A 144,179-nucleotide genomic window follows, 5' to 3' on the forward strand; every position below is an offset into this window, starting at 1 on the left:
TTGTTTTCCGTGTATCTGCTCCAACACACTGTGCTGAATTATGGGAATAAATAACAACTTACAGTACATGATGTGTCTTTCATGGTACATCTTGTACATTGATCAGATTAAAGATATTTTAGACAGTTTGAATGCACCCTCCAACCCTGCAAGATCACTTTGTTTTGTTTTTCCCTACGGATTTGGAAATATAGGCCTAATTAATTTCCATGACCATGGGAATCCTTTCATATTGATTGTGTGTTCAAGTCGACATGAAACAGAAGTTGTGCGCGTCTTTTCTTCTCTATTGTGTATATCCGAGTGAAACACTTCTGGAACAAGAACAAATGTAGGGCGGGGCTTGATTTTATCTGTGGGGATTTTGATTGGATGGTTGTGGTTTGCTATTGGCTGATCTCATGTGAGTGACAGGTTGCCCCGCCCACATCTTCAGAGAAGAGAAGAGAAGCTGCGAGAGGAAGATTCTGATTCAACATTACCAGGAACATGAAATAATAAATAAATAAAAAGATGTGCATGGATAAATCATTTATATAATAAACACTGCAATATTCCATAAAAACCAGTTCATTTTGATTTCATAGTGACTAAGAATCAGGTGTGTGAAGTGTGATTCATGAACACCCTGCAGAGTTCAGCTCCAAACTGAACGAAACTGAAACCAGCCAATTATATCGTCAAGATTCCTGAAAATACAGGACGGTAACCCTGTGACTGTGATTTATAGAAATTATATGAGAGCATTAATGTTTCAGATGTGCGTGTGGTAAGATATACAAGTGTGTTTTGAGTGACAGCTGTATAAGAACCGAGGCTATTTGAGCGTATATGTAATGTTTTTTAGCAGTGTATGAGAGCATGCGTGATGTGTGAGTGTGTGTGTGAGGCAGGGCTGTGTCTTCATCAGTCGCCATCTTGTTGGCTGCAGCAGCTGTAGGCCGTGAACACACACACATACACACTCACTGAGCACATAAACACACTAGTGCTGACACACACACACACGCGCGCGTGCGCGTCCATGTTTCAGCAGGACAGTAGATGCGCTTTAAACGGACACCGGCATTATTACATACAATCACAGCAATATGATTGCGAACTGTGATGAAACACACTGATGCTGCTCTTCCTCATTGACATTTCCGCCACGAACACAACCATAAATCACTCGTACACAACACACACACACACGTTAAACAGATCGAGAAAATCCCATTAACTCCCGTTTAAGGTCGTTAAAAGCACAGGCTCAGGGTTAAAAACCAATCAAAGAAGCACTTCGATCACACACACACACACATCCGCGAGAGTCCGGTGTCTGAGCGCTTCATCGAGGATTTATCATGGAGAAAGATGATATTTAAACGCACAAACAGTGCGACTCCATGATGAAGTGAAGTGGGGGAGGTAGTTTGGCTTTATCCTCCATCTTCACTGTCCATTTCATCATCATCATCATCTGCACCAATGCAGGCTTAAAATACTCAGCAAACCAGGATTTACATTTAAATATTCAAACGAAGGGACCGTTTGACACCGTTGTAACGGAAATGCGAGTGCCCGACGGCAGAAATCACCTGACAGTGTTTAACGTGAATATGGAGCCCGATTATGAGTGCTGCTAGTCAGCTAACAGCACATCTCTGCCACATGACCGTGATTTGAGGAAGTTAACACATACTAAACCACTTATGTGGCCTAGTAATTTGGTATTTGCAGCTCATATTGACAAATAAAGCCACAGTGACTGTTAAATGTGTTTGTGTGAGTCCAGCAGCGGCCCCCACCCCAACCGAACCCCACAGCAGCCGAATACAGGCAAGCAGGCGACCGTTAAGAGAAGACCAACACTGACCTGTGTTTCGTCGGAACAGTTCGTTGTGTATGTATCATTGACTGTAAACAGCGAAGAGGGCTCCACAGCTGCCCGACCCGCAGACAGTCCGTCAGTCAGTCAGCGGAGAGCGGCACTCCCCGAACCCGCAGCCGCGACAGCTGCAACCGCGCCGATTCTTGCCCAAATAACGCAAGCTTCACGCAAACGCCTTGTGGTAAACGTGACCAACAAACGCTCGGTCCAAATTTAGCCTTTCTGTACGTCCCACGCGCGTCGTTCTCCGGTGCTGGAGTGGTTCTTCTGCGTTCCGTGTGTCAGGCTCTCGCTCCGGCCATCAGACAGCAGAGATGGGCGCGGTGAGTGACCCTGCTCTCAGGGCTGGGAAACCCCACGCTGCGCCTGCGTCACCACGCAACGGATTCGACTGTTTTGGCGCGAAATCACGTTTTGGATATTTTAAAGGGTTAGTTCACCCAAAAAATGAAAAATATGGCAGTAATTACTCGCCCTCATGTTGTTCCAACCCCGTAAGACACAAATTAAGATATTTTTGATGAAATCTGAGAGCTGTCTCACTCCTTCATAGGCTGCTAGGTAATGATATCTGCCATCCCAGACACTAAAATATATGCAATTGTTTTGGATGAATGAATATATGAATTTGAATACCTAAATCATGTCAGGGAGCCTTTTAAAAATCACTTTGAGACTACTTAATTGGGTCACTTAAAATGACTTCATTCCATGGTACTGAAGTTACATGAACAAATTATGTTTGTTTGTTTAACTTAATTGATTCATGTGGAACTGATATACTACACTATTAAATCATGTAAATCCAACACACTATTTTTCAGTGTACCCCACTCGTGATTTTTTTAAGCTGTTATGTGTCTTGAATAAGAGGGTTGCTGACAAGTATCACTGAAAAAAATAGTGTGTTGGATTTACATGATTTAATAGTGTACATCAGTTCCACATGAATCAATTAAGTTAAACAAACATAATTTATTCATGTAACTTCAATATCATGGAATGAAGTCATTTTAAATGACCCAATTAAGTAGTCTCAAAGTGATTTTTAAAAGGCTCCCTGACATAATTTAGGTATTCAAATTCGTATATTCATTCTACCAATAAAACTTCATTTGTTGTAGTATCACACAATTGAGTTGATAAATTATAGCTAACTATCAGCTAACAATAACATTTATTAACATATGTAATGCTAAATTTGCATGCTCCATCAGTCAGAATATTTAAACCTATTAGTATCAGTCCACAGCCTAACCAAATGCTCCACTCTTCTCCACAATGGTAACCCACTGTAATTTAAATGGTTCTAATAATTCCAATGTAATTGAACATTAAACACAATTACACACTATCAAATCGTCCCCTTTTCTCAAAAACACATAAACTTAATTTCAACATTTATTCTCTCTTAACTCTTAAGCCATATGCAAAGCATGCTGGGAACTAACAAGCACCGCCCAGTTTCAGTTAATGCAACATAAATCATTCATGTAATCCAACACAAATGGATTAAGTAAACTTAAATTTTACATATATTTAAGCAGATTGAACACAATCAAATTAGGGCAAAATGTACAGCAATGGTGTTGCTTAAGCTCACTTTAATTAAGCAATTTGAACAAGCAGCAAAAATCTTCTTCTTTTTTTCAGTGTAAATGGGACTACAGAGGCTGTCGAGGAGATTAAACGTCATCACGTCGAACAGCTAAACTCAGTCCGCTTTTACAGCCTCGTTATGCTTATAATTGTGCTCTCATAAACTATATTCTAACTCAAACGTTCTGGGAAAATGTTTTTAGATAACAACTGAAAGAGTTGTCGGAAGCTTAGTGATGGTGACGTTAAATTCGTGGGACCGTGGTGTAGTTCGTTTATAGCCTAGCTTCAAAATTCATAAAAGTTGTGTTCATCTGTGATAATTATCTTAAAGCAGGGCTCAGTAGTTTCGGGATTTATTCGCTGTATTCTCGCTTTTTGCTCGCAGGTTTCTCTCTAGAGCTCCCCCCACAGCTTCGGAGTAGATATTTGACAGCACTGTTGTAAAAACTCGTTGGCGATTCTCAGACACCAGAGGCTAGTAAATCAACGACATCAAAGCAGATGGGACATTCTTTAAAACGTCTTCTTCATTCGGGTTCGAACAGCGTGAGTGAGCGCAATAATGACAGCATTTTAGCAGATTTCTTTTGGCCGTAAAGCAATTGTTTACATCGCGAGACCTGATATCACGCGATACTTTCTGACGCGGCCCGCCGGCTCAAAGTTGCAAGTGCAGATTTTCCGCTCACGGGCACCAGGGGGGTGCGAAACGACCACCATTCAACCCGAAATAAGTAATATAACCATTCCAATGACTCCGAAGCTGTTCAGTTAAGGTAAAAAAGTTACTTAGTTCACCTTTAAAGGACAACTCCGGTGAAAAATGAACCTAGGGGTAATTAACACATGGTTACTGAGTCGATTGTTCCCTGGAATGCGTTTTCATGATTATAGAATGTAAAGAGTTTTATCTTTAAAAACAGATTAGCTTATAACGCTAGTATATGGGGCACAGAGTAAGTAAAAGTAAATCGCTAGTTAATACCACTAACAAGGCTCAAAATAGCCTCACACTAACACGGTAGCATAATGAGGGTCCCTACATGCAAACCGAAGCATTGAGAACTTTGTAAGTGTACAGACAGTTTAATAAGAAGATACTTTATAAAGACAGTACATTACGCATTTACAGGCAGGCGTCATCTTGGAAATCAGTCTCGACTAATCGAGTCACGAACGCACGAATGCTACCGTGTTAGTGTGAGGCTATTTTGAGCCTTGTTAGTGGTATTAACTAGCGATTTACTTTTACTTACTCTGTGCCCCATATACTAGCGTTATAAGCTAATCAGTTTTTAGAGATAAAACTCTTTGCATCCGATTTTCATGAAAACGCATCCCAGGGAACAATCGACTCGGTAACCATGTGTTAATTACCCCTAGGTTCATTTTTCACCGGAGTTGTCCTTTAATATAAGTATATAAGTATCATAAACTTTTCTTGATGACAGAGCTTGTTTTTAGCGATAATCCAAAAGCCATGGGAAAATCCATTAAGGTTTTTGTTGAGGAAACCAGTGTGATGCGGACTGTGCCGGTTGGCCTAGTGACGTCATTCCCAGTTAACGTCATTCCCATTACTAGTCTTCCCATTAATCCCATGTCTTCATTCAGGCTGAAGAGAACGTGCACGAAAACAAGAGGCAGGATTTATCACGACCAATCATATCTGATCATAACCGATCATATCGTGATGGAGGTATTGCCTCCTCTCTCGTGACTTTCCCACCATTCATCCTCAATTACCCCCATCAAACTCACCACATGCTTTAGTGTGTCTGTTTCAAGTCAATGGAGACTTTACCTGCGGGTGTTGTGTTGGACAGGGTTACTGTATAAAAATGAGTCAGTTTTATACTTTTTAATGTCACATTTTGTAATATCCGCGGTGTTTTATTTTTTGCAATATCAATTATTTTCTCATCCAGTTTCTTCTTTTAGGGTGATCTACTACTTCTGGTGAGATTCAGAAGTGTGTATTTGATGGACACTTTACTATCCCATGAGGCCACGGGAGAGGATTTATGAACGACGGTGAAGCGACACTACTGGTAGATCACATGATAATGACAACATGGCGGATGAAGTACGTCCACATTACACTCATACTACTCATACTATAGAGCATACTTTTGTAGTGGCCGTGAAGTAAACTTATTCAAAATACGTACCAAGAGAGTGTGCGATTTCAAGCGCAGCTGGAGTTTCTAATACAGTGAATTAATACAATTAATCTAATACAATTAAAACAGTGGCTGTGGGAGTGAGGGTAACGTTGACATCTTCTTCTCTCTTCTGTTACCCTATAAGATGAGCTTATAGATCTTCTAAGACCCAGTGAATTGACAGTGTGAAGAAGAGCCAGTGTTGCTTCTCCATCCCTCAAAATTGTGTCCTTATTGTTTTTTGTATCATGCATGTAATAATAGTTAATGTGGGTTTTGCTGTTTTATTTCCTGTAGTTGGAGGAGTGGGCCTAACCTCTGTGTGCACACCCCGGGGAAATGCTCGTTTTAACTAATTTAGGAAATATCAGTTGTGCAAATGACAATATGTGACCCTGGACCACAAAACCAGTCACATGGGTCAATTTTCTGAAATTGAGATTTATACATCACCTGAAAGCTGAATAAATAAGCTTTCCATTGAAGTGTGGTATGTTATGATAGGACAATATTTGGCCGAGATACAACTATTGAAAATCTGGAATCTGAGGGTATAAAAAATCGAAACATTGAGAAAATCACTTTAAAGTTGTCCATTTATGTTCACGATTTTGCTGCATCCACTCACAATTTTTTATATATATATATATATATATATATATTTACGGTAGGAAATGTACAAAATATCTTCATGGAACATGATCTTTACTTAATATCCTAATGATTTTTGGCATAAAAGAAAAATCTATAATTTTGACCCATACAGTGTATTGTTGGCTATTGCCACAGATATACCCGTGCGACTCGTGATTGGTGACGTGATCCAGGGTCACAAATTTGTTTTTTCTTGCCTGTATGTTTTATTGATTGATTGTTTCTAAACTCTTGGTCTTAACTATCACTGAACTTGCTGAACTGTATAGAGAGACCAGAGTTAGTCTTACAGAAAATGGTTTGTTCCAGTTAACTAAAGGCAGGACAATGTCCGCATTTAAGGGTGATCAGAAGCGAGGCAGGGGAACAGAGCGTGGCTTGGGTTGTGAATGCTGCGGTCTCCAACAGTTACTGAGAGAAGTTGGTGCTCGTTTTTAGACTGTTTTTGTGTAACCGTAGTTTTATTTGTGCTCTTATATCCACTGTTGTATGGACCTTTTGCGCTTCCTTGCCTTTAAAGCATTAAACTTCTTTTGGAACGGCCTTTAAACGGATGCCTGGTGTGATTCTCCTTGTGCCCGCTCAGGTCTCTATCACATGCAGACACAGGCTCTTAACACCAGGAATGGCTACTCGCATACACCATATTCCTCCTTTCAGGTTTGCATGGAGAAAACGTCCATAAACATCCTTTTGAGTCCTTACCTGAAGCACAAGTGGCCCAACAGGGATGCTATTGCGTAAATGTGAGCATTGTCCTCAAAACATTACTCAAGGATCTTCCTCACAGAGAGTGATTGTTAAACACCGCCTTGTTTGATGGGAAAGACTCATGTGGTGGACGCCTATACCAGAACCCACACCAGATTTACCTGTTTCTCATCATCACAGAACTCCCGCTCTCCTCCTTTATTCACGCCATTACTTTCAATGAATCCATTCAGATTCACTTTTGCAAACTGAAGCCTGCATTCTTTATTTCTTATTATTTAGTATTTTTAAAAGTGATAAATATCACTATTTAACAATTCCATATTTGGACATTAAAACACACTACTCTTAACTATTACTAATTTGTAACACTAGATAAATCACAGGAGAACTCATTTTCTTTTTTTCTGAAGGTATAGTGAAAAATCTAATCGCCACTTTTCAAACGATATCTGTTGTTTTTAATAGCAATTTGTGAAATTACAATGAAATAGTTGTACATATAGTTTCACACTTTTTGCAAAATGTGACCAAATTTCAGCTTGATTAGATTCTGTTCATGATTGATATTGACCTTTATTTTTTTATTTACTTATTACGTCTCACATATCATCTCAATTTCTTCACTAATAGAGTTTTCTCATTGGTAAAACAAGTACAGTAACTTTACAGAAACCTGAATTGGAGGAGAATTGTTCGGTGTGGTGGAGATTTTTGATCAAAATAAATAAATAATTGCCAGTAAACAACTAATATATACAGTATTTACAATAAATATTGAACTGGTTTGTGGTTATTTCATTATTAATCTAGATTAAATACTTTTGGACATTTAATAAATCAAATTTTTATGGTGGGTTTTATGATTTAAGATTAAAAGTTTGGGCTAAAACATTAAAAGTAGCAAAAATAAATGATGAAAGCATGGTAAAAAGTTTCCAAGATGTAATGTAAAACTACAATATTTGTTTTTCCAATGATTTCTAGGCATATTTTGTGCACCAGTGAAATTACTCTTGAAAATTGTTGAATATTGAAGTCTGCTAAAAGTAATGACATTAAAATCAGATCTGTCAGCATGTTAGTTGCATCATACACTTGTTTTGGTTTACTACATCTCTCAACAACACTCACCGAGAGCAAGTCCCTCTGGACCGAGTTTAGCAAGGCGACATGCGAGGCCTGTCACAAAGAAAAAAGGGGGAACAAATGAAAGGCAAGCTGACGAGGGACCGAGAAACTGTCTAAAGGAGGAGTAAAGGGAGGATCTCAAACCCACAGCTCATTATCACCGGCAGCTTGACTGAGATGTTCCTCCGTGGAGATTCACTGTTACTTAGAGACTAGAACACAATACCCTGATCAATTACCCACAGGCTTCATTGGCCCCTGCATCTCTAACTCAGACTTTACCAGGGAGACTGTGGCCTCGGCAGATCCGTCTCTAGGAGGAGGTGTAATATCCCAAAAACAAGTCCTGTACCAGCCCAGGAGATTCAGTTCGAAAACATAAAACAGAAATGTTTTTATCTGCATGTATGTTCAAGAAAAACTTCATTGCTCAAAAGGTTCTTAGTGGGAAAATGTTCTTTAGATTTGTAAAAGTCCCCCTGTAGTCAATCGTTTTATCCCTTAAAACTCATCTTTGATCACCAAAATGACATATTTAAGCGTTTTTTCCTTGAAATGTTTTTCTTCATTCCTTAAAATATCTTGAATGTAACTCGACACCCTTGCCTCATTTAGTATGCGCGGTTCTATGAATATGCAAATGAGCCCCGCCTCCACTCACTCCCTCAGCTCAGAGATCCACTGGTTGACGATCACACGTTGATCTGATTGGTTACAAGGTAGTTTGTGACGTCAGAAACACCAGTGATTTCAAAGCGTGTTTTTGAGACTGTCTTTGGTTCACTGCAGTTTTAAGGAGAAAATACTCAGCAATGGTGTCGACTTATGAATTTACACATGGTTTGTCTTAAAGCAGATTAAAAACACCACATAGACACATAAACAACATTAAAAGCTGGATTTTCACCACAGGGAGACTTTAAATCAATGGTTCCTCTATTGCATAACTGTGAAAACCCAACTTTTATTTTAAAGTGTGCATTTGAGGAGTCCTACAAATCCTACAGGTTCATTCACACACTGTGTTTCGCTCGCTCTTTTGTGTGCATGAAGCTTACAGGTCTTCTGAAACGAGAAGCTGAATGTGGAGTCAGATCAATGTCTTTGTTGAATTACAATCTGCATCAAATTAGAAAAGCCACACTGGTAGAAACATCTGTGTAATTTTAACTGTAAAAATGCTACAGTAGAAACCTGTTGGTTGGTCAACAGTAAGTTAATAGATCTAACTTACATTTCATGTTATGTTTAAATGTCTGTTTAGTCAAATTTAATTTGAATAATTGTTTCTTCTTAGTTTTTTGTTTGTTATCAGTTATGTACATTAGGGTTTTATGTTCATCTTATGTTGTTAAATGAATGTTTTATTATTTTATTGTCACGCATGTTACCATGATGGTGCATCTTTAATATATCAGTATTTCCCTCGGCTTGTGAAAATCATCATGTGGTTTTCTTTTTACCTTTAGTGTTATTATGCAGATTATCAGTGTGTGTTAAAGACAGATTTCAGTCGCAGCGTGGCCTTGCTAATTTAGCAGAAAAGGGCTGTTGGGTTTACCCGTCTAAAATGTGGTTTTTTTCTTGGTAAATTAAGCTTACTGTATTTTTTTGAGGGTTTGTATGAAATTCCAGGACTTTCAAGGACTTTTCAAGCACTACTTGTTTGTTTTTCTAGGACTACAATCAAAGATCTCACTTACAGTATTTAACAGTATCTTTATTATCTTTCAAATTCTAAAAAAGGTAAATAAATAAAAATAAACAAGTGAAAAAAGGTACAAATAAAGTGCAGCACATGCTATAACTGACAAAGATATCGCTTTCGTTATTCAGACTGATTTATTTTCATATATTATACATTTTTCTTCTGAAGAATGAAAGCTGTATCATATACTTGGATATTTATATGAGCAATATCACACTCATAGCCATGCGAAATGTCTCTATATCTATACCAGACGAGCTGCAGTGTTTATTTTGCGTGAAAAGATTGTTTTATCAATAAAATTAAACACTAATTTCACATATTTTGTCTTTCAATAACTCTTAATAACTCCAGATTTCCAGGACTTAAATGTCAAAAACTCAAATTCAAGTATAAGCACTTTAAGCACATTTTTTCTGTAAGAACAATAGTGCAACTATTCATGTTCAGTCTATAGGCTTTGTAGATGAAGAAACACAATGCTTTATATATAGATTGTAACTGAAAAATACTGCTAGGCAAACTCTAATGTATCTGAGCTCACTGGCGGAGGGCGATGCCAGCTCAGTGTTGTGATGTGGCTCAGGTGGAGCAGGTGTGAACGCCGACCCTTCAGAGAATCAGTCGTCCTGGAGACGTTCTGTACAGTGTGTGTACGACCAAACATAAAACGTCCCGTGAGAGATGATGCACTGCATCACTTTTACCAGTTATTTTCATCACAGCGTCGACTCAGCACTGCTGATTATTTTCCTGAAAGCAATGACGCTGTATTGCATGACTTTATTTGATTTAATACATTTTGAGCTAACTGTGATTTTGTATATGTACATTTCTGAAATACATAACTTAGACAGATCCTCTGATAACAGATCACTCTAAATTGTAATGTGGACTCATGCATTTTCTGTAAAGCTGCTTTGAAACGATGTGTGTGTAAAAAGCTCTATACAACTAAATGTGAATTGAATTGAATTGAATTGAAGAAGTACAGCCACATATCCAGTGTTTAATGCATGGCAGGGCCATTTGTGTTCATTTCTTAAAACTGGATTCTAATAATCAATCTTCAATGGGTTCATACTGAAGACAATAGATAGAAACTTTATTCTCAGAAGTAATCACAAATATGTCACATGGAACATTTAAGATATCATGCAATTTATTTCAAAGTTATTTAATCTCTTCCAACAGAGACACAGCAAGTTACTTACATTTCCCCCGATTATCCACATGGATGTGTTTGAGTAGTGGTATCATTCGGCATTTAAGAGTGATCAGGGTAGAGATCAGATTAGTGCTTTGAAAGGACGTGAAATACCAGAACTACAAATCTAACATTCTGCATTTCATAAAAGAGAATGGCATTATATGCAGCTAAGCTTTTAATAACCTTGCTTTTTATAGCAGGGTTGGGATGCAGTAATCTGATTTGGAGTAATCTGCTCAAATCTGGCATAAATGCTGACCGTATGCCTCTCGAACCGGCTGCTCCTATTGGCTGAGCCGCATCATTACTCGTGCTGGAAACTGGAGCATGTCATACTGACATTCAGTATTAGATCAGTCTCAAGGCAATGTCCCAGCTATACAGCCACAGTCCCATACTGTACAGGTTTAAGATCTAGACATACAGTATTTACCCTGCATTTACAGTATTCTTCAACTACTGATGTTGGAGCGTGTCACAAGTAACACACTGTGAAACGGTTAAATTACCCTCATATAAGATTTCTGTTCATTTAAACACAAATGAACATATTTTGGTAACACTGTTTTACAGTGTCCTTGTTACATGTGCTTAGGCCTACCATAGTAATAATAAATTATGAATAAATTATGAGTAAATTATGAATTATTATATGCAACTAATCCTAATCCTAAGTACGTGTAGTTAATTAATATTACTCAGTACTTAAATATATAATTATACTGTAACAATGACACATTAAAATAAAGTGTAACCGATATTTTTTATATTATCTCATTATTTCTGTGCATCCATTGAAAGTCCACGCAACCAAACTGTTCAAGCTTCAAAAAGTTCATGAAGACGCCAGATCCCTGCAAATCCAGCAGTGTAAACTCTACTCTCACTTTATGAAGAGATTTCATTGAGGATTTTGTTCACATATGATCAATGCACATACACTTTATTAGGTACACGTTTCCAGCACCGCGTTTGACCTTCAGAACTGCCTTAATTCTTCGTGGCAGAGATTCAACAAGTGCTGGAAACATTCCTCAGGGATTCTTGTCCATATTGTCATGAGATCATCACAGTTACTGCAGGTTTATCAGCATCCATGATCCGAATCTCCCGTTCCACGTCATCCCAAATCTGCTCTATTGGACTGAGATCTGGAGACTGTGGAGGCCGTTTGAGTTTAGTGAACTCACTGTCATGTTCAAGACAGCAGTTTGAGATGATTTGAGCTTTGTGACGTGTGTGTTATCCTGCTGGACGATCCATCAGATGATGGTCATTAAGAGCTGGACATGATCAGCATCAATACTCATGTAGACTGTGGCATTTAAACAACGCTCAGTTGGTAATAAGAGGCCCAAAGTGTGCCAAGAAAATATATAAAACCATTACACCACCAGCAGCCTTCTGTTGCGTGTTCCCGGGGGCGGGTTTATGTAAATTTTAGGGTTTGTGATGTCACTAACCTGTGAAGAAGCTCATTGTAGTTCCTACCAGCCGTTTGTTGTAGTCCTTAAAGGGGTGGTTGATTATGATTTGACTTTTCTAACTTTAGTTAGTGTGTAATGTTGCTGTTTGAGCAGAAACAACATCTGCAAAGTTACAACGCTCAAAGTTCAAAGCAAAGGGAGATATTTACTTTTAAAGAAACGTTTTAAGGACTACAACAAACGGCTGGTAGAGACTACACAACATTCCTCCCGGGTTAGTGACATCACCAACCCTAGAATTTACATAAACCCCGCCCCCGGAACATGATTTATAGATTATCAAGACAGAATATGCTAATCAATGACTAGAAGATAACTACACATAAGCTACATAAATTCATCAACTAACCATTCAGAAATGTCCTGTTGCTTCTACATGTTGTCACTTCTCGAGTCTCTCCATCATTGTCTGACTCCGGTTTGAACATAAAAGGCTAAAAGCTTTAGAAATGTTCAGTGCATGTCTGTGTGAGGTAAATGGACACAAGCTCTTGAAGCTCCGCCCTCTGTGCCGGGAGCAGCAGCTCATTTGCATTTAAAGGAACAGACACAAAACGGTGTGTTTTTGCTCAACCTCAAAAAGTGACAATTTTAACATGCTATATACAAATATCTGTGGGGTATTTTGAGCTAAAACTTCACACACACACTTTGGGGACATCAGAGACTTATTTTACATCTTGTGAAAAGGGCACTTCTGTAAAAGAAAATCTCTCCCTTCACATTGAACTTTGCAGATGTTGTTTATGCTCAAACAGCAACATTACACACTAACTAAAGTTAGAAAAGTGAAATCATAATCAACCACTCCTTTAACTGATGTGCCGTGTTCAAGTGTGTATGAGATCTGTGAGAAGATCTTCAGTGAAAAGTGAGCCTGTTCCTCACAGACATCCTTCAGTCTGTTACTGGTGCTCTAATGTTGATAAAGAGGGATTTGTATAGGCTCTATCTGTAATGGGATATGCCAGATATGTTTAGAAGTGTCTCCTCTCCTCCTTTGACAAAAAAGGCATCCGTGTAAATGTTTTGTACATCATTATTTATTGTTGCACAGAAACCATACACACACAGCATAAAAAGACCATGAACTCATATCAAATCAATAATGATCAACTAGATTCAAATATCAGGGTTCAGTAACAGTGAATTATATAATAATAAATAGTGAATGCATTTCTAGGTGGCTGTATTCGTGTCTGTATGGGCCATGAGATTGACACGGTAAACTGTGGTCTCGTCTCCTCTGACGGTCAGCAAAGCACACGCTTCAACCACTGCGTTCGGCTGGAACACAGAAACACACACACTTCTGACTGATCGAGGTAAAACACACAAACTACACCAGTTATCCTGTAACCTAGCTGCCTGGGGCCGGCAGCTCGAGGAAACCCTCTTCTGGCAGCAGACTCCTAAAATTTGTCTCTTTTAATGCATAGTATAGGACACTTAACAAATGATGGTCTGGTTGCTCGGGGGCTGCTCCCCTCTGGCAGCAGGTCCAGTCACAGAAAAGAAGGAAAAGCCCCGAATCCCTTTTAATACATATCATTAAGACTATTCTTGTTATCATGAGCATCAATCGGTCTGAGATTACTGTACCTTTCATGAATAAAAGTGGAGTATTTTATGTATCATTCAAACACTTTGATACAGAGTAATGCTATATGGGTTGTAATGGTGATGATGAATAACGGTAATGCCAACATGGTAATGAATTCTGTATGGGAGACAGAAATAATACACTGGTTGTAGTGTGTGAGATACTGTAAATGTTGACCTGGTATAATGCAGTGTCGCATTTGTTAATATGTAACCAACTCGGTTGATAGTTGTTTTGTAAAATGGTAAGAAATATGCAGTGTTGTTGTCTATTGTTATTTGGGTTTATGAACAGGGGTGGGAGTCAATAAGCTTGTCTTCTTCCCACTCCTTTTCGAGCTGTAATGTAAATTATTTTGTCTTTTTTTCTCTTTTATTATGTATATATATATTTCTGTTTTTCTTTCTTTAGCTCGAAATAAAATATTCAAATCAAAAACCTACAGGGCAATTCCAGTTCTGTGAATACAGCTTACTTTATTACCATATGACTCTTGATTATTTAATGACATATTCACTCAAAATATGACACATCAGACCTAAAACCTGGAGCTCGCAAAAGTTGCTGTCAGAGGACAGACAAAGATGAACTCTAGATGAATCTGGAGCCAAATCGAAGGACAAACTGGTGTGACGTCATTTCGAACAAAATCAGGCTAAATTAACGTTGTTTGGAGTTTGTTTCTGGAGTTTCGAAACAGCTTGCTAAAGCGAACTTTCTGGAAAAGTTCACTCCGGCTGTTAAACACCTTCGAACCACCATTGGTCGGTGTGGTGATGATGTAATAGGTGGGCGTGGCTCTGAGGCTCCGCCTTCTTTGAGGTGTAAATCTTCTCAGATTAATTTCTTCTGTTCAGTCCGTCGAGGACAGACGCGAGTGAAGACATGAACGCACTGAGAGCCGCTTTATAGCAGAAACTGAAGCTGTAATTGTATTTGAAAGAGACGCTGATACTGTTTTTTCATGTTTAATACTGTAAAGCTGCTGCTTTAAAGCAATCTACTGTATAAAGTGCTTTATAAATAAACGATAAGTGACTTTACCGGAGTGCTGAATCTCACATCCACATCTCTATGATCAGATGCTTTCTGAACGGCTGTTTTCTCACCGCTGGCCTGTTAGTTGTGTGTTTATTGTGTTATTGAGAGTATTCACATATTCATCTAAACGTCGCTCTCATCAATGTGGACGGCGCCGGGATGTTCGCTAACAGTAAATCACTGCAAAAGTGTTACGAACGTCTTTTTACCTCTAAGCGAACTACAAAAAAAAACTTTGCCTGAAGAATATCTGGGCCTTCATGTAAAAAGTACATTGATAAACTGGGGTGTGTTCTAGAAAGCAGGTCAAGCGACTTATCCGAGTAAGTTTACTTAAGAGTAAATATATAACCTCAACTTACGGTTCCAAAAACTTGGGTAACTTTTAGGGTAAGTAGCCAGCAGTTCCAGGGTTAGTCAGAGGCATTCGGTGCATGCATTTACATTTATGCATTTGGCAGATGCTTTTATCCAAAGCGACTTACATTGCACATAAGTATGGAAGCTTGTTTCTTGTTATAAAAAATAAAAAAGGTAATGGCGACTTTTTATCTCTTGCAATTCTGACTTTTTTACATCTCGCAATTCTTTTTATCTCAGAATTGCGTGATATAAAGTCAGAATTGTGTGATATAAACTCGAAATTACGAGAAAAAAAGTCAGAATTGCGAGTTTATATCAGAATTGTGTGATTTATTTAACTTTATATCACGCAATTCTGACTTTATAACTCGCAATTCTGAGAAATAACGTCAGAATTGTGAGATGTAAACTCGCAATTGTGAGATAAAAAGTCACAATTATCTTTCAAAATGTTTTATTCTGTGGCGGAAACAAGCTTCCATACATAAGGTACACAGTTCATCAGTTCATGCATTCCCTGAGAATCAAACCCATAGCTGTGCCGTTGTTTCTGCAGAGCCACAGTGGGCACGACAGCACAGATTACACACAATATCATCTCATATTATCTGAACGTTTCTGATTTCAGCACTCACGGCGAGACCAGCCGACGGCACCCAGGTGAGGCTGATGGGACGCCGGTGTCCTGCATCCACACTTCCCTGCGCCGGCGTCACGCTGAAGCCCTGCTGCTCGACCGTGGAGAGATTCTCCCAGAGGAACTCCAGCGTCTGACAGCAGAACACAGGAGATATCAGCAGGAACCACTTCAGACATGTCATGACTGATCAGGGGAATACAGCCGTGTCCCAGATCACGCACTATACACTGCGCACTATACACTGCGCACTATACACTACGCACTATACACTACGCACTATACACTACGCACTATACACTACGCACTATACACTACGCACTACGCACTACACACTACGCACTACACACTACGCACTACACACTGCGCACTACACACTGCGCACTACACACTACGCACTACGCACTATACACTACGCACTATACACTACACACTACGCACTACGCACTACACACTACGCACTACACACTACGCACTACACACTACGCACTACACACTGCGCACTACACACTACGCACTATACACTACGCACTACGCACTACACACTACGCACTATACACTACGCACTATACACTACGCACTATGCACTACGCACTATACACTACGCACTATACACTACGCACTATACACTACGCACTACGCACTACACACTACGCACTACACACTACGCACTACACACTGCGCACTATACACTACGCACTATACACTACGCACTATACACTACGCACTACGCACTATACACTACGCACTATACACTACGCACTATACACTACGCACTATACACTACGCACTACGCACTACGCACTATACACTACGCACTATACACTACGCACTATACACTACGCACTATGCACTACACACTATACACTACGCACTATACACTACGCACTATACACTACGCACTCAACCGTGTAGTGTATGAACTTTATACATTTATTTTGTCTTTCAGCATCGGAGTCTGATAGCCCCTCCCCCTCTGCTACGTAATTAAAGGGTTAGTTCACCCAAAAATGAAAACTCTGTCAGTAATCACTCTCCCTCATGTCATTCCAACCCCATAAGACTTTCGTTCATCTTCAGAACACAAATTAAGATATTTTTGATTAAATCTGAGAGCTGTCTCACTTCTCCATCGGCTTCTCTGTGATTGAAACTTGCCGCCCAGAAAGTGAGTAAAGACATCGTTAAAATAGTCCAAGTGACTACAGTGGCTCAACCTTAAGTTTATCAAGCGATGAGAATCACGTAATGTAACAGCGCAGCGCTTCTGGGTTGTACGTCTCAGAACGGAGGCTCGCTATTGGCCGACGCTGGTCATGTGTGTGATGCGTGTGATGCTGGCCAATAGTGAGCCTCCGTTCTGACGTACAACCCAGAAGCGCTGCGCTGTGAACTCACTCAGAGGAACACAGAAGAAAATGAAGAGTTTTCGGGGGGTTTTGCGCACAAAAAGTATTCTCGTCGCTTGATAAACTTGTGGTTGAGCCACTGTAGTCACTTGGACTATTTTAATGATGTTTTCATGTTTGGCTGAACTAACCCTTTAAAGTGGTGACAGTCGAGTGCATGAAGTCCAACGCTCTACACTTTACACGTTAAATAAGTGCATCATCATCCGGGTATTTGAAGTGCACTTTTTCCCTCTTTTGGGAATTTTCAGTGTGAACACATGCACTACTCATGCACTATTTATACTACAAATGAAATGGCGTAGAATAGTGCACAAGTGTGTGATCTGGGACGCACCTTATGTCTTCAGATGAACAGTTCACTTACTTTTTTAGTGGGCGGTTTGGAGCCGACGACACATCCCACGTGGAGTTTGCGTGTGACTGCGATTGCTCTGCCCTCTTCGTATTCACTCACAAAAGTCAGCAGCAAACTCTTGCTGTCTACACAATGTTTGTGAAAAAATGACAAAGACACGGAAATCAGGGATAACAGCTCAAAAAAGTGCTTTTTGTTAGTTTGGGCAAGGATCACCTGAATGTCTAACCAATGAAAGAAGAGGAGAGTGTTTGGGAAACCTGAGACTTCTAATGATGAATAATTAAGACTTCTCTTATACCAATTAAGATATTTAAGACTTTTTTGGCCTTAATTTTGATACAAATTGATTTCTGTCAGGCATGTATAGCCGGAATGTGGACCAGACCCAAAAGTCTGACTACATAACACTACGCAGAAAGTACACAAGTAGGTTTTACACAAGTTCAACATGTAGTTAGAAGGGTTGCAGAAGGAGACACAGCCTGAGCATGACTACAGTAAGACAGCAGCAGAGCGCAGTACCTCGATGTCCTGATGAGTATATATGTGACGGGACGAGTGCTTCAGAACAGACGTCTACTGGATCCCCTCCGCTGACAAACATGTAGTCTGAACACGAAGAGCCTCTGAGCTCCAGCACACACACCGTTTGCTATCAGCACAATCACAAACACACAATCATTTCTGTCCAGACATCAGAACTGCTGTGTATGAACGACACAGGCTTTAACCCTCCGGTGTTGTTCATTTGGGAGACATGTTAGTGTTGTTCACGGTCAAGAGTGACCGAACACCTGACATTTGTATTTTCAGTAAAATCAATATATATTATCATACAATAATATATTTTTGTTCAATAATTTTTTTTTATTTTGTATTTTGAGATAATTGTATGTTACTAATGAATATTAATGCAATACTTACAATTATTTTCCCCCTTGATGTGTGCTTTTTTCACTTCTGACCGCGAACAACACAAGTGTGACTTTTAAAATTTTTTTTACTACTATTTAGTTTTTCTAATCGAGTCCACGATTTTTTTTTGTGGTCACATAGCAACTGCCACTAAAGTAACTGAGTTTCGTGCCATTCCAATGAAGTAGCAATTAAAAAAAAATTAAAACAATTGGTCTAAAATGAAAAAACAACATCCGAGGGTTAAAAATTATATTCCATAATTATATTGTCAACAGGGAGGGAAATGAACATCCACCACTAGCCAAATGTGCATATTTGGAAACACTCTGCAATAAGGTTTCATTAAATATCAGCTAACTACATTAGTGAACAAGAACTAACAATGAAAAATACTTTTTCATTTAAGCATTTATTAATCTTGGTCAATGGTAATTTCAACATTTACTAATAATTTTTTTAAATCCAAAGTTGCATGTGTCAACAACTGTTATGCACTGTGAAATAACATGAACAAATTATGAACAATGAATTAGATCTATAACTAACATTAACAAAGATAAATAAATGCTGGGAGAATATATTGTTAGTTCACGTTAGGTAATGCATTAACTAAATGAGACCTTATTGTAAAGTGTTACTGCATATTTTAATATGCATATTAGCAACATTTCTTGCATTAATCTAACAAAAAGTGTTTTGCTTTAAGACATAAAAAATTGCCAAAAGAGGAAGAAAAATACATTCAAGTGGCAAATTTATCTTGTTTTATGCATGTGATAGTTTCCCAGTAAAAATATTTAACTAATGTAGAATATATATATATATATACACACACATATATATAATATACAACTTTTTGAGTTCAATAAAGTGTGCTATCCTGACTGTAGTGTTTTGTGTTGGTGTGGAGATGAAGATGTCTAACTTTGTTGATGAGTTGGACTGTGAGAAGGTCTCTGTAATGCAGACTCTGGTGATCGGGGTGAAAGGTCACAGTAATGTCAGCAGCAGCAGCAGGAGGAACAGCGCCACCTGGTGGAGACACACTGAACACACTCAAGCCGCTGTGGTTCTGAGGACCTGAGAGGAAGAATGGACACGAGGATATTAATGTCATGTACAGTAGTGGCCAAAAGTAGAAGATATTTCATTTCATGTTCCATGAACATTCAAAACATCTAGTTTTATTAAATGTTTTAAAAATGTTTATTCTCGGCTATATGAATGTTAAGGGAACATTCCCATTTTATCATTCTGCAAACGTTATTAGCATTTTGAGAACATTAATAAAGAGCAGATAACTCAGAACGAACATTCTATTAATGTTACTGGAAGAGTGTTTGTTCATAACTTTCAGAGAACGTTCCGTTAGCTGAGATGAGACTTTCCTAATCTTTTGCTTGAATTAAATAGAGAAGAGTCAAAATTCTGCCAGACATTCCCTTTTGTGTTGCACAGGAGACAGAAAGTTGAACGGGTTGATTGAATGATGACAGAATGTCCGTTTTTTGTTGAACCTTCCTCTAAAAGACGTGTATTCTGGCAAGGCAAGGCAAGGCAAGGCAAGTTTATTTATATAGCACTTTTCATACACAGTGGCAATTCAAAGTGCTTTACATAGAAGAAATTAAAATAATAAAAAGAAATAAGAATAATTAAAACAGTTTAGAAAAATAAAAAAAATAAAATACAGTACAGTACAAACAGTCGGACGAACATTGGCACAGTGCTCATTCAGTAAATGCATAGCTAAACAGATGTGTTTTGAGTCTGGATTTGAAAGTGACTATTGTAGGAGCACGTCTGATCTCTTCTGGAAGCTGGTTCAGCATAATAGCTGAAAGCGGACTCGCCATGCTTAGAGTGAACCCTTGGTATTTCTAGCTGATATGATCCTAGTGATCTGAGTGATCTGTTGGGTTTATATTCAGTGAGCATATCTGCAATATATTGAGGTCCTAGGCCATTAAATGATTTATATACCAGTAATAATACTTTAAAATCAATCCTAAATTTCACTGGGAGCCAGTGTAAAGACCTGAGGACTGGTGTGATATGTTCATATTTTCTGGTTCTGCTCAGAATCCTGGCAGCAGCGTTCTGTATGAGCTGCAACTGTCTTATGGTCTTTTTGGGAAGGCCAGTGAGGAGTCCATTACAATAATCCACCCTGCTGGTGATGAAAGCATGAACAAGTTTCTCTAAGTCTTGTCTGGAAACAAAGTATCTAATTCTTGCAATATTTTTCAGATGATAGTATGCTGATTTAGTTATTGCTTTGACATGACTACTGAAACTGGGCAGAATGTGCAGAATGTGCAGTCACATGCTTGTGTAGTGTGTGTAACTCACCCAGACGTGTGTTTAACTCACCCAGACGTGTGTTTACCTCACCCAGACGTGTGTTTAACTCACCCAGACGTGTGTTTACCTCACCCAGACGTGTGTTTAACTCACCCAGACGTGTGTTTACCTCACCCAGACGTGTGTTTAACTCACCCAGACGTGTGTTTACCTCACCCAGACGTGTGTTTAACTCACCCAGACGTGTGTAACTCACCCAGACGTGTGTTTAACTCACCCAGACGTGTGTGTAACTCACCCAGACGTGCGTGTAACTCACCCAGTCGTGCGTGTAACTCACCCAGACGCGCGTGTAACTCACCCAGACGTGCGTGTAACTCACCCAGATGTGTGTGTAACTCACCCAGACGCGCGTGTAACTCACCCAGACGCGCGTGTAACTCACCCAGACGCGCGTGTAACTCACCCAGACGCGCATGTAACTCACCCAGACGCGTGTAACTCACCCAGACGTGTGTAACTCACCCAGACGTGCAGTGGAGTCCATGAGCGACAGAATCCTCTCGCTTTCTAACGTCACACTGAAGCGCACGTCCAGTGAGGAGGCATTCTGCAGCTGAACACACACCACACACAACACATCAGCTCATTTAAATCACATTACAATGATTTCTGATCATGTGACACTGAAGACTGGAGTGATGATGCTGAGAATTCAGCTTAGCTGTTCATTTCTTTTGAACAGTAGTGAACAGCAATAAGAACAGACTCTGCATCAGCTAGACAGGTTATCTCACTCGCTCTGATCGCTCTTACAGTACAGTACAGTTTTGCTGGAGGTTACAGAGGTGACTGGAGATTTTACACACCTGATCTCTTATTCTCCAGGTAGAATAAAACGAGGAACACATTACAATGAACAAGAAACAGCATGTGAAACTGCACAGAAACACAGTGGACAGATCTGACCCTATGGTGACAGTGACCTCTAGTGTTGAACTGCAGCATGAACATGACATTATTCATCCCATACAGTCAGAACAAATATATATAAAAAGATAGTCCCTTTAGCAGAGTAGTACCTTTAAAGGCCCAATTTTGAACCAGATCTACCCCCAAAAAGGTGCATATTAGTACCTTAGTGTAGTAATATATACCTTTAAGGCACTACTATCAGACTTTTAGGGGTAAATAAGATACAAAGATGTCCGTTTTAGGATACAGTGACAAGCTTTTGTACACCTAAAGGGAATTTTTTTGACAGCTTAGTATAACTTGAAGTATAATTTTATAACTGTACATGTAAAAGGAGTGTACATTATGCACCCTGAAAAAATGCACCTCATTACAAGCATCTAAAAATTCTTAAATCAAGATACATTTACTGAAGAAGCAGAATGATTTAAGATACTGAAAAATAAGTGCGTTTTTGCTTAAAACAAGAAAAAAAAAAAATCAGTCACTGGGGTCCGAAAAATTTCGTTTTCCCTTTGAATTAAGTTTATTTTTCTTACTCCATCGGCAGATATTTTTTCTTGTTTGAAGCAAAACATTTTTTTTTGTCAATTCACATGTTGATCTGATTGGTTACAAGGTAGTTTGTGACGTCAGAAACACCAGCGATTTCAAAGCGTGTTTTTGAGACTGTCTTTGGTTCACTGCAGTTTTAAGGAGGAAATACTCAGCAATGGAGTTGACTTATGAATTTACACATGGTTTGTCTTAAAGCATATTAAAAACACCACATAGACACATAAACTACATTAAAAGCTGGATTTTCACCACAGGGGGACTTTAAACATTTTGCTTCTCAAGTAAATGTCTCTTGATTTAGCAGTTTGTACTGGAAAACAAGGCAGAAACACTGAGGAAGAGCATCATTTTTTGAAGTGCATCATCTGTCAAAAGTGAATGAATGAATGAATTCAAATTTCCGCGGCCAAAGAGAAACGTAGAGTTGATACCCTGAACACTTGCGAGGCGCTCTCGTTTGCAGGAACGCAGTCGAAGTGAATGTGTCCTTCATGTGAGCAGGAGAGGACGGGACTGACCGCTTCAGCACACAGTGAGATCTCCAGTGTCATCTGACGGCAGCTCACCTCCAGACTCTCACAGTACTGACAACACAACACAACACACATCACCTCCAGACTCTCACAGTACTGACAACACACATCACCTCCAGACTCTCACAGTACTGACAACACAACACAACACACATCACCTCCAGACTCTCACAGTACTGACAACACAACACAACACACATCACCTCCAGACTCTCACAGTACTGACAACACAACACAACACACATCACCTCCAGACTCTCACAGTACTGACAACACAACACAACACACATCACCTCCAGACTCTCACAGTACTGACAACACAACACAACACACATCACCTCCAGACTCTCACAGTACTGACAACACAACACAACACACATCACCTCCAGACTCTCACAGTACTGACAACACAACACAACACACATCACCTCCAGACTCTCACAGTACTGACAACACAACACAACACACATCACCTCCAGACTCTCACAGTACTGACAACACAACACAACACAACACACATCACCTCCAGACTCTCACAGTACTGACAACACAACACAACACAACACACATCACCTCCAGACTCTCACAGTACTGACAACACAACACAACACAACACAACGCACATCACCGCCAGACTCTCACAGTACTGACAACACAACACAACACAACACAACACACATCTCAGCAGATCCAGCCGCAGAACTGGGTGAATCTTCTACTCTACTCATCTAATACAGTGAATCTGGCCAAACCTGATCATATTTCACCAAAAATAAAGACAGTACGCATTACAGTAATGAGAATAATGAGTAACGAGAGATGTTTTGTTTTACTATGATAAGATTTTTTGGGGGAAAGGGAAATTCGGTCATCATTTACATCTAAGGTATGTTGAGCACAGAAGTTTGAGTGAAAAAAAAAGTACAAGCTTCTGTGTTCACCAAATATGTGTTGATAATTGTTTATATGGATATAAAAGCCTAAATTAATTCTGTTCGACAAATAGAGCAATTATATCTTTTCACAGGACTTGAGTCTGTTTACAGCTGATATTAAGATGCGTTTCGGTCGATCGGATCACAAGTAGACGAGGGAAACACATTCCCGTTTACACCTGGTGTTTTAATCCGTCTCTTCTGTCCACTTTCAAACACTTCTGTCCTGATTTCTTCGAGGGGAGGGTCTATGGGTGAGTAAATGTTTGGGCTTTTCAGATCTTATGATCTAATGGATGAAATAAGCTCACGATATTAACATATGAACACTACTGGAGATGACGGAGAAACACACAGAGAACATCAGCTTCAGTTTCTGCTCTGACAGACGCGAGATCAGCCGAACGCTGTGAGTGTGTGTTAGAAATCAGGAATGGAGAGAGAACATTGAGCTTCGTATGTTTTTCATCTTCAAACCAAACTTGAGCATTAGACCAGTAGACGGAGAGAAGACGGTCTTTAGAGGCTGTTTGAACACATTCGGTCACATGAGCGTTTACAGTACGAAAGCAATCCGGTCGAATGTGTTTTCAACTAACTCTGGAAGTGGAGGAAACTGGACGAGCTCAAAGCGTTTTGGGGCCTTGGATTAAACCGCTTGATTCATATGGATTTGTTTTACAACAGTTTTATAACTTTTTTGGGATATTGGAAGTTTTGATTACTTGATTTTTTTTTACTCGAAGATTGTGAATTTGAAACGCATTAGAAAGTGAGAGACTGTAAGTTTTGAATGCTTATATCTCCTAAATGCGAGTTTTGTCATTGTTTTGGAAACACACCAGCGTATTCATAACCTTAAGGCTAACATATTCATACTAAAAGCTAAAAAACTTACATTTTGATTTCCAGGAGACTTTAAAGAGCTCCATTATGCTTTTTTGAATATGACCTGTAATGTAGTGTGTAATAAATCAATTTGTGAATGTAAAATGTCTGCAGAGTTTTCAAGATCAAAGTGCACTACAAGTTATTGTCTCCTAAAATAAATGATAAAGTCTGAACTGCCTGAAACGAGTCGTCATCAATACCAGTCTCAGTTCTTGATGAATCTATGTAGGTTTGTAACTAATTTGCATAATTCCAGCCTCTGGTCTTGATTGGCTGATCAGCGTCTCTTAGCTCCTCCCTCAAACACTGTAGTGTATCTGAGACTGGAAGAGTTTGGTTCGTGTTGTTCATGTGGAGAAGACGCTGTTTTCTGAGATTGATACGGTAAAACCCACGCCATCGTTACTGTTCGTATCACTGTGTGTCAAGAGCTGAGATTCAGATATGATAATGAGCGTTTGGTTTCTGACCAATCACAGCAGAGCAGCTCTCAGAGAGGCGGGGCTTAGAGAGACTGAATCCTTGATCGAAGCGTTTCAGACACTGAGAGAACTGATGCTGCAGTGGAGATTATGAGGACATTAAAGTGTTTTTTGGATGCATGTAAACCTATTTTAGGAGAAAATTAGGGAGCCTTTAAAATAGCATAACAGGGGCACTTTAATCACTCTATTTAAATCTATTTCTCTGTAGCTATAAATACACTATTTAATATTAAAGCATCTATCGAGCATCTACATTTAGTTATATCTATTTTACAATCAGCTGGTGTCGCACGGCCCCAAGATCAGATACTGGCGATAGTATGAAACACTTTTTGCTATGATGTGTGTATGGGTGGCGGCGGCGCTCACCTTCTTGGCCACAGAAGGAGTAAATGCGATCAGGAGTGTGTGTGTGTCTTCAGGACCGATGGATCGCATGGCGTTCAGCACAGAAAACGGCCCGTTCACATCCAGCACAGATGATGTCAGCTGAAAGTCAGCAGGTTAAGGCTGATATCAAACACATAACTGCAGCATTTCTACCACAAGAACTTCATTTTACCATTAACAACATTAAAGGCATATTGAAGCTTCAGTACAGTACTATCGACACGTTTTTTTAAATATATACTTACACTGGAATTCTATGCGTTAGCAGAAATGTGATGCTTGTATTTTAGTTAACATGAGTGCTTTAATTAATTGTGTTATTTGAGCTGTAAATTGGTTTGAATTGTCGTTTTTGAAAGTGTGTTACTGATGGAAATGTTTCGAATATATATATATATATATTCCACACCGGTAGTGTAAGTTACACAACACACATTATATAATATTTCTTTACACTGACTTATTAAGTTATTAAGAAATAATTGAAAAAGATACCTTCACAAACTCTGAGGAAATGTTCTGGATCTTCACCTTTTTCAACACCTTCTGACCTACAAGGATGAAACCATTACAAGTGAACAGGTAAAAAGCAGGCAGTAAAGGTGATGATGAAAGTGTCTCACCGACTGCCACCTGACTGAAGTGGAGTGTGTGTCGGTCAGAGACGAGAAGCAGAGCCGGTCTGACAGCGGGACAGTGTAACTCCAGATACAGCGTCTCATGAGGGCTAAACAATGGTGACACTTCACAATAAGGTCTCGTTTGTTAACATTAGTTAATGTATTAACTAACATGAAATAACAATGAACATTACATTTGTTACAGTATTTGTTAATCTTTGTTAATGTTAGATAATAAAAATAGTTCATTGTTTGTTCATGTTAGTTCACATGCATTAACTAATATTAAGAAATACAACTTTGATTTTAAGTATTAGTAAATGTTGAAATTAAAGTCCCCTGTGGTGAAAATCCAGCTTTTAATGTTGTTTATGTGTCTATGTGGTGTTTTTAATCTGCTTTAAGACAAACCATGTGTAAATTCATAAGTCTCAAAAACACGCTTTGAAATCGCTGGTGTTTCTGACGTCACAAACTACCTTGTAACCAATCAGATCAACGTGTGATCGTCAACCAGTGGATCTCTGAGCTGAGTGAGTGAGTGGAGGCGGGGCTCATTTGCATATTCATAGAACCGCGTATACTAAATGAGGCAAGGGTGTCGAGTTACATTCAAGATATTTTAAGGCATTATTTTTCAAGGAAATATAATTTTGGTGATCAAAGATTAGTTTTAACGGATATAATCATTGACTACAGGGGGATTTTAACATTATCTAAGATTAATCAATGCTGTAGAAGTATTGTTCATGTTAACACAGAGTTACCTGGAGAACGTTAAACTTGAATAACTTTTAATGACTTTTTGAAGGACACATTTCCCTCGTTCTCTCATCATCACCTGTGTCTGGGCTCCTCTGATGTGTCTGGTGTAGAAGTGAAGCAAGAGATGACATGGCGAACGCGGCGCTCAGTGAAGGAGCGTAGAAGCGAGGCTTTCGCAGACACATACTCAAAAGAGCTGTGAAGAAATGATATAAATATAATTATATTTTCAACTGTCCCCTGACAATTATGCCAACATTATAAAACACAGACTGGTTTTACCGTGCTTGAACGTCTGCTGGGTCCGGCGAGTGGAAGGGACTGCCGTCTGCAGGCGTCACTTTACTGCCTTGATCTTTCACCATAAGCAACTGAGTTTCCATTTTGCTCTGTGAAATGAAGAAGACAGCAGTGAAGTTACAACAGCTGGCAGTGCTGTGAGCGTGAGAAGTGACGTGGTGTGTGTGAACCTTACTTTGGTGTCAGGTTGTGTGTGTTGGCAGTCGATGGTCTCATTCCTCCGGCGAAGAACCTCTGCTTTGATGACATCATCAGACAGTGTCGGACTGAACGTCACCTGGATCAGACACCTCTGAGGACACACACACACACACACACACACACACACACACACACACACACACACACACACACACACACAGACCTGAGACTGCTTTCACACAAAAACTTCAGGGCAAACAAATAATGGAGATGAGCAGGTTGTCACGAGACCTAAATCTCACTAAGGAAGTATTTGAGTCAAATTTGTTGTTTTTAGTAAATTAAGATGCTTTATCTGCCAAACTACAATTGAAGTGAGCATGATAAAACCACCCTGACACACGTTAAGAAGAAAAACACTGCATTCACCATATAAAGTTAACGTGTTCTTGGGTATTTTTCCATAAATGTCAGGTTGGAAAAAAGTCACAATTAAAAATAGATGTGTGAGAATGAATTCAGGAGCATGTGTGCGAATAAAGAAAGCGCATAAAACTTAGACATTTCACAATAAGAGACCCAGTGTATTTCAGGCTTGTTTATAATTAAAAGTCCCAAATTATGCACTACGTTTTTTTTTTTCTGGTTATTATTGATATTTTGGGTAAAAACCTAGTGTACTTCATGTATTCTAATAAATTAAATCAATCTGCTTGTAAATGTCTCCTTGTATTCAGTTATTAAGGAAAATAATTTGATAATAATTATGAGAAATATTCACTGTAATAAAATGTGACAACTAGCCCCGATCTCCCCTAATTGATGAATCAAAGGCATGAACAAACTGAATGTGGACAAAAGCAAAGATGTAGTAATGAAACGAGATAATAAAGCAGAATAAATGTGATGGTGAACTGTTTCAGGGGTGAGCCGCACCTGTCCCGGCAGGACACGTCCTGAAGAGGGTGTGATGGAGATGTCTGAGTCTTCAGGAACAGAGAAGGAGAAGAGCCTCGGCCCGGCGCTGAGACGGTTCTCCACATACAGAACTGCAGTGGTCCGGTCACCCAGAGCCGTCCCGCCAAACTCAACCAAACTATCAGAGAGTTTCAGAGAAGGCTGGACGCCAATCGCGTGACAAGACAACACGAAGTCTCTGAGTCAAGAAAAGAGAGTCATATGAGTTAGAAGAGCAACTAGAGCAGGTTTTTCTGCTTGAATGTTGATTATTTTCCTCATATTCTCCATTGTTGCGGCTCCTCTCTTCCCAGTCTGTCAGTAACGCTCTGTTTAGTTCCTGTCTCTATGAAGCCCCTCCTTCTGAAAAGCACACTGTTCTCTGATTGGTCGGCTGGAGCAGTGTGTTGTGATTGGTCGAGCGCTTCGAATGTGTTTGGGAATGTCCCGCCCCTTACCATAACCGCCAGTTTCAACACACTACTAACTAACTCAACCAGGCCCCGCCCCTTTATTCTGCGCATTAATTATTATAATGAGGAATATTGAGACATGTTCCCGGAAGAAACTCAAGACTACAGTGGAGGCGTTTCAGGAGTTCAGAAACACTGACACTGATATAGAGAAGAACTGGAGCTTCTTCATGATCACACAGCAACATCACACACTAAACACAGATGAACATGGAGCATAATATGTCCTCTTTAATACAAGACTGCTTTAATAATACATTTTTCTGGCAACAGCTGATAGTGTCAGGAAAGATATATGTGACCCGGCTTCTGGACACATAAATATACAATAAGACCTCACTAAACAGTAAACATCTACATTAAGTTGCAGCAATGGTGTTGACTTGTGCTCTAAGACAAACCATGTGTAAATTCATATTAAAACAGCACATAGACAAATAAATGTGGCGAGCAGGGCGGGGTCGAGGGCCGTGAGAGGCCGGTGGCGTGATTGGTAACGAGCAACACCTGCGCGACGCACCGGTCTGAAAAAACTCCAGATTTAATATATACATATTATAGAGGAAGCATGCTAGTGGCCAGAACTCTGTCAGTTTGCACTGTTGGCCACTAGATGGGGCCGGATGAGCTGAAGCCTTGTGTTCAGGCACAGTCAGCTCTGGACAGCTTTATATGGTAAACTGCTTTTATTTCATGTGCTCTCATTTAACTGAATTACATATCTTACTGGCAGCTTTTGTGCTCTTATAGACATCTGCACGTGTTAAATGTGACATTGTTTAATGTCTGAATATTCTTAATGAAGAATAATGCTGCAACAGTGAGTCAGTGGCCGTGCAGATCCTCCGTGAACTGCTTCTCGTCTTCTCACCTGTTAATGCTGGTTTTGCAGGTGAGAGTGAAGCTGTGTTCCCCAGCCTTAGACGCGCTGAAGATCAAGTGAATGTCCATGCTTTGAGAAGGCAGCAAAGTGCCAAAACCGTCATTAGGCTGGACATCAATAAACTAGAGAGAAAGAAAAAGATATATTTTTTAATTTAAACAATGTAATAATTGAATGCAGAAACAATGAGCTCATTGAAGTAGTGAATACCGTGCACTGGATGTTGTGCTCACCTTGGGAATACCCACAAAGCCGAACTCCTGAGGCAACAGGGAACAGTTAGTGAGACGCACTGAACTCCGAGTGGACTCGTGAACGGAGCAGTGTCCGAAGTCCAGCTCGGTGCGGTCGAACAGCAGGTCTGAGCCGGTCACCACAGCATGAGCCGTGAACACGACAGGCTTCACCTGGGAAAGCACAGTTATCAATGCACTCATCTCACTCGGGTCGCCATTTTGAACATCAAGCTTGCATTTTCATGGCACACATTTTGAGCAGAATAAAAAGGGTTATGCATGACATTATGAGTTATTTTGAATTGAAGTTGAAAGAATGTGAAGAATGTGCTTAAATTACTATTTATTTATTATTTATTGATCAAATCTAGTAATATAAAGGTAAATAAAATAAGAAATAACAAAAAATCTATAAAAAAAAAATTTGCATTAAAAAATAGAAAAAATCTCATCAAAAATGAAATGAAATAAGACACAAAAAAAAAAGTTAAGTATAATTTTAGGGCTTCGGGATTTGTTACAAAGTGAGACCTAGACTGAACACTTAGGTGAACCTTTCTGAATCAAGGAGATGATCTTCAGTTCAGACAACAGCCCCGCAGCCGAGCACAGAGAGAGGGACAGCCTCAGGAGAGAGCAGGACAGAGGAGCACAGCGAGTTCAGCTCATCAGAGGAACCGGCGGATCACGACTCTCAAACAACAGATTCAGCACAGCCAGAATCCGGCTCCCCCATCAGACCCTTCCCTCAGCTCACAACCAGCTCACACTCACACGACCCCTCCACACCGACAGAAGGAACACTACGACCGGAAGTCGCTCTCTTAATTGAAAGTTTGATGAAAAGAAGCTTATTCCCAAACACAGAGTGGCCAAACTCTGGTGTCCGAACACTCAGAGCGCACTCGAATGGCTAAGTGTTGAGAAACTGGGATCCCCAAGCCCATAGGCGTAATTTGCGGATGGGACGGGTGGGACATATCCCCACCACTTTTTGCTAAGGTCGATATTGTCCCCACCACTTTTGAAACATCTCGCGGCAGGAATGTACCAATACAAATAAATAAAACATCTCCAGTTAACTGGCAGAGCATTCATTTCGTTCGTTTGTTAAATAAGAGGCGATCTAGCGCTGAAATGTGTTGTTTTTGAAATCAAGTGATCAAAGTGCTCGTTGCCGCTGCGATCAGTGGCGAGGATGCTGTGTTCTCTTGAGGCTCGCGCACAGTCTTCACTCAGACGCGCGCTTCAATCCGTTGTGGAGACTCTATTCGTTCCGGTGAAATTACAAAACAAAATGCACACAAACGTGTCCCTGCCTGATATACAACCACTGATAAACATAATTGGTTTTGATGAGGAAAAAAAAACTACACGAGTGCGGATAAGAACCCAGAACCTCTGACACACTTGGCAAAAGTTCTGCCACTGGACCATTTAAATACACACTTATATTGGTCGGATCTACAGTGAGGAAAATAAGTATTTGAACACCCTGCTATTTTGCAAGTTCTCCCACTTAGAAATCATGGAGGGGTCTGAAATTGTCATCGTAGGTGCATGTCCACTGTGAGAGACATAATCTAAAAAAAAAAATCCAGAAATCACAATGTATGATTTTTTAACTATTTATTTGTATGATACAGCTGCAAATAAGTATTTGAACACCTGAGAAAATCAATGTTAATATTTGGTACAGTAGCCTTTGTTTGCAATTACAGAGGTCAAACGTTTCCTGTAGTTTTTCACCAGGTTTGCACACACTGCAGGAGGGATTTTGGCCCACTCCTCCACACAGATCTTCTCTAGATCAGTCAGGTTTCTGGGCTGCCGCTGAGAAACACGGAGTTTGAGCTCCCTCCAAAGATTCTCTATTGGGTTTAGGTCTGGAGACTGGCTAGGCCACGCCAGAACCTTGATATGCTTCTTACAGAGCCACTCCTTGGTTATCCTGGCTGTGTGCTTCGGGTCATTGTCATGTTGGAAGACCCAGCCTTCAATGCTATAACTGAGGGAAGGAGGTTGTTCCCCAATATCTTGCAATACATGGCCCGGTCATCCTCTCCTTAATACAGTGCAGTCGCCCTGTCCCATGTGCAGAAAAACACCCCCAAAGCATGATGCTACCACCCCCATGCTTCACAGTAGGGATGGTGTTCTTGGGATGGTACTCATCATTCTTCTTCCTCCAAACACGTTTAGTGGAATTATGACCAAAAAGTTCTATTTTGGTCTCATCTGACCACATGACTTTCTCCCATGACTCCTCTGGATCATCCAAATGGTCATTGGCAAACTTAAGACGGGCCTTGACATGTGCTGGTTTAAGCAGGGGAACCTTCCGTGCCATGCATGATTTCAAACCATGACGTCTTAGTGTATTACCAACAGTAACCTTGGAAACGGTGGTCCCAGCTCTTTTCAGGTCATTGACCAGCTCCTCCCGTGTAGTTCTGGGCTGATTTCTCACCTTTCTTAGGATCATTGAGACCCCACGAGGTGAGATCTTGCATGGAGCCCCAGTCCGAGGGAGATTGACAGTCATGTTTAGCTCCTTCCATTTTCTAATGATTGCTCCAACAGTGGACCTTTTTTCACCAAGCTGCTTGGCAATTTCCCCGTAGCCCTTTCCAGCCTTGTGGAGATGTACAATTTTGTCTCTAGTGTCTTTGGACAGCTCTTTGGTCTTAGCCATGTTAGTAGCTGGATTCTTACTGATTGTATGGGGTGGACAGGTGTCTTTATGCAGCTAACGACCTCAAACAGGTGCATCTAATTTAGGATAATAAATGGAGTGGAGGTGGACATTTTAAAGGCAGACTAACAGGTCTTTGAGGGTCAGAATTCTAGCTGATAGACAGGTGTTCAAATACTTATTTGCAGCTGTATCATACAAATAAATAGTTAAAAAATCATATATTGTGATTTTTGGTTTTTCTTTTTTAGATTATGTCTCTCACAGTGGACATGCACCTACGATGACAATTTCAGACCCCTCCATGATTTCCAAGTGGGAGAACTTGCAAAATAGCAGGGTGTTCAAATACTTATTTTCCTCACTGTATGTGTTTATTCACGTGAAAATTCTCACCACTAAAAACATATTAGACCTCATTAAACAACAAATTACACCAAATGTACTATTTAAATCGATTGCTGGACATCGTAATGTTATTGTACATATATCTGATTTATGATTTAGCATTGTGTTAGCAACGCTTTTTTAATAAACATTTTTTTATTTTTATTTACATTAGTAAGCTACAGGACATCGTCTTTCAAAACATGACCTGCGCGTCAAATTAATGCGTCATTGTACCCAGCACTTCTGAAAATGCACTTCCGAATGCGTCTGTCCCCAGCACATTTCTAACCAAACTGACGCCCATGCCCAAGCCATGTAATAATCCACACCGGCACAAACGATCTGAGAGCCCAACAGGAGAGGGTGGCTACGTCACTACAAACAGTGATTGAAAAGGCCTCAACCATCTTCCTAAACGCTAAAATTACCATCTCCACACTACGACACACCCTGACACTATCCAGCGGGTGAATGCCCACCTCTCCTGCTCCTGGCACACCACCCCACCCTGACCCCACATGCCTCTACAACCATGTCCATCTGTACAGGACAGCTGTTCCTGCCAGGACCCTAAAAGATGTGGACCTGAGTCAGAACCACAACAGAGCAACAGAGTCCGACAGCCTCCACCCAGACCTGTAAGAAAGCACAGTGTACCCCAGAGAGAACATCCACAACAGCACCAGCGCAAGCCACATCAACAGAGCTAAGAGACATCCGTCAGATGCTCAACCCCAAGACCCCATGGACAACAAAGCATTTATCATATCATGTTGGAACATTCAAGGCCTGAGATCATTCACCTTTGGCCTCAAAAGCAGAAACCCAGATTTCAACTCAGAAATAAAAAATTCAGACATCATCAACATTGAGTCTCCCTATTTTAATCAAGACTGAATTTTCTCCATTCTTGAAGTAGACATTCATTACTTCCAGTCACAGGGAAGCGGCTCTGTGGAGACCAATGCCAGAACAGGAGAAGAACTGGACACACTTAAAGGCCCTTTCACACTGGATGCGTAACGAAAAAGCGAAACGAAAAAGCGAATAGTTCGTGTGCGAATAGTTCGCGTCAAAACCATTCACATCAGCCGCGACGTGAATTTGTGACGTCTGTGGCGTTCAGAGAGCTTCAACATTCCCAAACTTTCGCGACAGCTGAGAAAACATGGACACTTCATCATCATCATCCAGTGAAGACGAGCTTTTCATTTTCTTTAAAAGACAGAAAAGAAGGTTTTGGGTGCACCCAAACAGAACAGAGTCTGAAGGGGAGTGTGCTAATGTGCACAGTTGTTTTGCGTCTTCAACTAAACACAGTGTGTTTTGTAATGTCACTACACATTACATGTAACACACGAAGTAACAAGTTAAAATCATTCGACTAGATAGAAACTGTAGATATCACACAAAGAATGTATAGTATACTAAAATCAGCCCTAAATAGTCTCACTACATTTTGTTACATGTTCAAAGTAAACACGGATCTTTGACGATAATAGTGTTAGCTTTCTGTCCCAAATGTAGTTTAGCCTGCTAGCCTACACAGCACAGGACTATACAACGACTAAAACTATCACACAACACACTCACAGTCGTGATAACCGAGTTGGTTGGCAATGCTACGCCACACATTGTCTTTCAAATCGTTGTCCTTGTAGTGTGTGATTGGCTGAAGCCTTTTCTGTTTTCTGCAAAAGTAAAAAAAAATCAAGAAAGGGCCTTAAAGCATAAGTCTCGCCAAAATGCAACTTAGGGTCTTTTTGTGAATCTACCCGAGCCAAACTTTCGTTTAAAAGCATAATTAGGATGGAAACGCCACTTTTAAGTTTGACCGTATTTTCGTTTTCTGTCAAATTGTCTTGTGAATGGGAGTGCTTGGGGCACGACTATGATAGCATCAAAAATCGCTATTTTTAAAACACTAATGCGGCTCGACACAACATGAAACTGCTGGAAGTCTCACCAGGGGCTCGACACATGGACTCCAGCATTGAGAACATTGTGTGTGTTCACAGAGTTTACTAAAAAGAAAGATTTTGAACAACTCACTGTTGCTGTTGGTGTTTCCGTCTGCCGGCATTTTGAATAGACAGACAAATCTCCGAATGCAGCGTAACATGAGGAGAGTAAAGATGGAAAGCTCCTAAAGCTTAGTTCCATATAAATTCACGGATAATTTGTTGTTTTGTCATTAGTGAAAATCAATATTGACCTTGTATTTGAGAAAGGATCCTCATATAAGAAGCAGTGCTAAAGTTCAGAGTTCATTCGCATTCGGAGATCGACTATTTTTACATTTAAACATTAAAAAGCTATTTAGAGAATATTCAGAAATAACGTTTTCATAGCAAAATGTTCTTCGAATATATTTTTGTTTGCTGGGATGCTTGGGCTCGATTTTGGTGGAGGAGGAAACATTTCTGAAATAACTCAATATTATTTTATGATTTGATTTTAGAATTATGTGTTTTATAAAACTGGACTGATTCAAGTGTAAATGAATAATAGAGCCGATTGATCGCCATTTTCCTCAAAAAATTTACATGTTGATTTGCATGCAATGATTATAATTAGTTACAGATATGACTAAAGTTATTTGAAGCATGATAGTGAAGTGAGGCGGTGTGTATGTGCCAGCTCCGGCACAGGTTTGAGATCAGTGAGAGTCCTGGCGTGAATGAAGAGTCTGGCTGAGGAAGAGGACGAGGAAGAGAGGAAGAGATGAGATCTCTTCTCAGGGAAGATAACCAGTGTCCAGACCTGAGCATTATGAGCGTTTGACCAGTCTGTCATCACACAGCTCTGGTATTCAGCGAAGCAAACGGCAGACGTGATGTAAGCTTGTGTTCACAGTTAAACATGTTGCTTTGCATGTCTTTCAAACTGCATTTTCAAACACAGATTTTCACCGAGTGGCTGATAAAATGGGTGAAATAAATCCTACAGACATGCGTTTAAGGAGAGACCGAGCCAAATCTAAAGACCAGAATATCACAGGCCTCATTTACACGAGCTTTTGGTGATAGGATCATGTTTATGCTGCAAATGATCATATTTGTCACATTGACAGACAGAGTCGTTTAAGCACAGCATTGTGAGTTCATGCCTTTTTGGTTTTAATCTGCTCTCACAATGTAAAAAAGACGACAGACACTGTGCTCTTTATATAGCCTAGCCCTAGATAATCTACAATATCCGATAACTGGGGGGATTACTTCACTTGATTCCCCTTTAAAACACCATCTCCCCTTTTCACTTCTATTTCCTATTAACATCCTTTACTGACGGGTTCGTAAAAGAAAGAAAATTAAAACAATGAAAAATGTTAAATGACCAGCTGATGTGTTCAAAATCCAGAGTATAGGTTTCATTAACTGAGACTTTTCTTTTTTATCAACACTAGCACCCACCTTTGCATTATGGCAGTGATTTATGCATTTATGCAACTTATATTTTTATCATAAATGTGACAATCTGATCACACTAGGGCCTGAATCTCATTAACTAACTATTAACTACGACTTTTGCCTCAATAAATTCCTAATTAATGCATATTAATAAGTACTAATGTAGTTGTTAAGTTTAGGTTTAAGGGTTGTAGAATATGGTCATGCAGAATAAGACATTAATATGTGCTTTATAAGTTGTAATAAACAGCCAATATCATAGTAATATGCATGATAATAAGCAACTGGTTAATAGTGAGGATTAAAGTGTAAACAAAATCCATATATACAAAATCGGGTTTATCTCTCTCTCTCTCTCTCTCTCTCTCTCTCTCTCTCTCTCTCTATATATATATATATATATATATATACAGTATATATACAACTTTTGCACACGAAAAATAGCCTTTTGAAGAGTGAGAGTTATTACATGTGCATTCAGCTTCCATGGGAATACAAGCATAAAGAATGTAGACTGAAAATGAGCCACTGGACAAAGAAAAGGGTGGATCTGAAACCTTGCTTTGAGAAAGAGACTTTCTACCTGATCTGGGACCTGTACAGTCAGAGGAACCTCCAGAACTCCTGTGTCCTTATTGAAGAAGCGTTTGGCATCCGCATACAAGCTCGCTCTATAAAGACATGCAAAAAACAAAGTCTTTAATCAATATTAAATATATAATGTCATGATCTTTTCAAGACTTCAAATATTTAGTAGTCTATTTATTAAACAGAATCCTTTTCTAAGTGCACATACACTGATGCATTACGGGCGAGCAAAACATTTTTTTTCTTATCTATTGATTTATTTAAAATGTATTTACATTAAAGTGCATTTCACACTCACAGTGACCTGAATACAACTCTTCTATGAGTATATATTTGATTTTACATTAACATTTATTTTGATATTTCAGAGTGATACACCCGTCCTTATGCAGAAAAAAAGCCTCATCGGAAGAAACCTTTTAATAAAACTGCTTAATACTAAAAAAAAATCTGACAAACAAAATGTTGTGAAAAAAGCGCTTTAACATTAACATTGATTTAAAATGTATTAAAACAGTAATAAAAATAACCCTTAATAATAAGAGTGGTATTTCTAACTGACTTGATCCTGATGATCTGAGTGATCAATTTAGGAAAAAGGAAAATAATCTGTGGCAGTGCCTTATGACAAGGATTGCAATCGCAATAGTAAGAGAATACTGTTTACCATGGTGATTTAACATGCTTTCAATGGACTAAACCAACACCTGATAAAAGTGACGCTTTAAAGTAAATAAATACTGTATTCTTAATTGCATAATGACATTTATTCATTTATATATGAGATTAATGTGATGTGGTTATAATGAAATCAGATGGATTCATATTTAAGGGCAGAATACTGCCATTTCTTTCCCAGTGTAAATGTTCTGATCTATGCAATTAAGATTGTTTAATCTGATTCCAGCAGAGTTTCAGGAATGGCTCCTTCCGAGTTAATGGAATCAGTGGGAGCGGGGCTCTTGAACAGTTTTGGCACAGTATTGTGGAACAGCTTTGTGGGACGCCACACGGGCCATCTGTCGACGGAACAAACACACTGACGGGAATCTGATTGGATCCTGCTTGTGAACACATCCTGACACATCCTCTGCTCTAAAAAGCTATTTTTAGCTGACTTAAGCCAAACTAAAACACACTTCTACACACAGTGGTTGACGAAGTCCTCAAATCAAGTGCTTGAGTAAAAGCACAGATGCCAAAATAATATATAACTCAGGTAAAGGTCCTACTTTTCAATTTTAAAAGTACAAAGGTACTTGATTGTTAATGTAATTACATATTAAAGTCGGCATGAAACGGAAGCTGCACTAGTCTTTTCTTCTCTATTGTGCCGTATATCTGAGTGAAACGCTTCTGGAACAAGGACACATGTGGGCGGGGCTTGATTGTTGTGGTTTGCTATTGGCTGATCTCATGTGAGTGACAGGTTGCCCCGCCCACATCATCAGAGAAGAGAACAGATGCTGCAAGAGGAACTTATTCTGATTCAACATTACCAGGAACATCAATTTAAAACAATAACATGACATCTTCCTCATTAACAATCCTTCATCTTATTTTCTGACACCCAAGGACTGTTGTTCAGCACTGATTTCACCATTATCCCTTGTGCGTATAAAGAATAGACCACATTGCACTGGTAAATGTCACTAAAGCGCACTTTGCACTCTGCAACACTGGCAGCGCTGTGGACCTCATTACTCTGTGTTCTTGTCATTGCCAAGATCAGCCACAGGACTTCACTGTCTTCACTGATCCTGAAGCTTGCACCTCCATCCACAGGTGAATTTGCACAAATTAAACATTGCAAATTTCAATTAGATGAACAAAGCAGTAATTTCATATAGGAAATAGATTAATCTGCACTAAATAATAAAATAATAGGCACATTTATGTAGAAAATTGGGTTGATCATTATTACACATCAAATAAAAAACCTTTCCCACCAAGTAAATTACAAGTATTTATACCATTACACAAAAAGCTATATGCTGAATGATAGACATGATTGACTTTCAGGCTTTAAATAAAACTTGGCTGCCTAAAGTATGTGGTAGAAAGGTGGAAAAAAAATCGGTGCTATACTGAAGAAAGTCCTTTTGCCAAATATAGGTAGAAAAACTTCAACACCCATAATGCACTGAACATGTTGCCGTCCAAGGCCACTTTTCTGCTCTGATTGGATAGGCTTGACCAAGGTCAAATACTGCCTTCCTTGAGTAAGAAATACTTCTTAGCGAACCTTTACACTACGACTCCAGTACCGTTCCAGAAACGGAGGGGAAAAAGCAGAAAGAAACTGGCGTTCCATCAGTATATATGTGTCACAGTGTCTGGTTTGTGTTCCCTGGGTGTCCACTAGAGGTCCTCTTCCCGCACGGTGTCCTACACTCTGTTACTACATTTCCCATGATCCTGTCTGTCACTGAGTGTTCATTGTGTTCAGCTGTTTCTCGTCACCTCGTCTAGCACTTGTGTATATATACCCTGTCAGTTTCAGTGTTTGTCACGGAGTCCTTGTTTTATGTCCTCACACTTCTGTTCCTGTTTGCTGCCTGTTCTTGTTCGTGTTTTATGTTCTTGGATTGATTTATTGGATTTTGACCATTTGCCTGAACTGATTGTGAGTACGGATTACCCCAATAAATTAACTGCACTTGGATCTCTCTCTTTTGTGTGTGATTCGTGACAGAAGGACTCCGTCACCTAAGAGATCCAGCATGATGGGGTTCCGTATCCTCCCTCCTACCACGGGGAAAGAGAGGATGGGGCGTGTCCAAAATTTGATGAGCTTTCGTCAGCAGGGCCTGCCGGTGGGTTGCATAGCTCAGTCATTTTGGACGCTCTCGAGAGGAATGGGATACAATGAGGCAGCATTAAAATAAATTTTTAATACCTGTCTTGATGACCCATTGCCGGGGTGGGAAATGAAGGGTCTGGAAGTCTTGGACTTTTGGGGTTTTACCAGATACCTTGAGCATCGGAGTCAGTGGGATACAGCAGTCACGTCTGGGTCTCCTGAGAAGATGACCGACACACCTGAGCTGGTGAGTGGAACTTCCCCTAAGGCGGTGGGCTCGATGCTACCGTCTTGCCATCGTAGGCGGAGAAGGAGGAGGAAGGTCACGTCTGTCGATCCAGAGACTGTTCACGTCGCGTCCGCCCAGCCAGAGACTGTTCACGTCACATCCACCCAGCCAGAGACTGTTCACGTCACGTCCGCCCAGCCAGAGACTGTTCAATCCATGGATGCGCCGCCTGAGCCCTCAGTGACCGCGACACTGGCCATTATGGCCACAGCCATGTGGTGTGTGTGGGCTACGCACACACTTGGGCCGGTGGTGTCTGTTCCTGGGCCGGTGGTGTCTGTTCCTGAGCCGGTGGTGCCAGTTCCAGTGCCTGAGCCGGTGGTGCCAGTTCCAGTGCCTGAGCCGGTGGTGCCAGTTCCAGTGCCTGAGCCGGTGGTGCCAGTTCCAGTGCCAGAGCCGGTGGTCCCAGTTCCAGTGCCAGAGCCGGTGGTGCCAGTTCCAGTGCCTGAGCCGGTGGTGCCAGTTCCAGTGCCTGAGCCGGTGGTGCCAGTTCCGGTGCCAGTTCCAGTGCCTGAGCCGGTGGTGCCAGTTCCAGTGCCAGTTCCGGTGGTGCCAGTTCCAGTGCCAGTTCCGGTGGTGCCAGTTCCAGTGCCTGAGTCGGTGGTGCCAGTTCCAGTTCCAGTGCCTGAGCCGGTGGTGCCAGTTCCAGTGCCTGAGCCGGTGGTGCCAGTTCCAGTGCCTGAGCCGGTGGTGCCAGTTCCAGTGCCTGAGCCGTTGGTGTCTGTTCCAGTTCCTGCGCCGTGGCCGCCCGAGGGGTCTTCACCGCTGTGGCCGCCCGAGGGGTCGTCGAGGGGTCGACAGTACTGTGCAAAAGTCTTAGGCATGTTAATACCCCCCCCCCCCCCCCCCAATGTATTAACATGCCTAAGACTTTTGCACAGTACTGTATATATGTGTGTATATATATATATATATATATATATATATATATATATATATATAAATATACAGTGAGGAAAATAAGTATTTGAACACCCTGCTATTTTGCAAGTTCTCCCACTTGGAAATCATGGAGGGGTCTGAAATTGTCATCATAGGTGCATGTCCACTGTGAGAGACATAGTCTAAAAAAAAATAATCCAGAAATCACAATGTATGATTTTTTTAACTATTTATTTGTATGATACAGCTGCAAATAAGTATTTGAACACCTGTCTATCAGCTAGAATTCTGACCCTCAAAGACCTGTTAGTCTGCCTTTAAAATGTCCACCTCCACTCCATTTATTATCCTAAATTAGATGCACCTGTTTGAGGTCGTTAGCTGCATAAAGACACCTGTCCACCCCATACAATCAGTAAGAATCCAACTACTAACATGGCCAAGACCAAAGAGCTGTCCAAAGACACTAGAGACAAAATTGTACACCTCCACAAGGCTGGAAAGGGCTACGGGGAAACTGCCAAGCAGCTTGGTGAAAAAAGGTCCACTGTTGGAGCAATCATTAGAAAATGGAAGAAGCTAAACATGACTGTCAATCTCCCTCGGACTGGGGCTCCATGCAAGATCTCACCTCGTGGGGTCTCAATGATCCTAAGAAAGGTGAGAAATCAGCCCAGAACTACACGGGAGGAGCTGGTCAATGACCTGAAAAGAGCTGGGACCACCGTTTCCAAGGTTACTGTTGGTAATACACTAAGACGTCATGGTTTGAAATCATGCATGGCACGGAAGGTTCCCGTGCTTAAACCAGCACATGTCAAGGCCCGTCTTAAGTTTGCCAATGACCATTTGGATGATCCAGAGGAGTCATGGGAGAAAGTCATGTGGTGAGATGAGACCAAAATAGAACTTTTTGGTCATAATTCCACTAAACGTGTTTGGAGGAAGAAGAATGATGAGTACCATCCCAAGAACACCATCCCTACTGTGAAGCATGGGGGTGGTAGCATCATGCTTTGGGGGTGTTTTTCTGCACATGGGACAGGGCGACTGCACTGTATTAAGGAGAGGATGACCGGGGCCATGTATTGCGAGATTTTGGGGAACAACCTCCTTCCCTCAGTTAGAGCATTGAAGATGGGTCGAGGCTGGGTCTTCCAACATGACAATGCCCCGAAGCACACAGCCAGGATAACCAAGGAGTGGCTCTGTAAGAAGCATATCAAGGTTCTGGCGTGGCCTAGCCAGTCTCCAGACCTAAACCTGTATATATAATATATATACAGTGAGGAAAATAAGTATTTGAACACCCTGCTATTTTGCAAGTTCTCCCACTTAGAAATCATGGAGGGGTCTGAAATTGTCATCGTAGGTGCATGTCCACTGTGAGAGACATAATCTAAAAAAAAAAATCCAGAAATCACAATGTATGATTTTTTAACTATTTATTTGTATGATACAGCTGCAAATAAGTATTTGAACACCTGAGAAAATCAATGTTAATATTTGGTACAGTAGCCTTTGTTTGCAATTACAGAGGTCAAACGTTTCCTGTAGTTTTTCACCAGGTTTGCACACACTGCAGGAGGGATTTTGGCCCACTCCTCCACACAGATCTTCTCTAGATCAGTCAGGTTTCTGGGCTGTCACTGAGAAACACAGAGTTTGAGCTCCCTCCAAAGATTCTCTATTGGGTTTAGGTCTGGAGACTGGCTAGGCCACGCCAGAACCTTGATATGCTTCTTACAGAGCCACTCCTTGGTTATCCTGGCTGTGTGCTTCGGGTCATTGTCATGTTGGAAGACCCAGCCTCGACCCATCTTCAATGCTCTAACTGAGGGAAGGAGGTTGTTCCCCAAAATCTCGCAATACATGGCCCTGGTCATCCTCTCCTTAATACAGTGCAGTCGCCCTGTCCCATGTGCAGAAAAACACCCCCAAAGCATGATGCTACCACCCCCATGCTTCACAGTAGGGATGGTGTTCTTGGGATGGTACTCATCATCATTCTTCTTCCTCCAAACACATTTAGTGGAATTATGACCAAAAAGTTATATTTTGGTCTCATCTGACCACATGACTTTCTCCCATGACTCCTCTGGATCATCCAAATGGTCATTGGCAAACTTAAGACGGGCCTTGACATGTGCTGGTTTAAGCAGGGGAACCTTCCGTGCCATGCATGATTTCAAACCATGACGTCTTAGTGTATTACTGACAGTAACCTTGGAAATGGTGGTCCCAGCTCTTTTCAGGTCATTGACCAGCTCCTCCCGTGTAGTTCTGGGCTGATTTCTCACCTTTCTTAGGATCATTGAGACCCCACGAGGTGAGATCTTGCATGGAGCCCCAGTCTGAGGGAGATTGACAGTCATGTTTAGCTTCTTCCATTTTCTAATGATTGCTCCAACAGTGGACCTTTTTTCACCAAGCTGCTTGGCAATTTCCCCGTAGCCCTTTCCAGCCTTGTGGAGGTGTACAATTTTGTCTCTAGTGTCTTTGGACAGCTCTTTGGTCTTGGCCATGTTAGTAGTTGGATTCTTACTGATTGTATGGGGTGGACATGTGTCTTTATGCAGCTAACGACCTCAAACAGGTGCATCTAATTTAGGATAATAAATGGAGTGGAGGTGGACATTTTAAAGGCAGACTAACAGGTCTTTGAGGGTCAGAATTCTAGCTGATAGACAGGTGTTCAAATACTTATTTGCAGCTGTATCATACAAATAAATAGTTAAAAAATCATATATTGTGATTTCTGGATTTTTTTTTTAGATTATGTCTCTCACAGTGGACATGCACCTACGATGACAATTTCAGACCCCTCCATGATTTCCAAGTGGGAGAACTTGCAAAATAGCAGGGTGTTCAAATACTTATTTTCCTCACTGTATATATTTATTTATTTATTTATTTATTTATTTATTTATTTATTTTTATTACTATTTTTTATTTATATAGCCAGTAAAAACTGTGGCTCTGTTAAACACTGAAATGTCATAAAGCTCTTATATCAAACCTATGTTTGTGTGTGAAGCATTACCACAACAATAAAGAGGATTTACCATTCGCATCTCAAAGGACGGAAATGGACAAATGACATCTGTCAATGAATTGTTTGTTTGCTTTTTACACATAATTTGAGCAAAATCACAAGGATTAAGCATCCACACAGAAATGTTGTTGTACACTCCTCCACAAACACAAGTGTACATAAACACAGCCTAGTGATTAATCTATCACAGTGTTTACACACTGTAGATGACAGGCATGAGTAGAGCGCTCAGCAAGCTATTTCTGCAGCATGTGAGCACAAACATATTTTCAGAGATTTGGTCAAAATAATCTATGACAATGCTATAAAAAAATATGGGAGTGAATCTCAGGAAACCTGTCAAGAACATTATTTTACAACCATTAAGAATGAGAATTACACATTTTGAGGTAAATTCATTGATAATTTTAAGTTATATTAAGTTACACTTAATGTGCCCATGGACATTATTAATTTTAATATATACTGAGCATAAAACCTTTGATAATGGATGGATGGATGTAATTGCAGTCTCATGAAATAATGTAGAATGACAGAGATGGTGTATACAGTCATCCAGACATTAACAAAAACTAAACCTCTTCAGAGAGATCAAAGATCCCAAACACTCTGTTTTAATTAGCATGTTATCCCTTATTTATTTGACCACAGGATACAGCCAATCAATCACAATCAAGTATTCCAGACAGCCGTGCAATAATATCCCCAAAAAAACGGCCCACAAAAGGCTCCAGTGAGAATGAGCCATGTGAAGAGCATTACATAAGCAGGAGTCAAGACAGATCTGTGGGTTTGGATCGCAGGAGTGAGAGAGAGAGAGATGAGTGAAATGGTGCGGATGCTATTAATGCAGTTTTAATCTGCATTTTAAGCACTATAAGCAGATTAAAGCAGTTTCACTTCATCCACTGCAGCACGTCAGGCCCACAAAATGTTCCTTTAACTTTTATCATGTAATGCGGCTTCATCTGACCTCAAATCAGCTTAGCTATCAATATTCGGCTCTGTCAGATGAAAAATGTGGGCGAGGAGAAGGGCACCGCACACACACACACACACACACACACACACACACACACACACACACACACACACACACACACACACACGTCTCAGCCTCGCTCTCAGGATCCAACAGCACTGCAGCACAGCGCGTTACAGTTCAGGTTTAAAAATATCTCAGCATCCTCATTCAAATTCAGCTCCTCCTGAATGTCCACATGCTTCTCTCGGGAGATTTTATTGATGGTTCGAGGGTTTTATGTTGCGAGATGCTCTTATGATACAAGTTACATTTTTCAAGGATGGGAATGGTTCATGTCAAATAGGTAATGAGGTTTAATTTTCTTACCGACAATCTAAATATACAGTGGTGGTCAGAATTATTGGCACCCCTGGTAAATATGATCAGAAATGGCTGTAAATATAAATCTGCATTGTTTATCCTTTTGATCTTTCATTCAAACAATTTGCAAAAATCTAACGATCTAATCTAATCAAATTGATTAATCTAATCAAAGATCTAGTCACATTATGAAATAAATGTTTTTCTCCAAAATACATTGGCCAGAATTATTGGCACCCTTAGAATTTTTTACGAGTAAAATATCTCTGAAGATATTTTACCCATTAATATTTACCTTTATTTAGCACACCAGGGTGACTAGGAACATGAAATTGTTTAGCTATGACTTTAAATATGAGGAAACACAAAGGCCAAATTCCCTTAATCATCCATCACAATGAATAAAACCAAAGAATATAGTTCTGATGTGCAGCAAAAGATTGTTGAGCATCACAAAATAGAAAGTGTTGTAAGAAAATGGCTAAAGCATTGAAAATCCCCATTTTGACCATCAGGGCAAAAATTAAGAAGTTCTAATCATCAGGAAATGTTATGAATCTGCCTGGAAGAGGACGTGTGTGTATATTGTCTTAATGGACAGTGAGGAGGAAAGTTTGAGTGGCCAAAGACTCTCCAAGGATCACAGATGGAGAATTGCAGAGATTAGTTAAATCTTGGGGTCAGAAAGCCTATTAAAAAAAAATCAAACAACCCCTACATCCCCACATGTTGTTTGGGAGGGTTTCAATAAAAATCCTCCTCGCTCCTCCAAAAACAAACTCCAGCATATTCAGTGGTCAGACACGACTGGATCTTCAGACGGCACAGGGTTCTGTGGTCAGATGAAACTAAAAAAAGAGCTTTTTGGCAGCAAACACACTAGATGGGTTTGGTGCACACAGGGATAAAAAGTACCCCATGTGTACAATTTAATATACCGTATCTTTAATGTTGTGGGCCTATTTTTCTGCTGGAGGTCCTGGACATCTTGTTCAGATACATGGCATTGTGGATTCTATCAAATATCAACGGATAAAAAATCAAAACCTGACGCCTTCTGCTAGAAATCTTATAATGGGCCGTGGTTGGATCTTCCATCAGGACAACGATCCAAAACAAACTCAAAATTCTGCCATGACTGTCCCAGTCCCCTAAACTGAACCCTATAGAGGAGGAGTGGCTGAACTGAAGAGAAGAAGAGCCAACATGGATCTGGGAATCTGAAGGATCTGGAGAGATTCTGTATGGAGGAATGGTCTCTGATCTCTGGTCAGGTGTTCTCCAAACTCATCAGGCATTATAGGAGAAAACTCAGAGCTGTTATCTTGGCAAAAGGAGATTGCAAAAAGTGTTTAATAAAAGGGTGCCAATATTTGTGGCCAACGTGTTTTAGAGAAAACATTTATTTCATAATGTGATTTCCCCCCACTTTCAACTCTTTTACTTCAATGAAAGGTTTGATTTTTGCTAATTATTTGAATGAAAGATTAAAAGGATAAACAGTGCAGGTTTTATTTTTTACAGCCATTTTTGATCATATTTACCAGGGGTGCCATTAATTCTGACCACAACTGTATTTAAGGTGTGCGAGCATTGTAGAAGTGGATGTACAGTAGTAAGATGACTAAGATGGGTGGAGCTAGAATACTCAACTACACCCTAACCCTACCCATCCAACCCTACCCTACTCTATCCCTCCACCATTAAACGTCCAGAGAGGTGGAGCTGGATGTCATGTGACTCACTGGACGACAGTGAGCACCTCTTGATTCGACGGGGTGTCAATGACTGACACTAGAGGTCAAACTTGGGAGCCCCAATCACCTGATACTTTGAGAAAAGGCAAATGAAAATTGGCGAGTGGAATTTGCTTCCCCCAAACATACGGGTAAAAACAGGAGATGGGGTGCATCCACTCATTCAGATTTGAAACAAACATAATAGACCCTTTTTAATCTAAGTAAATTCCCAACTTTGTTTAAAAAACAGAAAACAACAGTATGAAAGTAACCCCATCAAGCAAGGATTTAAAGTCCCCCTGTGGTGAAAATCCAGCTTTTAATGTTGTTTATGTGTCTATGTGGTGTTTTTAACGTGCTTTAAGTCAAACCATGTTTAAATTCATAAGTCGACACCATTGCTGAGTATTTTCTCCTTAAAACTGCAGTGAAACAAAGACAGTCTCAAAAACACGCTTTGAAATCGCTGGTGTTTCTGACGTCACAAACTACCTTGTAACCAATCAGATCAACGTGTGATCGTCAACCAGTGGATCTCTGAGTAAGTGAGTGAGTGGAGGCGGGGCTCATTTGCATATTCATAGAACCGCGCATACTAAATTAGGCAAGGGTGTCGAGTTACATTCAAGATATTTTAAGGAAAAAACGTTTAAATATGTAATTTTGGTGATCAAAGGTGATTTACAACAGGGAGACTTTAAGTCTAGTATTATTCATCTAATTAAGTGTTGTTATCAAGGTCTACCTGGGCAGAAATTTCAGCTGAGCACTGAAGCTGGATTTGGCCTGGATGAATCCTGTTTTAGGTAGGATAGACATGTGGTTCCTCATCTCTTTACACACCTTGAATGTCAATCTGAGAGCTGAGCTGGCCCTGAAAAAAGAAAAAACACCACCAAATATTCATATTCTCAAAAGTCAGGAAAACAGACTAAAAGAGAAGACATTGGTTAAACAGAAAGAACCAATATATTCATATCTGAAAGAGGACTCAATCTCAATTTAAAGTCAAACACAATTACACTGCATTGTACAATGTAATCTCCATGTATGTGTGTGTGTGTAATCCCAACCAAACATTCTCAGCAACACAAAGCGTTAAAGCACAACCAGAAAAAATATAAAAAATGAGAAGCAAACGAGATCTGTGTGTGCCACTCATTCAGATCCACATCAGCTGGTCTGTGAAATATGCAGTACCCCACTATCCATATGGATCTAGAATAGATGACCCATTTTCCCCAATGTTGCCAGCAGCAAGAAGCTTCCAGAACAGCAGATATAATGGAAGATCATCCTGGGAATTCTTTAATCAGACTATGCAGAGTGTGAAATAAAGGGCCCGAAAAAAGAAAAAACAAGGCAAGGCAAGGCATGATTCGATACATATCACGATACTAAACTCACGATACGATATTATTGCGATACTCCAAGACATATGATAAAAGGTTGATTAAAATGTACATTTGATTAAAATGATACATTTGGTATAATATTGTGTGTGTAAATGAATAGGCTTGAACTTGGTGCTGGAAACCCAATGCAGAGGACAACAGAGACACCAGAATAACAATATTCATGATTCTGAAGCTGAAAATACAGAATTATTTTAGACAAATATGATTGCACTCTGACTAGATATATTTAAAATAATGTCGGCCACTTTTTACTGGTAACATCAGACATTTGGCATTATCAGGAGCCACAAATATTCCCCCACTGAATTATTATACATTATATTCAACATTATATATAGCAGTTTAATTTAAAAAAAAAATTTTTTTAATCACACAGTAATTTTTATTTTGGGTTAACTATCCACAATACATATTGTTGAATTTTTGTATTGATATATATTGTGACACGATATATTGTTACACCCCTACTTTGCAGGCATTATGTCCTACAAATTCATGTCATCCCACGGATAGCCAGCACAACAGGTCTTCTTAAGTCAAGGTTTTATCTGTCGGTCAGGTTGGGGATCTCTACAGAATACAGCTGCTCTGTGACTCCGTGCTTCTTTAGAAGTCCACCAGCAATAGAATTCAATGGCAAATGTGGATTTTGTCTTGATAAAAATCGAACTGGTTCAATTCACCTGCTTTGAACTTCGATGCTGTCCTGATAAAGACGATCATACATGCAGATTTTCAGGTCAATATTTGGCTTGGTCACCCACACAGGAGCGCTCTCGGCCACCCCACAAACTGAAACCACAATCTATGCATTCAGAAAACAAGGAGAAAATCAAGTTCATATTTTGAGTTGTTAAAGCAAATATAAAGTATGTAAATATATAAAAAAAAATTATAATTATGTGAAAACTCTACCGGTTCACAACCAGGTTGAGAAAATAGGATTTGGAAATCCAGTTTTGCCTCTCCTGGAATAGTTGGTGTGAAGATGATGGGTATTCTGACACTCATAAATGGGCCAACATCACCTTCATACGGCTGTAAAGAGAACACCTGTATGTTACACTGCCATTTAAAGTCCCTGTGGTGAAAATCCAGCTTTTAATGTTATTTGTGTCTATGTGGTGTTTTTAATATGCTTTAAAGGAGCCGTATGTAAGATTGTGGCCAAAACTGGTACTGCAATCACTTTCAGAGCGGTGTATCCCCTCCCCCTCCCCCCTGACTCGAGGTTGCCAGATAGGCTGGAGGATCCAGCACGAACGTAGACTGCTACGTAGCTGTGGTAACTAGAGCAGAGCTGGCAACCCGGATGCTGAAACACTACGGACTTTGTGATTGGTAGATAGGTGGAGGGTGGAGCATCAGGCCAAAACACAACATGACAACATCAACATCAGTTGAGGGCTGCAACTTCACTTTTTAAATGACAGTATCCTGGCCGGACTACTGTTATCAGTGATATAAGTATTTGAAATGAAAATGATTTCTTAATGTCTAGTGACATATCAGGGCCATTTTATGATTAATTGAAATACATTTCTTACATACAGCTCCTTTAAGACAAACCATGTGTAAGTATTATACAAATATTCTGACTTAAATATACAGAGATAACAAGAGAATTAAATGAACAACAGGTAAACATAATCAGTAACTAAGGAAACTAAGTAGCAAACAGAACTCAGTCTAATCGGGACAGGGAACAGTTAAAACAAAACCAAAACACAATCAAAACTAAACAGACAGAGATTGCTACACTAGCAAAGCTGTTTCATCTATCCTTAGATAGATTCCTTTAGATATTCTTCATTGAGTTAATAAATGTTGGATAAATAATAAATGTGTCTGCATAATAAAAAAAAATGCAAACTTTGAGAACCAGACTCGATTCATGCCTTTCTTGATTTGCTTTCTTAAATGTGTGTAAACAGGTCAGTGTGTTCATACCTCCTCGATGCTAATCTCAGTAGGCTCCACTTTACTATCCACTGATCCTGGATCAGCTGTCAAAACCTCATCAGGACTGTGACTGCTGACAGGAGACACTATTAAACAGAATTTACTATTAAAAAAGAAGTACAAAGTGTATACGTGTATGTTACGTACACATACGTACATGTCACATACATTTGTCACGGTCAATTGTCAAAGCTAAGAAGCCTGAAAAAGTGGTATATCTTTATTTTTCATTAGACTAAACTATTTCTATCAGTGCTTTTCAAATGTAATAAAATATAAGTATGTTTTATATTCGCCATTTCTATCGACTTCTCTGTCAAAACGGTGTCTTAAAAGGGGGTGTAATTATGTTATGTTTTGGATGCCGGATGCAGAAGGGATTAAGTCATTGTTCAAAGAGCATAGTAAAAACCCAGGTCCTATTTGAAATGAAATAGTCAACACTTAAGTCATTGTTTTTACATGCTTGCAACTAATATTACAAATTTCAAATGTATTATTGAAAAAGCACTGTGCCACAGGAGAAAAGCATTGTGTTACCTGGTCCGAGGTCAATGTGAATCTTCTCTATGCCTGATGGGATTTCTGCTGTGTTCTCTGCGTTCAGACTGGCCATCTCTAAACTACCGCTTTTACCAGAATCCTGGGCAGAAAGATTGACCAAAATATTAAAGTCCCCCTGTGGTAAAAATCCAGCTTTTAATGTTGTTTATGTGTCTATGTGGTGTTTTTAATATGCTTTAAGACAAACCATGTGTAAATTCATAAGTCGACACCATTGCTGAGTATTTTCTCCTTAAAACTGCAGTGAACCAAAGACAGTCTCAAACACACGCTTTGAAATCGCTGGTGTTTCTGACGTCACAAACTACCTTGTAACCAATCAGATCAACGTGTGATCGTCAACCAGTGGATCTCTGAGCTGAGTGAGTGAGTGGAGGCGGGGCTCATTTGCATATTCATAGAACCGCGCATACTAAATGAGGCAAGGGTGTCGAGTTACACTCAAGTTTATTTTAAGGCATGACGTTTTTTTTCAAGGAAAAAACTTTTAAATATTTAATTTTGGTGATCAAAGATGAGTTAAGGGATACAATTATTGACTATAGGGGTACTTAAAAAAAAAAACTCACATCACGCATCATGGGATCCATTAGATTTAAGCAGAAATCACAATGAAAGTGCACTGCCACATTATTCCACTTTCTGTTGCATATTTTGTGGGTACAAAGTTGGCAAGCCTACCTGAACATATTTTTGTCAGATCCACTCTAACATAACCAGAATAACTGGATACCAAATCACAGGACTATCTCCCTCACTCAGTTCACTTATGACCCAACAGGCACTACTGGAGGAGTCAGTCAGTCGTGTCAGTGTGATTCACCAGTGAGCTCGTGAAGGTTTGCTGAAGGGGACCGGTGGAGACGGGGGTCAGCGTGTAACGAGTGCAGAGAGCCCCTCTGTTGGTCATGGTGATTACTCGTGAAACCGTCTGTCCGACCACATGAGTGCCAAAGTCCACAAGACAGTGATCAACAACCATCTGGGAAAAAAAGGAAATAATGGGATTAACAACTCACCAAAACCTAAAAAAAAAGAGAGTAATTTACCATGCAAAAACTCCTACCTCACACTTTTTCTTGGAGCACTGGATAGCCACAGAAAAAGGGCCAGTAGCCGACTGAAAGTGAATCACACCATCCAAATCCACGTCGAGCTACAACAGATATGGAACATTTATTAATGTGGGGCTTTCCCTGATCAATTTCATAATATTTAGAGTAAGGGAGGGGGGGGCATTGTAGAACAGGAGATGATGATCATCTACTTCATTTCTTGGTTTACAAAATGTAAAAATTTGTCCTGTAAAGGAAGTCAACTGGTATTAAAAGAAAAGTGTGTTTGGTTCTTAAGTTTGCACTATCACTTGTCTTGCTCAGATCTCATTTATGACAATTTCTGCACTTAATTTCTATCATAAGAAAGTCTTAATATGAAAGCCAATAATTGTCAGTGAGAGTTGGTGATTTCTGGTGACTGAAGGCTATGCATTGTGGGCGTTCCCTAGTGAAAAAACCTATACCAAAATGTATTTAAAATATGTTTATTTCATACTAAGTATACTATAAATCCATTAACATATTTACTAACATATCACTTGAGACTTACTGGTATATTATAATTAAACATTATTTGGAGTAATTCTTTATTGCACAATGCAAATTTCTTAATATTAAGCATAAAATGTGTTTTAATATCACTATTATTAAGGATAGTATGATCTCTGTTTAATATCAGTCTTTAAATGCAAAATATTTAAAGTGTATCTAAAGTATACTTGCAATAGTTCCACTTTAGCACAATCAAATATACTTCAGTATATCTTTATTTATTTATTATTATTTCTGGAAAACTAAAGTACATTAAGTGCAAAATTAGTTGTTCCAGTTTAAGTATATCAGTTTAGTACACTAAAAGTACAATTGCAGGGTACTTATATTAAGTACATAAATATGTAAATGTATTTGTAGTATACTTAGCATAAAGTAAATATATTTCAAATACATTTTAGTATATTTATTTTTCACTAGGGTTTCCATGCCACTCAATAAAGTTTAACTTTATGCAAATTAGCAGTGACACATGAGCGGGATTCATGAAGTGGCTAATCAGGCACTATAGATATAATAGTATGATTTTCTGAAAAGATGTTTATAGTGAAAAGTGCTAGACACTTTTCCTGAATTTAGGGATTTAGGTCGTGAGGAACAGTATTTTAGCCTTTAGTTAAATACGATGATTATTTTTATTTCTTACGCATGATATTTTCGTTTATGGTTATTTAACTCCTTTTCTATGTAAAGCACTTTGAATTATCATTGTGTATGAAATGTGATAAATAAGCCTTGCCTTAGAAATAAAATGTAACTAGACTGTGACAAAGCAACTACTCAGCTCACGTAATCCATCCCCTGTTACTGTGAGTAATTTCACTGTTCTCTATGATTCATCTCCACCCACATGCAGTGATATAATAAAAACAGAATGTTAAAACAGAATTCCATCTAATTGTGTCTGGCAAAGCATCTCATGGGACCTAGAGAGTGAAGCAAAGATATATTATTCCCGTGACAAACACCAGATGTGGAGTGGGGAGAAACTTTACCAAAGGTCTAAATATAGCCTCCAGTTCACAAGCCATGCCTGCAGACATGGGTCCTGGCGGCTCGAAACTGCAAGAAGAGACAACACACACTTAGTAAATAAAAGCAAACACCTTGATAGTGACTCATTTCAAAATGAACTTAAAATGTACAGGTGTGTCTCATTGAAATCTCTTGCATGTATACTCTCTGTTCAGTCCTCTGTCTGTATGTAATGTGTTGTTTTCCCCTTGTCTTCTTCTAAAGATTTCTTGCTTTTATCATTAAAGACTAATAAAGTTTAATATATTCCTAGTTTGTGCATGTTGCATATGACACATTATAATTATGTTAAGATCAGAACTATGCACGTTATTGTTGTTGCAACATGCATCATTATCTTTATTACTTTTCATTGTTAAAATTGAGATTTATGCATCATAACAAGCATGCATGTTGCGATAACAATCACAATTCATTAGTTGTTCACAGTTAGTTTTAATGGATTTGCAGAGTCGTACATTTTAATTTTATGAGTCAGAAGGATAAGTTTATTAAAACTTCACACAGATGGACAATTAAGAATCAAATCACTGATTATCTGAAATTAGTGCAGATTCTCTAGTAAAGAGCAGATGTAATGTGTAAGCAACAGCAATGTACAGTGAGACATTACTTTTACAAATAATTGAAATGGAATATCAAAAATGTATCGGTAAGAATATTTTTCTATTAATCTATTAGTCTGCATTTACATTGTGAGTATCTATTTTGATATGTTATATTTTTGTCCCATGTGCATGTTATATATCTCAATGGCAATTTCAAGCAATTTCAATTTTAAAATCCTGCATTTATGTGTAGATGTCACTTCTGAAACTTTCAGTGTGTAATTGCCCATCGATCCTCTTAAAAACAACACATTTATTAAAAGGATAATAGCTATATCGCCTCGAAAGCGAGCGCACCCTTTACAATCACTATAAATGTGTCACTCATCTCAGTTCACGATCTCACAACTTTGCATTAAAATCAATAAAGTTGTCAACACACACTGCATAATGAATCTCTTACTTGCATCGTGTCTCTGTTTGTTAATGAGAGGATTCGCGAGTCAAATTTAGTTGAATTTGACTAAATTAAACACCTTTGATTGGCCATTGCGTTCAAAAGATCAACAGACTTGTCTGTGATTGGCTACATTTCTCACTGCAAAAACACATTGTAAATAGAAACCTTTGACATCTCCAGAGCACAAACACAAATACACACTGGAGCATTTGCCAAAATCTGTTTCGCCAATATGATATTATTACAGTATCAACTGATGCTTTTGCTTTCATTTGAGGGTGCTTATATTTAAATTTGACTTTGTGATATATTTTACCCATATTTGTGTCAATGTGGCTCAAATCTAAGGCAAAAGAAAACACACTCCCACAGTCATACTCGGGAATAATTTGGTCAAAAATGAAAATTGTCTCATCATTTACTCACTCATTTTCTTTCAATAAATTATTTTGAAGTCCAAAAAACTTTGGATCCGATAAATTTTTCTGTTTCACGTAAAAAGTGATCAGTTGACTTTACTTAAAAAATTGAGAAAACCCGTTTAGTTAAATTATTAACTAAATAAATTTTGTGATTAATCGAAAAAATTAAGTAATGTGGAATTGTCAAGTTCACATAACTTAATTTTTTCACCTAAACATTAAGTTTATTTACTTAATTTTAAGGCAACGAGTTTACTAAATTTTACTTTAAAATTCTAAGTAAGAAAGCTGAACACTTTTTACAGTGCACACAGGTTTGGAAATGATGACAGAATTTTCTTCTCAAGACAAACAGAGAGAGTCAGCAAAAGATGCCAGTACCACGTGCCAAACTGCTCTGGCTTTAAAAGAGCATCCCTTCTATCAAAATGAGACTGATAAGTAAACCGTCAAACGTAAGATGTTCATGTGATGTGCTAAAAGAGCAGCTTACCTGACTGACACATGATCTTTAAGATTCTGTGACACTCCCAACAGCTTGCAGTAATTAGTCACGTATGTGACATTCGTGAGTGTGACTTTCTTCTTATAGACCTTCCCAACATCGCAATCCTGCAAATACAGTTCAGAAACATGCAATTTATTCATTTTTACAGACAGTTCTTCTGATTTAAATATATTCGATGTAATATAATAATGTATTAAGTTTAGTGCTTTAGAGGCACGGTTTTGAGGTCTCAGATGATGGCTGTGTCTAAAAGTTAAGTGAGCTCAAACGCCAAAAGTTAAGAAATATATTTTTTCCACCACCACATCCCTTTAGTGGCTCCATACTTCAAGTGACTGAATTGAGAGCAAACGCAAACTGCATATTTAATATATAATATGATAAATATTTCCCTCAGCATTGTCATCCACCTTGAATGGAAATTCTTTGTTGCCCTCATTGCAATGCATTATGGTATTGTATTATTAGTGAAGATGAAGAATATGCGAAGAATTATTTTACTAGGCATTCGACTTCGGTTCCTATAATTTGACACATTCTGTTCATTGAGAGCGGACCTTTAATTCCCAAGAATGATGTCTAGGTAGGCAGCTCACTAAGTTTTGAACACAGCTATTATGATGAAACAGTCTGCATTCGGTACCTTAAACAGAATAATCTCTGGTTTGCTGATGAATGGTGGTCCTTTCGATTCTCTACCCTTTATGGTCTTTTTTGCTTCCTTTGAAAGCAAACCCTTGTTCGTGTCAGTCTTCATGTTGGTGTAAGATGTTTCAAGATGAATGTTTTCATCTGGTGTGGCCTAAGAGGACAGATATGATAAAAAACAATGATTTTGTAGCTGTAAATGAAAGAATGACATTTATTCTATTATAGTGTATAAAAAGCAGCATTAAGGAAAGAGTAAATTAAAAAATAAGGTAGTAATACTAGGGGCCAGTTGCATAATCATAGACATAAGAGTATGTCCATTGTGTGATGATATAGACTGTGTTTCCCAAAAGCATTGAGACTATTGGTGCCGATGGTCTCAATGATCTCCACAGTACTGGTCACGATGTTTCGACAAAACAGCTTATAGATCAAATCTCTGAATATTGGGATAGATGATCTTAAATATCCAATAAGTAAATAAGTTACAAAGAAAATGAGGGGCCATTCACACAGAACATGTTAAGAACACGAGATGCAGGTCAGGGGAATGAAAAAATGTAAACGTGTTTTTTAAAAGTTGAACTTTTAACTTTAGTGGCCCGTTTTTAATCATGCAAAAGACTCAAGCATGATGGTCAAACACGTTCATCTAGCATAGAAAAACAATGGGAAGCAGCGTAAAGGAATGCAATAACGTGCTCTGTGTGAAGCGTCACATGCATGTGTATTTTATTGAAATTGTTACCATATCATCTTTGTGTTTGTGTTCCCAAAGGCCGGTGAACTCAGGCTGGGCCAGGCTCATCTCTCTTCTATCTTCATCCTCCATTTCTACACACTCTCCCATCTTCAGCTCTGCAGAGTCTGAAGAGGAACTGACATCACTGTTGCTGTCACTGAAGGACCTGACGCGAGGTGCTCTGGGACTGGACATTACATGCTTTTCCTGAATTACACACAAGTGGAAAAAGTGGTTGTTAGTGTTGCTTCCATCAACATCTTTGATTTGGGATCAGGAGTACATATAGTTATATACAATATGACTCTATGACTGGCTGATCCCATGATGTTATGCACACAGAACTAGTGTTCGTTGAGGATGGCTTCAAAACTTCAAATATTGTAGAGTTGTGGAACTTTATTTAACCAGCTGCATGTGGACACTGTCATGATGTACACAAAATAGGACGTCACAGAGGAACTGACGATAACTTCTGTTCAGTTACTATGCTTGGCTGATGAGCATAACATGGAAACCAGAGCTAAAGCGTATTTCCAAAGGCACTATGGGATAACTGTAGGATAAATACTGTAGAATTAACTGAAGAGTTGATGACAAAGCATTAAATGAGTGAGTGGGATGTTGCTTCTTCATAATGGCGAAAGATTTGACCAATTCTTTTGTTCCTTGCTCACTTGGAAAATCGTCAAGTGTTAAAAACGCATACAATGTTCAGGACAGACAGAGCTTGATTCCTGTTCTCAGAAAGACTGTACAAAATAAGGGTGTTTTGCAAACGGCTGCAGAATTTCTGCCAGGAACCACCAGATTTTTTCAGCAGAAAATGACATCAAGAAGACTCATGTCTTACATCATCAATATCCTCATTTCAGATGAAATCAATCATTTATTCTGAGGTCAAATTTTATCGCAATGGTCATTAATCGGCTGTATAGTAATGTCTCTAATGTGATTAAGACTACAGATTTTAGCCTAGAATCAGAGGAGTCTTTTAGGATTCTTAACTTTTCTCTCAGACGGCCAAATCATGGACAAAATTGTACAGTGTGAACCCGGCTTAAAGGGGTGGCTGATTATGATTTCACTTTTCTAACTTTAGTTAGTGTGTAATGTTGCTGTTTGAGCATAAACAACATCTGCAAAGTTACAACTCTCAAAGTTCAAAGCAAAAGGAGATATTTACTTTTAAAGAAATTGCTTTTTGACTACAACAAACGGCTGGTAGAGACTACACAACAGTCCTCTCAGGTTAGTGACATCACCAACCCTAACATTTACATAAACCCCGCCCCCGGAAACGCGATTTATAGATTATCATGACAGAATATGCTAATCAGTGACTAGAAGATAAGTACACATAAGCTACATAAATTCATCAACTAGCCATTCAGAAATGTCCTGTTGCTTCTACATGTTGTCACTTCTTCTTAAGTCTCTCCATCTTTGTCTGACTCCGGTTTGAACATAAAGGCTAAAGGTTTTTGAAATTTTCAAGACACAAGCTGTTGTAGCTCCGCCCCCTGTGCCGGGAGCAGCAGCTCATTTGCATTTAAAGAAACAGACACAAAACGGTGCGTTTTTACTCGCCCTCAAAAAGTGACAATTTTAACATGCTATTTAAAAATATCTGTGGGGTATTTTGAGCTAAAACTTCACACACACACACACACACTCTGGGGACATCAGAGATTTATTTTACATCTTGTGAAAAGGGCATTATACCACCCCTTTAATACAAACAGCAGCTAGTCCTTCTACCTTTATTTTCCTTTTTCTACCTAGAGATGCTCATCCTGAGGAAACTAGAGACTTAACCAGCTCTAATATCATCCTTTTATTGCAATCATTATAATCACAAGCTGTATTTACCACCCCAATAATGCATTATTATTGTTACATGATATTTATCTTGTGGCCTCAGACAAGTCTGGTTCCTTTCAAGGTTTCATCTCCAACACCTCACCACACAGTTCCCAGAGGCTGCTCAATGGGGCTCAGAGACAATAAAGGAAATATCTTGATTTCATACTAGATTCCCTGTTCATTAGAGACAAATGGCATTGTATCACTGAAACACTCTTTTGAACGATGTTCAACATGCTTTGAAATTGTGTTGTAAAAAGCACTGTACAAATAAACGGAATTGAATTTAATTCAAATAGTGATGCCTCATGATAAGATTATTTTAATATACTGCAGACACATCCCAGCAAGCAATAGCTGTCATTTCACCGTCTAGGTTAACTATAGACCCGATATAGTCCGGCTATGAGTAACACACTTCTAGACAAAATAACCTTGAATTTGGTTACATGTCGTTTTTGCCAAAATAACCTGCGAGATGTATGATATTCCATCATGTAAGCAAAGTCAACAGTGATTACAAGGTGTTTGGATTCATTTCTTTACTCATTTCATTTCTTTGTTATCTAATTGATGACTAGTCTATTCTTGGGCGATGGTTTAGACATATGTTGGTTTATAATGGCATTATGCAATGTGATCTCTACTTCTGCAGACAAACTTGCATCATTCATAGGCTTACTTTACTTTCTCTTTGTGGAGCACAGAACATACAATCATTTCATTCTTTTTGTTTTACTGATAAACATATATGGTGAGTGTCACGCTCACTATCACTGGTACCTCTCTCCTTGTATGTGCAGATGGAGGCAGAATGTTCTGCAAGAGTTTCTCATCACGTTTTTTCTCATGGCTCAGAGTCAGTACGGGAGATTTTCTACGCCTCTCCTTCACGTTCCTTTCCGAGACCAATTTAGCCACAATCTCCATTTGCCCCACTCTCCGTTTATCTTCAAATTCCCTTCAATGAAAAAGATAAAAGATATGAAAAATAGCTGTCCTCAAACCTTTTAAAGACTCACATCAAATGTTTATGGGAAATTCTCACGCATTTTTCTTCCTGAAGCGCTCCTGCGCTCTCAGTCGGTGGATGTGTTCAATGCTGTTCAATCCTTTGGCCTCCAGTGACTCTTTCATGTGTTGCTTTTGCTCTCTCTGTTTCTGTTCATAGGCTTTCTGTTGTAGTTTTCTAGCACACATCGTTTCCTAAAGTACATGGAGAGAAGATCTATCAATGGCTTATGCAGACGCAAACACTCGCCCAGCAATACTTGTCCAGTGCTGCTGCGGATACACATATCATAAGCTGCGTTTCCATTACCCTTCAAATTGTGCAAATTGAAATTAAGAATTGAAAATACGCCCAATGGAAACACGTCAATTTCACAAAAAACTCCCATGTATCACAAAAACGTTTTTACGCTCGCATGAGGAGGTTTTTCAGGCAATTCGAAAAAGGAATATTTCGCAAAACTGGTGTACATAAAAGACAAACACTTTGGTCAAAGTCAGTCAGTCTGTGAATCATATCCGAATATAACAAAAGACAGATGTTTAAATATATAAACCGCTGACTTTGAGAAACAAAGAGAAACCACTCCTTGCGGATGGTGAGCCTACAAAGAGGTGGCTCCATGTTGTTTGAGCTGAGGCTGACTAGCCCTCATGAAGCATTACACACATATTACGATTTATTAATACAGCACAATTCTAGTTCTCCTTTCACAGACACGTCACAACTCCCAACTCAGCTCATAACCCTTACGACTGACTGACTGTACCTGACTGGCAGCGAAACTGGCTTTAAGCGTCATCACTGCGGTCTGCCTCTTCTTCATGAGCTCCTTCCTCCTCTCTTTAGCCTCAGCCTCTTTCTGTTTCATCCTACAACACAAGAGCACTTAGAATACGTTTTATACTATCTTCTTTTAAACACACTTTATGGCCACTAATATGAAAGCAGAGAATTGACTTTATACAAGTTATACAGTATGTGCATGTACATGTCTCACCTCTGTAGAGTCTGCTTGAGGTAGACAGATGCTTTGAGACGGCCAGCAAGAGCCTGTTCCTGTTGTTTCCTGAGGACTTCTGCCTGCTCTTGTAAAACCTTGTCACGTTCACTGTCACAGGAGATTATACGAATAACACTGTTGTCGGAAAAATTTAAACAAACATTTTCAAGTGGTGCTTGCCCACTTACAACTCGCCGCCATGATGCCGGGGTCTGTGGCGGTACTATAGGGTTTCTAGGCTTTTCTACAAATTGACTAGAAAAACAGAGGCCATTCTCTCTGCTGGATATAGGTTAAAGACTCTTTACTTTGTTTTTTTAAATAATTTTTAAGTCGATGAGCCAATTTTTACTTAAAATTGTTCTTTTGGCAAGGAAAAATAGATTCAAGATTCAACTAAATTTAAAATATGTTCAAATGTGTTGCGTTGCCTCCTTTGAAAATATATGTGATTTTTTTATTTTACCATCCATCATGTGACAATTCAGCAATAAGTCTAATTGTGATTTGATTTAGACTGTTAAAGGTACATGCGATTACTGAGAAACTATGTTGATAGTTGAAATCGACACCCACACAAACACCCCCCTCTTTTCATCGCTCCGACCCCAATAGAAAGACAAACTCTGAACACAAGCATCCACTAACAGCTAGTGCAAATATGGATGAATCAGCTGTGATTCAACAAAAGCATATCTTGCTTCAATGAAACATAGCAAATACCAAAGTTACTCATGTATCGAGCAGAAACAGAGCAAGACCTTCAGGCCTTCCTGCTCTCTAAAGTCTCTCCAGCGCTGGAAAGCTGTTCCAATATTAACGTGTCTCCTAACACTAATCATAACCCTTCTTTATCCAGTTATATTCATGTGACCATTTACTCTTTGATAATATCTCAGCCATCAGTCTTTCTGCAGATGTCCCTCTTGCTCACTCTCTCTCCTCCAACATCTCGATCGGATACGCCCCGCCCCCTATTGCTGATTGGCTACAAGAGTATTCTGGTGCTCTATGGATCATACCAATCCATTTTTTTTCCCTAATATTTACATAGCCAGGACTATGTGCAAAAAAAATTTGTTTTCAGCACACACACAGAACAGACATCTAAGGGTACGTTCACACTTGTAGTTCGATTTGTTTGGTTCGTTTACTCCGGGCAAAAAAAGAAGAAGAAACGTTTAGTCTTGGTCTGCTTAGTGTTCACACTGGCATTTTTAGCACTGAACCTAAAGGCATAGGGAAGGAATATGTTCACAACCTGATTGCTTTTATTCTGTATATTTCAAGACAGAACTTCCCGAACGTCCACGCTGTGTGTGCATAGTCTACATATGATGGGATTTTGACCAACTGAGAAATCGTGTAGAGCTAATAAAATGTGTAAAGGAGTCAAAACAGCGACAGGAATCCCTCCGTCACACACACACACACACACACACACACACACACACACACACACACACACACACACACACACACACACACACACACACACACACACACACACACAGATCTGCTGCGAGGAGACGCGGTTCTGATGCCTGTCCTGAACTGTGATGAGCAACATCACGACTATGATGAGAAAAAATAACTGTCCTTTTCAGGGTCGCATCTTGTGACATCACGTCCTGATTGTGGTCCATGTCGCGTTCATATATCAGTCGAACCGCACCAGAGTTCATTCGGAAGCGGATCGAGTCTTTTCAGCGTCTCGGCCTGTTTGTTTGGTGGCACCAGGGTTCAGATGGCAGCGTTCACACTTATTCAAATGAACCGCACTAACAGAGCAATCGTCCCAGAGCTTGTTTTAATCCAACCAAACACGCCAAGAGTGAACACACCCTAACAAATATTCACCAAGTTGTGTGTTTGGATGTTGATTTCCATTTTCAACAGCATTTCTCAGAAAGCGCTCACTGCCCCTTTAAATGGCTCAGGTTATGTCTTGCATTTAACTGCAAACTGGGGTGGATGTGATAAAAGCGTTGTGCAATTGTGTGACACATTTCACATTCAACTCTTACATTTTGTCATGTTGTGCTTTGTGTCTACGTTGTTTGATAACGCTCTTCTCTCGCTGGAGTCTGAGCTTTTGTTTCTTCTTGTCCTGAGATTGGACGTTCTGCTCCTCCAGCTCAAGCTCCTCACGCAGAGCCAAGAAGCGACCCAGTTCGACCTCCACCTGACACAGCTCCAGCCTGGAAATAACACAATTACACTCTTCATCCCCAACAACAGCATGTCAAAGGCTTTCTGTTAGGCAACCCTGGTTTGTAGATTAAATCATGCTGTGTAAAACTGGATTTTTCTTGTTTGAATGAAATAAGAGAGTTTGATGAACTCCTGTAAAAATACACAACTTAAGACTTCCTCCCCAATCCATCCAGAACAGATACTAAGATAAAACGGCAAAAAAAATAATTAAGTTTGTTTGACGACTTGTTAAACTCGTTTTTAAATGTTATTTGAGAGCGAAATTAAATTATCCACATCGTGAACCTTAGTTTGAGATTCACTAGTGTAGAGTGTGACCTTTTCAATACCCCTTTATGACCTTTCATGTAGTGTGTAAACTGTTTGTGAATGTAAAAGCTCTGTTAAGTTTTCAAGACCAAAGTGCACTACAAGTTATTTTCTCCAAAAATAAATAATCGATTCTGAACTGCATGAAACGAGTCGTCAGCAATTCCAGTCTCACTTTCTGTTACAAATATGTAGCGTTGTTACAAATTTGCATAATGTGGCCTGTGGCCTTCATTGGCTGATCACCAACACCAACTTTGACCCTCAAACACTGAGTTTGGTTCGTGTTGTTCACGTCGAGAAAACGCTGTTTTCTGCTGACAAAGCAAATCCATTTTTCAATGCACTTCATAAGGATGAGACTCACGGTAAAAATCTTTACTGTTCGTATCACTATATATCCAGTGCTGAGGAAGATCCAGAGCTGAAATTCAGTTATGCAAATGAGCATTCCATTTCCAACACACGTTGTAAACGGTCAACCAATCACAATCTGATTTTGGGCAATCTGACCAATCAGAGCTGAGCAGCTCTCAGAAAGGAGGAGTTTAGAGAAACCGAATCTTCGAACAAACAGACTCTGTATATGTGACCCTGGACCACAAAACCAGTCACATGGGTACATTTTTTGAAATTGAGATTCATATATCACATGAAAGCTGAATAAATAAGCTTTCCATTGATGTATGGTATGTTATGATAGGACAATATTTGGTCAAGATACAACTATTTGATAATCTAGAATCTGAGGGTGCAAAAAAATCTAAACGTTGAGAAAATCTCCTTTAAAGTTGTTCATTTATGTTCACGATTGTGCTGCATTCATTCACAAAAATAAATATTTGATATATTTACGGTAGGAAATTTATAAAAATATCTTCATGGAACATGATCTTTACTTAATATCCTAATGATTTTTGGCATAAAAGAAAAATCAATATGTTTGACCCATACAATGTATTGTTGGCTTTTGTCACACGTAAACCCGTGCGACTCGTGACTGGTTTTGTGATCTAGGGTAACATATTATGAGAAAATTAAAGTGTTTTTTGACCTTGGATGCATGTAGACCTATTGTAGACCTCCAAAACAAAACAAGGACCATTTTAAAATAGCATAATAAAAAGGCACTTTAAGAGAATTTTTAAACAGTTTAGAATTTCCTCCATTGCTTTTTTCATTGATGAGCAAAACAACCACTATATTTCCAGAAGTTTAAAGCCGTTTAAGTTTAAAGTTTAAATATCACAATAAAAACAAATATCAAGACAAGCGTCATAATTCCTGTCTTGTGTTCCCCTTGTCTTGTGTGGACTTTCGTCATTTCCTGTCCTGTGCCATGTTGTAGTCCTTTGTAGTTTTTCTTGTTTATCAGTCTCCCCAGGTGTTTCTGATTAACCACGCCGCCTTGTTATCTTGTTTGCCCGTGTATTTAAACCCTGTGTCTTGTTCAGTCTTTGTGAGTTCTTGATGTTGTATATTGGTTGTCCTGAGTCTGAGTCTGAGTCTGAGTCTGAGTCTGAGTCTGAGTCTGAGTCTGAGTCTGAGTCTGAGTCTGAGTCTGAGTCTGAGTCTGAGTCTGTCAAGTTTTGAGTTTATTTAATAAAAGACTACTGTTGCACGTGGATCCTGCTTCCTCCTATGTTTAAACCGCATTGTTAGAACCAGAATGCAAGTTCCAGTATCAAGATGGGGAGAATAAATCCACTAAAATCCACAGGTATTAAGTGTGAGATTATTGTAGATCTGAAACTCACTCATGCTCTCTGAGGACCATGGCTAGATGATCCCCCAGATCCTCCTCCACCTGCAGCTCGGCACACACACGCTTGTGTTGAGCTCGGAGCCGGAGCACCGCCACGCTGCACAGAAGGAAGCAGAGGTAGACACTTCTCTTCTTCAGGGGACTTCGTTTGTAAAAAAGTGTTTTACCTGTTCTCAGCTTGTTTCTCTCTTTCAATATCCAGCTCAATCTGCTCTCTGTTCTCCTCCAGCTCAGTCACATGGAGGTGAAATGCTTTTAGTTCCTCCCTTGAAGAAAGTACATTTTGTACAAACTCAGATTCACAAATACATTTTTGTGTTATTCAGAAGCTGAAAATCTTCATTTAACAAGTCACTGAAAATGTTGTATTTTGTAACAAGAAAATAACAGATTTCCCATTATAGGGAATGCTGAGATTAATGATTAAACTGTGAAGATCCCTTATAGGGGCCAGTTCACACCGCGCCGACAGACGGCAACACACACTTCATCGGGGTTTGTCGGATCAGTGTGTCGGAGTCTGACGGAGCTTGTTTTCGCAGATTGAACACGCTGAATCAGAATTAGATTGTCTGAGTGACGTAATCTGGTGACTGTCGGCGTGGACTGAATTTAGGTCACCATTTAAACCAGTCAACACACTCACAAGAGGGCAAAATCATGTCGCATCATTCCTGACTGAATGAAAATCCACGTTTATAGTCTTTAATAATTGAGATTAGCTTAGGGTTTCGACTTTATGCTTAATTTGATATTTGGCTCATAGGTTTTTGCACAGGCCAATTTATGATTTCAAAATCTCAGATTAATTCTTAAGACTTATCATGAAACTGGGTTGAAAAAAATCCACATGCACCAAAAAAAAAAAAAAATTATAATAAGCATTTCTTGTTTTTCAATATCTAAACATCCTTAAAACAATACATATAATCTAATTTTCTCACCCCATTTGTGAATATTTTTTTATTTTCAGTGAATTCTGTGCTTAAAACAAATAAACAAAAAAGTATTTCCCAGTGGAGTAAAAAACCTATTATCTTAAAACCTATTATCTTGAAAACGTTGCTATACATAGTGAATGTATCTTCCTTTATCAGATGTTTAGATAGAGCTAGACTTAAAATACGGTCCATATTTGCATTGTGCTTCCTTCCTTATAGCACTACTTAGAGAATCAGTAGTACCAGTACCAGTCAAAAAAATTGGTTGTCAGTTGTACTATGTATTTATATCCATGAAAACCTGCAGCACTTCAGCATAGATGCAGAATCCCTGTGCATGTGCTGTCGTCAGTCACATGACTGGCAAACTGTTGAGATTAGACGTAATAACAGTTTTTTCCAGTTGCTAACACACTAAAATGACATGAACAGCACAATTATTTAAACTGACACAGAGAGCAAAACCTCTTCTCAAGTCTCCAAAAGTCTAAACACATTTTCTGCTTTACACACATTTTGCAATTCAAAATGGCACTTTTTAAACGCACTGAACACGGTTCTCTGCATAACACACACAATCTGACATAAAGTCACATGTTTGCCATTTCAAAACACTGCCATTCAAAATGACACTCCATGAGCTGATTGGCCGATACATGTCACCTGACCAAACACCTCAATGGTTAATTGTTAACGCTTCAGTGTTTTTCAGTTTACTGTTTATTATGAGCATTTTTTTGTTCAGTCCAGTGTAAATATTTCTGCTGTGCATATGTTGCACTGACTTGTTTGGTGAAAAAAAATAAAAAAAATGTTTCAACAGCATGTGTGTGTGTCTGCAAATATTTCTGTGCATGTGAACAATCTGAAAAATTTTCTACAATTTGAACTATTTTAGTATTATGGCAAAGCATACTAAAGATGAGAGTGCTCTTCATTACGCCCAACAGTGTGTAGTTGGTTAGACAAAAATCTGCTAATATGAATAAAGTGTGTGCCATTTCATGCAAAAGTTTGATTTTGATAATGCTCGGCTATATGTAGTTTTGGTTGCAGTGCTTAATTTTGCAAGATATATGAGGTATTCAGCAGTTTGTGTGTGTGGTTTTGTGAATTGTGTTAAGTATTTTGATAAAACCAGCCTAGTTTGCAAAATTGTGTGTTAGCAATTGGAAAAACTGTAACGCGTTGTGTGTTCGCACACCATATCAGATCTGCACCAATCACATGTAGTCAGCACTTCTGATGTGTGTGCTGTTTGCATCCCTGTTTTTGAAAATAAATCTCCTTCTCATTATTTTTAAGGTAATGAGAATGAGATCTTTTTTCATTACAGTAATAAGAATTTGGTGAAGGATTAACAATTTCATTCTTTATACAAAATAGAATTACTGATTGGTTTATTTTTGTTTTGGGTGAAATATGACCCCAACATTTGATTCAGTTTCTCTGAGATCTTCCTAAACGCTGTGAATGCACTATTGTCCATGGAGAAGGCATCGACGGCTCTGAGCTCAGTCCACCTACAGCTCCTGACAGCTTTACTATGGCATGTGCTCACACCATGATGTACAGCAGAAAACACAGTGGGAGGCAGAGATTCAGAGATTCACAGAGTCTAAAACCTTCCCACCCTGAGAGGCTGAGGCAGATTTATCTGTGAACTGTAAAGGGAAGGGCCACGTTATTACAGTGAACGAGGATACAGACCTGGCTTGAAGCAAATTCAGTTTCTTCTGCTCGTAAAAGGTGTCCAGTTGGGCCAGAAACTTTTTAAGCTTGAACATGTGTTTCTTGTCAATGTATAGCTTCTCCCCGCCTGTGTCATCTTCACCATCACTCATTTCCCTTAGACAAGGTAGACAAGAGCCAGAAATAGATATACAAACATCTGAACAGTAGCGTATCAATTAAAAGTGAGCTTTTTTCTGAACAAAATTAATTATTTTATTCAGCAAAGATGCTTTAAATTGATTGGAATTAGCATTAAATGGGTCCTATTATTCTTTTTCCCATGTTCATCTTTCTTTAGTGTTGCTGTTTGAGTCACAATATTCCTCATTTAAATATTTCCCGCCCAAAGCATACACAAAATAAAGGGGCGTAACCGTTAGTCCTTTATGATTGCTTCTTGTCAGAGTCAGACTGTACGAACATGATCATCGCTGTAAGTTTTACATCATCAATCAATGACACGTATGTTCACAGTGAGCTTCACTACACGCGGGATTGAAATGGTGGCTACAAAGAAATATCTAACGTTAATTATGGTCATGGCTTGTCTTGAAAAATTAAGGCCCTGTCCCAAATGGCACACTCCGGACTTGTGGACTTCCTCAGAGTCCACACTTTGGTGACGTCATGTAGTGCAGACCTATAGGGCCCTTGGCTCGAGTCCTCGAGGGCGCATTGAGAGGTATTTTTGGGACAGACTCGATCGGCACGCCGGAAATAACGGCCTGGTTGTTGTTGGACAGGAGAAATCACGTTTTTGCGCTCCGACGTCTCATCTCCATGTCCACTACACAGCCTAATTTTACAGTTCTGATATTGTGCATGTCACCTGGGCATTAGACAATAGATACATCATGCTTATTTAAATGATTTATGTATACAGTTGTACATAATAATACATAATGTTACATTTGAACTAAGATTACAATTTTAACACATAATGAAAATGTGCATGAGTTTCAGATGAATTTACAGGTTTCAATATTCATACTATGTTTACATATGACTCAGTAAAGCCCTGACATTCGGTTCTATTTATTTAATGAATCATAATGCGATCGTATTATTAAACGCGCTATTATTATGTTTGAGACATCAACCACTGGTCGATGACCATAATGTTTGTATAAACTGTAGGTAACAACTGGTAAAATGTACATTTAGGTCATAAAAACAGTAATATTTTCTTCTCAGCCATGTCAACAATTATCCGTGAGCGAAATCTACTCCCATCCGTTGTCTGATTGGCCTTTCGCAAGGATTCCTGGGTAGTTAAAGTGTGTGGAGCCTGAAGACCGCTTCAAGGGTACAGAGGGGGCGCTGCTAAGCACACTTCAGAGCGGTAAAATGCTGAATGGGACGGCCTACGGACTCGTAGACTCGGCGAGCACGTGCAATTTAAGTCCACGAGACCGAAAGTCCACATGAAGTGCACCATTTGGGACAGGGCCTAAGACAATTTGACGGTGGTCGTAGGAGAATCACTGCAGGACTGAGAGTCTAATCTTCTGACACTGACAGATTTCCTCAGAGGTCAAATCTGATCGCAACGCTCAATCAGCTGTCGGTGAACACATCAAACTAGCGATCAAAGACTTTTTAGCCAAGGAAGCGGAAGTGCTTGACCAATCACAACACACCGCTCCAGCCGACCAATCAGAGCACAGTGTGCTTTTCAGAAGGAGGGGCTTCATAGAGACAGGAAGTAAACAGAGCGTTACTGACAGACTCCCAATATCCCTCCTCGTCTCCTCACTCCTCCCTCCTATGACCCGGGAACCGATCGAGCTCAGCCATCTTGAAGGACATCTCAATTCTCTAATAGGCCTCTCGAGGAGGCCGTCCCCCGGGTGGCGCCTCTTAAGTCTCCATCATCCGCCTGTTTCTTTCCCTGTGACCCAGTTTCCCAGTGTGTCTGATTATTGATTACATTCACCTGTTCAGTTAATTATCTTATTAGTTCTCCATCTTAGGGGCTGTTTACACGACAACGCTTTCAACTAAAAACTTACAACTTTTGAAAACGGGTTTCAAAGTGCAAGTGTAAACAACAAAAACGTGAATATCTGAAGATGAAGGCGTCATGCGTACTGTATATGCTCAGTCTATAGCGTTTCATCTAATGGCCTGACATCAGAATACAGCGTTTTAGCCGTTTACGCGGATCCGTGTGAATGAGGATCGTTTTGACAGTGGCTTTGTCTGGTGTCGTCTATTTTATGTGGAAGCTTTTGCCTGTTCCTACGTTTCTCCTGTGTGGATTTATTCCTGAACTCTCCCTCATCGTGAGCTCCGGTTAGCAGCCACCCCGACACACGTGTTCAGTCCAGTATTTACCCAGCACTGGGTTACCTGTGGGCTCTTCTAAACCCAGCCATTTAGAGTGAAGGGTTTCACACAACACTGTAAACCTCTGCTTAAATATATTTTCTCTGAAACATTAGTAATATACATGATATTAACCTGATATTGCAATTATTCAATTGTTCAATTATTGTCATCTTTGTGGTGAAAAGTAACTTGTGATTAAATGTTTTTAAGAATCAATATTAATCGTATTAATATAAAAGTTTTTTTTTTAAAAAGAAATCAAAAACATTGATGGTTTAAAATATCAAAATAAGTTAAACGTACAGTATGGCATTTTTCGCCACTAGGGGTCGCTAACCTATTTACAATAACAAAGGCGTAGTTTGATGACGCAACATTTGCTAAGAATTATGGATCTTGTCGTCAACGTCAAGCCGACCGATCTAATAATGTTTATGGATGACTGAATACATCGATGCTTTTATCATGACTGTGATATGAAGCAGTTCGGGATTGCTAAGAGACAGCTATCAGCTCCACACGCGACGCGAGTCCCGCGGATATAAAAGGAATATGGACATTTCATTCTACCGAACTACACGCAGAATTACTACTCACAGGTCAGTTTATTAGACAAATTAAACTTGTGAGGTAACGCAGCGCTGTTTCACTTGGTCTAACATTACACTAGCACACTAAACTGCATTTGAATGTGTTGAAATGTATGTGTTAGTTCATCTGTATGAGACTAGCAGTAAACTAGATCAACATTAGAATAACATACAGATCATATTCTGACATTTTATCATTGTTGAACTATAAAACATTGATTAGTTTTATGTAAATGTGCTCACCTGTTTAATAAAGTACATGTAGGAGCGGTCGAAGTCTCGGACGTGGAGCTCTCGGTTTATATACTGTCTATGGGAGCTCTCGGCATCTCGAAAACACCGCGCTGATATTGATTCTCGTTTTAGTTCTCCTTTTTTATCCAAAGTCTGCTTGCCATGGTCCATAATGTTTGAACGAAACAACAACAGCGTGCAGATAGACATTGCGAACTACAGTGGTCCACGTCTGTCGCTTTGGTTACTATCAGAGGGCTCTGGTTCATAACTCTGGTTACCATGGCAGCACGAGCGGAAACCAGGGACAACGCGGATATGACGGCATTGGCGGTGACACAACGGAAATAAAGAAACGGGACGTTTCTCGAATTAAATTACAAATTTCTCCTGGTTTGAACGTTTTTGGAAACAGTCGGGATAATGTAAGTACACAACTAAAAAATATATATAACATAGATATAGTGATTTTTGCTATTTTTAAAGCAAAAAAGTTACATATTGTGCCTTTAATGACTGCATCAGATTTTTTTTTTTTTTTTTTTTTTTTACAATTCATTCTTTTAACCATTCATGTATGTCTCCACATCTATGAAAAACAAGTCTCAGCTGTAGCTTATGTGATGAAAAAGAAAATAATGAACATGCATTTTAACACCTACCACTCAGAGCTGTCAAACCCTGTGGACCAATCAGGGAAGTCCTCCTCAAACCTGAAGATGTCATCCAGAGTGCCTTCTTCTAAAGAGGCATCAAATACATAAAACATCTTATGATGTTTTCATCTTACAACAAGTTATGATAATACTAGTAATAATCAAGGCCGTGAACAAATATTGTACATTTTACTAACTCTTTCACCATTAAAACTAAAGCGTTCATCTTCTGTGAACAGTTAGCTCCGCCTCCTTTGATTTGATTGGCTATCTAAATCATTTTGACATTGACGAGCGCTGTTAGACCGCTGAGGCAGAGCGTATAAATATAACTTTTAAAACTTGTGGTCATCCTAACATCAGACAGAGAGGAGTGTAACGGAGTGGAGAAGAGCAGCATCAAGAATATATCCCAAATATCCCTGCAAATTATGGCCCTGCTAGTAATAACTTGTGGTGGTCTTAATGTGTGTGTGTACGTTACATGTCTTTACCTTCTGTGTGTGTGCCAATACTATGAGGCTCATGTTCAGTTGCAGGCGTTGAGAGATCAGCACTGTTCGCCATATCCTCGTCTCCTCGTGACCTGCAGGAGTAAACCAGCTAACAAGAACATCTTCTAAGAATGTTTTGCTAACCTTCCATTAAAGGGATAGTTCACCCAAAAATGAAAATTCTGTCATCATTTAGTCACTCTTAATGTACCCTGGCTCTAGGGAAGCAACATAAAGGACTCAAACACAGAAGTCTGCCAATCAAAATAAAGTTTATTTAATATTAAAAGAAAAAGAGGACTGTAGAAGCAGAGAGAGAGAGAGAGAGAGAGAGAGAGAGAGAGAGAGAGAGAGAGAGAGAGAGAGAGAGAGAGAGAGAGAGAGGCTCCCTTCAGGTGACACCAATTAACCTGTTGATTGCAGGTGAGCTACCAGGAAAACTGTAATGAAACACAGATTATAAAACACTCCCACATAACACAAACCTATATAAATTTATTTCTTGTGCTGACCACAAAAGAAGATATTTTGAAGAATGTTGGTAACCAAACCAAACTAAAATAAAAATAGTACGGAAGAATTTCAGAAATTTCAGTTTTGGGTGAACTGTCAGTTCATGGGAACGTTTACTGGTCAAAAGTTTTAGTTCGGTAAGATTTTAATGTTTTTAAAAGAGTCTCTTCTGCTCACCAAGGCTGCATTTATTTGATTAAAAAATAGTAATATTGTGAAATATTATGACAATTTAAAATGACTGTTTTCTATTTTAATATATTTTAAAATGTAATTTATTCCTCAGATCAAAGCTGAATTTTCAGCATCATTACTCCAGTCTTCAGTGTCACATGATCCTTCAGAAATCATTCTAATATGATGATTTGAAGCTCAAGAAACATTTATGATTATTATCAATGTTGAAGTTGTGTACAATTTTTTTTCAAAATTCTTTGATGAATAGAAAGTTCAAAAGAACAGCATTTATTTAAAATAGAATATTTTCTAACATTATAAATGTCTTTACTGTAACTTCTGATCAATTTAACTCATCCTTGATGAATACAATTATTGATTTATTTTATTTCCTTCCCCCCCAAAAATAAAATTAAAATTCTTACTGACCCCAAACTTTTGAACGGTAGTGTTTAATGTTACAAAAGCTTTCAATTTCAGATAAACTTTTGACCGGTAGTGTATAAGTTATATATTATATAGCCTATGTGCTTATGTTTTAAGAACATTATTAAAGACCCGATAACGTCCAAAAGAACGTTCTATTAACATTAGCTGCTACTGAAAAAATGTTTATTCATAACTTTGAGAAAACCTTGCCAGAATGTTCTCTGTTAACCGGGAATATAGGCTACTAATATTCAATAATGAAAAATCGCCATATCATATGCAGATCAGAAATATCAAAACAGGCTGTATAAGTATTGTTTAAAAGCAGCCTAACGATCTCGATTGTTTGTCTGGCAATAGTCGCTGTCTTATAATAAAGTATTCGATCAAAAGGGAACGTATCTGCCTAAAAAGCTAAAAAGCATTTTCATATTTATTACCTACTTTTTCCTGTCAACTTCTGGAGTCGCAGCAGCTTCTGTTGTTGTGCTTCCATGGCAACAGATTCGCGAGGTACCTTGGGAAATGTAGTGGCCAGGGTTGCCAGATTGGGCGGTTTTGCAATCTAATTTGCGGGCAAAAATGGGTTTGGGCGGGTGGATAAAAATTGGGCTGGTTTCGGATCAGTTCGGCGGGTTTTTGTTGCCGAAACACCGGCACTTCAGATCCTTCTTCCTGCGACCCAATGTTCAGCAGGCAGCAGTCTCACTCACTCACACACACACACACACACACACACAGACACACACCACAGCTCTGGCTGACGTGCCCCCTAAACTTACAACAGACACTCCCTCCCACTACCTTCAGCTCACCTCACGTCACGCTCGCACTCAAACAACACACTAGATCATTCGCGCCCGCGGGGTTTTCAAACTTAGCTAGCCGACTGACACTGCGGTTTCATGACAACTCTCTCCGGGTCAGCAGCAGCGCCAACACAGATTTGAATGTTGCGATATGATTTTGTCAAAGGTTTAATAGACAGACGAAATAGAAGAAGATCGCGTGGGTGTTTGAATCGAGATCACAGTCTTTTATAACGTTAACGTTAGATGAATCGTGCAGCTCTGTAACGACCTATGGTAACGACACATGATCCTCTGTTGAAACGAAAGTGGCTAACTTCTGTCAACGCCGGTCAACCTGATCTATAAGCAAGGGCAAAATAAAGCAATTATCGGTAATATTCTGTAATAATAAAAAAAATCTATTTTTAAAATCGTAATAAAAAAATAAAATTAAAAAAAATCGCGATAGGCCTATAGGTGAATCGATTTTTTCACCCAGCCTTAATGAATATGCATGTTTCATGTTGCTATTTGAAATAATTGAAATGTTAAAGTGGGTTATTTTTTATGTCCATATATCCACTCAATGTTGTTATGTAACTTACTGAATGCTTTTGTTCCAAGCGTCTTTTATTGACAATTAACAGACTCATTGATAGCCAAAGTTGATCGCATATTATTTTCCGTAACATAAGCTTATAGTTTAATAGTAGCCTAGAATAGTCTGACTGTCAGTGTAGCCTACTTTTGCATTCATTTGATTGAATATTGGTTTCTAAAATCGGATAGGCCAAGTTGAAAAATGGGTAATTTTAAAGCTTGTTAATGATTTTAATGTGTTTAAACGAGAAACAAGCCACACAAAAAATTGGGCGGTTTTTTGTGCATTCTCGAGGTTTTGGGCTGGAAAACCTTGCTGGCACCTGGCAACCCTGGTAGTGGCTGTAATGCATGCCTGTGTTGTGTTGTGTTGTGTTGTGTTGTCCGATTCACAAATTAAATACCTTTACAGTTTCCAGTTGCTAACACACTAAAATGACATGCACAGCACAATTATTTAAACTGACACACAGAGAGCAAAACTTCTTCTCAAGTCTCCAAAAGTCTAAACACATTTTCTGCTTTACACACACTAGTGCAAAATGCCCGTGCAAGTTTTTAAGTGTGTATTTAGTAATTGTTGGTTTGGTGTGTTTGAGTGCACATTGTTACAATTACACAGCAAAAGTTCAGTGACATTTTTATTTGTGCATGGTAGAAAGCACACAGTGAACTCCGAGAAAACGCTATGCTTGAGGAAACATTTTGTGAATAGGCTACTACAAATGATGCCCGTGAAAGAGACTGTGAACACATTGAATAGGATATGTTTAGTTGGTGAATACATTTACACAGTAGCGATAACGTTAAGCGCACCAGAATGAAATATAATATTCAGAAGTAAACACCATAGCTGACTTATAGATTCAGTTTACATCCACAAATGTATAAGCGCGTTGATTCAGGGAGTGCAAAGTGCCCGTGCAAAATCAGTTTTTGTGAGCTGATCGCCGTCAAAAAAGTTCAGGAGATATTTCTTAGTGATGGCTGATTTCAACAGTTTCAATATGATAAAAAATAACTTTTATATTGATTCAATGGATTAATTGCATTTTGGGAAAAAAGTGTCATGAATTTATTGCATTTTTGGGGGAAAATAATCCGTTTTTATAATAAATCTTTGAAAATCAAAATCTGGATTTGAATTTTTTATGTTATTATAACCTAAAGATGCTATGTGAAAGTTTGAAACAGAAAATAGTGGTTTTCATCTTGCCACTTTCTTGGTAAAGAAAACACATTTTTACTCAAATTAATCAAAATGGATTTATCACGTTCTGGAACCGAACTATAATATTCAGAAGGAACCAAACTATAATATTCAGAAGTAAACAGTGTAGCTGACAGAGTGTTTATGTCAGAATGATTATTTTTAAACCACAACCTTCTTGGGGCTTCTTTGACCGATACAACCCTCTAATGTCAGAATGTTTATTTTTAAACCACAACCTTTTAAAAATGATATATTTAACGATATCTTTAGCATTTCTCATCCAAACAACGTCAAACTTGGCACTGCACTTACTCGTGCCCGTAGCGAGACACCTGTCGAGTTTGAAATCCATCGGACTAACGGTTCGAGAGATATGCGAAGAACAGACATACACACACACACAGACAGACGTTCCTGTAATTTATAGATAGATTTTGCAATTCAAAATGGCACTTTTTAAACGCACTGAACACGGTTCTCTGCATACACACAACAATCGGACATAAAGTCACATGTTTGCTATTTCAAAACACTGCCATTCAAAATGACACTCCATGATCTGATTGGCCGATATATGTGTCACCTGACCAAACACCTCAATGGTTAATTGTTAACACTTCAATCTTTTTCAGTTTACTGGGGTTTTTTTGTGAGCATATTTTTGTTCAGTCCAGTGTAAATATTTCTGCTGTGCATATGTTGCACTGACTTGTTTGGTGAAAAATAAAAAATAAAAATGTTTCAACAGCATGTGTGTGTATTATTTCTGTGCATGTGAACAATCTGAAGAATTTTCTACAATTTGAACTATAAATATTATGGCAAAGCATACTAAAGATGAGAGTGCTCTTCATTACGCCCAACAGTGTGTAGTTGGTTATACAAAAATCTGCTAATATGAATAAAGTGTGTGCCATTTCGTGCAAAAGTTTGATTTTGATAATGCTCGGCTATATGTAGTTTTGGTTGCAGTGCTTCATTTAGCAGGATATATGAGGTATTCAGCAGTTTGTGTGTGTGGTTTTGTGAATTGTGTTAAGTATTTTGATAAAACTAGTCTAGTTTGCAAAATTGTGTGTTAGCAATTGGAAAAAACTGTAATAAGTCAGAGAGCTGTTTCCTTAAAGTCACCACGAAATCAAAATGGACAATTCTTGTTTTTTTAAAGAATATTGCAGTATTTATTCAAAATCATAATTAGAAACCTTCTCTTCTCTGATGACGTGTTTACCGGTGCGAGGGAGCGGCAACCAATTTGAAAATAAATTTATAATAAATACTGCAATATTCCATAAGAAATAAGAAGTGTCCCTTTTGATTTCATGGTGACTTATGCTAATGGTATTTTTATATTTTTGAAAATATGTTTTTAAATATATTATATTATATTATATTATATTATATTATATTATATTATATTATATTATATTATATTATATTATATTATATTATATATGGGTATATGGTTATGGCCCTGCTAATAATAATTTGTGGTGGTCTTAATGTGTGTGTGTACAGGGTGTGTAGGCTATGCCTTTACCTTCTCTCTCTCTCTCTCTCTCTCTCTCTCTCTGTGTGTGTGTGTGTGTGTGTCACACTAGGGCTGTTTTGTATAAGTTATGAAGACTAAATAATCACACAGCTCAGCATTCCTGTATTCTGTAGTGGTGAAAATCCTCTTATTCACTAACACATCTCTATCCATCTCTCTATTCTATTGTCTTCTCTTTCTCTCTTCTCTCTACAAACTCCCAGAACAACAGCTTAAACACTTGCTATAACATTGTCAATAGCATGAAGGGTTTCTAAAAAACCCTTTCAATGTTCAGTATAAGTCAACAAGAGCTTATGCAATCAATGTCACTGAACGCACTATTACATCATTTAAGCTCATCATGGCCTTTATATATGTCAGACAACAACACAAAAAACATCAGACAGGATACAAACAAAGCAAACAGTCTGACACTGAGAATAGTGCTTGAATGATTAAACAAAGAACTTGGATGTGTGTTGATGCCTCATAAACCTCTTCATAAGAAGCATTAGACAGGGTGATAGAGATGACAGTAAAGCAGGGTTGATGTTACATAAGAACATTGTTTTATCGTGCGAGTGCTTGTATCCTCCACGTCACGAGCGGAGGATTTTAATCTGATGTGAACGAAGAGGAGGGATCCGTTCATTCAAATGAATCGGTTCGTTCGAACAGTTAGTTTTGCTGAACCGATTCTTTCAAGTCAACAATCAAAACTGTTCTCACTTTGTATTTTATGTCCAATCTTTTGCTGGTAGTGGTAGGCTACTGACATTTGCCTTTGTCGTGTATTAATGTGCAATATTTTTTATAGCCTAACTATTGTATATCGATTGTAGGCTATTTGAAATAAACGAACACGGTTTGATTATTTAGGGTTTGCTATTGCTTCAATCTTGTGTGACAGGTGTTGTTAGAGTAGAAAGGTTATTGTCATATGGCAAGCCATTTTGACTTCTATTCAGATATGAATTCTTGATATCAACAATTACATTTTCACTAGTTAAAATGCAATTTTTTTATATCAGGAATTAGTATTTAACTAGTAAAAATGTAATTGCTGACATCAAGAATTAGCATTGTTAGCCTACTAGTGGAAATGTAGGCTAATTCCTGATATCAAAAATTGCCATTGTTACTAGTAGAAATCTAATTCCTGATATCAATAATTATAATTTTCATTAGTGAAAATTGAATTGTTGATATCAAAAATTGATATCCTGGAAATGAATAAAAGTTAAAACAGCTTGTCATAATTGTAATAAGACAAGATAAGAGATGAGATGTCAATATAAAGTGTAAGGGAAGTTATTTTGATTGAAGACTATGAGATTTGTTCAATAAAAAGTTTGTTTTTGAAAAGTCGAGGAATTCACGAACGTTTACCGAATCGGTTGGTCAATTCGACAGAATCGTTCGAACGAACCGACTCATAAGAACGATTCATTCGAGAAACGGTTTAACGGACCTCGCGATGGTTTCTCCGCAGTCGGGATAAGGCACAGGCTAAAATATGGATCATTTTAGCCATTTTCCTACGATTCCTCACAGAGACTGTGAAAACCGGGATATTTGAATCAGTCCGAACCGTGTTTGCGCAGAATGGATGCGCTGAGTTTCTCCGTGACGATCTTCTGGCTTGTGCTCATCGGTGAGCACAGAATGAGCAGGTGAGAATACGCGTGTCATTCACCTCAGGATGAAGATGAGGATGATGAGGATGCACACATATTCATACATATCTGAGTACAGAGCGCAGTTTGATTGATTCTCAAAATATTGCTCATCTTTATCAAATGGCTTTACAGTGAATAAACGCATCCGATCTGTGAACATCCATCTTTTCAGTAATGGATTAAGTTGATATTTCCAGTGAAGCTTTAAGCTGCATCTTATGTATAGCCTACGCCTCCAACATGAAACAGAAATTAGCAAATATTGTTAAATGACAAGCTTAATGTTAAACATGTAAAACAATTTAAGCTGAAATCCATCATTCTCGTGGATAGGCTATCATAAAAATATGGAGTAATAGGCTGTAGGTATTGCATCTGTAGAGCGCTTGCTTATCATTATATATTCACAATACAGTACTTTATTACTATACCTCAATATTCTCATTGTTGCTTGGAAATTGGGCATTTTTTCACGTGCGCGTCTTTTGCTTTATATAGATCGTCGTGGGTATGGTAGCTATGTATAGTTAGATATAAATAATATGCTATCATAAACATTGCTCTTTTTCTCACAGATTAAAATGTGCATGCATTTATTTGTATATGCACATACACCGTCTCAGCTTTTGGTTGTTGTGCAGTTCACAGTTCATTTCACTGACATAATGTTATTATAATGTTCATTTCACGTGGAAATATCATGTCAACATTACATGTGTGTAGTCACAATACATGACTGTAGTTCACATCTTAAATTCAAAAATAATACACTGACATAATGTTATTATATAGGACCATCCCAACAAACATGTTGTAGGCTATTTTTAAGATTATGTTTACGTTTTTAATCCGTGTATGTATATAAGACAGATTGTTTTTGTTTTTTCATCAATACACTGATGTTCACCCTGATGGAGTCTGTTGTGTCTGTGGGATTTGCATGGAGCTTTACACTTAAAATGTAAAAATGGCAATACACTTTTTTCCCTTTTAATTTCATTTGCAGTGAGACACAAAAGACATTTTATATATGTTGTGACTCAAAAAATACCATAAAATACACCAAAAATGTAACATAAAATGTTCATTACAAATAATGGGGATAAATTAAGTTAATGCTTTTCTAGGCTTAGAGAGCCTCTTTGTTTCACTTCACAGGGTTTCACATATATTTTTACATCTTTTATTGAAGTTAACGGTTAACCAAATGAATATGCTGCTAATAAGTGCAAATATTGCTGCAATGATGTTGTCAGTTGTCAGATTATTATCTCTTACATATACATTGCTGTTTCATCCAAGAAATAATAATAAAAACACACAATAAGACTTACACAATAATAATAATATAATTGAATTTGTAATAGCTATTTTTTAGGATATTTTAACAAATGACAGCATATTTTTCATGTTTTGCACAATAAAAATGTAAATACCTTTTCCATGCAGCTTGGAGTATAACATGCGTCTTTGTCTTTTTTGCTACTTTTTCTGACAATATAAATCTTTCTTATCACTTTTGATCAATTTAACACATCCTAGTGAGTATCTTTCATAAAAACGAAAGATAAAAAAAAGACTGACCCCAAACTTTTGAACGGTGTATATTGTTACAAAATTTAATGTTATTATTTTAAATAAATGCTGTTCTTTTTAAAACGTTTTATTCATCAAAGAATCCTGAAAAAGTATCACAGGTTATAAAAAAAATATGAAGCAGCACAACTGATTTCAACATGTTTCATAAATGTTTCTTGATCATCAAATCATCATATTGGAGTGATTTCTGAAGGATCATGTGACACTGAAGACTGGAGTAATGATGCTGAAAATTCAGCTTTGATCACAGGAATAAATTACACTTATAATTTATATTCACATAGAAAAACATTATTTTTAAATTGTAATAATATTTCACAATATTACTGTTTTTTTCCCTGTATTTTGATCAAATAATGCAGGCTTGATGAAGAGATTTATTTAAAAAATATTCACAATAGTAATGTTTCCAAACTTTTGACTGGTATTAAATCTTCAATATTGAGTAGTTTGTAGTTTAGCTATCTATATTTTAGAGTAATGCATACTTTACATATGTTGGGCAAGCTACATATCATGTTCTTTGTTTAGTTATATAATATCTTTTTTTTCATTGAGAATTATAGAATTATAGAAATTAAAGAAATTAATACTTTACTCAGCAAGGATGCATTAAATTGGTCAAAAGTGACAGTAAAGACATTTGTAATGTTGCAAAAGCTTTCTATTTCAGATAGATGCTGTTCTTTTGAACTTTCTATTCTTAAAGAATCCTGAAAAATAAAAAATGTACACAATGTTTTCAAGGGCAAGTGAGGAACATTTGTTTGTTTTGTCCCGTAGGGCCATGCTGAGTGATATTGGTGAATATGTCGGCACAGACATTGAAATATCCTGGTTGCCTAATCTGGATGATTTAATGAAGGGCTACGCTCGAAACTTTCGCCCAGGGATCGGAGGTGAGTTTGAAGTCTGCAGATCATCATGTTGGATTGCACTACACTAGCTCAACCTATTCTTAGCATCAACATTAAAGTCCCCCTGTGGTGAAAATCCAGCATTTAATGTTGTTTATGGAACAATAGTTTCAGGAAACACCGACTCGTTGAACTATGATGATAACGAATAAACATAGTCGGTTGATGATGCTTTTGGGAAACGCACCCCTGATCACCCCACGTTTAAATTTGTCATTTTGGTGATCAAAGATGAGTTTTAAGGGATAAAATGATGGACTACAGGGGGACTTTAAGCATTTTTTTCTCTGCAGAACAAAACCTCACACTAAGCGCTCCTGCCAAAACAGCGCCCTACTTCCTACAGTCTATTTTTAGTGAGAAGGCGTACTGGTGGCATTAAATAGATCAGTGGTTCTCAGCTGTGGCCCAGCGCTCTTCACACACCTGATCCAGATCTTTGGGAGAGACTGTAGTCGAGAACCGGAGCAATAGATCACGCATGGCAGAACTCATCTGTGGCCGTTTGCATAAACCGCTTAGATAGTCTTATAAGTTAGTCTATAGTCTTCAAGACTGGTCATTAAAGTCAGTTATATAAAAAGGTATAGATTGGTCTAATTTGAATCCAAAAAGTGTAAAAATAAGGGTTATTTAATGGCATCTTCCATGAAGAACCTTTAACATCCATGAAAAATGTTCTTTATAGTGGAAAAAAGTTCTTTAGATTATGAAAATGTTCTTCACATGAAGATACAAATGTGTGCTCTGAAAGATGCTTTGGGGAACCAAAAATTATTTTATTGCATTGCTGTGAAAACGCCCTTTTGTAACCTTTATTTTTTTAAAGTGTATACAGTAATTTGTAATTTTATTGAAGGTTAAAACAAAAGCTGTCTGGCTTGTAACTTGTAAGGCTGTGCTTTATAGTAGTCTATAAAGCAGACAGACTCTTCACAACATACTCAACTGTTACCCATGATTCTCAACATGGCCTGTTAGCCTTGATTTTGTTCGCTATTTATGAAACTATGTAATTAGAATTGGCATCTAACAGTGCACTTAATATAAAACCTATGCAATATCATTCAAACTCTATGCAATATCATTCATGAACTCTAGCTTATTATTGCAAGAGCTTATTAGTCAAACCAGAGCAATAAATCTGAAATATTAATATGTAATTAAATGTCCATATATATATATATATATATATATATATATATATATATATATATATACATATAAGTGGTCTACACTGGACGCGACAAAGCGACCGTTGCAGATCCATTTGTCCTTTGTGTCAGACGAACAGTATGCCATAAATACGGTGGAAGGTGAATCGGTTTACTGTCGGGGTTTGTTGTGTTGCATCGCACTGCATGAGCAGAATCACTGATTATATCTGGGCTCTATTGTATTTAACTGTGTCATACACGTATCGCTCGCGTCAGACACGGTGAAGGGGAGAGGTGGATTTTTAAAGTTTTTGTAGATTGATCATTTCTTTTATTTTCTTCTCTTCACAGGACCTCCAGTGAATGTCGCCATGGCTATTGAAGTAGCCAGTATTGACCATATCTCAGAAGCCAACATGGTAATGTTTGAAAATCACACTATTTCACATGTATTGGATTTGTATGATTATTGCATTGAAAAAAAAAAAAAAATATATATATATATATATTGTTACGCCTGCCTGTTTACCCCTACTGGCTCTGCTACACAGTGCAGACGTTAGTTGGGCAACAGGTGTATTCAATCCCTAATTAACTCACCATAGGTGTTAGTATAAAGACCTGTGACTTGGAGTGAGAGCTCTCTCACTTCTCTCTCACATTATTTCTTTTGTATCTTTGCTTTCCCATATTTATTTTTAGTGCCAGATATTGTTTATTTAGTAACAACACGCGCGTGTGTTTTTTTCCCCCCCAGACGTCGGTTTCTTTTGATTGTTTAATACTTGTTTTGCTTGGTTTGACAATAAATTGGTTTATTGTTAAAGCATTTGTTGTTTGCCTCTTTTATGTTGCGGTATATGAGCCAGCCGTAACATAAAAATGGGGGCTCGTCCGGGAGATTTTGAGCTTTTGTTTTTGAGGGAGTATTTTATTGTCTCTTCAGGATTTCTTGTAAGGATCGGCTTTCACTCCGGTTAGTTAGAGTGTTTCAGCTGGGCTGCTCGTGAGCGGTCCTTCCATCGGAACGCTGTTTGTTGTTTTGTTGATTTTGTTTTGTATTTTATTTGGAGTTTTGGAAGGAAATCCTGGGTGGGGGTACGCTTCTCGCGCAGCTGAACTCATTTGGAGAATGGTTGTTACGAGGTTCAGCGTTTCAAGTCGCCTCGAGCCCGGCAGTCCTTTGAAGACTAGTTAGGATAGTTAGTTTCAACAGGCAGGCGTAACAATATATATATACACTGCTCAAAAAAATTAAAGGAACACTTTGAAAACACATCAGATCTCAATGGGGAAAAATATCATGCTGGATATCTATACTAATATGGACTGGGTAATGTGTTATGAACGAAAGGATGCCACATCGTTTGATGGAAATGAAAATAATCAACCTACAGAGGATTGAATTCAAAGACACCCCGGAAATCTAAGTGAAAAAATGATGCAGCAGGCTTGTCAATTTTGCTGAAATTTCATTGCAGCAACTCAAAATGGTTCTCAGTAGTTTGTATGGCCCCCACGTGCTTGTATGCATGCCTGACAACGTCGGGACATGCTCCTACTGAGACGACGGATGGTGTCCTGGGGTATTTCCTCCCAGATCTGGACCAGCGCATCACTGAGCTCCTGGACAGTCTGAGATGCAACCAGGTGATGTCAGATGGACCGAAACACAATGTTCCAGAGGTGTTCTATTGGATGTAGGTCAGGTGAGCGTGGTGGCCCTTCAATGGTATCATTCCTTCATCCTCCAGGAACTGCCTGCATGCTCTCGCCACATGAGGCCGGGCATTGTTGTGCACCAGGAGGAACCCAGGACCCACTGCACCAGCATAGGGTCTGACAATGGATCCAAGGATTTCATCCCAATACCTAATGGCAGTCAGGGTGCCATTGTCTAGCCTGCAGAGGTCTGTGCGTCCCTCCATGGATATGCCTCCCCAGACCCTCACTGACCCACCACCAAACCGGTCATGCTGAACGATGTTACAGGCAGCATAACATTCTCCACGGCTTCTCCAGACCCTTTCCTGTCTGTCACGTGCTCAGGGTGAACCTGCTCTCATTTGTGAAAACCACAGGGCACCAGTGGCGGACCTGCCAATTCTGGTGTTCAATGGGAAATGCCAATCGAGCTCCCTGGTGCTGGGCAGTGAGCACAGGGCCCACTAGAGGACGTCGGGCCCTCAGGCCACCCTCATGAAGTCTGTTTCTGATTGTTTGGTCAGAGACATTCACACCAGTGGCCTGCTGGAGGTCATTTTGTAGGGTTCTGGCAGTGCTCATCATGTTCCTCCTCGCACAAAGGAGCAGATACCGGTCCTGCTGATGGGTTAAGGACCTTCTACGGCCCTGTCCAGCTCTCCTAGAGTAGCTGTCTGTCTTCCTGGAATCTCCTCCATGCTCTTGAGACTCTGCTGGGAGACACAGCAAACCTTCTGGCAATGGCACGTATTGATGAGCCATCCTGAAGGAGCTGGACTGCCTGCGCAACCTCTGTAGGGTCCAGGTATCGCCTCATGCTACCAGTAGTGACACTGACCCTAGCCAAATGCAAAACTGGTGAAAAACAGTCTGAAAAGATGAGTAGGGAAAAAATGTCAGTGGCCTCCACCTGTAAAACCATTCCTGTTTTGGGGGTTGTCTCACTGTTGCCCATCTAGTGCACCTGCTGTTAATTTCATTAACACTAAAGCAGTTGAAACTGATTACCAACCCCCTCTGTTACTTAACTGACCAGATCAATATCCCAGGAGTTTAACTGACTTGATGCTATTCTCTGATTAAAAAGTGTTCCCTTTATTTTTTTGAGCAGTGTATATATATATTTGACATTAATGTAACTAATCTTCAGTTTTGCATTTGCTAAAAGTATCCTTTGAATATATATTTTTCTTTTAAGAAGTTTGTTCTTTTCCAAATAGAGTGGATTCAGTTCCAGAATAATAAATAAAATAAACAGTAGGATTGAGTCCAGTGCAATATATTATTCTAAATTTGATCAGCTCTTATTAAGTGCATTATTTGGTCACACTTTAGTTTAGGGTCCTATTCTCACTATTAACTAACAATTAACTACGACTTTTGCCTCAATAAACTCCTAATTACTGCTTATTAATAGTTAATAAGGTAGTTGTTAAAGTCCCCCTGTGGTGAAAATCCAGCTTTTATTGTTGTTTATGTGTCTATGTGGTGTTTTTAATATGCTTTAAGACAAACCATGTGTAAATTCATAAGTCGACACCATTGCTGAGTATTTTCTCCTTAAAACTGCAGTGAACCAAAGACAGTCTCAAAAACACGCTTTGAAATCGCTGGTGTTTCTGACGTCACAAACTACCTTGTAACCAATCAGATCAACGTGTGATCGTCAACCAGTGGATCTCTGAGCTGAGTGAGTGAGTGGAGGCGGGGCTCATTTGCATATTCATAGAACCGCGAATACTAAGGCAAGGGTGTCGAGTTACAGTCAAGATATTTTAAGGAATGAAAAAACATTTAAATATGTCATTTTGGTGATCAAAGATGAGTTTTAAGGGATACAATTATTGACTACAGGGGGACTTTAAGTTTGGGATTAAAGGATATAGAATATGGTCATGCAGAATAAGGCATTAATATGTGCTTTATAAGTACTAATAAACAGCCAATATCATAGTAATATGCATGCTAATAAGCAACTTGTTAATAGTGAGAATTGGACCCTAAACTAAAGAGTTACCCATTAAGTACAGTTACCCCTGACACACAAGTCACTGTGATCACTGAAACAGAAATGTGTACACCCTTGATTTAAATGTGAACGTGTCCCAAATTAAAAGTCTACGAAACAAAACACAAACTTAAAATCATATAAAAAGATATGGAAATCAAGTTGATTAGTCAATCCATCTTCAGACCATGCCAGCAAAAGTTATGGATTTTTCATCCATTTTGCCACAAATCATCTCCAGATTTCTTTAATTGGTTATTTCTGCAGTTGGTTTGCTTGGCCCTGATATTTGCTATATTAATAATTATAATTATAATTATCATCTATATTAATTATTGATTTTACCACTTTTAAGGGGTTTTTATGAAGAACAAGAACACACCATACTCATGTTAAAATCATTGTAAATAGTGATTTAAACTAAACCTGTCTTTAAATAAGGACAATACACAACAGTAAGTCACAGATAACTCTCAACATCATAAAACCGTGGATGTTTTGTTTGTGTGCATTTGTGTCTACAGGAATACACCATGACAATATTTCTGCGGCAGAGTTGGAAAGATGACCGCTTGTCCTACAACCACACAAACAAAACTCTGGGCCTGGACAGCCGCTTCGTAGACAAACTCTGGGTACCAGACACGTTCATCGTGAACGCCAAATCAGCCTGGTTTCATGACGTTACAGTGGAGAACAAACTCATCCGCCTGCAGCCTGATGGAGTCATTCTCTACAGCAGTCGGTACGTGTTTTAAACCTCTTCCAAATGAATCCGTGCTTTTGTATTGGCAATAATATAAAAGGACTTTGGGTGAAACAGTAAAGCTAGAACGTTGACAGATTACAGTAAAGGGGAAGAAATCAAACATTCACTAATGTTTATTTTTACAACTAGGGTTGGGTATCGTTTTAATTTGAACGATTCTGATTCTGCTTATCGATTCAGATTCTTATCAATTCCTAATTTTGATTCCAATAAGGTAAAAAAAAAAAAAAAAACCTTAGATATCATTCAGATTTAGTCTTATTGCAAAACATTTAATTGTAGCTGAATATCATGAACAAAAATCAACAGGCTAAAGAACACTTACACAAGCAACGTTTGCCTGTGGTTTAAAAACACCATAGAGAAACAACTAGCCTGACTAATATAAATGTAAAGTATTATTAAAGATAAGTAAACACTCAGTAATTAAAAAAGAACAAATAAAAAATTAGCAATCGCAACAAATAGATACAACTGAACAAAAATACAATTGAAATAAACTTTTTTTTAAGATTTTCAGGTATTCAGGTACAGAATCTGTAATCAAATGTAATATATATATACTTTATAAATAAAATATACATTACAAGTATAGTAACAAAAGTTATTCAGTCAAGAACGAGTGTATTTTCTCTTTGTCTTTTGTTGTTAGATTAGTGTAATTATAGAGACGGCAGCAGGAATATTAGGCTGCTGTCACTTTAAGAGCTGCACCGATCAAATATACGGATACACGTGCGATTTAAAATCACATTAAAATCCCTTTCTGTGAGTGCTTTGGATGTGTGTACAGCACAGAAAACAGCGTGCTAGTCGTCTCACGTTTGAATGGTTTAAAGTCATTTTAAAATGCTAACAAAGGAATCCATAAGAGGATTCAAAAATCGAAAAGTATCCGATTCCTGACCTTTCGATTCCCAACACTAATTACAACAGTAAAGTGGTCTGTTCATTATTTTATTCAAAACAAGTCTGCCTATCCACCTATCTGCTTAATATATAATTACATAAAGGCCACCACTGAACTAATTGACCCTTCGCAGGGAGTTTGATTGACAGGCGATCTGACCAATCATAATCCGCCATCCACCGAATCCGCCATTTTTGTCCAACAAAGCAGTCAGGAGAGTTAGTAGATTAACGTTGGTGGATTTGAACTTGAGAAACGGAGTGTATTGACGTCTTTCCACGGTTAAAACAACATTCCTTCAGATGTTCATTCATGTTTATTTGATGCTATAAATGAACTAGAAGGAAGTGATGATCGGTTCACGAGCAGCTTTAACTGATTGATCTGTCAGACACATTGAAGAGACATAAAACGGTATTTATTGTTTACATTTCTTTAAAAAATTACCAAATCTGAAAGTTGAGACTTTGTTTCATATCAAAAGTACCCAGGTCTGTCCTGTGTGTCAGTCTGTTGTCAGTGTCTCTGCTCCGCGATGTGTGTTTCACTGCGTGAGAACATGGTGTGGTGTGAGAGAGGCGTGGCTTGTCGGACATAGCAACAGTAACTAAAGGGGGCGGGTCTTTGCGAAAGGTCAATTGCACATTTTACAAGCTTCTTAACAGATGATCACTGAGTGTTTTTCACCTGCTCCATATTTGAAATGTGTATCATGATGTTTTTCCTTTCAGAATTACATCTACAGTTGCATGTGACATGGACCTCACCAAATACCCCATGGATGAACAGGAATGCATGCTAGACTTGGAAAGCTGTGAGTAAGGGGAAATCTGGCATCTCTCGTCTTCATTTACTATTTGTTTATCGTCTGACGACATATACATTTCTTTATAGTCATAAAAGCAATTACTAAAGGCTTAAATAGTTTTGCGATTGAGCTACATAATTATGCTAAATAAACATGTTTTGAAAGCAGATATGACAATTCGTCTAACAAAAAGTTCATTCAGAACATATTCGAAGCCCGAAAGTCCCAGCCAATACAACTTACAAACATACTATAAAATAAGTGACGTTTGAAAGAGAACCAGGACAGTTTTCAAAAGGACATGTATATTCACTATTCAAATACCCGCCACACATCAAAAATACTATAAAAGAAATGATATAGGAAATGTAATGGATTTTTCATCACTTCAACATAGTCCCTAAATCATAAAGCTTGGTATAAAGCAACGATAAAATCCCGCCGGTTTAGCACAGCCTGAAGATGGCAGGTCTGATGTGATCGATTACTGTGTGTGGGTCATGCAGGGATGGCAGGAATTTGGACATGGCATTAGGTACCAGCACAAGAAACTCAAAACTCCAGCGTCTGTGCCACGATACGGGCTGACACGAGCCTGGTCCACGAGCCTGGCCCACGAGCCTGGTCCACGAGCCTGGTCCACGAGCCTGGTCCACGAGCCTGGTCCACGAGCCTGGTCCACGAGCCTGGTCCACGAGCATGTCACTTCTAGGAGAATCCTATACAGCGCCAGCCACTAGTTTCTGCACAGGGTTACTGAGACATGCTCCTCGGTCTACTTTCTTGCTTCTTCTTTCTTTACTTATAAAGCACAATTTAATATAACAACAGTTGCCCAAAGTGCTGTACAAAGAAATTAAATATAGCACCAATGATACATAGAGCAAATAATACAAAAATATTATACACACAAATATATGTTATATGTTCCCCGTGTTCCCCGGACTCTTATGTTGAAGTTGTTCCCTTTTCCCGTTCACTGTTTTGTAGTTCCCTTGTAGTTTTATTACTAATTAGTCCCAGGTGTGTCTTGTTATTCTCATTTCCTCTTGTGCTTGTAGTTGATTAGTGTATATAATGGTTTCTTGTTTGCACATGATTTTTGCCATACTCATTGTGTTACTGGTATTGTTTTGTTCTTTTTATTAAAAATTAAAGGCACACTATGTAAGATTTTTGGATCAAAATATCCCAAAACCACTAGAACGATGTTATATATTTTGTTGATTTGTGTGCATTATTCCAATTTTTTCTAAGAATGTTTAAATCCAGAGAAATAAGCAGTTTTATCGCCTATCAATGACATAATACCCGCGTAACCCTCAATTTAAGGTTTTATTTTGTAGAAACAATGGAAACACTAAAGACGCTTTAATAAATGATGTGTTTTATTAGACAGGTGAGCAACTGTTTGGAAACATTCATCGACAGAAAACGAATCATTGTTATACAGCTCAACACAGTTAGTCTGTTTGTTTAAATCTCGTTTTCTTGATTTACCGCGAGTACCATATTTTACCATGGCTAATATCGATCTCACTGCAGCGTGCAACAAGTGTTTCATGTAGTCGCCGCTGAGTGAACGCACAGAGTAGCATTATAACAACTTTCATCACACTCAAAAGTATCTTATATGATAAAACAGCGCTGCGTTTCCCCACACACACATGAACAGAAGACGCAGAAGCTCGTCTCTCGTTAGCAATCGCTCCAGCGGCCTCGTTTCGCTCCAACGGCTTTCGTAATGTTAAGAAATCTTTAATACATTACCAGTCATCCATGAAGATGATTTCTGCCCGAGTCCAAAGACAACAACTCCCATGATTCAGCGAAATCAAGGCGTCATCAAGCTACGCCTTTGTTTTGAATAAATGACCTCTAGTGGCGAAATATTACATAGTGTGCCTTTATCTGCACTTAGATCCTCATCTCCACCTGCCTTATCTCGTCCCACACGTTACATTACATTTTGACTTTATGAAACATGAGCTAAAGGATCATGCAAGTGTCCAAAACTGCAAAGCATATCTCTGCACAAAAAAACAAACCATGATAATCATGCTTTTGACTAACTAAAATGTTTTCTAGTTATTTATTGCATATTCCTTTCTTTCCTGTTCTCATATGAACATAACCTAATAAAAACAGCAAGTTTGTGCAGCTGCTAAAAACTGAGATGTGTTTTTTCTCCTGTTGTTGGGTTTGCAGACGGCTACTCTTCAGAAGACATTGTGTATCACTGGTCAGAGAGTCAAACACTCATCCATGGACTGGACAAACTGGAGCTGTCCCAGTTCACCATCACTGATTATCGCTTTGTCACAGAGCTGTTGAACTTTAAATCCGGTGAGGCTTTTCATCAACATGATCTGATATATCTGATTTAACTGAACTCTACCAAAACATTGGTTGCTAATGCTGCGGCAACAGTTGTTGTCATTTCAATGGTTTTAATCAGTTTTGTTTACTCAAAAGCAAAATTTTAAAGTATTGTCATTCTTGAAACAGCGGGGAGATTTCCACGTCTCAGCTTACGATTCGAACTAAGACGAAACCGAGGAGTTTACATCATCCAGTCCTACATGCCCTCCATCCTACTGGTTGCCATGTCATGGGTTTCATTCTGGATCAGCCAATCAGCTGTGCCGGCAAGAGTGTCTTTAGGTCAGTGTTTCAGTGTTAACTCGGCTAACAGGGACCGCTCTCAATACTTTAGCTATCATTCTGGCAAGATTCTCTTAACGTTAAACAGACGTTTTTCCTGTAACATTAATAGAATGTTCATTCAGTGACAATATCGGGTCTTTAATAATGTATGGAAGCTTGTTTCCGCCACAGAATAAAAACTAAAAGTTGCAATTGCGAGTTATAAAGTCAGAATTGTGAGATATAAACTCGCTTCTCAGAATTGCATGTTTATATCTCGCAATTCTGACTTTACAACGTGGAATTTGGAGTTGTAAAGTCAGAATTGCATGATATAGTCGCAATTGCGAGAAAAAAAAGAATTGAGTTTATATGAAAAAAGTCAGTCTTTATATCTCACAATTCTGAGAAAAGATGTCAGAATTGCGAGAAATAAAGTCAGAATTGTATGTTTTAAAGAATTGCGAGATATAAAGTCAGAATTGCGTGTTTTAAAGTCAGAATTGCGTGTTTTAAACTCAGAATTGTGAGAGAAAAAAGTCTGAAGTGCGAGATGTAAACTTAAAAAGATAAAAATAACGTTATTTATATCGTTTTAGTTGGATGTTCATCTAATATTTTTGAAATGTTACCACTTGTTTTTAGAATGTTCAAAGAACATTCAAAAGTAACGATCCGAAAATGTTCGCAGAATGCCAAATGGATTTTTTCCCTTAATGTTCACATAACCAAGAAAAAACATTCTTAAAATATTTAATAAACTGGACGTTTTAAACGTTCAGAGAACATGCAGAAATAACATTTTCAGAACTTAATGGGAATTTTAGCAAAACGTTCTTACAACACATTTTTGTTTGCTGGGAATATTACAGTTTATAAAATGTAAACTTCACTAAAGTAATTTTTTAAAAATCAGTCAAGTTAAATGAGAACATTAAACACAATCACACACACAAATGAACCTGATGTGATAAATAAATATATGGTGTTCCATGTGTCTTAGGAATCACGACGGTGCTCACCATGACTACGCTGATGGTCAGTGCTCGTTCATCACTGCCCCGCGCTTCTGCCATTAAAGCTCTGGACGTGTATTTCTGGATCTGCTACGTCTTCGTCTTCGCTGCCTTGATCGAATACGCTTTTGCTCACTATAATGCAGACTACAGCAAGAAGGAGAAAGCCAAAGTCAAGACGAATAAGAGCTCAGAGGTACAATCAAATAAATTAAAAGTGTGAAACTCTGTACTAACTGTATGATATGATTGACCCATCTCAGAACACCAAGGGCCAGATTTACCAACAACCTTCTTTTGGTGTTAAAAAAGCACTGTCAAGATTTACCAAAGACATGAAGTGAAAAAGTAGCGATGAAAAGACGTGGACAGGGTTATTTTTGCGACTGACCTTATCGCATATGTATTTGTAGGAGTTTCCCTTAAAGATGCTAAATTTAAGGGAGGAGACTATTTTAATGAATCATGCAACATGATTTACTAGGGTTTGCGCTTGTCAATTTACTGGTATTTGCGCCATTATTTAATGTTCAAAAAAGCATGTTTTAACCTGCAAAACTTTCCAAAACTTTTACTTTTTTCTAATTTGACTTGTTTAGTGAATCTGGCCCCAAGTCTCCAGCATCTTGTATATTCTAAATCTCAAGTCTCAATTAACTTTTAGGCTTCAATGCCCATTAGGGTGAGTCAATAATTTTTTTTTCATTTTTGGGTGCACTATCCCTTTAATGTGTTTTTATTAATATGGAAATATGAAATGTTTCTAATGAAATTATACTCTATAAGAAACTAAAACTGCCAGTAGGTGACAGTAAATGTCTAAATGAGTGAGTCATTGAGTCATTTATTCGATTTGTTCAAACAGCTGATTCATTCAGGAATTAAGTAAATGGCTCTCTTTATGAATGAGTCATTGAATCATTGGTTCACCCGATTGATTCGCTCAAAACAAGGATTCATTCAGAAAGATTTGTGTTGCTCTGAGACACACAACAGTTCTGCTTAAACGTTTTAATTGGCAAAATTGAGCAGAAACACAATATTAACTTCTTATTTATTGACCTGTTGTTTAAAATCAACATCGGTACTTGTGTGATATTGCTTAATTATATTATATTATATATACACTCACCTAAAGGATTATTAGGAACACCTGTTCAATTTCTCATTAATGCAATTATCTAATCAACCAATCACATGGCAGTTGCTTCAATGCATTTAGGGGTGTGGTCCTGGTCAAGACAATCTCCTGAACTCCAAACTGAATGTCAGAATGGGAAAGAAAGGTGATTTAAGCAATTTTGAGCGTGGCATGGTTGTTGGTGCCAGACGGGCCGGTCTGAGTATTTCACAATCTGCTCAGTTACTGGGATTTTCACGCACAACCATTTCTAGGGTTTACAAAGAATGGTGTGAAAAGGGAACATCCAGTATGCGGCAGTCCTGTGGGCGAAAATGCCTTGTTGATGCTAGAGGTCAGAGGAGAATGGGCCGACTGATTCAAGCTGATAGAAGAGCAACTTTGACTGAAATAACCACTCGTTACAACCGAGGTATGCAGCAAAGCATTTGTGAAGCCACAACACGCACAACCTTGAGGCGGATGGGCTACAACAGCAGAAGACCCCACCGGGTACCACTCATCTCCACTACAAATAGGAAAAGGAGGCTACAGTTTGCACAAGCTCACCAAAATTGGACAGTTGAAGACTGGAAAAATGTTGCCTGGTCTGATGAGTCTCGATTTCTGTTGAGACATTCAGATGGTAGAGTCAGAATTTGGCGTAAACAGAATGAGAACATGGATCCATCATGCCTTGTTACCACTGTGCAGGCTGGTGGTGGTGGTGTAATGGTGTGGGGGATGTTTTCTTGGCACACTTTAGGCCCCTTAGTGCCAATTGGGCATCGTTTAAATGCCACGGCCTACCTGAGCATTGTTCTGACCATGTCCATCCCTTTATGACCACCATGTACCCATCCTCTGATGGCTACTTCCAGCAGGATAATGCACCATGTCACAAAGCTCGAATCATTTCAAATTGGTTTCTTGAACATGACAATGAGTTCACTGTACTAAAATGGCCCCCACAGTCACCAGATCTCAACCCAATAGAGCATCTTTGGGATGTGGTGGAACGGGAGCTTCGTGCCCTGGATGTGCATCCCACAAATCTCCATCAACTGCAAGATGCTATCCTATCAATATGGGCCAACATTTCTAAAGAATGCTTTCAGCACCTTGTTGAATCAATGCCACGTAGAATTAAGGCAGTTCTGAAGGCCAAAGGGGGTCAAACACAGTATTAGTGTGGTGTTCTTAATAATCCTTTAGGTGAGTGTATATATGAGACAAAACCTCATACAGAGTCATAAATGTGTTAAATCAGTTTATTTTTGTTATTTTTCACAACTCATTAATTGAACTAATGTGTTAAATCGACAGCCCTAATTTTAATAGTTTCGAAGTCAAGGTGGAAGGCCACAATATTGACTAAAGCCATATTCAAGTTTACAAGTTTAGAGTGGAATAGACTTCAACATTAAAGGAATTGTTCACTTAAAAATGTAAATTCTGTCATCATTTAGTCACCCTCAAGTTGTTTCAAACCTGTATGAACTTCTTTCTTCTGCTGAACACAAAAGAAGATATTCTGAAGAATGTCGGTATCCAGACAGTTCATGAACCCCATTGACTTCCATAGTAGGAAGAAAAAAAATACTATGGAAGTCAATGGGGTTCATCAACTTTGGTTTCCATCATTCTTCAAAATATCTTCCGTTGTGTTCAGCAGAAGAAAGAAGTTCTTGATAGAAGTTCAATATTGAGTAAATGATGATAGAATTTACACTTTTTAAGAGAACTATTCCTTTAATTCCTATCTATGACTTTTTATGAATGCATATAATGACTTTCCCCCTCATCTTCTTTTGTAGTCCATGGTGAAAAATGGAAAGCAGGCCATGGTTCTCTTTTCGCTGTCTGTGGCTGGCATGAACCAGGGCCTCCTGATCTCGAACAGGCAAAGCAGGACCCAGCGGACCACTGACCCTCCTGGAGAACCGCACGAAGAGACCGAGGTTCGTGGATCTCAATCCCGTCGGGCTCAGAAGGAAAGCAGAGAAGAGAAGAAATGCTGCAAGTGCAAACCCATCGACGCCGACACCATCGACATCTACGCTCGCGCTGTCTTCCCTTTCACCTTCGCTGTGGTCAATGTCATCTACTGGGTGGCATACACAATGTAATAATTCACGAAAGTTTGAGTTCTGCATGTATTTAAATCAATAAACCAATCAACATAACTATAAGATTATTAGAATCTGGATAAGAATCATTTGAATCAGTGCTTATCAATATAACGCTAGCTTTTAGAATATGCTAAATGCATTATGTTGAATGAAATTCTATAGAAGGAGATTTGATGCATTTTAAAAAGACTGATACATACCTCTCTTTGATGCTTTACAATGACATTTCCTCATTGCATTATTTGCTCTATAATAATATTTGCACCAGAATAGCCTTCTAGCATGAAGGAACTAAAGCACAACTTTACTGAAGGACTCAATCTTACCTTCTCCATCTTTAAATCTTTCCAAGCTGAAAAGTTTTATTTTATTTTTTTATGTTGTTGTTGCAGTGGAAGACATTACTATTAAAAATGACTGATGTTGTGCTCAAATAAAACTGAGCATCCTAAATGAACAGTAATTATTCAGTATGCATTCTCTTACATCGTGTTTATCATTCTCCCAGCATAAGGGATTAAATATGAGCAAATACTACTTTGTGTTGTTGAAAAATATTACCTGATTCATGGAAATCCACAAGTAATGTTGTTATGCATGAGAGTTTGTATCGCTGATGAAGGTAGTGATGTTATTCTGGCAATTTATCCCTCTTTTGAAACTTTTCTCTTTATTTTGCCTTTTCTTTTGTCAGAGGCAGCTTCTAAAGCTGCTTTACTTCTGAAATTACGCCATTGTCATGACAATCAGCACACATTGTTTTTGTGCATGAAAACAAACACATAACTATAGAGCATGAGATTTTTTTGTTTCCTGACATTTTGATTTCTTTGTAAATGCATTAATGCCACTACTATGCGGTATTACCAAGTCCTCCGTACCGTAGGGAAATGACATGATTAATGTCCTTTGGGACAAAGTTGATAAATAAAACTGTTCTTGCCACCAAATGTCTTGAGATTGTATTAAGAAATGCACATATTTTATTGGAAAATTCTGCAATATTTTAATGAGCACACTAACAGATTTGCTGCTTGTAACTCCAATAACAGTGCAGTATTCATAGTTTTCAGTCACATGACTGGCTCAGAGACCTGTAGGGCAAAACATCTGTAGCACACACCTGCCAATTTTACATCTGTTTCAAGCCATGAATATTTATTGCTGCAGTATTTCAACCAATAAAAAATAATTAAAGTCGGCATGACTTATTACGTCACATTGCACTTTGCAGTTTAAACGGTTAAGCGTTTTCTTTATAATGGTTTTCTTTGCTAAACGAGAAACTGCGTTGCGTTTATATTTTGGGTTTATCTGCTTGCCTCATCAATAAGTGTTGCATATTGAATTTGGTCTTTTAATATCAATGTCTTACTACACTAGTACTTAGTATACCAAAATTGTTTCAAAGCAGCTTTACAGTGATAAACAAAAAAATAACGATTCAATGATACAAACCGAATTCAACTATGACATCTTAAACATCTTAAACAGTCATTATTCAGTTGAAATCAGTTCAGTGCTGATTCATTTGCAGTTCAATAACTGTGTAATGTACATTAATTAATTACATTAATTATGAAAGGAGTTCAATTAAGCTATTTTATTAAGAGAAAATAGTCATCGAAGATGTCATCATCCAGCTAAGTTGTTCTCATCAAATTATTAGTCATCCAATTTTTTTATATCAGCTATGCATTGCATTAATTTTGTGAATTGGTATATTTTGTCAGGCTGCGAAGAAATATAGAGCTGAGTATCATCAGCGTAACAGTGAAAACTAATGCCATGCTTTCTGGTGATATCTCCCAAGGGTAGCATGTACAGAGTGAACAGCAACGGTCCTAGTACTGAGCCTTGTGGTACACCATACTGAACTTTTGGTCGATATGATCTCTTAATTTACTGCTACAAACTGATAAAGGTCAGATAAGTATGATTTAAACCATGCTAGTGCAATTCCACTAATGCCAACATAATTTTCGAGTCTATTTAAAAGAATGTTGTGGTCAATAGTATCAAATGCAGCACTAAGAAGTAACACTAACAGAGAGATGCAACCTTGATCGAATGATAAGAGCAAATCATTTGTAACCAATAAGAGCAGTTTCAGTACTATGGTACGGTCTAAATCCTGACTGGAAATCCTCACAGATACAATTCTTTCTAAGAAGGAACATATTTGTTAACATACTGCCTTTTCTAGTACTTTTGACAGAAAAGGGAAAGGATCAAGTCGTGGTCTTTTAATGAGAGGTTTAATATCAGCCAGCTTAAATATTTTCGGTACATATTCTAATGACAATGATGAATTAATAATATTAAGAAGAGGATCTATGACAGGAAACACAGAAACATGAACAAAAACACAATGAAACATAACATAACTCTCGAAGGGGCTGTTCACACAACACCGTTTTCAACTAAAAACGTAAAACTTTTTATGCATTTTGGCTGTTTGTTTATACGACAACGGCGTTTTGGGTGCCTGAAAACACAAAGTTTTGAAAACGGGTTTCAAAGTGCAAGTTTTTGAAAACGGTCTCCGTGTAAACAACAAAAACGTGAATCTCTGAAGACTTTGACGTCATGCACATGCGTATTACATGTTCAGTCTATAGTGTTTCATCGCCATCTAATGGCCTGGCAGCAGAATACAGCATTTTTAGTAGTTTTCGCGGATCCGTGTGAATCAAGGGGCCAATGTTTCAGAAAACACTGAAGCTTCCCTGGGACCCGCCATTGATTAGCAGACCATCACCTGCTGTTAGCATTCCATTGACTCCCATTCATTTTGGCGTCACTTTGACAGCGAATAACTTTACATCTGAGGCGTTTAAAGACTCTATTTGTCCATTATTTATTTCTAAAGAAACACGAAAATGTATAAAAGGCTCCATTACCTTGTATCTTACGTTATGGGCCCGTAGAAGCAGTTTTTGTAAAAATAGGCTAATGATTGCGTCATAACCACGCGACTCTCTGTCACACAGTAGAGAGATTACCGTATGGACAGAGGAGAAGCTCGCGGGCAATCGGGGGGACGTGGAGGCAAAATGACAAAATAATTAATCAAAATACCTAGCAAAAGTTGCTCCTGCTCCTAACTCATGGACAGCTCATACTCACGCTCTCCGTCTCTGCAAGATTCGGAAGGGACTATTCAGATTTCTCTTGGCACAGCTACTAGAAGACAGACAGGTTGCTCATGTCACATCTACGTCGTCAAGCTCAGTTTGAGTCTGCGCAGTCGCTCAGCCATCAGGAAGTGAGAGCTTCTAATTGACTTCACTTTTCTCCGTTGAATCCAATGGGGTCGCTGTGTCCATTTCTTTGTCTATGGTGTGAATGGGGATCGTTTTGACAATGGTGTCGTCAATTTGCGGAAAACTCAAAGGAAAAACTTCTCAGTTTTAAGCATATCGTTGTCGTGTAAATGTACCTTGATACTGCACAGGGAACACTGATAAGCCTCTCCCGGCAGTCCTATCAATAGAAACTTTAGGTATGACCTTTGAGCAGGGCTTTCTGATGGATTCTGGTATCTCATCAGAGGTTACAGAGACCATCCTGAATGTGAGAGCTCCCTCTGTGAAGAGACTGTGTGCTTTTTAAGTGCCAGCTGTTTGCGTCCTGGTGCAGGACATGCATCTTGAGTCCAGTTCTCTGCCCTGTTGGTTCAGTACTGGAGTTTCTTCAGAAGTATTTTTCTGCAGACGATGCCCCTGTGTCACGTTTGGTTATGTTTCATTTCATTTTCTTGTTTCATTTCTGTCATGTGATCCCCCGTTCTAGTCATGTGATCCTGCCATGTGTTCTGTGTTGTCATGTTGTCATTGGTTCATTGTTTCATTGTTTCATTGTTCAGAGGTGTCCCTTGTCTTGTCATTAGTCTTGTGTGTATTTAAGCCCTCATGTTTGTCTTGTAACTACAGTATACACTCATTAGAGTATTAGTAGACTGTTAGGGTTAGTACAATACGTTGACGTATCTAGTATTAAGCACACAGTCTACTAATACTCTAATGAGAGTTAGTTGACATGTAGTTGCAATTATGCTTATTAGAATGTCTAAAGTGGACTATCAAAATAAAGTGTTACCATTAACAATTCCTAATATGAATTCCTAATCTTAATTGTTTAGTGATTTATTGATGAACCGTTGGCTATTTAACTCTTAAATGTTCTGCCATTGAATAGCAAAATATTCTAATATTCAAAAAAGAAAATATTTTTTTGTTGAATGATATCTTTTAAGACATTTTAACATTCAAAATTATTTGGTAAGGCCACTTTAGAGCATTAAAGATGAGTGTTTCAACTGTACCATGGTTCTACTGTACCTGACATGGGTACAACTGGGACAAAAGTAGTTCTTGTCTGTGGTAAATATTAACTATTTCTAGGTATTATTGATCATAATTTCTTCAGTAGACAAATAAATGAAATATCACATGAAAAAAGTACATGTTTTGTGTGGTAATGTATAAAGCAAACTGTACTCCCAACTGTACTCTGTCTACTCTAAATTTTAACCAGACTGCTGAGTAAATGTACAACAGAATGCATGCTAAGTTAATCTTATATGGTGTGTTATTTAACCTGCATAATAGAACATATTGACTAGAATTTCACAGGAATTTTTCCATTATAAATTGCTTATTTGTGAAATGCTATAGACTAGGCTAGAAATCCCACATTCATGATATCAGAAAAGGTTAGTTAGTAGATGTTAGCAGAACGTTCCTGTGGGGAGGGCTGTTTAAACTTACGTAACGTGTTGTTTTATGGCTGAGTGCAAAGCACAAGGAAAAGGGTGAACAGAATATCAAATACAGCACTGAATAGCATTGAGTAGAAGTCCTGTTTGCATTTTGAGGAACACAAGAAAGCTTCTAGGAGAGTGGAAGAGAAGACAGGATTGAGACTTAAGAAAATTAAAACACTTTTCCCCATAATGGAAATCCCTGATATGGCTTCAGTGAGTAAATAATTCTCTTTCAAGTGTTTTACGATAGTATAAGAAATGAATATGTCTGTTAGGTATTTCAGATGTGAACAGTTTTATATACATTAGCATATTGTAGTTTTTAAAGAACAATTTTGAGGGTTTGATACACAATTGCAGGTGCACTGTAACATACAGTAGACCACACACAAGTATTTGCAAATTTATCCACATTTCTTGACATACCAATATTCAACATTAAATGTATTGCATTAAATAACATTTTTTATTCCTAAAAGTGAATACAGTAGGGGACTGTTCGTTTTTTATTTAAGAGGCCACCGGAGGAGTTTTGAGATCTGTTGTCAAAAAATACATGACCCTCCCTTCGCCAGCAATACATTTTTCTATGACCCTCCAAAATGATTGTGAAACAAAGGCATGACCCTCCCAGATAATTTATTGATAAGCCTACTTCTGTACTGGTTTGCGCTTGGCAAAGATGTTCAAATAGCCATTGTTTTTTTGTTTTTTTAAACCATAAACTCTTGCTTTCTCATCTTACTAGGGCTGTAACGATAGACCAAACCTACGATTCGGTTCGTATCACGATTTTTGATTTTAGATTTGAAAAAAATCATGTTTTCGGTGCGGTGTGACTCGTTCAACATGTGGGTGGCGCTGCCAACAAAGCATCTAAAAGCTGTCACAAAGAACCGGCAAAAGTAGTGATTATGAATATGTCAAATATAGCAAGGAGACATTTTAATTGTTTATTAATAAACAAGTGTTTTCTGTGTCGACTGCAAAGATGAAGTAGACGATGCGTCGCGATCTTCGCAGAACGCGCCAGAGAGAAATGCACATTTCATAAGCAGAAAGCAGTCTGTTTTCTTTCGTTATGAATTGTTCTGTTTAAAAGTAGACATTTCAAGCTTTCTATATATTTCTCAGGTCTGTGAGGCAAGTAGCATACCTTACGCTGACTGAGTTTCGGTTCATTTATGAGACAAGAGTCCAGTTCACTCGCCCGCGCCTCCGTGTCATGATTATCTATTTTCTACTATATTTACTTCTTATTTATTAAATCCAGATGAAACATTGATTAAAATTAAGATACAAATATTAAAAAAACGAAATTCACTTTAAAGAAAGGCTTTGTGCTTTCTGTTTGAGGTCTCTGTGAAATTTTTAAAGTCGCTTTCAGAGCAGTCATGTCCGAGAACTGTCACGCCCATAACATTGGTTTTTTTCTTCTTTTTTTTTTCACTCACATAAATGCGAACACGAAAAATTAAATAAAAATAATATTTTATGTTCTGTGGAGGCCGATCTTTATTCATCCGGTGAGTATATATCTTTTGGTTTGCACAGTGTAATTTATAGAATTAGGCTACTAAAAAATATTTTGCCACCTAAAAGTTAAAGATTTTTTGTGTCACGTCACATGTGTATTTCCCTCATATTAAATATAAAACGCATGTGTAGACTGATATTTTTCTAATGTCTTGACTCCTTTCAGACGTTTCAAAATATTGGTATTAAATGCATTTTCTGAGAATTTATATTTCAAGTTTTGACTGCAAATGTCACGTCCATAACACTGGAATCGCCCAATTTTAACGAATTTATCCTCAACTAGTTTTTGTGGTGTAGGTCTACGTATTTTATTATGTTAAATTAAATTGCTTTAAAGCTTTGCCGGGTAAACATTTCTTTGGCATTCTGTTCTGACATGATGCACTTTTTCTAAGCGCGAACTGAAGTGTGCGCGCACTGTCAAACAGCGCCAAACTGGATTTTTGTTGGGTCAGACCCATCTGATATCGAAGGGGGGCTGATAACGCGAGATCAACATGGAGCTAAATGGAAAAAAATAGCACCAAACAAGCCACTTTAAAATGTTGCTGTTTTCATGAATATAAAAGTTGGGTGACCCTCCCCCTAGACTAAAAAAAGTTGGATGACCCTCCCCTCAACAAAGAATAAAAAGACATGACCCTCCCCTATTTTCCTCCGATGGCCCCTTCCATAAATACCGAACGGTCCCTAGATGAAAATAAAAACATAATCTACTGGTAATGCAAATGTATCTGAAATCTTGCTGTTAACAGGATTTAACATTGTTTTTATATTGCCAGTGATTAATCTCTAATGATTGCTCAGTTCAGTGAAACTTTAGCATTAAAGGTAGGGTAGGTAGGATTTTTCTAAAAAAAAAACATTCCAAATTTGTTTAAACTGTCTTTATATACCAATACATAATTAAAATATAAGTACTCTGAAAAAGAGAGTATAAAAATCGAGTGTCTGTAGACCTCTCACGACTGTTGTAAACACAGCTAATTATTTCCATTCACTCCACCCCCTCCCTTCTGGGCTCCTTCCAAAGCCACGCCCCCAAAACACATGAACGCGCGACGCCAAACGCTCAGGCTCAGCTGGAAGACGCATTTATTTACCTGAGACGAGTGCAGAGGAAGGAGCGCAGTGCATGCAGTGACATCATGTCAGAATCACATGTAATAAAATACCTAACTTTATCACTATAAATATAAACAAATAAGATGGCTTTTAGTACTCACTATCAAGCTAGCATATCGATACTGGTAAAGTTTAAAATATATTTTGTTTGATTCGGTAACGAGTTATATTTAGGCTATAGGTAACGAGCTATATTTATAAGGCAAAGCTAAAAACAGGTTGCATTGATACACATTTTTCCATTACCATCAGTTAAACTGTGATGAAGGTGAATTTCGTGTAAGATTCATAACATATACGGTGTTTTGCATGTAAGTGTTTCCATGATGAAAACATTGTTGACTCTGATGAGGACTAACGTTACACTCCGGTGACAAGTACCGCATCGTCGGTTCAAGGACAGGTCCGGGGTCGAGGGCGAAGCAGAGGAGGTCGTTCAAGAGTGCGGGAAACCAGGGTCCGAGGAAGTAGTTTTTGCCTTGTTTGCCTTCGCTGACTGCATATGCAGGTGCTTTGAATTTTGAATGCTCTTTCTCTGCCATAATTTTACTCTTCGTAGGTTCCGCGCCTCTCTTGCACTCCCCTCAAATCAAACGGGTGCGCGCGCATATGGGCAGATCTAGCAACAGTGGTGGTAGCCTTGGTTGCGAGAGTGAGTGACAGTCGGCCAAACCAATCAATTGTTTCGTCCCGGATGGAAATAATGAGCTGTGTTTATTGCAGATTAAAAGGTCTACAGTCACTCGATTTTTAAACTCTCTTTTTCAGAGCACTTACATTTTAATTATGTATTGGTATATAAAGACAGTTTAAACAAATTTGAAAAAAAGTTTTTTATAAAAATCCTACCTACCCTACCCTACCTTTAAACTAAAACTTTTTCTATTCTGCAGCTAAAACTGCAGAGTCGACCAGAGATGTTTGATTTTGAGGGTATTTCTATGACTCGCTTTTTCACTGACAACTGGGAAAAGTTGCAAAACTTTCAAGCAAGACCTGATGACATTCTCATCGCCACTTATCCCAAAGCAGGTGAGACTAATGCTTGAAGTTTTTCTTTAATTTAATTTGGCTAGAATGCTGACTTTGCTCTTAATAGCTTACTGTTAACTTAACCATTAGACAACACTATAGACAGGATCATGTATTGTCTTTCCAAACTGACCTTTACAACTCCTTTTCCATTGTATTGCCAGGTACCACATGGGTTTCTTATATACTGGACCTTCTGTATTTTGGTAATGATGATCTGGAGCGTCAGACTTCCCAGCCTATCTATATGAGAATCCCATTCCTGGAGTCATGCTTTCAAGAGTTTTCAACAGGTCAGAGCAAAGTCAATCATTTTATTTAACTACATTTTAAACAAATGAAAATATAGCTGCAAGCAGCGATGATGGGCCCAAGCCCCAGCGCAACCCCCACCCCGGTTTACACTATCCCGATTTACTGCAGCCAGGGACCCCAGGCAATAACATGTAATTTTGTAACAGAATAATAGAGGTTTTTTTAACAAATGTAATTTTACTCTGTTTATTAATGTTATTCAAAACATTCAATGTGTTTTTGGAGGATTTATGATATATTTTAAATTTATATATAATAAATTTAAAATGTTTTTTTTTTTTTAATAATAATAATAAAAAGTAATAAAAGTATTAATATAAGTAATAAAAAGCGAGCCGAGACGAGGTGAGTCGAGTCGAGTCGAGTTGAGCTGGCACTGGTAATGGAAAAGCGCCATTAGTAGACTGTCAAAGCCTGTCTAACAGTCTACAGTCCATACACTAATGGGAAGTAGTTGACATGTAGTTGCAAAGTTAAATTTAGTTAGTAGAATGTCTAAAGTGGACCATCGGAATAAAAGTAATCCAGATTCTTTTCATCTAATTTTCATAGTAATTTGCACCTTTTCATCTGTTCCAAGATAGCTGGAATGTAAAATGTTGGAATGTAAATTATAAATTGTTTATAAAAGGCCTCAAATGGGTTTTGGCATAACCACAATGATAATGACACTTCTAATTATCAGTTACAGGGACAGAAATGGCTGATAATCTTCCCACCTCTCCTCGTCTCATCAAAACTCACTTACCTGTTCAATTTGTACCCAAGTCCTTCTGGGAGCAGAACTCAAGGGTAAAGTACTGCGGTTCTTTGTAATCATATCTGCCAAAATCTGACATTCTATTTGGATATTGTCTTCATTTAGATTTAAAAGAATAGCTTTTGAAACTACCTTTTCAATAAATGTGACCAATGAGAGACTTGCTTATGTCTTGAGGTTTCTAATAATTTCCATGCAACTAATTTGAAACTTGAGTTCTCTGAAAAGTGTAAATGTTGCTCTGTAGGGCTACCAAAATATTGCGTGTCAACAAAGCCTGAACCAGTGGGCCACTTTCAATACTATCTACTCTATAGACAAATTGAAAAATGGCAGGTGTTTGTGAAACTTGTTTGGAAATAGTCACTATGCAAGGAATTACGTTTGGTCCCGCTGGTGGAACAGAAATTACTCACTGCAGCTTTAATAAAAGTGAAGTAGTTCTGAAATTAATGTAATGAAATTGTAACTCTCTGGATAGTTTTGCATAATACAACATAGGCCTATATCATAGCAAGTCCTGTGTCATGTCATAATATATATTTTTTTCTTTCACTTATTCAGATTGTGTATGTAGCACGTAATGCAAAAGACAATGCAGTTTCCTATTTTCATTTTGATCGAATGAACATGGTACAGCCTGAACCGGGAGACTGGAACAGCTTTTTACAGAAATTCATGAAAGGGAAAAGTAAGTAGATTGATCAATCACAGCTTGGGTGCAATCTATAATTTTAATGTCTTGATTAAAAAGGATGTTATAAATATAACATTGAGAATGTAAATATATTTAGTTTAATTACAACCCCTACATTATCAATGAAGAACTTTGTCTTGGAGGTTTTGTTTTAACATCAGTAATTTCCCGCCAGATGTGTTTGGTCCTTGGTATGATCATGTCAGCGGATGGTGGGAGAAAAAACAAACGTATTCTAACCTACTGTACTTGTTTTATGAGGATCTGGCTGAAGTAAGTTAAATTCACAAAGTGACATTTTTTATCAAGTGTAAAATCAGTGTTAAATGTGTCTAAATTTTCCTGGTCTTTTCCAGGACACTGGACGTGAGGTGGAACGTTTGAGCTCCTTCTTGGGTTTGTCCACTTCAGTCGAAGAAAGGGAGAAAATAACAAAAGGGGTTCAGTTTGATGCCATGAAACAGAACAACATGACCAACCATGTCACAATCCCTTTCATGGACTTCAAGATCTCACCCTTCATGCGGAAAGGTTAATAAACCGCTGAATCCTCTAATTATCTCCTTCTGAGTTCTGTCCTTTGACTTGCTTTTCTCTTCTTGTTATTTGTGTTCCAAAAGGTAAAGTTGGAGACTGGAAATGTCACTTCACAGTGGCACAAAATGAACAGTTTGACGAGATCTACAAACAGAAGATGAAGAAAACCACAGTCAGATTCCGCACAGAGATTTAATATTTAATTTGAGTTCTAGATCTTGCACCAGAATCAGATTAATTGCTGCTCTTCTGTTTTCACATAGAGCAGTGGTTCTCAACCTTTCTTGGGCCAGCACCCCCCCCCCATCCCCCTTCAAATAAAATGTAGTTTAATTGTCTTTCCTGAATCTTAATGTTTATTATTCTGTGTTTATTATAATTAGGCTTATTACTATATTTACACTATCATTCAAATATTTAGGGGCAGTACAATTCTTTTTATTTTCATATTAAAGAAACTGATACTTTCATTCCGCAATGATTCCTTAAGTTGATTCAACAATAAATGTAATAATTTGATTTACAAAGTTTTTTTTAAGACTCGTTGGTGATTTTTCAGTGCTGTAGTCTTTGGCAATGTTAAGTTTCCTTTAAAATTATATCTGACATACCCTGCTGCCCCAAAGGTTAAAAAGACTTGTTACAAAACTCTGTTTAGGATATATCCATATGGAAGTTTTACAGATACGTTTGAACAGTTTGTTCTTCCTTTTCTAATACTCTTTCAATTTAATATTACCCCTTAGTTTTAGAAGATGTCCTGTTTTTTAAGACTATATTTAATACCCAGTTCTCTATCAGTCGCGCACGTTCGACGTAACGTCAGCGTGACGACATAATTGGGATCACTTCAGGGAGCCCTATCATCTTCGTGTGTCGACAGAACGAGTCAATGAATGTTGGCGTAAGTGAATTGCGTCACGCGCCCCGCCCCGCAGCACGGGTATAAACAGTCAACTGGGAAAAGAGCAAACTCACCCCCGGGCAGAGGATCTCGTTTCTCGGTATGGAGTTGGACTCGATCAACATGACAGCGCGCCTCACAGAGGCCCGTGTCCAGTCAGTGTTGAACTGTGTGAGCTCGCGTAGAACAGCGGCACCACTGAAACTTTTTCAGAGGCTCCTGTGGCATATGGCATCTGCAGCCACGGTAACTTGCTTCTTATGAGGCCGCTCCAACACTGGCTCCATGATCGAGTCCCTTGATGGGCATGGCTTGTGCCGGGTCCAAGTTACCCCACACTGTCGCCAAACTCTCAGCTTGTGGTCGGACCCTTTGTTCCTGTGGGCAGGTGTTCCCGTAGAACAAGTGTCCAGGCATTCTGTGGTCACCACGGATGCCTCTGCCACTGGCTGGGGGGCCACGTACAACGGGCATGCAGCTTCAGGTCTGTGGACAGGGCCTCAACTGCACTGGAACATCAACTGCCTTGAGTTGTTAGCAATACATTTTACGCTGTGCTGCTTCAAAACACTGCTACTAGGCAAGCATGTACTGGTCCGTACAGACAGCACTGCGACCGTTGCGTACATCAACCATCAGGGTGGTCTACGCTCCTGCCGCATGTCACAAGTTGCCCACCATCTCCTCCTTTGGAGTCAGAAGCATCTGAGGTTGCTTTGTGCCATTTATATTCCAGGCCTGCTCAACCGTGCTGACGACGAGCTCTCACAGCATCAGGTGCTACCGGGAGAATGGCGACTCCATCCCCAGGTGGTCCAGCTGATTTGGAGGCACTTTGGGACTGCACAGGTAGATCTGTTTACCGCCCCGGATGCGTCACACTGCCAGCTGTTTTACAACCTGACCGAGGGGACCCTCGGCTTAGACGCACTGGCACACATCTGGCTCCAGGGCCTACGCAAGTATGCATTTCCCCTAGTGAGCCTTCTCGCACAGACACTGTGCAAAGTCAGGAGCAGGTCTTGCTTGTCGTGCGTCGTTGCCCAGCCGGAACTGGTTCCCGGAACTAGTGCTCCTCGCAACAGCCCCTCCCTGGCCCATTTCTCTGAGAGAGGACCTGCTCTCTCAGAGATGGGGCACCCTATGGCACCTGCGTCCAGGCCTCTGGAAACTCCATGTCTGGTCCCTGGATGGGACGCAGAGGTTCTAGGTGACCTACCCCAGGCGGTAGTTGACACCATCACTTCCGCTGGAGCCCCCTCTACGAGGCGCCTCAATGCGTTGAAGTGGAACTTGTTTGTTGAATGGTGCTCCTCTCACGAGGAGAACCCCCGATCTTGCTCGGTCAGAGCCGTGCTTTCCTTCCTACAAGATGCGTTGGAGCGAAGGCTGTCTCCCTCCACCCTTAAATTGTATGTCGCCGCTATCGCCGCACATCTCGATGCAGTTGAAGGTAAGTGATTGTCAGGTTCCTGAGGAGGGCGAGGAGACTAAATCCGTTCTCGCCCATTCTCTTTACCCTCTTGGGACTTGTCTCTGGTCGTTTCAGCACTTCAGAGTCCAGTCTTTGAGCCTTTACAAAGAGCTGAGTTAAAAATTCTGTCCTGTAAAACAGTACTCCTGGTTGCATTGGCCTCCATCAAGAGGATAGGGGACCCGCATGCATTTTCGGTCGACGAATCATGCCTGGAATTCGGCCCGGCGAACTCTCACGTGATCCTGCAACTCTCACGTGACCCCGGCCCGTATACGTGCCCAAGGTTCCTACCACTCCCTTAATGGACCAGGTGGTAAACCTGCAAGCGCTGCCTTCGGAGGAGGCAGACCCAGCCCTGGCTTTTCTCTGTCCCGTTCGCGATCTGTGCCTATACGTGGACAGAACAAAAGTGACGCACGCCAGTATTCATTGGCTTGTTCTGTAGACACTCGAAGATGATAGGGCTCCCTGAAATGATCCCAATTACGTCGTCACATCGACGTTACGTCTCCCATTCCCTGCTTCAGGGAACGAGGGTTACATTAGTAACCAAAACGTTTTCTCACCTCGTGAACATGATAATGTTGGTGGGTAACTATCACATTGACACACCTCCCCTACTGCTCTCCCTACAGACACTTGAGTCTTGAGTCCCAAACAGGGGTGTGTTTCCAGAAAGCATAGTTAGCCAACTATGGTCGCAAGTTCCATCATTATCAGCAGTTCAATTCGTTTCCCGAAACTATTGTTCCAACGAACATTCGCAAACAGCATCTCAAAGTTGTGTGTTTGGAACGACAGCTCTCGAGCTGTGGTTAGAAGCAGAGTTTCTTGTTTGCATGACATGGGGACTCAATAAATCCTTATCTTGTGCAAAATAAGCAAACTGACATTCAGTACAATCTATATCTTTTATTTAGAATACATACAAATGTCATTTACGTCTTTTAGTTTGTCGAGAGATTTAAAGCACCGTTTTTGAAGAGTGCGCATGTGTGAACGTGCTCTAGTAGGCTAAGTAAGAACGAGCCTGATTGAATCTGGAAATAGAGCAAAATAACTGAGAAAATGAGAAATAGTCCTCAGATATCATGTCCGTAATTTGTAGCAAAACATTTTTCATTAATTAGATCTCAATCAGACTAATTAAAAGTAGTTATTTCTCCACCACTGCATGACATCATTAACCAATGTGGTTGAACGACCAATTTGTTACACTATGGTTTCGGGAAACAGTCGTGACTAGCTAGATGATTTCAATTGCTCGAGTGATAAAATGCGCTGCGCTGACAGAGACACTGCAGGGACACTGGACACAAGTGTGCTAAGATAAGTTTCTAACAGCACTTTGTGTCTTCTTTTCTTGAACCCGTCTCCCTCAACGAAACTTAAAGGAAGCGTATGTCTCAAAATAATTTTGCTAATTTCTCATTGTGGTGGTGGTTATATTATAACTCGGTTTCATTAGGCTACTTCATTTGATCAAAAGTATTTCCATTTTGTATGATAATTTAGTAAGATCGTTTTCATCTAATTAATTACAAACTTCGCGAGGCAGACAACGACATCATATCATCAAATACAATACACTTACAGCGCCACCTGTAATGTATTGTCAATAATATGGCAATGTTTCTTTAAGTGGTGCTTCAGCCTCCGTATTTATTGTTATGACTCCTCCCTCTGATTTGTGTTCCGGTGCTGAGGAATAAACAACAGTGAGCATGGCTCGGTACTGAAGTTCTGTGTCAGTCGTATTATTTTACATGGTGTCAGAAGTCTGTCAGGAACAGATAAGAAAAGAATGGCATTATCACAGTTTGATCACCCTAGGATCGACTGGGATGCTCCTGATCTGTACCAAGAGTTTGAAAGATTTCGGAGTCACGTCACATTCGTTTTTGACGGCCCGCTATCGGAGCAAACAGCGAAGCAGCGTGCAGGCTGGCTGGGCACGTGGATCGGCGAGCAAGGTAGAGAGATATACAAGACTCTGCACTGGGGCGAAGGTGAGAGAGATGACCCGTCCAAAGTTATGGATAAATTCGCCAACTATGTAAGGCTGAGAAAAAACAAGAGAATAGCTAGACATCGCTATAAGCAAAGAAAGCAAGGAGTCACTGAAAGTTTTGATCACTTTGTGAAGGATTTGAGACTCATGCTCATGGATTGTGAGTATGCTGATCCAGATGATATGTTAATCGACACGATAATAGCGGGTGTCAAAGAGAAACGCGTCCAAGAGAGATTATTGGACAAAGGAGAAGATTTAACACTGCCAAAAGCAATTGAAATCGCCCAGCAATTCGAACTGTCACAGAAGCAAATTAAAATAGTCAGAGAAGAAGAATCTCAAGTGCAAGCAGTAAAGGTGAAAACTAAATACCAAACTGCAAACAGAAAAAACTATCAGAAAAATCCGACAAGATATGTACAAAAAGAAATGCATGCAGACCGACCAAAAAACTGTTCAAGTTGTGGTAAAGACTCACAACATAAGTGGAATCAAGGAAAATGTCCAGCAAAAGGCTCTGTCTGCTCATATTGTCACAAACCAAACCACTGGGTGGCAGTATGCCGAAAGAGATCAGTGAATACAGTCAGTGTGGAGCTGCAATCAGAAACAGAGGATGAGGAAATGCTGAGCATAAATGTCACACAAACAGAAGATCAAAGTGATGATGATGATAAGTGGACAGCAGATATCGAAATACTGTCTAAAAAAGTACCAATCAGAATTGATACTGGTGCAAAATGCAACACACTGACTTTAGACAGTTATCAGTCACTTCCACACGATGGTGAGCTCAAAAGCTCTAATCGAGTGTTAAAGTCCTACTCTAATCACAAGCTAAAGCCAATAGCTGCAGTTGATCTTCTGGTTAATTACAAGAATACTGAGATATCAGCAGAATTCGAGATTGTGGACATTTTTCAAGAAAATGTGCTCAGTGGGGCAACAGCAGAAGCATTAGGTTTAGTAACGCGTCTCAATGCACTGCAGCCTTCTAACAAAGAAAATAAAAAGATGAATTCTGGTCAGAGGACAACAAAAAATGTGCCGGCTGGACTAGATGATTATCCAGAGCTGACTCACACTACTGGAACCTTGCCGGGCAGATACACAATTAAAATTGATCCTGATGCAAGAGGTGTGGTCCATCCTGTCTGACGACAACCAGCGGCACTGAGAAAAAAAATAATAGAAAAGCTACAAGAGATGGTTAAAGATGGACACATCGCAAAAGTAAACCAACCGACCGAGTGGGTGAGCTCGATGGTAGCAGCAGTACACAATGGCAAGATAAGGATCTGCATCGACCCGAGTGACTTAGACAAAGTCATAAAACGAGAGCATTACCCAATGCGCACCATCGAAGAGATTGTATCTGCAATGCCTGGTGCTAAAGTTTTCTCAGTCTTGGATGCTAAATCTGGCTTCCTACAAATAGAACTAGATGAAGCATCATCACTGCTGACCACCTTTAACACACCAATTGGTAGATTTAGGTGGCTTAGACTTCCTTTTGGCCTAAAATTCTCACCAGAAATTTTCCAGCGCATTATGGATGAAATGCTTGAGGTCATGGATGACATCCTTATTGCAGCACCTTCAGCTAAGGAGCATGATGAGATCCTTCAAAAAGTAATTCAGAGAGCAACAAGCTATAATCTGAGTCTCAACTTTGATAAATGCCACATCAAGAAATCTTCCGTGCCCTACGTGGGACACCTGATAACATCAGACGGTCTGAGGGCAGACCCAGCGAAGATAGAAGCTGTTAAGGCCATGCCAGAACCAGCAGACAAGGATGGTGTCCGTCGTTTCCTGGGTTTCGTCACCTACCTGTCAAAATTCTTGCCAAACCTCAGCGAATTTGACGCTCCTCTGAGGCAGCTCCTGAAAGCGGACGTTGAATTTGTATGGCAACCAGCACAACAGCAAGCCTTTGACAAACTCAAGGACTTATGCACGAAGTCGCCTGTGCTAAGTTTTTTTGATCCGTCTAAACCTGTTTAGATATTCTGCGATGCCAGCAGAAACGGCCTCGGTGCAGTTCTACTGCAAGACAGTCATCCAGTTGCATTCTCATCCAGGTCACTGACAGATACCGAAACGCGCTACACGCAAATTGAGAAAGAGATGCTCTCAATAGTTCATGTTTGTGTCAAGTTCCATAATTACATATTTGGAAACCACGTCACAGTGTACAACGACCATAAGCCTCTGGAAGACATTTTCAAAAATCCACTGCTCTCTACCCCAATGCGGATACGAGAATGCGTCTTCGTCTGCAGTGGTATGATCTGACTGTTAAATACAGACGAGGAAAGGACATGGAACTGCCAGACACACTGTCTAGAGCTCAGCTGCCAGAGAACAAGCCAGAGATGGAGGGCTTTGAGTGTATCTCCATGCTCAACTTCGTTTCAGTCAGTGAGCAAAAGTATTCAGAGCTCCAGAACTGCACAAAAAATGAGCTCAACTGCCTCCAGCAAACAATCCAGCAAGGCTGGCCAGACCACAGGCGTGATGCACCTAATGCAGTACAACCATATTGGGACTCTCGAAGCCAGCTTGCAGCTTCAGATGGTGTTGTTTATAAAGGCCTGCGTATAGTGGTACCCCCTTCTATGCGAGAACACATGCTGAAGCTTATACATCAGTCTCACTTAGGAATAGTGAAGAGCAAGCAGAGAGCTTGTGAGGTCCTGTACTGGCCAGGCATGAGTTCTGAAATTGAACAAATGGTGAAGAACTGCGGCAAGTGTGCAGACTTTCAGAACCGGCTGCCTAGGCAACCCTTAAAACCAACAGAAACACCTGATCTTCCATTCGAAGAAGTAGCTTCCGACCTGTTTGAGTTTGAAGGAAACCATTACGTTTTGCTGGTGGATTACTACTCAAAATTCATCGAAGTAGATAAGTTGAAAGACCTACATAGTCGTGCTGTCATAGGAAAGCTTAAGGCTCAGTTCAGCAGACATGGCATCCCCACCATCCTTCAAACAGACAATGGTCCACAATATGCAGCGGATGCGTTCAAGGATTTCTGCCAAAGTTATGGAATTGTGCACAAGACATCGTCACCAAACACGCCACATTCCAACGGTGAGGCAGAGCGTGCAGTCCAGACTGTTAAGAAACTTTGGTCCAAGGCTACAGATAAACACCTTGCGCTGCTTGACTACAGAACAACGCCAATAGAGTCAGTAGGGCTGTCACCAGCTCAACTGCTCATGGGCAGACGGCCCCGTAACAACCTGCCTGCTGCTCGTCTGTTACTCACACCAGCAGCGTACGACCCCCTCAAAGTTAAACAGCGGCTAAACGAAAGCAAAAACATTCAGAAGTTTTACTACAACCGCAAGAGGGCAAGTGGCCCTCGTGCAGCACTGAAGCCTGGAGATGAAGTAAGGGTGCAACCACACGCCGGCAGTCACAAGTGGTCTCCTGGAGTCGTAGTGAAAGAGCATTGTGCCCCAAGATCTTATGTTGTGGACTGTGGAAGTAGAGAGTACCGCCGCAACATTCAGCATCTTCGTAAAAGCACAGCAGCTGCTAACGAGTCCCGTCACAGGCTTAGTGATGATCAATGGACAGAAATAGTAGAGTCAGAAAGTGTTGAGGAGCCAAAGTCTGTGGATCGTCCTGGTTCCTCACAAACATCTCCTACAGAGCTAGGGGCTGCTAAGCAGTCGCTGCCAACTGGGCAGTACACTACCAGACGAGGCAGAGTTGTGAAGCCTCCTGACAGGCTCTGCTTGTAGTTAGGGAAAGGCGTGGTAAAGACGCCTTTTGGAAGTGATGTGCTAGAAACCTCTCCTTCCTAGTTACTCATGTTGTTGTTCATTGCTGTAATCATTTTGTCAGTGATTAATTTGAATACAAAGGAGTGTTAATGTTCTTGATTTTAGGGATGTGCAAGTTTTAGGCAAAATTCCATGATATATATATATTAAAAAAAGAGTTAATTTGGTAATATCTGTTTAAGTGCACAAAGTGGTTGTTAGCTTAGTTATTGCTTTATGCTTAGGAGGGGAGATGTAATGTATTGTCAATAATATGGCAATGTTTCTTTAAGTGGTGCTTCAGCCTCCGTATTTATTGTTATGACTCCTCCCTCTGATTTGTGTTCCGGTGCTGAGGAATAAACAACAGTGAGCATGGCTCGGTACTGAAGTTCTGTGTCAGTCGTATTATTTTACACCACCCAGTGCATTTAATTATAACTGCGAGTTAGTGTTTGGATTTATCATGGATTCACTGCATTTACGGCCAGCAAAGCAACGTGGGAAAATTCGAATAGTATTTTTCTTTTTCGAATAATAATTACAGAGCCAATATTCGACTATTCGTGCACACCCCCTCATGAGGTTTATTTATGTGTTCATTTGTTTATTTATTATTATTATTATTTTTTACAAAATAGTATTTTTCCACACATGCATTGATAACATAACTGCAATAAAGTAATAGCCTAGTGAATAGTCTTTTGCAATCATTTAAGGATGCACTCAAGACAAGATGTACCTAGCAGATCTGATTAGCTCACAATGTTCTTGTAATATAGCAGATCTTGCATCATCTCATGTCTGCAGAGGTGAAAACAGACGTACTCTGATACCATGGCACATCATGCAAGTCTGAAGGAAAATAAGCTGAAAGAAATTAATAACGTACAGGGAAAATCATGTGACAAGGCATGAAATGAATCTAGAATTCATAAAGAAATGAATAATAAGATTCACAACTATAGGAAAATTAAAATAAATGAATTAAACACATCAATAAAAGGAATAGAATTTGAATAAATTCAAATACGAACAATTTCGCATACACCAATATATAGTATATAGCGGTTTAGATCATGTGTTCCTCCTTGCCCTCGCTACATCACGGGCGGGGATACACACGATCTATGTATGGGATCAGAGCACACACAGCAGATCTCGAGGGGGTTGACTGTATACAGTACGATTGTCTTCCGATGAGGAACTGCCCGGCCCTCTTTGAGGAGAGTGATCCGGTCTGCGCCCCTCGTGGTTCGGGTCCCGCGGTGGTTCACATCATGGGGGTCACAGATGGAGCTGCCAGAGGAGCTTGAGGCATATCCATTTCTCAGCATTCATCTGCTGTCTCCAGCACTTTCACTCTGGACCTGGAAGCCATGGGCGTCAGTTTAGTTTGAAATGTGCTGGGGACAGAGACTGGATTTAGACTCTACACCAGGGTCTCAAGTGTTTATGTCTTAAACTGTGCTCCGAGGGATTCACATTAGGATTTAGAAAAGGAATCCCCTTAAAAGGGAATAATCTCGGTAACAACTGTAACCCTGGTTCCCTGAGAAGGGAACGAGAGGCTGCATCACCTAACCATACCTTCGGCATGTCTGTGAGCAACTTCAGCTAATCAGTTGTGTTCCGGGTCTCCTTTATAGCTTCCGCTGTATGCCGTCATGTGTCATGGGGTGATGTTGCACCAATAACATTTATGGGAGTTTGTTGAACACATGCTTCACACGCAATCACACAGCAGCAATCCCATAGTGCAGGGTTGTTCAACCCTGCTCCTGGAGGGCCACTTTCCTGCAGAGTTCAGCTGCATCCCCAATTATACACACCTGAACCAGCCAATCAAGGTCTGACTAGGTATACTAGAAACCAGGGGCGCAACTACCCAGTGTCAGACGGGTATGCAGCAACAATTTTGAAATAAAATAAATAACTGTGCCATGTAGCCTAACGAGTGAGGAACGAGTGATAGCTAACAGATGAAATAAGTACAAAATTGTTATTTATGAATAAAATTGAACTATACTTCACAGTGATGAATCCACTGCTGAGTGGACCTCTGTCCCTCTAGTGCAGTGGCGGAGCCAGAGGGGGGTCCGGGGTGCACCCCTGACATGCGATTGGCCACCCCGGGTGCCACCCCAAAATTTTATTTGCTACTGGCAGTTGCTGATGCTGATTTAAAAAAAAAAATTACGTTCGCCGGCAGCGCGGCGCGCGCGCAGTTTTCAAACGGACGAGCAGAGGACGAGAGATGGTTGCAAGATACCGAACTTCACCGAATAAGAAAACATCATATTTGAAGTAAGTTTTTAAGGTTTAGCATCAGGGTGGTTTGCTCCGAATATCCTACATTAGGCCTAATACACGCATATGCAGTACCTTGCCGTGTGTGTACGTTACAGTATACAAATGTTCTAGCTAATGTGAGGATAGGAGGTCAAAACGCAGGCAAAGAAGAGCAGAAACAAGTGATATCATAATACGATCACTATAGGACTATGAAGCTTTATGGGTGTAGGGTGTTGATGGACTCGATCTACTGTGTTTTGATCATCATTATGAATCTGATCTAGATGTAGTCTTTGATAAAAATGCGATTTTCTCAGCTTTTTGCTCATGTTGCTTTTTATGAAACTTGCCAACATTCAAGTGTTGATAAAAAAAGACGCACAAAGCTAGAATAAAACAATTTTTTGTCTGTTCATTCTTTTGGTATGTTCAGATATTCATACAACAAAATATTCTGGGGTGCCATGAAATTGTGAAAATTACCAAAAACACCATTTTTTTTTTATAGGCTACTGCGAGAAAGAGTTAAGATAAAAATGTTGGTAATTGGATGATGATTAGAATATAAATATGATTGGAATCATATTTTAAATTTGTCATATTTTTGAACAGGGTCAATTAAACATGAAAAGAAAGGGAGAGATATCAGAGTACTTTTTAAATAAGCACAAACATAGTCCAGTCATTTTATGAAAAAAGGTTGAACAAATTGCAACAGAAGCAAACTCAAATAATTTTGTATCCTCAATATGTCCTGAGTAAGGAAAAAAAGTCTAGAAGAATCCCATTAGGGGAAACTGTTTCTGGGGATTCACTTTTTATTTTACCTTTTGTCCTTTGCATTCTCCTTACCATTGTCTCCTGTTCTTCCCTCAGACTCGTCCCCCAGAAACAGTCCCACAGACCCAGTCCCAAACCCAATCTCTTGCTTCTGTTGAGTTTGCTTCTGTTGCAATTTGTTCAAGGTTGACCCCCATTTTGGCTTAAAATGACTAACAGGCAGATCAGGTGCAAACAGACCCCAGCCCTTGCATCACCACTGGCTAGTCAGAGTCAGTGTGGTCAGACTTCAGGACCAGCAACAGGTCAGAGCATCTACCAGACACAGGCAGTCAATCACATACCCAATTCAGGAATTTAAGTTGAGATGATTTTGCCAGATTAAAAGGATAGTTCACACAAAAATGAACACACAAAAAAAATTATATTTAGAAAGAATAATTATAAATTATTATAAAGAAAGAATTATGTTGTATTAAATCTTCCTAGGATAAGATTTTATATTGATGGGCAATACAATTGTTTACATTTTTCAAGTACAATTAAAAAAACAGTTTTTTTTTGTAAATGTGAGTTTTTTTGTAAATAAACGCAGCAGTACATAACAGACACATGCTACGGTATCTTATCTCCTTGGTGCTTAAGCTTTGTTTTCTGCAAATATTTTGGATGTTCAACACTTATAGACACAAACAGAGTTCTACCAAAAAGACTCAGGAGAGAATTATTGAATGCAATATATTTATTTGTGTAAGATTACAGACGGAATAAAATTGATGCTCGACAAGCTCCGTCTCGGTTCTTTGGCGGGGGCTCTGTCCTCCGTCTGGGTCGGTGAGTTAGCCGGTAGGTCCTGCCTGATGGTCTGGACAGGGGCGGAGCCTAAACCCCCCTGACGGTTGGACAGGAGCCTATACCTGGTGGTGGTGGGGAGGATGGGGGATAACTTTTCTACGACACCTACAGCAACGAAAGGGGAAGGTAAGGTCAGTCTTTATATCTGATGTTGAACTGTGATTGGTGGTGCGAAATTACATATTAGTGACGTGGCAATAGAGTCTTTCTGGTAGAACTTACGCTGACGCTTCCATTGACCCAATTCCTTCCATAAGCTTTTCTACTGTGTATGTATGTGTGTGTGTACTGTGTACCCCCGAAAGTAGCAGTGGCCACCCCCTGGCCACCCCATGTATAAAACTCTAGTTCCGCCACTGCTCTAGTGGGGTTTGGGGGCATGTTCCCCCGTAAGAAAATGTTGTGCTTTTTAATGTTGAATTCATCAATCTGGTGCACTTTGAGAGTTAAAAATTAAAAGCTCCAACCCATATTCAGTGTGCAAATTAAACAAAGAAAAATCCAAACCCTTTTTAGTAACACTGTCTGTCTACATTACACTACTACATAATAATAGTTATAATATTAATGCCATGACAGTAATAGCCATATATTGTAAAACAAATGCACTGAAAAATAAAGGAAACTTTCATAATTAGTTTTGTACTAATTTCTATACTTCACATTAAAGATGTGATTGGGCCAGCCCTGTGTCAATCAAGAAAAGAACCAATGGGCCGCTGATCTACGTGTTTAATGAAAAATGTCAAAAAAATAAAAAATAAAAAAATAAAAAATAACGCTGACTTTTTTCTCTTTTTTTTGACCAATGCATTACAACGGCACTAACCCAGCGCCGCCAATTAAGTAAAACAAAACAAAACAAAACGAATGGGCCGCCGATGTACGAGTTTTATGGGCCGTTAAGACAAAGATAAAAAAAAAAAATAGCCTATTAGATGTATCGGCCCAAAAAGCAGGTCGGCCCACCGGGAATCTCCTAGCCTACATGCGTGGACGTCACACTTTAAATCCTACCTGTTGCCTTTGACCATCCACTTATTTAGCTGCTGGCGCATCAATTGACATGCCATCTCCTTTTCCCTCTTTCTTTTTCTATTTTTAGTCCCGACAGCTTTTTTGCTTTATTTTTATTTTATTTTTTGCTGCTCGCGATATTATCCCCCCCCCTCTCTATGTCAAAATTATATGATGGAATCTTACGAATAGGCTATCCTACTCTAGCCTGTTAGTCCTCTAAAAAGTTATATAACATTGAGGAAATGCGGAAATTATTTAGAAACGCACAACAGCAGCTACGTATAGCTATAGCGCATACCCACTTTTTGCGCCACTGCTAGAAACATCCAAACAGGTGTGATGAGGCAAGTTGCAGCATTTATTCAGCATACTGAAGCCACTCCTCAATTGATATCCAATAAAAGTAATTAAATAAATAAATAAATAAAAAAGGCTTCTGATCCCCTTACCTGTGTACCAGAGCATTATACTTTTTTTTTCTTTTTTTTTACTAACCTTGCAGGTTAACCTTTAAGCGGCTCCAGGCGAGTGTGTTTTAGCAGGTTGGAGCTAAACTCTGCAGGACATTGACCCACCAGCAGCAGGATTAGATATCCCTGTCAGAGGAACACAGTGTTACCACAGAATACAAGATGTTCCCTCAGTGGAAAAGACAAAGTGACACAAAAATGACCAAACAGGGTTTGAGGTAATGTTGAAATCTCTTCTGGAACGCTAAAGAAGACACATGTAACATTACTAGGTTTTTTTTTTTTTTTTTTTTCAGGGACGTTTCTTTCCTTTAGGGAGGGCAGTTTGAACATGTATAACATGTTTTTTTAAGGCTGAGTGCAAAGCACAGAGAAAAGGATGGGGATAAACTCAAGAGAATATCAATGACAGCGCTGAGTAGCATTGAGTAGAAGTCCTGTTTGCATTTTGAGGAACACAAGAAAGCTGTCAGAAACATTCTAGGAGAGTGGAAGAGAAGACAGGATTGAGACTTAACGAAAATTAAAACACTTTTTCTCCATAATAGTCAGTGAGTATGAATAATTCTCTTTGCAGTATTTTATGATAGTATAAAAATGAAATTGTCTGTTTAATACCAGTTAAAGATGTGAACATTTTGGAACAAGAATTGGCAAGTTATAAATTAGAATTCATATAGGCCTACATTAGCATATTGTAGTTTTAAAAAGAATAATTATGAGAGCTTGATACACAATAGCAGGTGCACTGTAACAGAGTAGACCACTGTAGACACACAACAAGTATTTGCTAATTTATCCAATTATCATGGCTTATCAGTGGGATACCCATACCAATATTCAAAATTATATGTATTGCATTAAATAAAAAAATATATATTCCTAAAAGTGAATACAGTAGATGAAATAATAAAAACATACTCTACTGGTAGTGCATATATCTGAAATATTGCTGTGAACAGGATTTTAAATTGTTTTTATATTGCCAGTGATTAATCTCTAATGATTGCTCAGTCAGTGCAGTGAAACTTTTTCTATTCTGCAGCCGAAAATGCAGAGTCGACCAGAGGTGTTTGATTTTGAGGGTATTTCTATGACTCGCTTTTTCACTGACAACTGGGAAAAGTTGCAAAACTTTCAAGCAAGACCTGATGACATTCTCATCGCCACTTATCCCAAAGCAGGTGAGACTAATGCTTGAAGTTTTTCTTTAATTTAATTTGGCTAGCATGCTGACTTTATCCTTAATTGCTTACTGTTAACTTAACCATTAGATAACACATGATCATGTATTGTCTTTCCAAACTGACCTTTAAAACACTTATTTTAAAATTCCTTTTCCATTGTATTGCCAGGTACCACATGGGTTTCTTATATACTGGACCTTCTGTATTTTGGTAATGATAATCTAGAGCGTCAGACTTCCAAGCCTATCTATTGCAGAATCCCATGCCTGGAAGCATGCTTTCAAGAGTTTTCAACAGGTCAGAGACTTACAATGTTTTTATTTTAATTTTTTTTTTTTTTATTGTTTATTTAAAAGGGACAATGCACATCAATTAACATTTTTTGTTTATACTCAAAATGTAAATGCGCCAGAGTTAGCTAGAGAGCTAATTTTCATCTGTAGTCCCTTGGCAGCTCAACACAACGTCATAGTACAAAAAGAATACATGTAAATCAGAAAACAAATTAAGAAATTAAATAAATAATAATAAGTACAATACAAATAAGGGCAGTACCTAAGATTGCAGTTTTGAGTGTTTTTTTATTTTTATGTTCCAATAATTTGAGGCCCGTACTGAGAAGACTGTTTGGCCAAACTTACTACGTCTATACGGTACAACACAGTCTCCCCTGGTAACTGCCCTAGTTGCCCTGCCACTGCTGTTCTTCTGTTGCATAAATTCACCCAGGTGCAAGCCCATGTAAAATTTTGAAAATAAGACAGGCATCTAGATAATGTAAGAAACTGTCAAAATTAAATAAATTATATTTAGTAATAATATTGCAGTGGTGATAGCTGATAGGTTTTTGTAGCTTGTAAAACAATATGATATGTGGGAAAAAATCATGGCATGCATTAAAAATTTGGCTGCCTCTGTGGTTAAATATGGCCTTATGTGTCTGAAGTTAGCCAGATTCTATTTGATGGTATTAGCCACCTTTTTAACATGCTTTTTAAAAGTTAAATTAGAATCTATAATAATACCAAGGTATTTACAATCGGACACAACCATGAGTTTTTCTCCTTCAATAAAAACATCAGCCTGCTGTACACTTGTGGTCCTCTTAGAAAAGAGCATACAGACTGTTTTGTTAATGTTAAGATGCAGATCTGGCATTTTTAGCCATTCAGAAACATGCACCAGTGCTTCGGTTAATTTAGTTGCAGCCTGTTGTTTGTTCTTAGTATGCAAATAAAGATCTGTATCATCTGCATACATTTGTATATTAACAAATTGACAGACTGAAGGCAAGTCATTAATGTACACGCTAAACAAGATAGGGCCCAATACTGACCCCTGGGGTACACCAATATTACAGTTGAGGTATGAAGAACAAGAATTACCAATATGTACGCTCTGTTTCCTGTCAGTTAAATATGACTCCATCCATTTCATGGCCTCACCTGAGAAATTAAAAAAAGATCATTTTGATAATAGTGTCCAGTGATTCACAGTGTCAAAAGCCTTTTTAAGGTCCAGAAACACTGCACCTACTATACCACCCTCATCTAATTTTGATTTGATGTTTTCAAGGAGGAAACAGTTAGCTGTCTCTGTAGAGTGGTTTGTGCGAAATCCAAATTGCATTGGGTGTAAAGGGCTGTGGCAAATTCAGTGACGTAAATTATTTTATTGCTACATTTTAAACATTAATGAAATTATTTGATTATTTGATGAAAAAATAAATGTAAAATCATGAAGTTAGGAAATACTAAAACATTTTTAGATGTTTACAGGTACAGGTTATGTATACGTATCATAGTGTATTTGATTGTTTAAAGATTGTTCAATCTTTGTGTGAGTTGAGGGTAGGTATGATTTGATGTGATGTCAAGCATTTGCATTTTGGGACATGGTGAATGTATGAAGGCTAAAATACATTTGCTCCCTTGATCAAAATCAATGGGTTGAGGGTATGTCAGCAGAAATTAAGTAAAAACAGACTTCCAAAATGGTTAGGGCTTAGGGAAGTTAACAAATGTGTGTTTAAAGTAAGGTGGAAGGAAGGCAGTCATAGTCCTCAATAGTTCTCCATCATGCAATACCTGGCAGAAATCAAGGCAGGAAAAAGGAAAGAGAAACAAGAAACAAAAGGAGGACAGACAACGGCAGAGCTAAAAGTCTTCACAATTAAAAAAATGTAACAAAATTTACAAAGATAAGAAACAAAACGTACAATGTTAAAGAAAACAACCTAGGATAGCTTTTATGTACCATTCAAGGCTGCCAAATTTAGAATTGGTACATGTCTACTGCAGAGCATTTGATCATATATAACTGGAGTACAAGGTTATGAGGTGCATTATGGGTGCTTGGCTAAAGAGATGCATCTTCAATCTAGATTTAAACTCAGAGAGTGAGTCTGAGCGCCGAACATTATCAGGACGGCTATTCCAGAGTTTAGGAGCCAAATGTGAAAACGCTCTCCCTCCTTTAGTGGACTTAGATATCCTAGGTACAACCAGAAGTCCAGAGTTTTGTGATCTTAAAGAACATGATGGATTGTAGGGCGATAGAAGATTAGTTAAAAACACAGGAGCTAAACAATTTAGGGCCTTATAGGTCAGTAGCAATACTTTGTAATTGATATGGAACTTAAAACAGTGTAGAGATGATAAATTTGGTGTTATATAATCATATTTTTGTGACCTTGTAAGAACTCTAGTATTTTGGACTTATTGTAGCTTGTAGAAGGTTGTTTTTGTAACATACGACCCTACATCAATGCCTTGCCTCTTGGCCCCCAAGTTAGTTCTTCACCATTTTCCAAAAATCCAGCTTGACAAACTCTCCATATACTCACATCATTACAAATTCTGGTAATAACTATGTTACTGTGTTAGTGTGGGGTTATTTTGTGCCTTGTTAGTGGTATTAACTAGCGATTTCTTTTTACTTACTCTATACCCTATATACTAGCGTAATAAGCTAATCAGTGGTTCGAGCTAAAACTGGGTACATTTGATTAGCATGAAAACACATCCCAGAGAACGGTCGACCCGGTACCCATGTGTTATTAACCCCTAGGTTCATTTTGCGCCGGAATTGTCCTTTAAAGGGATAGTTCGCCCAAAAATGAAAATTCTGTCATCATTTACTCACCCTCAAGTTGTTTCAAACCTGTATGAATTTCTTTTTTCTGCTGAACAAAAAAGAAGATATTTTGAAAAATGTCGGTAACCAAACAGTTGATGGACCCCATTGACTTCCATAGTATTTTTTTTCCCTACTATGGAAGTCAATGGGGTCCATCAAATGTTTGGTTACCGACATTTTTCAAAATATCTTCTTTTGTGTTCAGCAGAAAAAAGAAATTCATACAGGTTTGAAACAGCTTGAGGGTGAGTAAATGATGACAGAATTTTCATTTTTGGGCGAACTATCCCTTTAATATCTGCTAACACTTTATTTTGATACTACAGTTTACTAAAACTCTAGGTAGTGTGCATTACAAAGTTATAGTGCATGTCTAAAGTGGACCATTGGAATAAAGTGTAGCCCAAATTATTTAAACATATCACCTATTCATCTATTCCTACATTGTTGCAATGTAAATTAAAAATTGTTCCAAAGCCTCAAATGGGTTTTGGCATAACCACAATGATAATGAAATTTTAAACAACAATTAATTATCAGTTACAGGGACAGAAATGGCTGATAATCTTCCCACCTCTCCTCGTCTCATCAAAACTCACTTACCTGTTCAGTTTGTACCCAAGTCCTTCTGGGAGCAGAACTCAAGGGTAAAGTACTCCGGGTCTTTTGACTGCTAGAATAGATGATGAATGTAATCATATCTGCCAAAATCTGACATTCTATTTGGATATTGTCTTCATAGTTTTCTCATTTATATTTAAAAGATGAGCTTTTGAAACTGCCTTTTCAATACATGTGACCAATGAGAGGCCTGCTTACATCTTGAGGTTTCTTATAATCCCTAATATTTCCAAGCAACTAATATGAATCCTGAGTTCTCTGAAAACCCTTACAAAAAAGAAGTTTATTCTAGTGTGCTATTAGAATACTTCTTTTAAACTAAAAATAAGAAAGTACACTTTCAGTCTACTTTTTTATATACTTCTCAGAAATATACTTTATGTATTTCTCAGAAATATACTTAAAATTGCACTAAACTATACTTGACTTATACTGTATATAGTTATTATAGTATATAGAACTAATACTGAATATACTTATACTCTCAACCCGAGTGGGCAAGGCACACCTTGGGTTTGGTATGTCAAGGCATTGGCATCCACTATACAGTGTGCCATCCTCTGCTTAGAGACAGCCTTTTCCTTCTGCTGGCCTTTGAAACAGACGAAGAGCTGGTCTGAGGTCCTAAAGCTCTGCATTCGGTCCACATACAAGCACAAAGTGCGGATGGGACAGAGCAAAGCTAGGGCTGGGTCTGACTCCTCCTGGGGCAGTGCATGCAGGTTCACCCTGAAGGGGATGGTGGGAACCTTGAGCACATATCCGGGCTGGGGTCTCAGGATCACGTTAGAGCTAGCTGGGCCAAAAGTCAGGAGTGCTGTCTTCATGGACAGGATTTGCAACTCTGCTGACTGTAGCAGTTCAAATGGGGCACTCTGAAGTGCTGTTAACACCTGCGCGAGATCCCAAGAGGGTATGGGGTGAGATCGAGGAGGATTTAACCTTCTCTCACCCCTGAGGAACCTGATGACCAGGTCATGCTTACCGAGAGATTTCCCATCAACTGCATCGTGATATGCTGCAATAGCGGCAAAATACACTTTTAGGGTTGAGGGAAACAGCCTTCGCTCCAAACCATCTTGCAGAAAGGAAAGCACAACTCTGATCGGGTCTTCCCTGTGAGAAGAACACCATTCGACGAACAGGTTCCACTTCAAAGTATAGAGTCACCTCACCTAAGTCTTCCGTGTCCCTTCTAGAGACCAGACGTGGAGTTTCCAGAGGTCTGGGCACGGGTGCCATAGGGTGCCCCGTCTCTGGGAAAGCAGGTCCTTCCTCATAGGGAATGTGCCAGGGAGGGACTGTCGTGTTTGCATGAGTTCTGGGAACTAGGTCCGGTTGGGCCAATATGGGGCAACTAGCAAGACCTGCTCCTCGTCCTCCCTTACTTTGCACAGTGTCTGTGCGAGAAGGCTCACTGGGGGAAACGCATACTTGCGTATGTCCCGGGGCCAGCTGTGTGCCAGTGTATCTGTGCCGAGTGTCCCCTCGGTCAGTGAATAAAACAACTGGCAATGTGACATGTCCGGGGTGGCAAATACTTCTACCTGTGCGGAAGCGTCTCCATATCAGCTGGACAGCCTGGGGATGGAGTCGCCACTTTCCCGGAAGCACAGGCCAACATGAGAGCTCGTCGGCTGCACAATTCAGCGGGCCTGAGATCTGAATGGCACAAAGCGACCTCAGATGCTTCTGACTCCATAGAAGGAGATGGCAGGCAAGTTGCCACATGCGACGGGAGCATAGGCGTAATTTGCGGGTGGGACGGGTGGGACATGTCCCACCACTTTTTGCCAGGGTCGATATTGTCCCCACAGATGTTTTTAAAACATCTCGCAGCACGAATGTACCAATTCTACAAATAAATAAAACATCTCCAGTTAACTGGCAGAGCATTCATTTCGATCGTTTTTTAAATAAGAGACGATCTAGCGCTGAAATGTGTTTTTTACACATACAGTGTTTTCTCGTGTGGCTCGCGCACACGCCACACTGTCTTCACTTGGATGCATGCTTCAATCCGTTGCGGATACACTCTATTCGTTCTGGTGAAATCACAAAACGTAATGCACACAAACGTGTCCCTGCTTGATATACAAGCACTGATGAACATAATCGGTTTTGATGAGAGAAAAAAAACTATACGAGAAAAAAAAAATATACGAGTGCAAACCCAGAACCTCTGACACGCTTGGCGAAAGTTCTACCACTGGACCATTAGGATACACGTTGGTTACATAGGCGGATCTATGTATTTATCAACACAAAAATTCTCGGCACTGACAACATATATTAGGCTACATCTCATTAAACGACAAATTAAACCCCATGTAGCCTACTATTCAAATCGATTGCTGGACATCGTAATGTTATTGTACATATATCTGATTTAGCATTGTATTAGCAACCCCCACCCCACCTGTCCCACCCACTTTTTAAAACAAAGTTACGCCACTGGACGGAAGAGTAGACCACCCTGATGGTTGATGTACGCAATGGTCGCAGTGTTGTCCATACAGACCAGTAAGTGCTTGCCTTGTAGCGGCGATTTGAGGTGGCCCAGCGCGTACTACTAACAACTCAAGGCAGTTAATGTGCCAATGCAGTTGGGGGCCTGTCCAGATCCATCCAGCCGGTGGAAGAGGCTTCTATGGAGACAACAGCATGCCTGGACACTTGTTCTAGGGGAACTCCTGCCCGTAGAAATGATATTTCCGACCATGGGCTGAAGTTTTGTCGGTGGGCCAGAGTGATCGACCCGTCGCCATGCCCATCTCAGGGACTCGGCCATGAAGCCAGTGCTAAAGCTGCCTCATATGAGGCAATCCGAGTGGCGTTACTGTGGCTGCGGATGCCATATGCCCCAGGAACGGTCTGTGTCGAGGGAGAATCGAGTACGCGTCCTTCAGGTCAATCACTGCAAACCAATCTCCGGGATGGATGTACCCGAAGATGCGCTTTGAACGAGAGCTTTGAATGTAAGCAATGAAGTAAGGACTGTAAAATCCTGTCTTCATATCGGCTTGAGGGACCGGCTCAATCGCGTCCTTTGCCAGTAGGACTTCGATCTCCACCCGTAAGACAGGGGCATCGCCTACCAGCACGGAGTTGAACTGGATGCCCCAGAACTTGGGGGGATGCCGAGCGAACTGAATCGCATAGTCAAGTCACCTTCATTTATATAGCGCTTTTAACAATATAGATTGTTTCAATACAGCTTTACAGTGATAATAGGAAATTAATGGAACAGAGATTGTTTTGGCTTTACAGCAGCTCTAGAATAAAGTTATTGTCCAGCTAAAGATAGTTTTGATTGATTCACTTCCGTTGCAAAGATCATTAGTTATTAACTTAGGGACCGCTAACACAACACCATTCTAACAGAAAACCCTTAATGCACTCCGGTCCGCTCATAAGCACAACAACAGTGCCTGGTGGCTCGAGAACACAAATATATCTTGAAATAGGTTCCAAGGTGCAAACCTGAAAAAAAAAAAATATATATCTCTGCACAAACTTCAAAAACGCAAACCTGTGAAAACGCTGATGGTGTGCACATGCATATACCGCATAGCCGAGTCTGATGGTGCGGATGAGCCAGCGAGATGGGCTAGGGAACACTAGCCAGGCCCCCAGACACAGTGTAAGCGGGACCAAAGGGAACCACAGACGTACCCGCAGTGGGGCAGCGAGGTGGAACGCAGCCAGGGACCCGACTTGGACAGCATAGTGGCCTGAAGTGGGGTCTGAGAGTGTGGTGCAACACTTACCTGGTTCCACGGTTGGGCAGAGGGTGTGGGAGATGGCTTCTTCACTGCTGCCTCGAGACATACGCTGCTGCCCGCTGGCAATAAGAGAGGGGGTCGAGGGTGGCAAGGCATAGTGTCGCACACTGCCAACCACACTCTTTGGGACCCAAAGACATAGGAAATTGCTCTTTTGTTTAAATTTTGTGTACCACTGGCAGTGGGTCCAGTCGCAGAACAGAAAGAAAAATGAACATAGGATTTTGCAAAGATGGCGCTCCTGGACCACAAGTGTTTGATCATTGTTCTGAATCCCATCCGGACGAAGTCTTTGACAAAAATACAATTATCTCAGCTTTTTGTCTAAAGTGTTGACTTTTTTTTCTTTGTAAACTTACCCACATAAGTGTTGATAAAAAAGGATAGAATAGAATAAAATGTTTTTAAAATAAGTTAAAGTGCAGTTAAGGGAATATTTCAAGTATAAAAAATTAATACCTAAATAGGAACAGTAGTATACTTAAAGTGCAAAAATAATATATAAATAGTAAACTGTGAGTATGTTCACTTAAAGGGCACCTATTATGACTCTTTTCACAAGATGTAAAATAAGTCTCTAATGTCCCCAGAGTATGTATGTGAAGTTTTAACTCAAAATACCCAACAGATATTTTTTTACAGCATGTTTAAATTGTCATTTTTTGGAGCTCAGAAAAACATGCTGTTTTAGTGTGTGCCCTTTAAATGCAAATGAGTTGCTGCTGCCGGCCCAGGGGGCGGAGCATCACGAGCTCACGCTCAGAGCCAGCAGGACAATCTCATCTGATAATATCAGAACAGAAACTCTCAGTTGCGGTGTTCATTTCGACTCGGAGTTTGACAATAATGCCCACAGAGCCAGAGAATATATGCTGTATGAAGATAGAACAGGTATAGTTTAGTTTATTTGTGGTTATAACTTATTTGTCATCTGCTTTTATCCACTATTAATACAAGCCTGCTGTAGCAAACCCCGTCCTAATGATGACCAAAATATACTGAGGAGTTCAGTGAAGTTTATTGTACATGACACAGAAGATGAGCGTTAGTTTTACACCAGAGAATCACAGTAAGAGCTGAATAAACACAGTATAAGAAGTGCGCATTAAAGTCTTATCCATAAACTCTCTCTCTCTCCCCTTCATTATAAACAACATACACTGCGAAGTACACAAAACAACTAACAGTAAACAAATATATACACACCTTTTCAGTGGGTGCTTAATAAATTGGTAAACCTTATATCCGTAAAAAATGACTTGATGAGCTGTGATAAAGTGCGCGCTCTCACTTTCATTTCTGCCGTGGTTAGTAACGTTAGGCCTGTCGCTCCAGAGACCGTGAGCTGGATCACAAACAGTACAGGGGCCTGTACCATGAAGCAGGTTTAGGTGGCTAGCCAGCTATGTCTCAGTTTAGTTTCCGCCAACCCTGGGTTTTAGGTACTATTGTTCGTCGCCATGGTATCTTGCGCTGCACGGCTAACCTGCTCCGGGGCAGGTTATGTTCTGGATTCAAGATCTCAAACTGAAGTTTGACCAATCAGCTGAGAGCAAAGAAACATATAGGTGACGTAACTTATTCCAGTAAGTTATATATATATATAACAACAGTGTCTGTTGCAATGACTTCACCTTTTCTTCCAAATCCGGTGGACATCTCAGCGCAAACTGTTTGACGAGCACTTTGTAGAGAAAGAGTTTTTAGCATGACAAAATCCCCTTGCCTTTCCTGATAGTTACTTGTATGAAAGATACGGATTTTCCGCGGAAGGAATGTCTTATCTTTGCAAACTTCTTGAGCCGCACATAAATAATTTAAAGGTCCCGTTCTTCGTGATCCCATGTTTCAAACTTTAGTTAGGGTGTAATGTTGCTGTTAGAGCATAAATAATATCTGTAAAATTATAAAGCTCAAACTTCAATGCCAAGCGAGATATTTTATTTAACAGAAGTCGCCTACATCGAACGGCTTGTTTAGACTTCATCCCTCTACTTCCTTCTTTAATGACGTCACTAGAACCGTTTTTTGACTAACCTCCGCCCACAGGAATGCTCCCTCAACTCTACCGAAATTCGTTTATGTACTTGCGCACTTCTTATAACTTACTGTGTTTACTCAGCTCTCAGGTGATTTTCTGAAGTAAAACTGCTTCATCTTTTGTGTGATGTACAATAAACTTTATTAAACTCATCAGTATATGTTTGATCATCATTCAGACAGCAGACTTGTAGGCTATTAATAAATAATGGATACATACAAGCAGATGACAAATACATTATAATAACCGTAATTAAACTACTAAACTATACCTGTTTCATCTCTATACAGCACTCTGACTCTGTAGGCATTATTGTCCGACTCGAAATGAACACCGTTACTGAGAGTTTCTGATATTATCCTCATTCCGTGAGATGAAATTGTCCTGAGAGACTGAGCGCGAGCTCATGGGTCGTCCAGCAGCAGTTAATTAGCATTTAAAGGGCACACACTAAAACAGCACGTTTTTCTGTGCCCCAAAAAATGACAATTTAAACTTGCTGTAAAAAATTATCTGTTGGGTATTTTGAGCTGAAACTTAACATACACACTCTGGGGACATCAGAGACTTATTTTACATCTTGTGAAAAGGGGCATAATACGGGACCTTTAACACGTCGAATTCATGCACTTACTGTACCGCAATTGTATTGCGTTTTTTTTTGCAAGTGGTACATACTTGCACGGTGGGTGACGCACAGAAGCTAGGGGAAAACACGGTTTGTCGAACCATTCGCAAGGGTCCACGCTCTGCAGGAGTACATGAATAGTTTCATTAATAGTGTTCCCCGGACATTTATCGACCATATCCATAAAAACATGATTGCATCGGTTTGGTTTTGTCAACTCAAAACTAATCCTGTAACCCTGAGTTTGTTCAGCTACCTTCATGGTACAGGCCCCAGATCCATCTTTGAGTAACAACGAGAGTAAATGAAGACTGCTATGTTCATTCTTACATCCAACAACAAAACACCTCAATCGCTTAGGAGACATTCTTGTCTACAGCTGCTCAAGCGTCGAAACACTGGCAGACTCTGTGTCCAGCTCACTCAGGGCGGGTCTGTGCTCAAACTGCAGTGTCAATCAACCGTCGTGGGAGGGGCCTGTGCAAAGTGATGTCACATTGCCCCGAATCTGAGAACAGCTCATTCTGAGACAGTGCTTATGATTTATGGGGATTATAAAAAAAAGCACTAGGTGGATTTTTATCATTATAGTGTGGTTGTGTACACACGCTGCCAACACACATTTATGTTCAAACACCATGTAAAAGTGAATTTTGCATAATAGGTGCCCTTTAAAGAAAATTTACAAGTAGTTCTGTAATGAATGTAATGGAATTGTAACTCTTTGAATAATAGTATTGCATAATACAACATATAAGTCCTGTATTGTCACAATATTTCTTTTCTTTCACTTATTCCAGGTTGTGTATGTAGCACGTAATGCAAAAGACAATGCTGTTTCTTATTTTCATTTTGATCGAATGAACATGGTACAGCCTGAACCGGGAGACTGGAACAGCTTTATACAGAAATTCATGAAAGGGAAAAGTAAGTAGATTGGGTGCAATTTATCATTTTAATGTCATGATTTCAAATTGAGAATATAAATATATTTCATTTCTTAATTACAACCCCTACATTATCAATCAAGAACTTTGTCTTGGAGGTTTTGTTTTAACATCAGTAATTTCCCGCCAGATGTGTTTGGTCCTTGGTATGATCATGTCAGCGGATGGTGGGAGAAAAAAAAAACGTATTCTAACCTACTGTACTTGTTCTATGAGGATCTGGCTGAAGTAAGTTAAATTCACAAAGTGACAATTTTATCAAGTGTAGAAATATGTCTGAAGTGTGCATTTTCCTGGTCTTTTCCAGGACACTGGACGTGAGGTGGAACGTTTAAGCTCCTTCTTGGGTTTGTCCACTTCAGTCGAAGAAAGGGAGAAAATAACAAAAGGGGTTCAGTTTGATGCCATGAAACAGAACAACATGATCAACCATGTCACAATCCCTTTCATGGACTTCAAGATCTCACCCTTCATGCGGAAAGGTTAATAAACCGCTGAATCCTCTAATTATCTCCTTCTGAGTTCTGTTCTTTGACTTGCTTTTCTCTTCTTGTTATTTGTGTTCCAAAAGGTAAAGTCGGAGACTGGAAATGTCACTTCACAGTGGCACAAAATGAACAGTTTGACGAGATCTACAAACAGAAGATGAAGAAAACCACTGTCAGATTCCGCACAGAGATTTAATATTTCAGTTCTAGATCTTGCACCAGAACCAGGTTAATCGCTGCTCTTCTGTTTTCACATAGATGATATTAAAGATGTTAAGATTGTAAAAACATAAGTTAAGATTTAAAGCTGTGAAATCAATTAAATCTACCTTATGAATTGAGTAAATGTATAGTTAAAAGTTATTTAGTAGATCTATTTGGTACCATGATGAAAAATAAAACTGAGTAGACCCATTGAGTTTAAATCACTACATTTTTTTGAATAAATCAAATTAAAAATATTTATGAGTAATGGGATCTTACTTCATTTGAATCCACTAAAAATATAAGCATACATGTTTCATAACTAATGAACTTTACAGTTATTGAGCTTAACTGAATAAAGACTGAACTGAATTGAGCTGACTATTGTCTTTTTAGAGCTGCTTTACAGCAGAATTTAGTGGGGGATAGATTATACAGTTTGTACATTAGAAAAACCATTATGCCCATGGAGAGTCCCCGTAAACCACATATCCAAGTGTGTGTGTGTGTGTGTGTGTGTGTGTGTGTGAGAAAGAGTGCAAGAGTGAGTTTTGTGTTTCTACCCCTGCCGTTCCCGCACAAGGTTGCAATTATTAAATGTGATGTAACAAAGGTAAAGAGAAAATATTATCCACATATGCTGTTTATATTGCTTGTAATTGGGATGAAGTAAACATCTGTTGAGTATTTTAACATAAAATTGTTTGATTGTGTTGAATTAAAAACCCCAAAATGCAGCGGGTCCATCAGACCGACGAACACTGGCTGAATAACAAAAATATGAACACCACACAAGGGTTATATGCCCGGCTCACACTATACAGGATTTTTAGGCCGATTTCAATCGGTTCCGATGTTCGGCGCAGATTAGCCTATCTGGTAATGTGAGGCGTTCACAGATCGAATCTTGCACCTCCCGATCTGCTCTCACACAAATCGGGCTCACCCCGATCACATCAAACATGTTTGATATTTAGGATTTTAAGTCGGGATGAGCAAGACTGTGATTACGTCAGTACTGCCAAAATAGCCAATAAGAAACAAGTAGGACTGTCGTGGTGAAGGAATTTCCCTTGAGGTAGCCTAATTTTGAGTGACAACAGCGCGATATGCATTATCATCTCCATCCATGTATTTATTGCTAAATAAATAAGTGTTACGCTGTGGTCAGACTCAGCAGGCATGAAGACGAGTACATGTTCAGTAATGAAGCCGAAACCAAAAAGCGCGTTAAAACGAAGTGGAGTAAAATGAAGATACAATGTCAAAATAAGGGTCGGGTCCACATAATATAATAAACACAACATAAACCTGACAATGAGCTTGTTAGGCCATTGTTTTATACCAGTTAGTTCATCGAATCTCACTTTACTTTCTGCTGATATTTCACCAGTATTGGCATTGATAGTCTCTGCGCATTCTAGACAGGCTGTCACTCAGTCCAGTTACATTGTTACGCCACTAGGTGGCGGGAAGGGGCAGTCTTTGATTACCCATATATATATGCTCTAAATACCTGGCTATGTATAAATGTGGCCTAAAACTCCTGTAGTGTGAGCCAGGCATTAGCTAGCATTTTCACATTTCTAAAGTAATCTTGTCTTACCAGGAAATCTTTGATGAGGTCCTCCACTGCTTCTCCCATGTAAAGGATGAGACATTTAAGTGCAATCTCCCTCTTTGTAGCGGTGTCAGTATCCTGCATCAAGATAGAAAAAATGTATATAACTGGTTAAGTCGATCCATTAATTTACTGTGAGTGTGTCAAGGTTTATTAAGTGTGAGACTGAGAGCTAGTTTATGTAGGAATGAATGAATGGGAATGGTCATACATACACATGGATGCATTCGAAAGTAGAGACATTCAGGAGGGTATGGTAAGAAGGGTAGGGCCGGACATTATGGTCAACAATCTTTGTCACAATATATGTTATATGTTATATGTCAACCCTATTAATGCCATGAAAAAAACTTTTTTTTTTTTTTTACTGCCCCCCAGTGTCCTCTGGCTAGTACTACACTTTTTGAAAACCAACCGACATCAACCGATTGGCGCCAATGCAGCAATACTTCTATGCATACAAGCCATAAATAAATGACCACTGTGTGTGTCTCCAGTCACAACTGTTAGCTAACGTTACCATTAATCACACATGTAAGCCAGTCCCTTTACATGTAGCTCATTCACTTAAGTTAGTTGTTGATCAGGTTAACTTCTATGGTTTTAACGTTATTCTTATGACGCTGACTCGAGATACGTACGTTCAATGATTAAACGTTCACGTTTATTAACTTACCATTGTAAAATCAAAATAAGCCACGGGTAAACTTGTGTTCCCTTTTGCAATCGGTCAGGAATTGATTAACATCGACATATTAACGTTAACTTACCTAGTGTAAACTAAGCTAGCTAACACCAAGTTAACATTTTCAAACTAACATACATACTTATCTACCAGAGAAAGTCAGCAGAGCAACATGTCTGACATAAAATTTACAGGCTACTTAATACAGCAGCACATTTAAATGGTTGTTTGTTTCACTTACTTTAGTTTATCCGTGATGCAACCGATGATTCTCTCTGGCTCAGTGCACACAGCAGCAACTGAAGGTTACCCCAGATAGTCGTGCAGTGTGAAAAGAACAGTGACCCGACTACTTTGAAAATTGTGCAGTGTGAACTCGGCATTACAGGCATTCAGAACTCATTTGGTCGCAGGTAACTAAAGGGATCATCTGTTAATAGGCTTGAAGTTGCAACTTCCTAAAATAAAACGACCACTAGAAGACACAATTTCACTAAAATGCTTCAGAATGCAGAAGACTATTGGTCAATAGACAATACTGGTTGAAACTTCACATCCTATAGCAATCAATAATAGAATTGTTCGTCCAATCATTGCATTTGGATTCAGACATTTCCATGTCAACACTATCAATGCCTTACTCAACGCATTACTTATGGCCAGGACATTGGCCATAAGGATCAGTTGGCTTTGGAGGTTCGGCTGCAGGCTTCATTGGAGGCTTCGGGGGTTCCACTGGCAGTTCGTCTGAAGGCTCCGGCTCAGGAGGTTCGGTAGAAGGCTCCGGCAGTTCAGCAGAAGGCTCCGGCTCTTCAGTAGAAGGCTTCACTGGAGGCTTTACTTGAGGCTTCGGATGTTCAGCTGCAGGCTTCACTGGAGGCTTTGCTGGAGGCTTTGGCGGTTCGGCTGCAGGCTTCACTGGATAGATACAGATAGTCAACTTTAGTCAGTCCGTTTAGAGGCATTCAGTCTCAGATACAGCACAAAACCCAAATACCAAGTTTTGCTTCCTCTTAATTATTAATCATGATCGTATTAATAATTAATCATATGAATTAATTTTGTAAAGCCATCCTGTGCTATTGGCTGAATACTTTTTACTTTGAGAATGATTAATTATAATCGTTATAAGCGCACGCGCAACATTAACTGCTACCTTGCGACGTTCTACTGTAACCGTCTACTACGGGAGAACAGCTGATTTGCCGTAGTCGTTACTACGTGACAGATTAAGAAAGTTAATGTTATGTTTTAGGTTATGTGGCATTGTAATCGTTTCTGTATATCATTAAATGCCAAAAGCAACCCTTCTATTGCTTTTTAAAATCACTTCCATTTTTTGTATTTTGTCTGATGATTAAATTACCCCTACGCCGTGCTCTTTACTGTTGCTTAGTGATTTTTGCGCTCTTTAGCTACGGCAGTTAATGCTTACTTCCGGCTGCCTTTGCCTTTCCATCAGCAGCTGTTACTTAAAGTCCCTAGTAACCAAGCATTACAGCAGGCAAAACAACACCAAATGCTGGGAAATAACCCCGCCACATCTTATCTTGAAGAGGAAGACCAAAGGCTCTCTCAAAGGCTGGGAAGAGCACAGCAAGAGATTAGGGGAGTACTGCAACAAACCTTCGCCCGAACAGGGACTTTAACCCTGGACCCTCAGATTAAAAGTTTGATGCTCTACCATTTGAGGTAGCCAGGCTTTTGCCAGAGAACAGCCACCCTAGGGATATAACAGCACTTTCTCCTTAAAATGTTCATGCTTTGTCAGCTTAAAGTTTGTGGCATTAAAGGATGAAGACCACAATTTATAAAGGGACGAGAGAGATAGGCTGCTCCTTCCAAAGCTAGGAACAGTGACATTAAAAGAGTGGAGGTTTTTTTTTCATGGCATGTTGCTAACTCTAAGGTGGTTTCGACAAATGAGCAATTGGGACATAATGAGTAGGTTTCTGTTTGACTTTCCTAAGAGAGAACGTACTCGGTTACTAACGTAACCTCGGTTCTCTCTAGAAGAGGGAACGAGTACTGCGTTGAAAACGCTAGGGGAAAAACTCTTTTTCACGAAATACTGAAGCAAAAAATTATCCTTAATTTTGAAATAATGTAAAGCGCATTGCAGCAGCACGCAGCCATGGGCGAGACGGCTCGCTCGCTCATTGGCTGCTCTGCGGCAACTGCATAAGCCTATCGAGCGAGGCCTGTGGTGACGTCAGGCCAATGAGGGCGCTTCGCGCCCTCCTCGCCACTTCCCGCCGAAACGGGCGTGGCTTAGTCCTATAAAAGGAGCTCGAAAAGGCTGATTCACTGATTTTATTCATCGCCTGAAGCGAACCAGAGTGAACCGTACGCACGGCCAGAAAACGCAGTACTCGTTCCCTCTTCTAGAGAGAACCGAGGTTACGTTAGTAACCGAGTACGTTCTCTTACGAGAGGTCTCTCGTACTGCGTTGAAAACGCTAGGGGAACCAGTGCAAAACGCCGTGCGTACTGTGATTAATCACCCATAAACCTGGAACCCAGGATTTATCAGCATAAATCACTAGAGGGACTCACAGAGAGTCCTGGAACAGAAAGGGAACCCTTCTGCCCTTATATGGTGACGTCCACTGACGCAGTAACATGACATCACATAGACAAGGCGGGGAGCCTGAACTAATGTGGAAATATGTGGGTCTTACGCAATACTGCCCATATGATAGCCGGCAGCGCACTGCGCTCGCGGCCTCAGAGTCCTAATCAGACCACTGATTTGATTAAACTGACAATAGCTTAGCCTGTAGAGCGGGGACCTCTAGGTTATAAAACCTAATAAATATAGACGGCGAGGCCCAGCCTGCCGCCATACATATGTCTTGTAAGGAAATCCCACTAGACCAAGCCCACGATGAGGCAACGCCTCTCGTGGAATGCGCTCTGACACCCAACGGGCACTGAAGACCCTTGGCAGTGTAAGCTAGCGCTATAGCATCGACTATCCATCTGGACAGGCTTTGTTTCGAAACAGCCATTCCCTTGGAACGTCCACTGAACGAGACAAATAGCTGCTCAGTCTGTCTAAAGACAGAAGAGCGAGACACATAAGCTCTCAGGGTCCTTACAGGGCAGAGAAAACTTGAGTCCCCTTCCTCGTCTGACACCGGCAGGGCAGACAGGGAGATAACCTGAGCCCGAAACGGTGTGTTGAGGGATTTTGGCACATAACCATGCCTAGGTTTGAGTATGACTCTCGAGTCACCTGGCCCAAACTCTAAGCACGCCGCGCTCACCGAGAGCGCGTGCAGGTCACCTACGCGCTTAACTGAAGCGAGAGCCAACAGAAACACTGTTTTGAATGACAGATGTTTGAGGCTAGCCGTTTGGATGGGCTCGAAAGGGGGACCTTTCATGGCCTCCAAAACTGTAGAGAGGTCCCACATAGGGACTGAAGGAGGTCTGGGAGGATTCAGCCTCCTCGCTCCCCTGAGGAAGCGGATGACTAGATCGTTCCTCCCTAATGACTGACCAAGCGTTGTTTCAGAGAACGCTGTAATAGCCGCCACATAGACTTTGAGCGTGGAAGGGGCTCTGCCCTTATCCAACAGCTCCTGTAGGAAGGAGAGAACCTCCGTCACCTCACAATTGAGGGGTGAAAGACCCCGAGCTGTGCACCAGCTGGAGAATACTGACCACTTTGAGGCGTAAAGCCGTCTGGTTGACGGTGCTCTAGCCTGAGTGATAGTGTTTAGCACCCTTACTGAGAGATCAGCGGGTACCCGTTGAGCGCCCACACGTGGAGGGACCACAACTCCGGGTGAGGATGCCAAATCGAACCCCTGGCCTGCGAGAGGAGGTCCCTCCTCAATGGCACTGGCCACGGGGCAGTGTCTGCTAGCTGCATCAGGACTGGGAACCACGGCTGGTTCATCCAGAGCGGCGCTACGAGCAGCACTGAGCATTTCGTTTCCCTGATCCGTTCTAACACCTGAGGCAGGAGGGAGATGGGGGGAAAAGCATAGAGCGGACAGCGCGGCCACGTTCGGGACAGCGCGCTCTCGCTCTTGGAAAAGAACGCGGGGCAGTGAGCGTTTTCGTGGGACGCGAACAGGTCCACCTCCGCTCTGCCGAATCTCTCCCACAACAGCCGGACTGTTTGCGGGTGTAGAGACCATTCGCTCGTAGGAATGTTGTTCCTGGACAGTCTGTCTGGACCCAGATTCTGGATCCCTGGCACATGCACTGCTCTCAGCGAGCGCAAGTTGCGCTGAGCCCATAAAAGGAGGCGTTCCGCCAGCCTGTACAGGTTTAAGGATGTGAGACCGCCCTGGCGATTTATATAGGACACCACAGACATGTTGTCCGAACGGACTAAGACGTGTTGGTCCTTGATTTGGGGACGAAAACGCGTCAGCGCGTTGTCCACTGCCATCATTTCCAGGCAGTTGATATGTTGGAGCTTTTCGCGTTCTGACCACAGGCCGAAAAACGCTCTGCCCTCGAGCAGCGCTCCCCATCCCGATGTGGAGGCGTCTGTCGACACCACTAACACTCTCGAGGAAGTCCCCAGGCTTACACCTGATTGGTACCAGTCGCTCGACTTCCAAGGTTTTAGAGCTTCCACACAGCTCTGATTGACCCTGAGACGCAGCCAACCGGATGCCCACGCTCTGCGCGGTACCCACTCTTTCAACCAGAACTGCAGAGGGCGCATGCGGAGCAAGCCCAGCTGGAGAACTGATGATGCTGAGGCCATAAGACCTAGCATCCTCTGAAATTTCCTGAGCGTGACGGTCGCGCCGCAGCGAAAAAGTTTCGCCGTGCGCTGAATGTCTAGCACGCGCTGTGGTGACAGCCGCGCTATCATAGACTGTGAGTCCAGAACTGTGCCCAGAAACAAAGTCGTTTGACTGGGGTTCAGCGAACTCTTCGTCCAGTTGACTCTGAGACCAAGATTCTCGAGGTGATCGAGTAAAATGGTCCTGTGCTCCACGAGCTCTGATCGCGATTGAGCTAGAATCAGCCAGTCGTCCAAATAGTTCAGCACTCGCATGCCTCTGAGTCTGAGAGGCGCGAGCGCTGCGTCCATGCACTTCGTAAATGTACGAGGTGCCAGGGATAAGCCGAACGGCAGGACTGTATACTGGTATGCCTGGCCCTCGAAAGCGAACCTCAAGTATCGCCTGTGACGTGACGCTATCTGTATTTGAAAATACGCGTCCTTCAGATCTATCGACATGAACCAGTCTCCTCTGCGAATTTGCGCGAGGATTTTCCTGGTCGTGAGCATTCTGAAACTGCGTTTCATTAATGCTTTGTTCAGCCGTCTTAGATCCAGTATGGGTCTGAAACCCCCGTCTTTCTTGGGAACCAGAAAATATCTGCTGTACAGCCCCTCTTCGCTTTGAGCCTGAGACACAGGCTCTATAGCCCCTTTGCTCAACAGTTTTGATATTTCGGCGCGAAGTAGGTGTGCTACTTCTGAATTCACCGTAGTCTCGACGCGCGCTGTGAAGCGGCGAAGACGTCGATAAAACTGTAGCGAGTAGCCTTTCTTTATAATGCCTAGCACCCATTCCGAAACCCCTGGAAGCGCTGCCCATGCGTCCGCATGGATGGCTAAGGGCTGGATGCGAAGCGCGCTCTGTTCGCTGGGCGACAGAGGTGCTTCGGTGTGCTGCAGCATAGGCGGGATGCCCGCGAAATTCGGGGCGGGGGGCGCGCTGATCACAGCGGGCAGAGCGCTCGTCCTCAACCCGACTACGGTGCTTAACCGAGTGAGGGAGGGCTGAGCGGGTCCCGGAGGACTCATGGTGTCTGTGAGTAAGTGTGGGCACGGGGAAGCGGGCACATTTACTGCTTAGACGCTTTCTGGACCTCGGCGAATCTCTCTACGAACTCGTTGACAGAGGATCCGAAGAGGCCAGCAGAAGATAGTGGGGCGTCGAGGAACGCGGTGCGCTCAGAATCAGCCATATCTGAGAGCGTTAGCCACAGATGTCTCTCAGCTACAGTGGCGGAAGCCATACACCGTCCCATGGCCTGTGCAGCGGACTTAGTAGCGCGGAGAGAAAGATCCGAAGCGCTCCTTAAGTCCGAGAGGCAGATCGCATCAGGTCCCATCTCATCCAGCTGACGGAGAAGATCTCCCTGAAAGATCTGCAGTGTAGCCATGGTGTGTAGTGCAGACGCGGCTTGCCCAGCGGCGGAGAAGATTCGCGCGAGCAGCGTCGACGTCATGCGGCAGGCTTTGGATGGCAACACCGGTTTCGTCCGCCGTCCAGCAGAGGGCGGGCAAAGATGGGTCGCTATCGCCTGTTCCACCGGCGGAAGCGAATGGTAGCCTCTGTTTTTAGCATCGTCTAGCGTAGCGAATGCTGGTGAGACAGACGAACGTGTTCGAGCTGAGAAGGGAGCGCTCCAAGCCTTCGCAACTTCTTCATGAAGCTCAGGAAGAAAGGGGGCAGGCTTGGATTCCGGAGAAGTGCGCTCACCAGGGAGAAAGCTACCATCCAGTCGAGTCCGAGAAGGGGGCTCCGGAGCGGACCACTCAAGGCCGAGGCTCGCCGCGGCCAGCGAGAGTACACGCATCAGCTCCCTCTCGATGTTAGCTCTTCTGTTAGGTGTACGGGCAGGAAGCGCGAGATCCGCAGAGCTCGCCCAGTCTTCACTGCCCGAGGCTAACAGAGAGCACGAGTCATCATCCCCCGACGTGGCTTTAGAATCAGCTTCCTCTGCTGAAGCGGCGGCAGACAGCGGTCGCTGAGCATCAGGAAGTGATCCAGGCGAAACCGGTGAAGCAGGCGGGCGAACCGGCGAGCTTAGTCGGGCTGGAGAAGGCTCCGGGACCCGCTGAGAGCGGCGCTTCTTACGGCGCGGCAGTACAGCGGGAGATGCAGGCTCGGAGAATACTGCCAGGCGAGTCCTCAGAGTCACCATAGGCATAAGCTCGCAGTGAGGGCAGCCGCCGTCAGCGAGCGCGAGCGCTGCATGGTCTTCACCCAGGCAGGAGACACAGATGACATGACGGTCTCCCTCGCTGAGTGGGGCTCGGCACGAGCCGCATTTTGAAGGCATCTTGAAAAAGACGCGAGCTCTTTTACGAGTGTGTGTCGCAGGGCGAACACACTCACACACAGAGAGTAAACAGAAAAAGGATATGGGCGCCGGAAAGCGCAGCAGGAACGGCAGTCGAAGGCGGCGAGGGCCAGCAGCTTCCGTGAGTGACTCGTCCCGCTGAAGTGCTTCTCAGACGACGCGTTGCTTCCTCTCGTGATCCAACGATGCGTGAGCTTCGCTGAAAAGATGAAAAATCGGTGAATCAGCCTTTTCGAGCTCCTTTTATAGGACTAAGCCACGCCCGTTTCGGCGGGAAGTGGCGAGGAGGGCGCGAAGCGCCCTCATTGGCCTGATGGCACCACAGGCCTCGCTCGATAGGCTTATGCAGTTGCCGCAGAGCAGCCAATGAGCGAGCGAGCCGTCTCGCCCATGGCTGCGTGCTGCTGCAATGCGCTTTACATTATTTCAAAATTAAGGATAATTTTTTGCTTCAGTATTTCGTGAAAAAGAGTTTTTCCCCTAGCGTTTTCAACGCAGTACGAGAGACCTCTCGTAAGAGAACGAATGCAACATTTCAAAATACTAATATCTAAGATTCTCCATAAAATATAATGCGGCGACTCTTGAGCTGCACAACGTGAAGGCCGTGAAGTTGTCGGGGGATGCCAAAGCCATTGCTCCAACATCCTGAATAGAATGGCCAAAATCACATATGATCTGGGCCTTTTGAAACGATGCTTACTTCAGGCTTGAAAAGAGCCCAATGTCCGTGTTAGGAAAAAAAAACAGCTCATACAAAGATCGTGGATGTCACAACTCCTGTTGCAATCAGACAAAGTGACAAGGAGCCACGTAGTCAGCAGGGTTCTAGTCTCGCGTAGCCAGACCTTCAGACTGACGGCTGAAGGTCTGGACTCTATCGCAGCTTTTCTTGGCCAAGGCCGCCCAAGAGGACGTTTGACTGACATGTAACGCAACCAATCACAGTTCGCTTTGTTCCGCGTCATGTTTAGGGGCGTGGCAATATAATGTCGACGTCCCTACAATAACAGACCGGTGTGCACCTAATAAATTATTCATTCAAGAACGTTGTGCAAGTTTACTGCAACAATGGAGCCGCAAA

At 39.8% G+C, this 144,179-nt stretch overlaps 5 protein-coding genes across 5 annotated transcripts in view; 3 read left to right on the plus strand and 2 right to left on the minus strand.

Moving 5' to 3' along the window:
* The window catches only part of gnb1a (guanine nucleotide binding protein (G protein), beta polypeptide 1a), a 47,218-nt gene extending 44,995 nt beyond the window's left edge, over positions 1-2,223 (minus strand). Inside the window, exon 1 of the mRNA XM_084087114.1 lies at positions 1,859-2,223. The gene's annotated coding sequence lies outside the window, so the exon portion shown is untranslated. The remainder of the gene's footprint in view (positions 1-1,858) is intronic.
* An 11,361-nt stretch (positions 2,224-13,584) lies between these two features.
* cfap74 (cilia and flagella associated protein 74) lies at positions 13,585-72,725 on the minus strand. The gene is made up of 38 exons (XM_084087034.1): positions 72,588-72,725; positions 72,100-72,178; positions 68,259-68,396; positions 65,775-65,873; positions 65,600-65,704; positions 63,344-63,517; positions 61,314-61,424; positions 61,083-61,185; positions 60,350-60,507; positions 60,085-60,262; positions 57,442-57,642; positions 56,686-56,844; positions 56,028-56,146; positions 54,065-54,131; positions 52,526-52,615; positions 52,283-52,441; positions 51,436-51,538; positions 50,884-50,981; positions 49,849-49,971; positions 49,617-49,738; positions 48,261-48,389; positions 37,398-37,485; positions 30,317-30,490; positions 30,072-30,205; positions 28,707-28,926; positions 27,805-27,921; positions 27,612-27,718; positions 27,406-27,525; positions 26,568-26,671; positions 26,440-26,495; positions 25,924-26,043; positions 23,142-23,294; positions 21,703-21,793; positions 19,799-19,953; positions 18,478-18,607; positions 17,962-18,077; positions 16,184-16,318; positions 13,585-13,828 (listed from the first exon to the last, which is right to left on the minus strand). The coding sequence occupies exons 1-38, from the start codon at positions 72,658-72,660 to the stop codon at positions 13,721-13,723; spliced, it is 4,716 nt and encodes a 1,571-aa protein (XP_083943160.1). The 5' UTR covers positions 72,661-72,725; the 3' UTR covers positions 13,585-13,720.
* Positions 72,726-79,282: 6,557 nt separating this feature from the next.
* On the plus strand, positions 79,283-97,259 carry gabrd (gamma-aminobutyric acid type A receptor subunit delta). The gene is made up of 9 exons (XM_084138772.1): positions 79,283-79,517; positions 81,906-82,021; positions 83,548-83,615; positions 87,433-87,653; positions 89,319-89,401; positions 91,604-91,741; positions 91,904-92,059; positions 93,045-93,253; positions 95,995-97,259. The coding sequence occupies exons 1-9, from the start codon at positions 79,450-79,452 to the stop codon at positions 96,304-96,306; spliced, it is 1,371 nt and encodes a 456-aa protein (XP_083994898.1). The 5' UTR covers positions 79,283-79,449; the 3' UTR covers positions 96,307-97,259.
* A 3,745-nt stretch (positions 97,260-101,004) lies between these two features.
* Positions 101,005-107,609, plus strand: LOC311066113 (cytosolic sulfotransferase 3-like). The gene is made up of 8 exons (XM_084087118.1): positions 101,005-101,290; positions 104,635-104,773; positions 104,938-105,066; positions 105,774-105,880; positions 106,413-106,539; positions 106,721-106,818; positions 106,902-107,076; positions 107,166-107,609. The coding sequence occupies exons 1-8, from the start codon at positions 101,267-101,269 to the stop codon at positions 107,276-107,278; spliced, it is 912 nt and encodes a 303-aa protein (XP_083943244.1). The 5' UTR covers positions 101,005-101,266; the 3' UTR covers positions 107,279-107,609.
* Positions 107,610-120,895: 13,286 nt separating this feature from the next.
* LOC311066127 (cytosolic sulfotransferase 3-like) lies at positions 120,896-134,004 on the plus strand. Its single transcript, XM_084087135.1, has 8 exons — positions 120,896-121,227; positions 121,722-121,860; positions 122,032-122,160; positions 125,542-125,648; positions 132,877-133,003; positions 133,154-133,251; positions 133,331-133,505; positions 133,595-134,004. Exons 2-8 carry the CDS (start codon positions 121,728-121,730, stop codon positions 133,705-133,707), a joined length of 882 nt encoding a protein of 293 aa, XP_083943261.1. The 5' UTR covers positions 120,896-121,227; positions 121,722-121,727; the 3' UTR covers positions 133,708-134,004.
* The last annotated feature ends 10,175 nt before the right edge of the window (positions 134,005-144,179 follow it).

The sequence above is a fragment of the Abramis brama genome (genome assembly GCF_963993115.1).
Source record: "Abramis brama genome assembly, chromosome: 16".
Lineage (NCBI taxonomy): Eukaryota > Metazoa > Chordata > Actinopteri > Cypriniformes > Leuciscidae > Abramis > Abramis brama.

Excerpts from the sequence above, each read along its gene's own strand:
- cfap74 (XM_084087034.1), bottom strand. The coding sequence starts at position 72,660 with ATGGCGAACAGTGCTGATCTCTCAACGCCTGCAACTGAACATGAGCCT. Across the intron at positions 50,982-51,435 it reads TCACATTGACCTCGGACCAG|TGTCTCCTGTCAGCAGTCAC; the intron begins GTAACACAATGC and ends TCTGTTTAATAG. Across the intron at positions 30,491-37,397 it reads CTGTACAGGTCCCAGATCAG|GTGAAGCCTGTCGTGTTCAC; the intron begins GTAGAAAGTCTC and ends GTGCTTTCCCAG.
- gabrd (XM_084138772.1), top strand. The coding sequence starts at position 79,450 with ATGGATGCGCTGAGTTTCTCCGTGACGATCTTCTGGCTTGTGCTCATC. Across the intron at positions 83,616-87,432 it reads ATATCTCAGAAGCCAACATG|GAATACACCATGACAATATT; the intron begins GTAATGTTTGAA and ends TTGTGTCTACAG. Across the intron at positions 87,654-89,318 it reads GTCATTCTCTACAGCAGTCG|AATTACATCTACAGTTGCAT; the intron begins GTACGTGTTTTA and ends TTTTCCTTTCAG.
- LOC311066113 (XM_084087118.1), top strand. The coding sequence starts at position 101,267 with ATGGAAATCCCTGATATGGCTTCA. Across the intron at positions 104,774-104,937 it reads CGCCACTTATCCCAAAGCAG|GTACCACATGGGTTTCTTAT; the intron begins GTGAGACTAATG and ends TTGTATTGCCAG. Across the intron at positions 105,067-105,773 it reads CTTTCAAGAGTTTTCAACAG|TTACAGGGACAGAAATGGCT; the intron begins GTCAGAGCAAAG and ends TCTAATTATCAG.
- LOC311066127 (XM_084087135.1), top strand. The coding sequence starts at position 121,728 with ATGCAGAGTCGACCAGAGGTGTTTGATTTTGAGGGTATTTCTATGACT. Across the intron at positions 122,161-125,541 it reads CTTTCAAGAGTTTTCAACAG|TTACAGGGACAGAAATGGCT; the intron begins GTCAGAGACTTA and ends ATTAATTATCAG. Across the intron at positions 125,649-132,876 it reads TCTGGGAGCAGAACTCAAGG|GTTGTGTATGTAGCACGTAA; the intron begins GTAAAGTACTCC and ends CACTTATTCCAG.